At 31.6% G+C, this 111,261-nt stretch overlaps 5 protein-coding genes and 1 long non-coding RNA gene across 8 annotated transcripts; 4 read left to right on the top strand and 2 right to left on the bottom strand.

The window, feature by feature from the left end:
• The first annotated feature begins 48,765 nt into the window (after positions 1–48,765).
• Positions 48,766–55,016, top strand: LOC134683565 (tyrosinase-like protein 1). Its single transcript, XM_063542876.1, has 4 exons — positions 48,766–48,810; positions 51,518–51,910; positions 53,669–53,769; positions 54,170–55,016. Exons 1-4 carry the CDS (start codon positions 48,805–48,807, stop codon positions 54,984–54,986), a joined length of 1,317 nt encoding a protein of 438 aa, XP_063398946.1. The 5' UTR covers positions 48,766–48,804; the 3' UTR covers positions 54,987–55,016.
• A 5,324-nt stretch (positions 55,017–60,340) lies between these two features.
• On the top strand, positions 60,341–66,202 carry LOC134685096 (tyrosinase-like protein 1). The gene is made up of 4 exons (XM_063544529.1): positions 60,341–60,393; positions 62,814–63,239; positions 64,410–64,510; positions 65,210–66,202. Exons 1-4 carry the CDS (start codon positions 60,382–60,384, stop codon positions 66,057–66,059), a joined length of 1,389 nt encoding a protein of 462 aa, XP_063400599.1. The 5' UTR covers positions 60,341–60,381; the 3' UTR covers positions 66,060–66,202.
• Positions 66,203–66,866: 664 nt separating this feature from the next.
• On the bottom strand, positions 66,867–84,998 carry LOC134685095 (tyrosinase-like protein 1). 2 transcript variants are annotated; one of them, XM_063544527.1, is made up of 4 exons: positions 84,945–84,998; positions 71,255–71,703; positions 69,686–69,801; positions 66,867–68,962 (listed from the first exon to the last, which is right to left on the bottom strand). In XM_063544527.1, the coding sequence occupies exons 1-4, from the start codon at positions 84,958–84,960 to the stop codon at positions 68,098–68,100; spliced, it is 1,446 nt and encodes a 481-aa protein (XP_063400597.1). In that variant the 5' UTR covers positions 84,961–84,998; the 3' UTR covers positions 66,867–68,097. The 2 variants fall into 2 exon arrangements, with proteins under 2 accessions (XP_063400597.1, XP_063400598.1); XM_063544528.1 differs by lacking the exon at positions 84,945–84,998 and adding an exon at positions 73,186–73,261.
• A 1,294-nt stretch (positions 84,999–86,292) lies between these two features.
• On the top strand, positions 86,293–87,665 carry LOC134683564 (uncharacterized). Its single transcript, XM_063542875.1, has one exon. The coding sequence runs from the start codon at positions 86,344–86,346 to the stop codon at positions 87,508–87,510; it is 1,167 nt and encodes a 388-aa protein (XP_063398945.1). The 5' UTR covers positions 86,293–86,343; the 3' UTR covers positions 87,511–87,665.
• A 2,924-nt stretch (positions 87,666–90,589) lies between these two features.
• LOC134685094 (protein arginine N-methyltransferase 1-like) lies at positions 90,590–105,960 on the bottom strand. 2 transcript variants are annotated; one of them, XM_063544526.1, is made up of 10 exons: positions 105,820–105,960; positions 103,967–104,089; positions 103,378–103,533; positions 103,078–103,141; positions 102,180–102,328; positions 100,349–100,436; positions 95,107–95,222; positions 94,418–94,568; positions 92,822–92,946; positions 90,590–92,054 (listed from the first exon to the last, which is right to left on the bottom strand). In XM_063544526.1, exons 1-10 carry the CDS (start codon positions 105,835–105,837, stop codon positions 91,971–91,973), a joined length of 1,074 nt encoding a protein of 357 aa, XP_063400596.1. In that variant the 5' UTR covers positions 105,838–105,960; the 3' UTR covers positions 90,590–91,970. The 2 variants fall into 2 exon arrangements, with proteins under 2 accessions (XP_063400596.1, XP_063400595.1); XM_063544525.1 differs by lacking the exon at positions 100,349–100,436 and adding an exon at positions 100,479–100,566 and having other exon boundaries at positions 105,820–105,959.
• An 825-nt stretch (positions 105,961–106,785) lies between these two features.
• Positions 106,786–109,076, top strand: LOC134683563 (uncharacterized). The gene is made up of 3 exons (XR_010101053.1): positions 106,786–106,996; positions 107,998–108,064; positions 108,516–109,076. It is a non-coding gene; the product is annotated as an uncharacterized LOC134683563 (long non-coding RNA).
• The last annotated feature ends 2,185 nt before the right edge of the window (positions 109,077–111,261 follow it).

Below are 111,261 nucleotides of genomic sequence, written 5' to 3'. Positions count from 1 at the left end.
TAACTGTCTAAAGATTTTTTATCGGATTTTTCACGTTTGCACCAATTTTTACAATAGGCAGACAGAGCGTCTTTAATGACCTGACGACACTGTTTCCAATCTATTGTAGATGGAGGACGGTATTTCGGTCCTTTCTTTAGAAAAGTTATGACTTCACGGTCATCGACTATGTTGAGGTCTCCTGTGATAACATGACCATAGGGAACATATTTAAAACTAGATGTTTCGCAATCTCAAGTGGAAGGAACATTATTTTCTATATTGACGTCTGTTGTAATTGACGTATAATTGAAAATCAAATTTCTGCTCGGTTTTTTATAAGAATACGAAATAATGGGTTGTTCTATATTATCAAAATATGGAGGTATTAAGCTATAGACAGAAGAGTCATTGAATATGCTAGACAAATTAATAAAATCAATACCTCTATTTATATATTTTAATTTGAGAAAATGTCGTTTACGATTTTCAGGTTTATCAATAATAGGAAAAAGCCTGTGATGACAAAAGGCTGTAATAATACGGGTGTATTCATAAAATGGGCTAAAAAAAGAAATTTTATCACACTCAAGAAAAATAGCATATAATTTACTTATAGGTATCTGACCCAGTGATGCAATTTTTAATTTTTTTATATTTGTTTACATTTTTGATAATGTTTTTAATGGGTTTTTTAACCAAAAGGGCGTTTTACTGCGCTTACTCCTTTATCATTTTAAAATACCCCTTTAAAGTTGGTGGGGTTCGTGTAGTTTATTCTTTAGTTTTCTATGTTGTGTCATGTGTACTATTGTTTTTCTGTTTGTCTTTTTCATTTTTAGCCATGGCGTTGTCAGTTTGTTTTGGATTGACGCGTTTGACTGTCCCTTTGGTGTCTTTCTTCCCTCTTTTAAACATGTATTTCATGTTATTGCATTATACTAGTGGATTTCATCAATGTGTCATCTTAGATCTCCTGGTGGTTACTTCAAGTGTAGTCAACGCATCAGGCTATGAAAGGACATACTCTGAGAACTGATAATTAGGCAGATTTTCCATTGTGTGTTTGGAAACGGATGGAAAAATGTTCCTGGAAAGGAACTTTGTAAAGACTTAAAATTTCCCACAAAGTGCGAATAAGAGGGGTGTATATAAATGACGTATAATAGTATATCAATGACAAAATACAAACTAAAAAAACATATAGAGGTCAACAAAAGGTCTTTTTTATAAAAAACTGATCATAAATTTGTCATAATCTCATAAAGTATAAAAACTGTTCCAAATGAGTCATCTTCAAGTTTGGTTAAATAGTAGGAAATAATAAGTATTCTATTCAAATATCATCAATCTATTTTGAATAAACAAACAAAACGGAAATAATTGTGGAAATTACACGAACTCCAAACTGAATCCTGACTCATTCAAAATGACACAGATCAGATGACTGTTGCGGTATCTAAAGATTTTAACACCGTGAAAACAATACAGACATACCTTAGCAGTGAACCATCTTCAGACGATGTCAATTTCAGTCGTTCGTATACTTCTGCTTCTTCCATCAATGAAGACTGTATGTCAAGATATAGATTATCTTAGCCGTATTTGGCACAACTTTTTTGAATTATGGGTCCTCAATGCTCTTCAACTTTGTTCTTGTTTGGCTTTATAACTATTTTGATCTGAGCGTCACTGATGAGTCTTATGTAGACGAAACGCGCGTCTAGCGTATTAAATTATAATTCTGGTACCTTTGATAACGGTATAGCCAAGTGTGCCTATAACAGTGTTGACCACCAGCAATCCTGACTCAATCAATTAATATTTGTCATTATCCTCAGTTGAACATGATAATTATAAATATAATGACAAGTCATATTTTGTAATCTCATAAGATAGAAAAAGGGAATGAAAAAGAGTATAACATGCCATAACTTCCATATAAGAATATAGTATAGACACTGCCGATTATAAGTGCTGATCATTATTTATATATATAAGAATATAGACACTGCCGATTATAACTGCTGATCATAACTTATATATAGGAATATAGACACTGCCGATTATAAGTGCTGATCATAACTTATATATAAGAATATAGACACTGCCGATTATAAGTGCTAATCATAACTTATATATAAGAATATAGACACTGCCGATTATAAGTGCTGATCGTAACTTATATATAAGAATAAAGACACTGGCGATTATAAGTGCTGATCATTACTTATATATAACAATATAGACACTGCCGATTATAACTGCTAATCATTACTTATATATAAGAAATAGACACTGCCGATTATAAGTGCTGATCATAACTTATGTATAAGAATATAAACACTGCCGATTATAAGTGCTGATCATAATTTATATATATATATATATAAGAATATAGACACTGCCGATTATACTGCTGATCATAACTTATATATAAGAATATAGACACTGCGGATAATGCATCTTCTTTTTTTTAATTTATACACATTTACGACTGATAATTTTCCAAGAAATACATTGAAATGGTTTTAAATCAGATCTTTAGATTAAATAATAAAATTAATACCAGTGCCAACTTTAACTTTGAATAGATAAAATAAATAATGACAAAAGTCAGATAAATAGATTTAATATCATCATCAAAACTTTTAGTCGAACATCACTATAATTGTTTGTGAATCTGGAAATTTCAAAAGTCATCATTTCATTATTTCGTTCTAATCATTCATATGGTTCATGTTGAATTATATTTTTACATTTGAAACATATTTTGCTATTTATTGACCAGGTTTCAGAAATCGCAAATGTCGTTTTGATTTATTTCTGAATTAATTTCCGTTAATTTTGTAATCCCAAATGGTCATATTTTCATAAACTATTTCCTCAAACTCTGTTCTGTCCGATTGAAAGTGTCTTTGATATCGATTTCCTTGCGTTTTCTGGAATACCCTTTGATGAAGTCGTTTGCCGGTTATAAAACGAATTGAAACCTTATAGTAGTAGTATTATGTTGCAAGGGTATTGAACGGGCTCCATGATTGTTTAAAACACCGATTACTAATTACAATCAGCGGGAGAATTGGTACAATTTATTAGAACAGGGTAACTATAAGGTTTGTAGTATTATCTTTTTAAATATAGGATCACAAAGCTATCGTTTATCCATTAACTATTGTTAAGACAACAGCTCTTGGTACTAGGAAAACACAAAAGTAACCAATTTGATCCATAAAAAAGGTGTCTGTTGTCTATATGTAATTGACAAGATAACCAGTTAAATAGAATTTCGAATGAATCATTAGTTTTGAACCTTAGTGATACATCTTTACACCTTGCTTGTAGGAAAAGTAAATATCAGTTTGTTGAATATTTCTTTAAACATTGAGCCTACACAGTAACGTAATGATATTGTTATCATTTTCTGTTTTTCGTATTTCAGCTACATTATTAACATTTGTATAAACAATTTTTAGCATTAAATAAAAAAATCAATAACTTTTACAATACGGTTGATATCATACACAAGCATCTAGTGCTTCTTTAATACGTCTCCTTGTAAGTCCTGAACGTGGACTATTCCCGAATATGACTGTTTTACCGTGTGTGAATTCGCATTGCCGTACGACTTGTCTCGGTATATTTTGGTTAGCCATAAAACCCGGTTTAACCCACCAGCTTTGCATTGGATTTTTTAAAACTAAATTGCAAGGAAGCTATTATACCAAGAGTTCCAAATGGTGAAGTTGAAATCATCCCTTCGTAAATTTTACGGACGCCATCACAAGTTGGTTGACCGTTATGGAATAACCGTTTCACAAATGATATCGGATATGTTCCTTACGTCGTAACTACAATCCCCTTCACTTTCATGAATGTGACCTACCGAATTAGACTATTTACCGGATTTGTAATCACATAAGCAGCACGACGGGTGCCACATGTGGAGCAGGATCTGCTTACCCTTCCAGAGCACATGAGATCACCCCAAATTTTTGGTGGGGTTCGTGTTGTTTATTCTTTAGTTTTCTATGTTGTGTCATGTGTACTGTGGTTTTTCTGATTGTCTTTTTCATTTTTAGCCATGGCGTTGTCAGTTTGTTTTAGATTTAAGAATTTGACTATCCCTTTGGTATCTTTCGTCCCTCTTTTTTTGCACTGACATGTTGCATTTTAAGCCAGAGTAATTTTGTTTTCTCAACCGATACAAAAAGATGCACTCGAGAAAAAAAACAGGTATATACTGCTCTTGAAAAAAACTTGGACAGTCAAAAATGAATTTACTATCTAAAATGTACTTTCAAAACAAAACAAAAATAATCTGTATATTTTGTCTGTTTATCTTACTATATATAGATTCCATGTTAGCATTTCTGTTGTTTTTTTGCATTGGTATGTGTACAAGCATGGCTTTAATCTATATTTTGAAATAAAGCATTATCAGGCTTAGTTACTAGTAATCATTTTAAACCGAAAGATAAAGCTGATAATATTTTTATTACATACACTAATATACATTATATGATATAAACTATAAGGTTCTCGCGTCTTTTAAGTTACATTTTTGATCATATTCACCTGACAAAGGTTCTTTTTCATGCTTTATTATTATTTTCAATGACAAATTTATTAGTTTTGTTTACCTTTTTAATTTTCGTGATCAATTTCTGCTAAAGATGAAGATTGAAAAAATTAAAAATCAAAGGTTGAATATAAAATTGATTTTTCAATTTCGGTGTCGAAAAACAATGAATTGACGATCAATTCTATGAATTTATAGAAGTATTCTCCGAATAAAGCATTAAAATACAGAAAACGATTTTCTGTATTGCAAACATCTCAACATTATCCATAGAATTCAAAAGAATGTGTAGCAATAACCAGTGTCACCGTAGTATTTTTTTTGTGTTTTTTATTCATTTTTGTTTGTTAATCATCTGACAAGTACATTATTTAGTTGAATTATATCATATTTTTTATGTGTTTCAAACATGCAGCAAATGCACAATTCATAAATGGTGTGACTTGATGTGAAACACCTTAGACGATTGTTAAAAACGTTGGATGCGCGGATGTAGTTACTATCACTCACAGTACGGCGATGACGACATTCAGACGTTTTTTATAGGTAAATTTGGGATATTGGAGTTTTGTTCTTATTTAACAAAAGATCCGATATCAATTTTCTAAGATACAGGTGTACTTTTAAAAGGGAATTCTTTTCAAGAAGGAAAGATTGAATTCAAACGTTCTTGTTCCAACGTAAAAGTGTCAGTACTTTAAAAACAAATGAGTATGTATAGCTATGAATAAGAGATATATGGTTCTTTTTATATACAGGCATGTATGTGATGCATATTCCACAGTGGTGATTATGATAATATCAATTGAAACTTATCTTTTTATCAGCATATTTATAAAATTAAATTGATCGTTATGTTTTACTGCTTCGCTATCTATAGAATATATTTCGAAGGTCTGCATATACAGGACGTCAAGTAATTACATGTGTTTCATCTTCAATTTCATTTTAAAACATAAAACAAGATCTTTTATTTATTGCTTTATTCTCATATCGTCCTATTTATATTTTGAGTGACGCCAAGCCACATCTAAATGTTGCATATGCACTTCTATACGCTTATTTCTTACAAGACCAGAGTTTTAAATAATGTTATAAAGGTATTGTGCTGGATACCACAAAGTGCTTTACTTTTAACAATCAATAAATGTAAAGCTTAACTTGTAGACCTTGATACAACTTTAACCATCTCGTTATGATTAGAAATTATGTCAACAGTATACCCAGATATTGTTAAAAAGACACTATTTGTACTGTATTATTATTTAACAAACATAAAAATAAGATGTTTGTTGAACGTTCCTAAAATGAACAACACAAGTTTTATCAAATTCTACATTCATACAATTCGTAACATAACAATCACTTAATACATCTCAAAGAGCCTTATATTCTTTTCATTTTTAGCAATATATTTAATGTCATCAGCATATAAAAATGTACCAACTTTTTCACCATCAATGTCTACACCAATATCTAGTGCTTTAATAGCATAAATTAAACTATTAATAAAAAAAATATTGAACATCACAGGCGATAATACACATCCTTGTTTTATGTGAACACAATTTACATATTGTGCTCTTTTTACTTTTAGCAACAGCTTTAGTTTTACTTCATCTTTAAACAATGTGTGCAATGTAAAAAAAATATCTGAGATGTTCATGATGTTTATATTCACAGTAGTGTCAATGTCTGAATAGGCAATTATTACAATTTAAATATTTACAGCAGAATGCATTGAGTGTGTAGGTAATATAAAGGTAGAATCTTTGGTTAGCTTGCTTGCAGCTGCACCGTGAAATAATTAGTAGGTTAGATATGCTACCTTTTCCGAGTAGTCTAGACAGATAGATTGATTATCTGTAGGACTAGTCTGCGTTTAACTTAATAATGACTTAACAGTTCAGCAGCGAAAAAGCAAGCTAACTAAAGATTCTAACTTTACCTTAACTGCTGCAACATAGTGTTTGTATTTGTACTAGTTGTCCGATCGTCGAGTGTCATTTCCATCGGGATAGATTTTTGCCGCTCGTTTCCAACGCTGACTTAACAAATCCTCTTGTTGGTCATATAAAAGTTGTTCCTGACTGAGTTACCAAAACTGACGTTCAGCGTTCTGACTATTTTTGTCGAACAATTTTCGTTTTTACCACAAAAACATGACTTGAATCCTTCTTGTAGTCGCTATGACACATATGTCATGCACTCTCGGCTTTGCATACATTGTTCCAACGAAGTGTTAAGTTGTCGTTCCACCAAGAATTTGTTATACGTCTACTTTGATTACTCTCGCCTTATATATATTAATTCTATTTTTTTTTTAGTTTTAAATCAATTTCAGTATGTACAATTTTATTAACATCTTCATATTTATTGTTTTAATTTAACTGGTTTATTTCAGCTTCCTCTAACTCAGTGATACATGTGTTAAGTTTGGAAACTGTTTCATTGCCAGACATACAACCGTTTTGAAGACTAAGTGTGTCGTATTTAGCTGATCTTAATGGTCCGTTTGGGAAGGTTTTGTTTAACATCATAACTAGGTGTAACAAATTTCAGATAACAGGGAATGACCCGGTATATGTTTCGGGTCATAAGAGACTACGGCTGCACTCTCTTCACTTAGTGGTTTTGCTCGAATTACTTCAAAGTTTAAAACCATGACAATTTCCCATATGGTAATACTCAATAGTCAACGACCGGTGATCCGCTGGTTGGTCCAAGTTAATAAAACTTTTTGCAATTTAAAATACACCAATTGATATTACTCAAATATTCACAAAATATGTCGTCTTAACTATAAGGTTGAAAATCTACAACATTACGTTCTAGCAAAAAGACAATTCCTTGTATATGATATTCTATATCAGGCGCGTCAGGCGTACTAAATTATAATCCTGGTACCTTTGATAACTTCTATGTCGAAGACTCGACTTTTCCAATGACCGCATGAATAAAACGGACTACAATTTGGAATTGTATATTATACGGACATAAACATAATTCATGGATATTGACCAACTGTGCAGAGTGTTCCGGCGGTAGATAAACCAGCACACAAAAATAGCGATATATTTGGTTGTTAATTTAAGAAAATTATACCCATAAAATTCCATCTATTGAGGCGTCCACTTTCACAACATTGAACTTTTTTTCACTAAACGTCGTCCGCCAGCGGATCCAGCTCGAGCACGTACATGTATTGATTTCCGATTGTTTCCTTACCATTTTTATCCATCAATATTTATATCATTTTCTCCAACAAGAAGGGTTTCCTCAGGACCAATTAAATGTAGACCTCGATTCTTTAAACACGAAACTAGTAGACTATGTTTATCACTTTTCGGATTTTAACGAAAAAACGAATAAAGGGATTGATTCAGAAGACAAGCGAACTGTAATTCTACATTTTCTGATATTTCTACATTCTAGTCTGTTTTTTTCGCGGCATATTAAGATGAGTAATTGCAATATGTCAGTTCGATTGTATAACTATTTATGTAATGTAATTGGATATGAATCCGATGTAAAAACAAGAAGACTATGTTATGTATTCTCAGAGTTTCTATGCCCAGTGACTGGAACTATTCCTAGTGGAAGTAAAGCTGAAGGGCTCGATTTTGAGGGAAGCGATCATGATATTATGTTTGTGCAAAACCACATAAACGTATCAGAACACATCACAAATGACATTCTATTTAACTCTTTTGTTATATCTACAACTGAAACAACACCAGGGTATGTTCGTTTAATATCATATGGTATAAGTAATTCTGACGTTCGTAAATTGTGTGTAGAACAAGACAAAAACCAACTATTGTTATCCAGCGAACTTTTTAAACAGGATTGTTTATTCAATGCCCCATTACCGGGCTGTTTAGTACATGGGCCATGTATTACAGATCCAACAGGACTAATTGACGGTGCTATGTGTTTGAGATGTACGTCTTGGATACAACAGGCGCATGAATGGGTCTACAGGAAACGTACATGGCCCTCTCCAGAATTGATAAATGAAATAGTTAAATACGGTATTTTGCTGGTACCTATCGGCTGCAAAGGTTCTCAAAATGAGGATATTGAGTGGCGAGTTTCATTCTCTGTTGCAGAAAAACAGCTCATATATTCATTTTCTCATACGCAACTTTTATATTATGCACTAATGAAACTATTATTGAAAGAAGTGATTGATTTGCGCCAAGATTGCAAAGATTTGTTGTGCTCTTATTTCATGAAAACTGTATTATTCTGGGTATCTGAAGAATTTCCGGTCCATGTTTGGAAACCAGAAAATATGATTTCCTGTTTTCAGCAAGTATTGAAACGTCTGATTTTTTTCATAAACTTTGAAATTCTTCCTAATTATTTCATAAGCGAAAACAATCTTATAAAAAACAGGTTTGATCCAGTCCAGTTATTAACTATTGTGAATTTGCTAACTGAACTATATGGAAGAGGTATTTACTGTTTTCATCAGTCAAAAACATTGTCGAATTTTTTTAACACCAACTCTTTCCATTGGAATATCATCAGAGTTTCCAAGATGGATCAAGTAAACAGCCAACTAAGGATTATCTTTTGTAATAGTATTTTCAAAGGAAGTCAGTCGGTCACTTCTTTAGATAAACCACTTAGACTTGTAAACCGGTTCAAACTGAAATCGCACCGATTCTTCTACTCAATTTTAATAGCCAGGATATCGATGCATATGAGTTTGCGGAATAGAGATATAAGGGAATTTACGAAAAAAATATTTACCAAAGACATAAGCATTATTTGCCATACTTTATAATTGGGCTACAAAGTGATGCTATGTCTGGTTGGCTTAATCTTGCAACTTATTTTTATTGCTTGAAACAGTATCAATTTTCGTTATATATAACCGTGAAAACGTTAAGTAAATGTCATTCAAATGGGATATTGTCCTTCCATTGTATGGATGTTGGTTTGAATACTGCATTGAGTAACATTGAACATGAAGCACTACAACATGGTGTAATAAATGCTTCTCATGTTTGTAAACGACATTGCACGAACCAGTTATTTTTTTCTATTGTTTCATGCGTTTATCCGCTCGAAATGCAAAAGGAAATTCAAATGAGATTACATTTTTTCAAATCACCGGTCCTGTACGGCTTCTTTTTACGCTTTCTATGTTTACACCACCTCCATGAACATACCGAAGTTAAATGTGCTTTACAAGAAATATATGGTCTAAGGAATTATTTGATCAACATGAGAGACCTCTTAGATTGGAATATTTTCATGGGTCAAGCACACTGTACGCTTGGAAATTTCAGATCTGCTTTACAATTTTTCACAACAGTTGCAGAACTAGCGCAATCTCAATATTCATTTAAATTCTTAAGATACGATAAATATGCAGAAACAATGATACATGAAATACAACAGAAATTATGATGAAGAAATTGATTCTAAAACTGTATTTAAAAGAAATAAAACAGAATACTAAAGTTAGGTTGTTTTTTTTGTTATGCTCTCAGGATAGTTGAGACAAAAACTTACCTTTGTGTACCTCATAACATCATCTCTGTGCACTTCAAGTGAAATCATTTTGTAATGTGTAAGTCATGACAAAGGTACATTACTGTACTTGTAACTAGACAATATGCATATGCATCAATCACTGGTTAATGATTCCTATTCGATATTACACGTTAAGGCTTTAAAATTTAATTTTAGACTTCCATAGAGTCTAACTATCTTAACAGTTGGAGCTACATACATAGTATTAACATACATATCGGGGAAATGTATTCTGGTTTTTTTATTTTGTATTTGACATAAATAATACATTTCATCTCCATATATTACTGTTAATTAACGATTTACTAAGTGTCAATACTTCATGTTTACCAAAGTAGTCCATTTTTATCTTTTTTTAAAGTATAAGTCACATTTTATAAAATGAGAGGCAAGCGATACCAAAGGGATATTCAAACTCATAAATGGAAGATAAACATACAACGACATGGCTAAAAAAGAAGACAAACAAACAAATACAGAGTATACAAAACTCGACATAAAAAAGAAAAACTTAGCAACACGAACACCAACAAAATCCGAAAATGATTACAGGTGCCCTGGAATGGTAAGACGATCCTGCTCCACATACGACAACCGTCGTGTTGCACACATTCGTTGACATATGTGAAACAGATATTCTGTAACGATCAATAAGCATGTGATGGCGTCCGTACACTTTTAGATTGGATTATTTCAAATTCACTACTTTGAACTCTAGTTTAATACCTTCCTTGTGAGCAGCTGCCCTCTTTCAAGGAAATCATGATAGGAAACACAAGCTCTCAACTGAGACATATACTCCATTAGCAGGAGTTGCTAGAATGTTGCAACATGTCGTATTTTGTTCTCGTCCGACCCTCATTGTTAATGTCTAGCTGTCATCAAGATATGAATCATACACCAGGTGTGATATAGGTTTACGTGATTGTAATGGTCTGATCTTTTAAGCAGGTGAATCATCTATTGCCAATTGAACAAGACCTTTCTTCTTTTGGGTGTTGAACGTGGGAACCGCATCTGTGACTTATACAAATTCTGTTAAATTAGTGATGAGTTTCACTCTTTGTTTAGATGTGCATTTTCCCCCAAGGACGTATTTTAAATAACATACGCCCTTGATTTTTTTCTCGAATGAAAAAGACGTTTCCCTTATAAAGTACAAAAAGTCTAATACTATAGATATTTTAATATAAATTGTAAAACTGGATTGTTCTGTTTTTTATAAATCAAATTTGCCTTTCACTACATATTCCATTAAAATATATTCCAGTGCTGATGTAATCATGTCTTTTCATTCATTTCATTGTGTTTTATATATGTAATTATTGTTATTATTGTTACTGTTCTCCCTGATGCGATCTTGAGAAATTATTAACTTTTCGAGTTCCAATTAGCATTGTCGATTGAATTCATTTAGGATTATGAAAATATTTGCTTAATTGATAGCATCATAACATTTGCTAAAATAGGAATTTGTGAAAGAAACGGCTATAAGTGTTTCTCCGTTACTTCTTTCTCCTATGACAACTGTTTGAAAATTCTATGACGGACAGTATTAGATATGATTGCAGTTATTTTTGAAATTATGTTGTAGGGTGGGGTTATTTAACCCAATGAATTAAGAAATTGATAAAATCGAAAACAATGTTGTCCTAGTGTAATACATTTACGCAGTGTTTTGTAAACACCTCCATTCTTTATTGCTGAGGAAAAGAACGTGCTGCTACTGTATAGAATTTTCAGTGAAATAATTTAGGATATTCATTTTATTAAAACCAACGGTAAGAATTACATGCAGTACTAGTGGATGTACATAGCTTTTAAACAGTTTGTCTATCAGTCAGTCAGTTTCCTCGTCATTTTCGTTTCCCGGAGATAATTAACTTCACATCTGAAGGCAACCTTACTTTGATATATGGTCTTCATAATAAGAATATTCCTATTAAGACTTGGGTCCCATTTCAAAGGCCAATGTTAATTGGAAGATCCTGACTCGTCTTAAAGTTAAGTGACCATAGGTCAAGGTCATCGTTGCCAAACCAGATTTGTGTAAGGCAGTATAGATCGACACAGAAACTAATTATACTAGTATCGTTCAAAGAGAAAAAAACTATGCTCCCATATAATTATAAAATTACATGTTTTTAGGATTGATACCGCTGAACTGTGTTGCTCACAAACTTTTCTTTTATATCAAGATTTGACAAGGATGTCAAGTATATTTTCCATAAATAAATTCATTCAGAATAAAGGAAAAGATCTGAAAAGGAGAGATAATCCAGTCCTTTTTTAACAGCGGGAACAAAATAAAAAAAATATACTTCCTGTACAATTATCTTCTGGGAAATACTAATATTTTTGTGTAATTTCGCAATTTCATTCAGTCTTCTTTCTTAATAGGACTTATTAAACCGGTAAAAGCAAATGTTTTAAACCAAGAGAAGACTTGTTTACTTCATAAGAAATATATTTCTAAAATAATTGAGAAAACTTTCAAATCCATCAAGTTTAAGAGCCATAACTTTCGACGTCGTGCATTATCCTTTTGAAGGGTCTAATAAAATGGTTTATTTTGTCTATATGAAACTACAAAGATGACTTCATCAAGAACTGTTTCAGATATCACATTGTTTTGATTTTGATTCCAGGAAAGATCTATCTTATTTTACATTTTGAATTTAGCCAATTGCTGAATACTGCAGGAATATGTACTACTGTAATATCTGGTAAAAACTTAGCAATGAGGGAAATTGATGAATCGTTAATATAAATTAAAATAATTAATGGGGTCTTTTTTTTTTTAGAAAATAGCATGAAAATCCGTATGTTACATTATACTTCCGTATTACAGATACGTCAATTGAGATTTGTGGGAATTTTGCATATTCCATATATTTGATACACCATTACAAAGATCTTATAGACTTACGCCCACTGAATATCTGTTTAAACTAGGTATATATGCATTTCAAGACAGGTCCTGAAAAACAATCTTAATTCCGTTAGCATTTCCTTACAAAAGTAAAAGGCTCTAGTTGGTGCAATTTTTTAAATGTGAATGTTTTTAGATTTAACACTTTTTTGTGTCTATAAAAATTAGAAGATGTGGTTTGATTGTCAAGAGACACTTTTCTTACAGAGACTAGACTACGGCGCGGCACGACACTTGTATTTTAACTAATTTTTGGTTTTTGACTTATACATTGTATATCACTCCTCTCAGCTAAGCTACTTGATTCTCTTGTTTATGTTTATAAAACACTGGTTAGTTTTATTTAACAAACATTGGTGTATTCGGTAAATTTAATAATATTTTCATTCTCTGCGCAATTATCAGTTTCATATATTGATTGATTGATTGTTGGTTGTTTAACGTCCAGTGGCAAATATTTCATGCATATTCAGGACGAGAAGAAGTTAACAATAAATACAATAGGTAGGTCTTGTCATAATAGTAGCCATGTGAGCTGATGGTAGGGGGAATTTCGACTGCCGCTGGAAAAATAGAGTATATTGGATAGGGACCGAAATTGTGACTTGCAACAGGCCACCTACGAACCCCTCAAAAATGTTTTTGCAAGGATTCTAAACGTGCAAAGAGCGTGGCACTCTCTATACACGAGGCATCGGCTTTAACGTCCCCATTCTGACTGGACGTTACTGCGAACTTGGTACGTCCCGTACAGCCAAACGAACTTCTCACTTCAGCAAGCGTTTTACTGCCGGTCGGGAGAAGATCAAGTGACCATATTTCTATTCCCAAGTCACCCTTGGGGTGTTTCATATATTGTTTAGACACTAGCATGTTGCTAACGTTAAAGGTTGAACTCTAAATATTTTCTATTGTGTTTTTGTATTTCCATTGTTGTCTGCCTAACGTATTTTCTATATTTTTTATTATTATTAATTCGTAGTTTTTAGAATTGTATTGAAATGACATGAAACAATGAAAAGAATGGTAGAAGGTAAAATCACAAAAATAATGATCTCTGAAGAAAATTCAACATCGAATTTCTCTCATAAAATGACAATAGCTAAAACTCATCAAACAAATAAACAAAAACTGTTATATTTCTGACTTGGTACTAACATTTTCTTATGTATAAAATAGTGGATTAAGAATGGTTGTACAGCTAGCTAAACCTTTTAATTATATAACACTCGCATAAATTTCCATTATATTGACAACGATGTGTGAACAAAATAAACAGACACAATAGATAAAAATGTTAAAAATAGGGTATAGCAATCAACATTGTGTTACTAACTCAATCACTATCAAAACAAATAAATATTTAAACTATCATTTACCATGTCACCATTACACATTACACAATGACAGAGCCACGTCATATGTAATAAAGAAACTAAAAAATACATATAGACAAAGCATATAGACAAAAAATTAAATAGTAACAGAAACTCCTGTGAACGTTTGTTTACAGCACGAATTCAAGTTCATAACCCTCATACCTTTAAATTTTATGAAAAGAATATTTTTGCTGCTAACGAAAAAATTATCTTGCCCATGACAAATTGAAAGTTTATTGACAATAAATTATTTGGATTTAATGTTATGAAATAAATTTTGTAATGTCGTTATACTAAATTTTTCAAGAAATAACAGTATTTCAAGATTTTACTATTTGGCTCCCTGCTAAATTGGTAAGCAGTGGAGTTTGGTGATAAGAATTACAAAAGCAAGAACGATACCAAATAATATAAAAATACTAAAAATATATTACCTTAGCCGTATTTGGCACAACTTTTTGGAATTTTGGATCCTCAATGCTCTTCAACTTTTACTTGTTTGGCGTAATAAATATTTTGATATGATCGTCACTGATGAGTCTTATGTAGACATAACGTGCGTCTGGCGTACTAAATTATAATCCTGGTACCTTTGATAACTATATGCACCACTGGGTCGATGCCACTGCTGGTGGACGTTTTGTCCCCGAGGGTATCAACAGCCCAGTAGTCAGCACTTCTGTGTTGACATGAATATCAATAATGTGGTCATTTATACAAATTCTCTGGCTACAAATCTTTGAATTTTTCGAAAAGCTAAGGATTTTCTGATCCCCGGAATATATTACCTTAGCCGTATTTGGCATAACTTTTTGGAATTTTGGATCCTCAACGCTCTTCAACTTTTTACTTAATAAATATTTTGATATGAGCGTCATTGATGAGTCTTGTGTAGACGAAACGCGCGTCTGGCGTACTAAATTATAATCGTGGTACCTTTAATAACTATTTAATCCATAATAGTGCGCTCGTGAAAAAAATAAAATCTTATGTGCAGTTAAAAAAAGATTGCACAAAAGTAAAATAATTTCCTTTTCATATACCGAAGCAAAAGACACAATGTACGCGCGATTGCAAAAACAAAATAATCATAAAACTCTTAAAACGGGACCAAAAGCAGTAGCACATAACACCTCTGACAAATGGTGGTTTATCGTGAGCTCTGTATATATATAGATACGTCTAGTTCCCCGAAGACTTTATAGTAGCTGCAACATAGTTTGAAACCATAGATGCGTACATCAGGGACAGATATGAAAAAATGTCATACAAACTTGGGATGAACATTCGGTGACAACTCGGAATCGGTGATGGCAACTCGAAGAACATAATATTGGATTGCGGTTTACAATATTTCACTGGGGTAAAGCTGATGACCGTAACTGCATTCACGGTCATCCCAAGATGTCGGATGAAAAATTAGGTCAGTTTTTTTATTGTCTGTTAAGGTGTTTCTTCGTCATTTTCTTTACAAAGCATACTTTGACACGATGTAAATTTATAAAAGATTCACACGGAAGTCACAAATCTCTACCGAGGAAGGTGTATAAAACGGGAATTTGGATTTGAAAAATTCGCTAGGATGACCGTAAATCGTAATCGAGATGACCGTAACAGGATTAGCGATTCATAACAAGGCTGACCGTAATTGGTTAAAAGATGACCGTAAATTGTTAAGGATGACCGTAACTTTTAAAGGATGACCGTCAATTCTAAGAAATATTCATATTTGTATTCATAACTGTTTGTCGAGTTTGACTCAATAGGGGTTCTTTTATCGGTTATAAATATGTTTTATCAATTTCTTTTCAACTATTTGCCGTATTTAGAGTTTATGACAATGATAGTAAATTGCATATTTCTCGTAAATAATTAGATATTTAAAGAATGACTGTAATATTTTGTTTCTGTCTATGAAGAAATAACATAAAAAAAAAAAAAAAATATTGATAACAACATTAAAATTGGAATACAAATCAAATATTTTATTTTTCCAATCAGGGTCCCAAAGCGGGCATTTATACAATTACCAATAATGAAAGTATATGCAACTAACATTGAAAATTATATAACGTGACAGATATTATAATAGACAAATGACAATAAATTTGTTCATCTGTATAGGAGACACCAATTCAAGGGACGGTGCTGTAGGATATACTGTTGATTGCGATAGGCAATAACAGCAATCCTCCTCGTGTCAGAAGCAGATGAACACAAATAAACAGAGAAACTGAATCCTGTCACTTAAAAATTATTTTTTTTAAATAACAACAATAACTAATTTTGCGAAACATGGAATATAAATCTGCTATTTGCAGTGTTTAACCAAGAATATACACAACTCTTTTCATACAGTTGAGTTCTCACAAGACAGCAGCCGTAGCAATTTCTCTTGGGAATTTAAGTTAATGAAATTGGAACACGTCTCAGATGTGATATAAATAGTTTCTGTCTTCGTTATATTTTGTGCAATAAAAGAGAAAATGAATTTCATTTTCAATATTACCAGAATTACATTGCTGGCATACGGTCTAAGGTTTGGAGGAGTTTCCTGGTATCGTTCTATTTTAATCTGCAAATGGTAAGATGACACCCTCAATTTTGTTAATGATATCCTACGCTAAAATTTTGTTAAGATATTTATAAAGATACTTTTCGAAACCATAATTATCCTTAACTGTCACATAAGTGCAAAGCTCTCCTTCTGATTTCTTGATCAGTTGATCCTTCCAAAATTTGTATGCACGTCTCTTTCAATATTTTCCTAATGGTATTATTTGAAATATTTTTCCCATCATTTAGATTTGCAAAACCAGGAAGAGTTTTTTAAATGTGTTGGAGAAAGCTATACCATGACGATTTATACTGAGAATATAGAGATTTGAATGCTGGTATGCATCTTGTTATAAAGGAAATTTTTCTTATTTTTTAGTCTAAGCCAATAATTCAAAACAGACCTCACTTATTAAAAGTACAGTGGAAACCGACCAAGTTAAAATAAGGCTGCACAATTTGTGTTTTTATTTGTGCCGACCAGAATGAATTTACAAAATTTACTGTGTAGCTTTTCACAAGTTAAATTGGAATACATTTTATCCATGCTAATTAGTTGGTTTCCATATCTAAATTTTGCTATCAAGGGATTGAATGAGCTCCAAATTTCACTTCCATATAGAGGAACAAGCTTAATAGCATGCTCAAAAACATGCATACCGTACTAGTTTATTTAGAGATAATATGCCTATTAATATTTACATGGTCTAGTGATTTTTCCAAATAGTTGGGAAGGTCATTGATGAAAATCTTAAACAGGTTAGGACTTATGTTATCTCCTTGTATAACTCCAAACTGTGTAGGGAAGAATATAATACAAATTGACCGCGATGCGACGAAAAGTTGAAGAAAAAAAACCCATTGATTAAGCATAAGATTATCCAGCGGAATCAGATTAAAATCTTAACAGCTGCCTTGAAATATACAAACAGTCCATTGACAACACCGGATCCGATGGAACTGCATAATTTATTCGGCATTCAGATGGTTTGACTGAGATTAAACCTTCCGTAACAAATGAAAAGCAATATGTTCAGTATAAAATATTCCATTAGATAAGGATTTCAATACGGAAATGAAGTCTTCGTATCGCCCTATCTCTTTTAGTTTTGCCTCAATATTTGGCAATAGTTCATAAATATAAAAAAAAAGATGTGGTATAATTGCTAATTAGACAACTCTCCAAAAGACAATTCTCCACTGGAGACCAAAATGACACAAAAATCAACAACTATAGGTCACCGGACGGTCTTCATGAATGAGCAAAGTACATACCGCATAGTCAGTATAAAAGGCCCCCTAAATAACAATGTAAAAGAAATTTAAACGAGAAAACTAACGACCTAATAAAGTTCATTTTTAATTCCGTTGGACACCCTTCTTGAACATAATCGCCACTGACTTTAAAATTAAAGGAACATATTTTGTATGCTATAGTTAGTTCTTCTAAATTTATAATTTGGTTTTCACTTGTATAATTTAGATTTTTTACGGGTGCCCTCCAATAATATATATGCAACACTATCGTGCAAAGCAGGTGCAACATATATACACCTGTTTCCTTTGGTTATAAGTTACAAGCTGGTTAAAATGTTTACATAGTAAGCACATTGTTTACAAGATAGCTCATGTTCAAAGCTAGCAAGATTCCTCTTTCATTCGGATACGATTTAATACAGTTGGTGAACTATGTATTTGAAGCAAGTCTTATTTTCTTCTACCTATAGGATAATGCAGTCTTATAAATACGTTTTATACCAACACAATTAATTATTTGATACAAAAAAAGGTAATACAAATACGGATATCTGTTAGAATCGATGGTCATCCTTTATAAATTACGGTCATCCTTTACAAATTCCGGTCATCTTTTTACCAATCACGGTCATCCTTGTTTTATGTTACGGTCATCCTGAAAATATTTTACTTAAGATTTACGGTCATCTTAGCGATTTTTTCAAATCCAATTTCCTGTTTCATACACATTTCTCGGTAGTAATATGTGATTTCCGTGTGATTCTTTTATACATTTACATCGTACCAATGTATGTTTTGTGAAGAAAATGCTTTAGAAACACTTAAACAGACAGTGCAAATACTGACCTAATTTTTCTTCCGACATCTTGGGATGACCGTGAATGCAGTTACGGTCATCAGCTTTACCCCAGTAAATATTTAGAACATAACTTTTTTTGTAAAAAAAATTCTGAATCTAAAAAATAAATTCAATACTCACCAATTTAGAAAGATATATATTACATCCATCACATTTATATATTTATATGTACGGTATATTAGTCTATTAAAGTTAATCCTCGTGCGAATTAATCGTTTTACATGTGAAGGTCAATATATTTTACCAGCTAACAATTCTAAATATAGAAATAGGTGGAAACCTATTAAAGTCGGTCAATATGAAATTAAATGTATGTGTGTACATGTAATTATATTCAGTCTAGCAACTCACACAATCAAAGCTAAAACTGTCATTAGAGATGCACATATGATTGTATTTTTATCTCTAAATTCTGTATATATTTGTATGTATATTCTACTTTTTATATTTGAAATACATGTATCAAATACTTTTTTAAAAACAAAACCAAGATGTCACTTAATCCATTGCATATATGTTCTTTAAATTGTCAGGGGTTAAGAAAATATGAAAATTGAATTAGACTAAAAGAATGGATAAAACAACAAAAATGCAACATAACATTTTTACAAGAAACACATTTTTCGAACAATTCAATAGATAAAGAATTTACGGGCGATTTATATCATAGTTTTGGAAGCACACAATCAAGAGCTGTTTCGATTTATATCAACCAAAAAATTAAGCATGAAATCATAGATAAATATGTAGATCAAGACGGAAGAATGGTTTTAATCAACACAGAAATCAAAACAAATATATTTACCTTTGTAAACCTTTATGCCCCAAACACATGTAAAGATAGAAATATATTCTTTAAAAAAGCTTTAAGTGTCATTGAAAAATATAGTCTTGGTATAATTATCATAGGCGGTGATATGAATGAAACGCTTAATATAAAGGATAGAAAAAGTAATAGAAAAGATCAACAAAAAATAATAAATAAGACAAATGGGCTAAAAACTCTGATAAAAAAACTAAAAGTTATAGATATATGGAGAGCTGTAATAAAACGCAATATACCTGGAAAAGGAAATATAATGAAGTAGCTAGTAGAATTGATTATTTTCTAGTAAGTGAAGATGCGAGACCAAGAGTATGAGGCGCCGTTTTACTATTTATTACATATTTTCTGATATCAAAAAATGATTTTCTGATATCAAAAATTCGATTTTTTTGATATCAGGAATTCGATTTCTTGATATCAAGAACTAAAGCATATTTTCTGATATCAAAAATTCGAATTCCTGATATCAAAAATTCATTTCTTGATATCAGGAAATCGATTATTAGATATCAGAAATTCGAATTTTTGATATCAGAAAATATAAATTATTTTTTGATATCAAGAAATAGATTTTCTGATATCAAAAAATAATTTTGTGATATCAAAAAATCGAATTTCTGATATCAAAATCATTTTCTGATATCAGAAAATAAGAACTAAATGAAGGCTCCCTGTGCGTCAATAAAAGCATTCAAACTCAGCCATGAGCCCAAACATCAGGAAATATGTGAAAAAATAATTCCGGTATACCAATTATTATGGGGTCTTACTAAAAAGCGCCCGGGTGAAAAAAAAGCGCCCGGGGAAAAGAAAAAACACCCGGGGTGAAAAAAAAGCGTCCGGGGAAAATATATAGAAATTGCATTGGCATGAAACAACTTTGTGTCGATGAAACATTTGAATTTTTTTTTTAATTTTAGACAAGTATTTTGCAAATTCGGATAATAGACATTTGTAATAAAGCACAAAAACAAGTATGAATGTTTCAATTTAAACAATAATATATGAATACTATTTCGAAAGACAGCTAATAATGGATCACAGCTTATGCTGAAGATTTATAAAATGTTAGATATCAAAAGACATGTTTTTCAAAAACGATATCAAAATGATAAATGCCGAAACAACTTAAAATTCACAGATAAATATTAATTTTATAAAGTTAGAAGAGTTGCACATTATTTAAGAACGATAAAAGTGACACGCACATGAATATCAGCATCAGCAAATAAAACGATTATACTATGCATGTTAAAAGCAGGTGTTTGGTATAAAATAAATTCTTAGTGACAGGCATGTTGAATCCCTTCCACGATCTTCCAATGTCAATTCATGTGTGTTTAATAAAATACAAAACTTTGAAAAGTTGTCACCATGCATGCAGTTGCGAATATTAGACTCGGGCACTGATTTTGTTTTAATTTAATAACGAAACATACGTTTTGATCGAGGACAATATCTTTCATGATTTTTCTATTTCCTCTTGTTTATATTTACGGCTTACTTATTACTTGTAAACAATTTTTTAAATCTAAAATGTAAAAGTGCAACAACACTATCTTCACTCTTTAGACAAAACAAGTAATGATTTTTATTTTTTTTATATCAGGAAAACATTTATTGTTATAAAATATTATTATTTTCTTCTCACGGGCGCTTTATTTTCTTCCCCGGGTGCTATTTCTTTCTCCGGGCGATATTTGTCATTTTAATTATGGCAAAGGGTCCATTGTTACAAAAACAAAATGCTTATACATGCTTTTCAAGTTTTATAAAGACGATTTAGACTTTAAAGTCTCTAGAAAACTAAACAATATTTGAAACTAAGTACACAATTCGAGTCTGATGCACAACAAGACAATATATTGAAGATATTTGAAATTATTATGAAATATAACACAGTATTTACTTTTGCGACGAACAATCCCAATCGAAAGAACTAGTCGACCTTAGAATTAACTAAATACTGGAAAATGTTTAACAAAACTTGACTTATCGAAAACAAATAATGATGTGTTCAAGATGTAGATACGATGGCTTGATGGTATATTCAAGTTCAACTGACGTAATACACGATCTTTTCGCCTTATATATCTAATGCAATGCATGTACCTACCTAAATTGAACATACTAATATTCTCAAAACGAATTGTGCCTTTCTTGACTGTCGTGTAATACAAATTTGAAAGACCAACGTTTCAAAATAAAGGTATGTTAGAAATGAAAACGTACATCAAGCCTACATAAATTGTTCAACACTTCACAGTAAAGGCTCATATAAAATAAATGTAATTTAACGGATATATAATTGCATTGCATGTATGTTTCATTTATATGATATATATGTTATTTTGAATGGCTAACAGCAATATCTTGTCCTTCTGAAATTAACTTTCATTACACAATGAAATGTAACATTCGTGATGACCCGAACTCCCACAATAAAGTGCACATGTAAACTAAAGAAAAACTTGACAGAAATTGTGTTTTCATTATCCTAGCTAAAAATGTGATTATAATATCGAATGCTTCTTTTTTGTAATTCGTAGGGTTGTAAAAGCTTTGACCGTGCGCACATTTTTAAAAGGAAGGGCTTCTGCACTGCATACACAATGTACTTCGGTCATCGCTTTTATACCCCAATGAATTTATAAAAAGGAGCATTCAATTCTTAAATACAAGGTCATATGCGGATCTAGATGGCCCGGTCAAACATATCATGGCAAGAATTTGGTTGTTTATAATTGGGAATCACTGAAGCATTACTGTAGTGGGCCCTTTTTATGGCAGTCAGTGGGCCCCCTTTTTTAAAACGTTCTCGATCCGCCACTGAAGGAGCAGTATAATAGATGCTATAGCAGTCTTTAAAAAATGTCACGTAAATAGACGAAATATTTTAAAATACAAGAAATGTTTGTTGCTATTGGCTTTGAACTAGCTGTAAGTAGGTGAGAATGCTTTCCCATCTGTATTTTTCTTCTTCTTGGTATTGTTATACTGCCACGTCCAGTCTGGCCGTTTTTTTGTTACCTGTTTTTGTTCGTTGTATCGATCTGATGAATAAAGACCATTTCAACTGATTTTTATATATAAAAAAGAAGATGTGGTATGATTGCCGATGAGACAGCTCTCCACAAGAGATCAAATAACATAGCAATTAACAACTATAGGCCACTGTAAAGCCTTCAACCATTAGCAAAGCCCATTCTGCATAGACAGCTATAAAAGGCCCCTAAATGACAATGCAAAACAATTTAAACGAGAAAACTAACGGCCTAATTTATGTAAAAAAAATGAACGACAATCAGATATTTTACACATACACAAACGACAACCACTGTTAAATATGTCAGTGGGATCCCAAAACTCCCCTAACCTAGGATAGGGGTGTAACAGTACAACATAAGAACGAACTATAAAAATCCGTTGAAAAAGGCTTAGCTCATCAGATGAATACAAGTACAAATACTACACAGAGTGGACATGGCCGGATACTTCTATATCCAATCAACAAAAAGACAATAATATTCAGTTTGCTTTGAATTTACTGATAACAAAATCAATATTGATACCAATAAAAACATGAATTGTTTGTTCTTACAGTATTATATGACAAAACACCAGTGTCCCAGGCCGCCACAATCTTTAAGTGTCGGTCCCACGTAAGAAGCCTGTAAGGACATATAATTGTCGTTGGTTCGTGTCTGTCATATTTGTTTTTCGTATTTTTCTTGTTATAAATTATGCCGTTAGCTTTCTTAATAAATCTTTTTATATTTTTCATGCCGGGACATTTTATAGCCCACTTTACGGTATGGGATTTTTCATTTTTAATGGCCGAACGATTGCCTATAATTTCTTATATCCACTTCATTTCATTTGACTTTGGTAGATAGTTGTCTCAATGGCAATAATAACGCATCTCCTGATTTTTATATACTAAACAGAACTAATTGACTTACTAAATTCGCAACATCATCAACTGGAAAAAAAAACTTAAAAAACGATATTACCAAAGACTTGGGCTTAAATTCACAAAAACCTAGTTGAACAAATCTGTTTCAGAGGGAATTAACAATTGCTTATTAAAGAAACTGGAACGTACAATTGCTTTTCAATGAAGAAATACAATTGTTGACCCAAAACAAAAAATATGTGAGATACACAATCATACAAAATTTCTTACAACTAATGAAGCCAAACTCTGTAATATTCTTTCCTTAAACAAGACCGAAACACTATACCAAATGTTAGGGCTCATGGGTGAGCTCGGAAGCTTTTATTGATATATGTAGGGGACAATCATTGAGTCCTGTACTAAGTCAGGAAGATGGCCATTGTTATAATATTGTTCGTTTCTGTGTGTGTGTTGCATTTTAACGTTGAGTCGTTTCTGTTTTCTCTTATTTTTGAGATAAGACGTGGCACGGTACTTGTCTATCCCATATTCATGTATTTGGTTTTGATGTTATATTTGTTATTCTCGTGGTGTATTGTCTGTTGCTTGGTCCGTTTCTGTGTGCTGTTGTGTCGTTGTTCTCCTCTTATATTTAATGCGTTTCCCTCGGTTTTGGTTTGTTGCCCCGATTTTGTTTTTTGTCCATGGATTTATGAGTTTTGAACAGCGGTATACTACTGTTGCCTTTATTGATATTTTTCTTATTTTCTGATATCAAAAAATCATTTCTTGATATCAGGAATTCAAATTTTTGATATCAAAAAATGTATTTCTTGATATCAAATAATCATCAGTATTATTTGATATCAGAAAATCTATTTCTTGATATCATTAAATGGATTTCTTGATATCAAAAAATGATTTTCTGATATCAAAAAATCGAATTATTGATATCAAGAAATAAAAATTATTTTCTGATATCAAGAAATCGAATTTCTGATATCAAAAAATGGATTTATTGATATCAAATAATTGAATTCTTGATATCAATAAATATTTTTTGATATCAAAAAATATTTTCTGATATCAGAAATTCAATTTTTTGATATCAGAAATTCTATTTTTTGATATCAAGAAACATTTTTTGATATCAGAAAATAAGGAATAAATAGTAAAACGGCGCCTCCTACAAGAGTACTCAGCACTGATATACGACCTGTAACAAATTCAATATACAGATCACTTAGCGATTTCACTTTAAATTAATCATTGTCAAGGGAACAAAGGAAAGGGATACTTCAAATTAAACAACAATATTCTTAATGACGGATCATACAAAATAAAAATAAATACTATGATAGATAAATATGAAATATTAAGAATTAAAAAAAGTCTAGCAATCGTGTGGGATCTCTTTAAAATAGAAGTAAGAGAGAAAACTATAGAACATTGTAAATTAAAAGCTAAACATAAAAGAGATGAAATTACAAAACTAGAACAAGAACTTAAACTTTCGAATGAAATTCATGATAACAACCTGGATGGAAAAAATAATAATTTGCCAAATATAATAGATTCAATAAATAAAACAGAAGAAACGCTACAAACTCTATATTCAGATAAAATAAAAGGGGCACAAATAAGATCACGAGTTAAATGGATAGAAGAGGGCGAAAAAAATACAAAATATTTCTTGGGATTAGAAAAATCACTACAAACAAGGAAAAACATTACTGCTATAAGGGACAGTAAAGGAGAAATAACAGAAGATCAAGGCAAAATAATAGAAACGGGGAGAAATTATTATGTCAATTTATATAAGTCAACTAAACCTGATTTAAGAGAAATTGAAAATTATATTGAAAAAACTAAAATAAATTACAAATTAAGTACACAAGAAGGTAATGAAATTGACGGCAACCTGACAATAGAGGAATGTACACAATCGGTTTTTAAAATGAAACGTAATAAAACACCTGGTATCGATGGTCTCTCAATGAAATTTTATAGAGCTTTCTGGTCCAACTTACAAAACTTTGCTGTAGATGTTTTTAATAATTGCTGTGACGTTACGCACGGTATTGATGCCACTTTGCGTTACACGACGTTCCTAATAAAACTACGATTTTGACGTTGTTCCACAGAAAGTTTCAAACGTTGACTTGCTTCTTTATATGGTTTTATTTTTTTTAAGGCGGTGCAAATAGAAAATTCCATTGACTTTGAACAAAATTTTAAATACATGAACAATTTTTAATTTTTGCGAAGAATTATAGATGCAACAATAACACAAAATAACAATTTGATGTCTTGTTAAATGATTGAAATATATAAAAAGAAGATGTGGTATGATTGCAAATGAGACAACTCTCTACAAGAGACCAAAATGACATAGAAATTAACAACTATAGGTCACTGTACGGCCTTCAAAAGCAAAGTCCATACCGCATAGTCTGCTATAAAAGGCCCCGAAATGACAACGTAAAACAATTAAGACGAGAAAACTAACTGCCTAATGTTTGTAAAAGAAATGCCGTTGCCAACTTTCAATGATTTAAAGATGGTCGGGGTTTAAACTATTTTTTTTAAAAGAAAATATTTTTAAATAAAATTGAGAATGGAAATATGGAATGTGTCAAAGAGACAACAACCCCACCATAGAAAAAAGAACATCTTCAATGTAGCGAGAAATTCCCGCACCCGGAGGCGTTATGCATATTATTCGAAAGGAAATAAACCATAGAAATCAATAACATGATAGATGAATTTGTGCTGGCCCCTAAACAAATATATATTTTGTACTAGTTCAGTGATAATAAAAATTGTAATCAATGAAATTTTTCCATTGATTACAATTTTTAAATCAGGATTGTTTTACCAAATAATTACGAAAATTCATGTTATGTAGGAATTTACACGTTTTGTATATAAATCAGGCCGTTAGTTTTCTCGTTTGAATTGTTTTACATTTGTCATTTAAGGGTCTTTTATAGCTGACTTTACGGTACGGGTTTTTGTTCAATGTTGATTGCAATAGAGTAACCTATAGAAATTATTAATTGGAAGTTTGTCTCGTCATACGGCCGCATCTTCTTACTTTATTATGAGAACGGTGATTCTGTATTGTTGTGTTTTTGCTTTCGCAAACATATTTTACGAGCTATCCTTTCACCCGATATTTTTTTCACTAATTCAAGCTTAAAAAAAGGGTCTGCGATCAATATTTTTTTTATGATATTTGAAATTATAGAATTTGGCAAAGTATAGAAAATTCTTACACAGACCAATACCTACCTCATAGATTACCAGCAGGTCGAAATCCGATTTTGAATGATACAATTATTTTCATTTTACTATAGATGTGGATGGTCACAATCACTTGTCTCAGAAAAAAATCACATTTCTATACCTAAAACTGAGATTTATGATTTTTTTTCTGAGAAAAGTTCGTACGTGGATGATGAATAAATGACAGGGAATTCAACCTCACTGCTTTAATATCTATTATATTGTGGTGATACAAATCAGTATACTCTGGTTTGTTGTTATATATTAAATTAATATGTATATAGCAGTTAAATGTTTGTATAAGTTTTATCCAATTGTTTATCATTCTATTCTACGATTCTAATAAAAGTGCAGTACACGTGCATGGTAGACACTCTTCAATAACAATTTGATTTTTTCAATAGATTAGATTTGAGTAGACATTCATAATTTTCCACAGAACTTTCTTGTGATATTCCTCCGCATGCGTTAACACATTTCTTTTGTACGTGTGCATATATTTTAATGCATCTAAATATTTCAAACGACACAATATGTTTGTATTATGGCTCTGGGGCCTTGTCTTGATGGAGTATCCCAGTTAGATATTTCGACATCTTATATCCTTGAAACAATGCAGACTTCCATTTTAATGCATATTAAACGAGAACTTTATTTCATATAGATCAGACCATTTCATTTAAATAGGGGACATTTCATTGGACATCTTAGATCGTTTCGGATTTTCTACCTGCAATTCAAACAAAAGTACATTTCATATCATTTTAAAGGAAATTAAATGTATTTTCCATTCATATCAGTCAACAGGTGATAAAAATTAGAGATATAGTAGAATTTCGTTTGATAAAAAGCCTCTGAATTATTCTTTGTGTTATTTTGTCCATCGGGACATTTTATTGGACACGGGAAAAATGACGATGTTTTTAAAATAAGACCGCAGTTACATAATGATGACTTCAGATAGCTTCTTCGGAAAATGTATAATTTTTCTGATATTATTAAAATCCAGTTTTGTATGTTAAATATTTTTTTGTTTAAACTTTTCTGACGATCTTCCTACTCTTATATTTAAAAACGTCTATTACTTCATTTAACGTTAAATGTATACTATATAGTTGTAAAATTTTAAACCATTCTACAGACTAATGAATCCGCACTGGGCTTTCAAAGACGCACATAAAATAAAATTGTAACAGCGAGACACCCTTAAAATGACGTTATAGGCATCGAGATGAGCATTTTTTTTACATTAAAAAATAGACAAAGCACAAATTCATCTATGTTATTGATTTCTATGGTTTATTTCCTTTCGAATGATATGCATAACATGGCTATTTATTGTAAGGGATAAGAGCTTGAATTTGAATAACACGCCATCTAACCCATATTTCCAAAGTGACACCAATATCGTGCGCAACGTCAGTGTAAAAAAAGAATTGACAAAATCTCAGAAACTTGGATTAATTACCCTTATATACAAGAAAAATGACCCATTAAATTTAGATAATTATAGACCAATTACTTTACTAAATGTAGATACCAAAATTATAGCATACTCTCTTGCACAAAGACTGAAACCAATATTGCATAAAATCATTCATAGTGATCAAAACGGTTATGTAAAAAACAGATATATTGGATTTGATATTAGACAAATCCAATATATTATAGATTATTCGGAAAAATTCAATGTAGATGGAGCTATCCTATTTTTAGACTTCACAAAGGCATTTGACTCGCTAGAATGGGAATTTATGTACTGTTCTTTAAAGAAATGTGGCTTCCAGGAATCTCTTTTGAGGTGGATAAATACTTTATACACAGATATAAAGGGTTGCATATTAAATAATGGCTGGAATTCAAGACCTTTCAACATTGAGCGCGGAATCCGTCAAGGGTGTCCTGCGAGTTCTATAATTTTCGTAATTGCTGTTGAAATTTTAGCTTGTAGATTAAGACAAAATAAATCAAAGTACTGAAGTACTGAACATCGGATGACCGCAGGTTCTTGTGGATGGTCAAAAGCACATGTCACAGAAACAGATCACATCTCTATACCTGAAACTTGGGTTAATTTACAGAGATATTTTTTTCTGATACAAGTTCGTGCCTGGATGATGAATAAATGACAGGAAATTCAACCTCACCGTGATAACTATTATATTGTAGTGCAAGAAATCAGTATACCTTGGACTATTATACTTGTATAATAATAGTCGTAGAGAATACACTGGTTTGTTGTTATATATATTATTAATATTACGATTGCATGTATGTACCAATTATCAGGTTGTCTGCATGTTGATATCGCAAAATATCAGCTGCGAGACATAATATTAATCTTTTTGTCGAGTAAGCGCAGCGAACGAGACCAAAAAGCCTTCATATTATTTCGAGCAGCTGATATTTTACAATATTAATATGCCGATAACCTGATAATCGATTTATCGGGCTGCATTTGCGTCTTTTGGAAGTATTGTCTTAGTTTCATCAGCAACCAGAAGTTGACTTGATAAGTTCGGGGCAAACTTATCAACGTCGGTTCAAACATTATGACGTCGCTGATATGTCCGGGTCGAAGTTATTAAGGCCAGGTCAACGTATTTGACGTCACAAAGCCGTGATATGGAGTTTTATTAAGAGCTGAGCAGATTGATATAGACAGTTGGACGACCGATAAATGGCATGTTCATCTATTTGTATATATGATAATTCTATTCTACTATTATTATAGTGCAGTGCAAGTGCATGGTGGACACTCTTCTGTAAAAAAATCAAAGTCTAATAGGCTGTAAAAGCAATTGCTGCCATGTTAATGTTTTTGGACACTTTTATTTTTCGTCTACATATATAAGAATTAAACCTGACAGGACATGGTTGTCTAGTGAAAAGCAAGAAGGTTTTGACTTTATATCAATTAAAGACTTAAGCAGGAAATCATTTTTAATATGTTTTATATTTCACAAGGAGACAACAAGTTTACCAGGCTAAAGTTGGGGGTAATTATGGATTATCACCTGGTAGTGTTTGTAACTGGGCAATAATTACTTTTATTTATTTAATTTTAACAATTTTCATAATTAAGTTAAATTAACCATTCAGTTAAAACATTTCACCTTTCGAGACGCTAATGTTGAAAAATGGGACAGAAATAAAATAACTTACAAGACATAAACATGTAAAAAATAAATATATATTTCACCTTACTAAAAATATTTTCATAGTGTTACTTTGACATCATTTCTTAAAACTAAGTCCCACACATAATTGTTCATTTGATAACGGTCATCCTCATGCGGTACGAGAAGTTTTCATGTCGCTAAATAGTCTTCTTGTCGCTTAATTTATTCTTCTTGTCCGTTCTTGACGCTTCTTATCGCTAAAAGTTCTTCTTGAGTTATTAGTGAGACCGCTATTTTTAGATTACAGGTGGTCATTTACACTACACGTATAACCTGTGTAGTGATTTTTATTTTACGATAAAATTATGAATGAACGATAATTTTATGAATGAACAAGAGCACCTGACCTCTTTCTGAAACACCAATTAAACATATAAAATCGTATTTATTAAGATATAATTCAGTCAAATATTCACCACTAAATCCACAACTGAAATGATTCCATATTTTGTTGAAACATCGTACAACCGGAGAACAGAAATCGCAGGTATGAAAATGCACTTTTTTCACTGGTGTTGAAAACCCAAAACTAATTTGACTAGAATTTATGAATGACGGAAATTTAAGCGATAACAATACATCGGAGTGACCTCAAGGTCATCCTCTGTAAAAATTTAAAGGTTTTCAAATTAAACTAGATAATAAAACCCATACCTTGAAATTAAGCCAGCTTGCAGACGACACCACTTTATTTTTAAATTCAAAACAAGAAGTGTCATTAACTCTGAATATTATAGAAATTTTTGAATCACTTTCAGGCCTAAAGCTTAACCGAAATAAAACAAAAGGAATATGGCTCGGCAATTTAAAGTCCTGCAAAGATAAAGTTGAAAACATTAATTTTACACAAAAACCTATAAAAGTTTTGGGAATATACTTTGGACTTAATATAAATGAGTGTAAAAAATTAAACTTGCAACGATAATAAGAAAAATCTGAAAAAATAGTTAAAGATTAGAATAAAAGAAATTTATCTATGTTAGGTAAGATAACTCTTGTTAAATCATTAATCTTACCGAATATTACTTATGTTGCATCTGTAACCGAAATTGATAACGAATACCTAGCAAAATTTAAAAAAATAATATACAGTTTTATATGGAATAATAAATCAGAAAAGGTTAAAAGGGATATAATAAGTAAAAATCATCATGCTGGCGGGCTTAAAATGATAAACATAGATAAATATCTAGAAGCGATAAATATTAGTTGGGTAAAAAAAACTCATCGATAACGAAGATCTATCACCCAATTGGAAAGTCTTACCAAAATTTTATTTTGATAAATTTGGACAAGAATTCCTTATATTTAAAATGAATTTCAACAATATTAATTTGGTCTATAAACTGAAAGAACTAATTCCACAATTTTACTTACGAATAATCATATCATGGATAAATTCAAAATCTGAAAAAGAATCAGATCATCTATCATATAAACAAATTAGACAGCAGCTTATATGGGGCAATACAAATATCAAATTTAATTTGTTTATTCTTTTTTTCTTTAATCAAATTTGTTTATTCTTTAGTTTTCTATGTTGTGTCATGTGTACTATTGTTTTTCTGTTTGTCTTTTTCATTTTTAGCCATGGCGTTGTCAGTTTGTTTTAGATTTACGAGTTTGACTTTCCCTTTGATATCTTTCGTCCCTCTTTTAACTTGAACGGTAAATGTCTCATTTTCAAAAACCGGATAAACAGTAAAATTCTTTTGTTAAATGACATTATTGATAATAAAGGAAAATTTAATCAAAACATGATCTTAGATAAACTTTCCTGTCATGCTAACTGGTTTTCAGAATATTCTAAATTAATGAAAGCAATACCAAAACAGTGGTTACAAAATCTAACTACAGAAGAATCAATAAAAACAAAAGTTGCCATTGACTCCGAATATAGATTTTAAGATAAAAAAGGAAAAATGGAAGCACTTAAAAACATTTCCTCCAAAGACATTTACATCTCCCTCCTAAATAGATATTATGAAAAACCAATAGGATTTCAAAAATGGGACAACATACTTATCTTGGATAACAACACAAACAAAAGACAACAAATGCTAAATTTGTCTTTTATTATATTCAAGATAATAAATTCAAAATGTTAAGATGGAAATTTCTGCACTACATTTTACCAACCAAACAATTACTTTTCTCTTGGAAAATAACGAAAACTCCGCTATGTAATATTTGTGATGTCATCGAAGATTATAAGCACTACTTTTTAACATGCAAATTTCTGAAATCATTTTGGATTTAATAACAGTTATTCTTTTTACTGTATACGAAAGGATACTATATATCCGAACAAAAAACTAAACAAATTAATATGTTTGAAATCCTCAAAAAAGAATTTCTATAATATCATGAAATATTGATAAATAAATTGTTTGTTATGAAAAATTCCATAATCTAGTTGCATCAAAAATTAAATTAATTTCATAAATTAGAATGTGTTATACATCATGTTATCATATTTCTATTCAGTTACATACATGTCAGTATTACTATATATACATATTGTGCACTAACAAGTACTAACTTATCAATAAAATGCTATATACTAACGTTAACGAGGCCGGGATAAGGTATCGGTATTTCATGTATCTCTAACAAATGTAAAACTCAAATAAAATATTATAACAATTAAAAAAAAAAAAAGATCTCTGAAACTTGCATAATCAAGATGTTTGATTTCTTGATTGACAATATATTTGTTACGTTTGGAAGACGTGTTTTTCAACAAACAATCGGCATATTCATGGGAACCAACGGCGTTCCCCTATTCTTTCCGACTTATTCATTATTCATATGAGGCTGGCTTCATAAGGAACTTTTAAGGAGGAAGAGAAAGAAGTTAGCAGTATCTTTTAATTTACATATCTTTCGTATTAGGTCACTACCACATCGTGTAACGAATTTATCTTACCGACTATCTTCACATATGGTATTTATACTAGCGACTTATCAAAGCAATTAAGTTTTTAATACTTAGTTTTAAGAACCTACTTCCATTGCAAAAACCAAATGCCAACAATAACAACGTGATTACTTTGAATTTTTATTATGAATGTATTTCAATCGTTCATTATCAGTGTTGTCGTCAGATTTCAGTTTTGTTTGAAAGGGAGGTAACTCCTTACTAACACCATATGGGTGCTTATCCTATATTGTAACTAACCGGTTGTCTTGGACACCCTATATCAAATATATGTAGTCACCACGTGTAGTCCATTGACCAATCATATCACAATAAATCTATAGGAGGTAAAATAATAGCTGATATGTTCCTTATGTCGAAACTACAATCACATCCCGATTTTCCGAAGGTGACCCACCGAATTAGATTTATTCTGTTAGTACTAACATGAGCAACACGACGGTTGTCACATATGGAGCGAGATCTGCTTACCCTTCCAGAGCACCTGAGATCATCCCGAATTTTGGTAGAGATCTATTTGCTCAGTTCTTAGTTGTTGTGTTTTGTCTATTGGTTATTTTCTTTTTAAGCCATGACGTTGTCTGTATATTTTAATGTATCCCTTTAGTATCTTTCGCGTCTTTTATATTGTCTGTGAAGTTGCACTGAAATATATATCTATTAGGTATTGCTACTTACCGATGAACTTTTTGGAGAAAAAGGACGAACAACTGTTTGACAAAATCCTTGTTTTAAAAATGTTTAGCTCAGGCGCCGAATACGATTTTTAAAGCGTGATTAGCAGCTGCAAGTTATTCAATATCGTATGTGTTGCTACACACGTGGAGGAAATTGGTATATTGCATGCAAAGGTGAGGAAAGGTTTTGATTTCAATCGTAAAATCATCTCTTTTGTTATAGATTCTGGAAATAATTAGAAATTGTGCGATGGAAGCTATATCGTCTTCAGGAGATTATATATTAATAGGACGCAATCTGAAAAGTTTGATAGTTAAAGGAAAGAATGTCTTCAAAAAGAGGGACAAAAGATACCAGAAGGACAGTCAAACTCATAGATTGGAAATAAACTGACAACGCCATGGCTAAAAATAAAAAGACAAACAGAAAAATAAAAGCACAGAAGATGCAACATAGAAAACTAAAGACTTAGCAACATGAACCTTACAAAAAACTGGGGTTGACCTCAGTTGCTTCAAAAGGGTAAGCAGATCCTGCTCCACATGTGAAATTAAATAATTTAGCTACTTTGATCTTTCCTGCAAGGGACTGAGGGAACTCCGATTCACTTGAAAATAAGAAAAGGCCGGCTAAGAGAATGGTGTTCAATTCTATAAATATCTGGTCAATGTGAACCTCTAAGATACTGATCACTTGTTTGTTGGTGAAGAATATTTTATTTTCGTACTTATTTTTATCAAAATATGTAGACTTATATCCCAAAACAATACATTTGTAGTCTTTGACACCATTTTATGAAGGAAAGCATTTTGGATTATTTCTTAAAGACATTTTTGTATGGAGATTAGACCGTTGATTTTTTGGGTCCACTATTATAAGTGCACTTCTAATTACGAGTCAAATATTGATTCCAATAAATATAATGTAAAAAGTTATCAGTTCATCAATGAAACCATATTCTGGTAAAAATGTACTGGCTATGAAGATATTCGAAAATTGATATATAAAAGGTTTATGTAATATCAACACTCAAGCAACATATAATTTGATGTGCTGAACAATTATAAATAGATAATTCTCCTTTTTCTTCTTTTCTGAAACTTTCGAGAAGTCTGAAAGTGGTCAAGAACATATCCCATGTGCGTTTGTCAAAATATTATCACATGTTTGCGTTCAAACTTTTTACAGAACAATTATACTAGTTACCTTTGATGATATAATTGTTGGGTTACTACACCACATCATCTTAAAATTCTGAAATAAATGTTCCGGTATTGCGATGAATAAAATTATGCCAGTCGGTTCGTTACATTGCTGGTTTGACATTAGAAAAATATAGGTCGATGAATGAAGAATCATTTAAGTTCAAAACTGATATGTTACCAACTATGAGAAATAGACCTCTATTTCATCTACACTGTATTTCAGTAAACTCTACCATGAGGTTTATCAACCAAGCATTTGTTGCTTTATCCTATAAGTAAAACTTTAAAATACACTTATAATGATGTCATTAAACATCATCAAATGACTAACCACATTGGTTTTTCTTGTAATAACATTTTAAAATGACATTTTAGTGTATATCAAATGTTATTAACATACTAGCATACGGTAATCGTGTTATAACCACATCCAAAATAACTGCGAATTTATTTCTTACATTAAATGGCTCAACTTTATGTCTTTACACGGTATAAGTTCTTCAACGAAAGTTTTCAATCCAATCAATTTCAAAGTAGGTAAAAAAAATAATCTTGTATACATAAGACCTTATAATACTTATAAAAACAATGTGTATCTTGTATACATCAGGCATTGTACGCCGATTTAGATACACTCGCACACACGTAGTGTATTGTAGATAGCGATTTCGAAGCTATATGACATGATTTTAAGGATCCTCGACGGTCGAGTATTCTTAACTGTTTAAACTTGTCACAGCTCAGGTTGAGAGTTCTAACACCGCACGTGACCTGTACAATCGACTCAAATCTTGATTGAATAGTTTCCTGCTGAAGGTTTGCTCGTTCTTTCCGGCCACTCGGCTTCCTCTGTCACTCAAAACTTGGCACCCTGAAAAAGTTTATAATGCTGACAGTAGCATTATACACAAAACAGTCAATGACATGTTTCTTTTTATCGATAAAATCCATGATCGCTTTGGCGATACAGTTGGTTATCTACATGTCTCAATTCGTACGTATAACAATATTTGTTCATTTTAAAAGTGCAGACTTCATTCTACGTCACAGTTTATAGCGGATTTGTGTAAAGGAACTAACGTTAAATAAATTAATTTGACAGTAATAATCGTCTTTTTAGTTGTTATGATTTTCTTAATTATAAAATAATTGAGAATGAAAGCAGGGAATGTGTCAAAATGACACCTACCCAATTAAAACAACCCAAGGCCACCAATGGGTCTTCAACGACGCAAATATCGCACCTTGAGAGGGCTTTAGATGACCCTTAAACAAAAAGTTAAATCACAAAAATACCATATTTCGAGGAAAATGGCTTAGGATTTTTGCACAAATGCAGCAGGGTTAAACATGTTTTGTGAGATTTCAATCCTCCCATGTACCTCTTGAATTGCTTCATATTTCGTCATCTCGGGGTCCTTTATTACAAAATAATAACTCGTGTGCACAAGTTGTGTAACTCGTTTGTTATTTCTTCATAGACAAAAAAATATTACATTCATTCCTGAAAAAAAAACGATAAGTCATATAGTATATTTTGGTTAAATATCAAAATTAATAAAATGACAGATGACTGACCTCAAAATAACTCTTTAAACGGACCAGTTAAAGTATTTTTCCTTCTTGTTACTTACATCTGTCGAGCATTAGCTTGATATTACTTTTGTGTGTTGCCATATCTTCAGGAACAGGGTGTGATGGTATTATAATATGTAAACTACTGAATATTTAAAATTTATTGGTGACATTTAACATTTAAAGTCATGGTCAGAACATGAATTATGTTCCATTGACATTTAAACAAAATTGTATATGAAGCGACTTTAATCAGAAAATTCTTGTTAAAGTAACTAACTGCTAACAAGTCTATTAAACAATTCATTATTTTTTGGCATAATCTTCTGTACAAAAACGAACAATAAGCTTTATGACCAATGATTATCTAAGCATACCGATAGTATTAATAATGACCTTCTGAAAATGCAAGTACAATTGAATAATATAATTACTTGTTCATATAAAAATAAGTATATGAACAGTTACAAATATACTATAAACGTTTGGGGAACTGGAGTTTAGATCTATAAAATATTTTTTTAACTTAAGCATAAAAGGTAGGAAACACTTTTAATTTTAGTTAAATCTTAAACTTCATTTGGTATAAGGTTATTTAACATTGATATTGTTATATTTATAAATTAGATGTTTACATAATTTAGAATTTTTTGAAATACTAAGGCTTTTCTACCTCAGGCATAGATTACCTTAGCCGTATTTGGCAACACTTAAAGGAATTTGGATCTCAATGCTCTTCAACTTCATACTTTATTAGGCTTTTTGTTTTATTACTTTTTTTGGATTCGAGCGTCACTGATGAGTCTTTTGTAGACGACACGCGCGTCTGGCGTAGCTATAAAATTTAGTCCTGGTATCTATGATGAGTTTATTTATAAACAAGACGAAAAGGACAAAAGAAATGGAGAGAAAAATGTTGACCAGAATTTAAAGTACTGAAGCTACATGTAAAGTGTATGTACTTGAACTTGAAGGGAAAACAATTATTAAAATGCTAATATAAGTTGAAAATGAGGGACGAACGTAACCCGAGGGACTTTTAAACTCATGGATAGAAAATAATTGGACAATGCAATGGCTAGATAAGTAAAAGAAAAACAGACAAAAATTAAATCATTTAGACAAAGCAACACGAACCCGACCAAAAACTGATGGGGTGATCTCATCCGGAAGGTAAGGTATATCCAGCTTCATCTGTGGCACCATCCGTGTGTTCGTGTTATTACCAACCCGGTAAATAATCTAATTCGGCAGGTCAGATTCGTGAACAGGGAACTTGATTGTAGTTACGACATTGCGAACATATCATTATTGTGAAACGGATATTTCATAACGGTCAACCAACTCGTTATGGCGTCTGTAAAAATTTTAAGAAGGGACGATCTCGATCTCACCATTGGGAATTCTTTGTTTAATAAATTCCATGTGAGTAGAAAGATGAGGGTATAAAATATATCAACAATTGATGAAAAAAAATGATGTGTCTATGTTTTCTACACAGCTAAGAAAATACATGAAGGTTCCCGATAAACCCTATATTAAACCCATTCCCCATTCTTTACCCAAACTTCATACATCATATAGTTTTGGTCCAGACATTAAACGTAACATTTCATATCTATTCTATCTTTCTTATGATCCATCAAGTTAATAATAGTAAAATAGACCAATATGATGCAAGATGAAAGACCTTAGTGCACAAAACAAATCTGTGTTGACAGATCGACTAACCTAGAATACGGATATCTAAATCAAGTAAAATGAAGTTGTTGCTACATTGCCCTTAATTTTAGCTCAAACATCAATAAATGATCTCTTAATCATTTATGAATTAAGCTTTTAATTCCGAAAATTTGTAATACACTATCTGATTTGATTGAATTGTTTTAATAAAATGTCATAAGTTGCCTACGTCCGAAACTCTTTTCTGGATTTGTTCAGGAAAGCGCAATGCCGTCAAGTATTTGAAAGACAGAAATATATAATGACTTAACAGTTGAACAGCTATATGACCAAAAATGATCTAGGTGTATAGCCAAATTTATCTTAGGTCATTAAAAATTTACACAGGGGAAATAAAACCTTAGTTTCTTTTAATTTCAAAATTTATTAACAGAATATTTGAGAACAGGTTTGTCAAAAATCATGGATGTACCTCAGTACTGACTTTTGAGTTGGTGTTACACTCGAGGAAAATTATATTCATCTATCTGCTAAGTTACTTTTAAAATATGTTTTTGTTCTTAAAAAATCACATACATTATTTTATCAACCAATGAGTGATGTAACTGGAGTTAAATTTACCTGTTAATCCTGAAATTTGATTGTTTGCCTTAATGGTATATGAACCCTGGGAACTAAAAAGATGATCAGAATGGTAAATACTGTTAAAAACCGGACACTCTGATATAATATAATCATCATTCAGGCTTCAATGGATATGTAATATCTTATTACCTGTCAACGACCCACTGACGGATGGGTCGAAAATGACATCTAACCTTGAATAAGAAATGAAATATTTCATGGAATCACAAACATATCACATCAATAAATTTGATTAAATCAGTAGATCTTTGAAAAAGATCAAGCAATACTTGCAGTACTATATTATCGCGTACGTTGTTGTTTTTTTTTATTTAATTGTTTATTGTTTATGTTAGTTATCTATAACGATGCTATTTTCGTTACAAATCTTGCAAATAGCTTCAAGGTTCAAGTTTTAATGTCATGGTGCGTGGGATGTTTAACAATCGCTAAGCTGATTGTTAATATTGTTACTTATTATGACCATTCTAACCTTTCAGTCGGTTGAGTAGGATAGGCTGTGTGGCTGAACAATAGGTCATATGGCTGGGTTTTTGTTTCCCTTTCTCTAAATTCTAAGAGAATTAAAGAAGAAGTCAGCTGGAAGATAATTTGCATTGCAACATTTATTGTTGTGAGGATAATCAAAACCAAAAATTGCAACAAAATACAAATAATCTATAAGGTTTCATATCAAAAAGAGTTTTCAGTTACTAGAAACAAATTTTCGATCTTAATCTCGATAGCATTGATTGGTGATCCATACCTTGCGAACTTTCCTTCTGAAATTTCGCTAGTTGGTCAGTTTTTTTATTAACATAATTTTTACGCTTGTAAATCTTGATTGTTGGTATGTTTTGAATACTATCATTCTATATACATATAAAGATATGCTGCTCCATTGCCAACGATATAACTTTTTACCAAAGACAGAATGGCGCAGATGTAGCTTAGTCAACAAATATCGAATAATATAGTCATCTGATTGTACCACGTTCCGACCATCGATTAAAAATATCTTTGTCACGATAAAAGACTTACTTACATAAGTAATGATCGTCGATACTGTCGATGACAATGATATTACATGTTAAGTGTTAGTCATTTTAAATCATTTAAACAAAATGATATTAATATTATGTAAACGAAACGATATAAATGGACCTAGTGACCTGTCAATGACTGCAATTTGTTTATTATTTGACGGGAGTGCTTCCCTTCAATATAAGTTTCTGAGTCAGTCGTCAGCGGTTGAGTTAACTTAAAGAAGTACTTCTTCAGTTCAGTTGGTTAGTGCGCTGCCTTGAAACACCGATGTCCTGTTGAAGTCGAAAGAATAAGGTCAAAATTCTTTGACTGCGTTTTGGGGCGTTGGTTTCCTGAAATACTTTAATAACCTTGTGTCAGAATTAAATCATTTCATGGCATCGAAAACATATCACATCTATCAATTTGATTAAATCAGTAGACCTTTACGACGATCAAACAACGCGCACGGTACTATCTCCTTTGTCATATTGTTTTAGGTTAGTAATCTATAACGATCCTATTTTTGTTACTGGTGAAGGTTTTGTCTGGAAAATTAATACAAGGTGACAATTCAATTTTGAGTGAATTGTTATAATCATTCAGCTGATTGTTAAGATTTTCATTTATTTTTCGACCAATCTAACGTTTTAGTCGGTTGAGTTGGGAGGGGGCTGAATTTATTTGTAATATGATGACAGCTTTAGTTTTGACCTTGTTTTAATTTTAAGGGGGCTCCTGGGTATAAATGATTTTTTTTTCCTAATATAGGATTTCGCTATATTTTTTCATAAATGAACTTTATCATATACTTAAAAGAAAAATGAAATAAAAAAATGGGGTCACCGTTCATTAAAGCTAAAATCTGCCGCTGGAAGAAGCATACATTTTTGTTAATGTCCTTTTTTTCTGTTGAACTAATAGGAGAAAGAGAGGAAATATCGAAATAAAAAAATAACCTAATATAAGAAATCGCTTAAATTTTACAATTATTTAGTTTATGTACAGCTTATTTGAAAACAATAATAAAAAATATAGGTCACCGATGAGTTAAAAAAGATTTTTCAAATTTAAGGCCAAAAAATGGCATTTTGCACCAAAGGGAGATAATTTGGAGCTTTTTCAATTTTTAAAGTCATCTGGGGCCAAACCAAATCAATTTTTTGGGTTGTTTTTTGTACCATATCATAAAGTAACAACTAATAGTGTAATAAATAAAATTTGTAATGAAAAAATAAAGGTTAAATTTTTTGCTAAAATTTTTGTACCCACGAGCCACCTTAAATAGAATAAAAGCATAAATTATCTGACAGATAGTTTTGATTGCAAGAAAAAAAAGTAAAACCACCAAAAAAAATGAAAAATTCCTTATCAAAGTCCCTTATCAAATGGCAATATCAAAAGCCCAAACAGATCAAACGAATTGACAACAACTTTTATATTCCTGACTGGGAACAGGCATATCTGGATGGAGAGTTGTCTCATTGGCACTCACACCACATCTTCCTATATCTATATCATAAGTAGAAAATGGTAGATTAAAACCTGTTTTATAGCTAGATAACCCTCATCATTTTTGGCATATTTTGAATACTGTCCTTCCATATACAAATAAAGATATGCTGCATGAATGCCAAAGAAACCATCGTCAATCAGAGACGAAATGATGAAGACGTAAACAAACACATATACCAGTACGTCTCTCGACATGTAAAATACCAAGTGCGTTACCATATTTGAAATCGGAAGAGTGTATCTTAGTCAACATACATCAAACAATACATTAATGGGGTTGAACTGTGATAAGGCCATCGATTTGAAATCTCTTGGTCACAATAAAAGACTTACTTACATAACTTATGATCGTCGATACTGTCAATTAAAATAATATAACATTAGTGTCAGTCATAACAAATTATTAAAAACAATGATATCAATGGACCTAGTGGTCTGTCACCGACTGCAACTTGTCATTTAAAACGTAAGATAAAATCTAAGTTCTCTGTTATAGCCTATACCCTTCCGGAGCACCTGAGATCACCCCTAGTTTTTGGTGGGGTTCGTGTTGTTTATTCTTTAGTTTTCTATGTTGTGTCATGTGTACTATTGTTTTTCTGTTTGTCTTTTTCATTTTAAGCATGGCGTTGTCAGTTTGTTTTAGATTTACGAGTTTGACTGTCCCTTTGGTATCTTTCGTCCCTCTTTTATAGACACAGGTTACTTCAACAATGCGATCATTTGGTATACAGCCGTAAGGGAATCCTGATTGCTCCTTTATTGACAGTTTTTTAAACTCGTTTATTTATGGTCCGGACAAAAGTTCCCATTCTATGTTTATTCTGTAGATGTTTCATAATTATTACATAACTTCACCAATTTAACTTTAAATTCATATTGAACCATAGACTTAACCAGCCCTCAAACGATCCACGATTCTGTAATACGGAGTACCTAAATTGCATTCATGCTTAAATCTTTTTCGTAAAATTCAGATAGCTTTATTTCTCCATGTATTTAAAACAATTTGACAATAGTCCATGCTTTCTATTCATTTTCACGGAATTGATGTCCGTAACATGTTTTAATTGCTCAGTTTCGTTTGGGGTATTAAATTAGAAGTCTGGCACCTTTGATAACTATTATTTTCTTGCGCTCATTTAACAGATGCAAGCACTATAATATTGATACTTATTAAGTCTTGTTGTCATATCAGTGTTAAGCAGTTTAGAATATCCATATAAGGCCTATTGCTACAAATGCATTTTTGAAAAGATAGCATATACAAAGATAAAATAGAGAATGGAAATGGGGAAAGTGTCAAAAAGACAACAACCAGACCCCAGAACAAACAACAGCAGAATGTCACCAAAAGTTCTTCAATGCAGCGAGAAAAATCGCACCCGGAGGCGTCCTTCAGCTGGCCACTAAACAAATATATATAATAGTTCAGTGATAATGAACGCCATACTGAACTCCAAATTTTAAAGAGGGTATTATATTACAAAAAACAAAAATTGGCTTTAATTACGCGTGTTCCATCGAATGAGTTTACGTACAATTTTTAATTATACTCACAAACAAAGCGGCATATATATCTATAACTTCATGCTGTCGAACGCAGTGAAATAGAGCGGAATTAGTTTCTTTTGTCTATTCTATGATGTAAAGGTGGCAATCCTATCGAACGATCAGTTTCAAAAACATAACGTGGATTTTGGTCATTCAGCACGACAACGCCAAAACGATCGGTTCTCATTTATTTGGTAAATTTTTATTAGTTGAATAATTTTACCCTTTTTGATTATTAATTTCCAGTAGATAAGATCGATAGGACTGGAGGCCTGTTTTTTGTTTTCTTTTTGGTAGTATGTTGTGTGAAGTATGTATTTGTTTATATACATATACGTATGTTTGATGTTCATGTGTAACATATTTCATAAACTCAGGAGCAGTGTTCATATGTAGTTTTGCACTTTACAATTAGTTTTTGTATTCTGTATTCTTTAACAGTATGTTCTTTGCTTTACTAATATAATGTCCAGTAGTAGCTATGAAACCTTAGCCAAACTTCTATGATACCATCTTCATGTAGTGTTTTCCAAAAGCATTCACTTCTATGACAAATTATATGCACACTATTTAATTATGCACAAGAAAATTCGCAAAATTTGATTGTTTTGTTGCTGTTATGGGTAAAAAATATACAAACTGACATTATTCTTACAATACAGATACAGTTCGCAATTGTCTGAGGGAGAGAAAATCATTTTATAACAGATTTCATTTATCGTGGTTTTTTTTATCAATTTACAAAAAGAAACGTCATAAAATGAGCAAAGGTTCGTTTTTTGACATTTTTTAAAACTATCATAGATATAAGAAGCTGTGGTATGAGTGCCAATGAGATAGCTCTCCATTCAAGTCAAAATTTCAAAAAGTAAACGATTATAAGTCTTACACACGGAGCTTTGGCTCACACCGAACAGTAAGCTATAAAGGGCCACATACATTTGTAAATGACTAGTTTTAAACCTTTCAAACGGGAAAACCAACGGTCTAATTTATATAAAATACGGGAAACACTTATGAACCAAACCAACAAACGACTACTGCACATCAGATTCCTGACTAATAACAGGAGCAAAAAAAATCCAGTGGGTTTTAAAAGGTACAAACTTTCTACCTTATCTGAAACATTAGCGTAACATTAGCTTAACATCAAAACATAGAAAGGCACAATATAAAATATATATTGAAATGGATTAACTCAATCAAAAGACATATCAACACAAATGAACATACACTGAACAAATAAATTTGATATATGATACAATGCAAATACAAAATCAAAATCAATAAAATAAGGGGTGAAAACATTTAGGTTACAGTAGTATACTGCTGTGAGATATTAACCAATTTAAAAAAAATAACTATGAACAAAAAGCCGCCAAATGCAAAAATTACTAGTATAAAATCATTCAAACAGGAAAACCAACGGTCAAATCTATATAAAATACAAGAAACGAGAAACGCTTATGATCCACATCAACCATTGACAAATACTGAACATCAGATTCCTGACTTAGGACATGTGCAAACAATTGCATAGGGTTTAAACGTTATTATGGTACCAACCTTCACCCTTATCTGTAACAATAGTATAATATCACAATATAGAAAGTCACACTTTACAATATCTATTGAAATGGCTTAACTCAATCCAAAGACGTATTAACACAAGTGGACATACACTAGTACTGAACGAATAAATTCTCTGAACTCTGACCGAATAAAAGTAACTGTTTCTACGACTTTTGAAAGAAAAAAAAATATTCTCCACTTTACATTTTTACAAAAAACTTGTCTTATAGTTTCTACACATAAAAACGATATAAGTAATAAAGCAATCAGTATGTAGAACTGCCATAGATTTTTTTCATCCCAAAATCTTCTTTCTGATATCCTGTTAAAAGTTGAATAAAAGCTTTTCATTAGTTTATCATTCTCTTTATATAATTATCGGCTAAGTTCCAGATGCTCATCCATCTTCTTGTTAGAAAATATTGTTCAGAATCAAAAATTCTATTTTGCAAATGTTGCAGAACAAGTTACATCGTATTCAGATAATATCAAGAAAGGTTAGCAAAGTAAAAGAGCCCGTCTTAATAGGTTTTTTTTATTAACTATAACTGGTTTAGAGTATGTGACTTTATTTAATTATTTCATATATATTTAACAAATAAAAAAGCACAAGTGTGTAAGTTACCAGTCACCCTCTTCTTAAACACATATATTTAACTTTTTTACCTGAAACTTCGTCAATTCTTGATTTAGAATTCGTTTAATGACACCATAATAAGACAAACTAACACTTCAATACATTTGTATCTTTTTATACAGCTTGAGTTTCCTCACTTTTTGTCAGACTGAATATATCTCACTTAATGAATATGACAGCTTTTTCTGAGCAACCTTGTCAGATGTTTGGTTAATTATAAATACAAATATAATGCTGGACTTACGTACCTTTACAGAACTTTTTGAAAGGACTAAACGTCGAACCGTTTAAAGTATTTTTCCTTCTTGTTATTTATGTCTGTCCAGCTTGATGCTTCTTTTGTTCTTTGTCTTATCTTAAAACTAAAATAAAGATGAGGAACAGGGTGTAATGATATTTGTTGGAAATCACGCATAGCAGAGAACGTTAACGTAACGCGGCATTATTATATATCCAACGTCGTGTACTTATGACGTTATCTTGTACTTTAGTCATCAATACAAATTCATACAGTTTAGACGTCTTTCTTATTACATATGCAGTTTTATTTCAAATATGAATACTCCTGAATAATTAAAAAAATTTGGTGACATTTAACATTTAAAATCATGGTAAGAATATGTATATTATTCCACTTACATTTAAACGAAATTGTATATAAAGCAACTTTAATCAGAACAGTCGTGTTAAAGTAACCATCTGCTCTCAAGTCTATTAAACTATTCAATTTTTTTTGTGTAATCTTGCGTATAAAAAAGGAAAACAAGCTTCATGGCCAATGCTTAACATGGCATATCAATAGTATTAAAACAGACCTTTTTGAATGCATTAATAATCAAAATTGATACTACCTTGTTCATTTAAAAAATGAGTACGTGAACAGTTTTTGAACACAAAGAAACAATAAACATGTTATTTATGGAACAGGAGTTTAGAAGTATAAAATATTGTTTTAACTTTTACTAAAGCATACAATGGAGGAAATTCATTTCTATTTATTAGAATCTTTTAACTTCATTTGGTATAAGGTTAATGCTTTTTTTATTAAATTAAAAAGAAATATAGAGATATTTTTCTAACACAATAAAAGTTCTAAAATGTATGAACTCACATTTTAAGAAGTAAAATATAATTGAAATACAAATATAAGTTCAAAATATCGAGGCGAAAGATACTAGAGGGTCTTTTAAACTCGTAAATTGAAAATAAACCGACAACGCCATGGCTAAAAATAAAAACGACAAACAGACAAAAAAACTAAAGACTGAGCAACACGAACCCCACAAAAAAATGATGTGATATTGTGTGCTCGCTCCCGGCAAGCAGATTCTGCTCCTCATGTGGCACCCGTAGTGTTGCTAATGTTATTACAAACCCGATAAAAGTATAAATCGGTATGTCACATTCGTGAAATGAGAACTGAATTGTAGTTATGACATAAGGAACATATCCGATATAATCTTTGAAATGAATATGTTATAACTACGGTTAACCAACTTTTTTAGCGTCTGTACAATTTACAAAGGGATGAGTTCGAATTCACCATTTGGACCTCTTAGATCTTTGTCTAGCTTGACAAATGATGTATTAAAACGGTGGTTAAAACATTAAGGTCAACCTTTTGACCGCGTTTTGGGGCGTTGGTTTCCTAAAATACTTTGATAACCTTGTATTAGAAATAAATAATTTCATGGAATAATTCACAAGCATCAATCAATTTGATTAAATCAGTAGACCTTTTACGACCATCAAACAATGCGTACAATACTATACTATCGTCTTTTTTCATATTGTTGTAGGTTAGTGATCTATAGCGATGCTATTTTTGTTACTAGCTAAGGTTACTAGTATGTCTTGAAAATAAATACAAGGTGACAGTCCAAGTTTGAGGGATTTGTAATTGTTAGTAATTTTATTCAATTCAACCATGCTAACGTTTCAGTCGGCTGAGTGAGGATGGTGGCTTAATAGATCTGTCACTTATTTTTATGACGACTGCTTTTGATTTTTCTCCTTATCTTAATTTTAAATAAATTATCTGGTAGATAGTTTTGATTGCAAAGAAAAAAGTAAAATCACAAAAATACTGAACTTCGAGGAAAATTTAAAACGGAAAGTCCCTAAGCGAATGTTAAAAGTTAAAACACAACTTACGAATGGACTACAACTGTCATATTCCTGACTTGATGCGGTACTTGGCACAGGCATTTCCTTACTAGAAAATGGTGGATTGAACTTGTTTTATAGCCAGCTAAACCCCTCACTTGTATGAAAGTCGCACAACGATGTGTGAATAGAACAAACAGACAAAATATGTAGAAATGTCAAAAATAGAGGGACAGCAGAACCCCTTGTTCATCAACTTTCTGCTCAGACACTCTAATAAATAAATGCACTGCAATAGTAATAGTGGTACAGACTATCAAAACACAAAAATCAGAACAAAGTATAGATAAAATTATATAGTGGTATCAGCATTTTTTGTGCTGACATGAATTGTCATTGATATGGTTATATTTATAAATTTACTGTTTACAATTTGAATTTTTTAAAATACTAAGGCTTTTCTACATCAGGCATATATTACCTTAGCTGTATTTGGCAAAACTATTAGGAATGTTGGTCCTCAATGCTCTTCAACTTCGTACTTTATTTGGCCTTTTAAACTTTTTTGGATTCTAGTGTCACTGATGAGTCTTTTGTAGACGAAACGCGCGTCTGGCGTATACTAAATTTAGTCCTGGTATCTATGATGAGTTTATTTATAAGGTACCATATCAAAGAAGCCTATCAGTTATTGTAAACAAGGCAATGATCTGAATTGCTATAGTGTTGATTTGTGATTTCTTGTTTACATTCCTTCTGAAAGGGATCTTCTTGGGTAATGTTTTTATTATATTATCTACGCTCGTAAATTTTATGTGTTTGTGTTGGTATGATTTAAATACTATCCTTCCATTGACATATAAAGATATGAATATAAAAAATAAGATGGAATGATTGTCAATGCGACAACTCTCCACAAGAGACCGTATACATCTTCATTCTTTAGTTATTTTGCAATACACACTTTTAATACTCGACGCTTTGAGTTATAAAATTTCCAAATCTGCATACACATTAAAAGCCGTTCATTCATCCCTTTCTCAGAAATTCGGTTGTAAAAAAACACCTCCGAAAAATCTTGACGAAGGCTGTCTGAACAAAGATTTTTATTGTTATTGATGCATTGAATGCAAGTAGGACCTTAATTACATAATTTTTATCGTTTTTTTTTTTATTAGCTTTTCATCTTAATAAATATCCCACTGTTTTTATCATCAGTCAAAGGTATACATTTAATTTGTCATTTCTTTTAATCAGTTGCTTTGAAGTAAAACGAATTAGAAAAATCATCAACAACCTTAGGTTTTATTTATAGAATTTAATTCAATAATTTATTAGAATTCAAGCCTTATATAATTTGAACCCCAACTTTAATTTCAGCAGATACGTTAGCCGTAACCATGAAGGTATGATGTTTTTACTTTAATTTTTTTTAAATTTTGGCATTGGGCATTATGATTCAATATTTTTCTTCTTCTTTTTTTCCCTCCTTTATGTACATAAAAAACGGGATACTAGATTAAAGTAAATGTAAAAGCTTCCCGATAATGCAACAAAAGCACAACTACTAGAGGGCAACATATAATTCTTTGAAGTAAGACAAGTCAGTCTGTTTATTTATCTATTAGATATTTCTAGTATGGAAGTTGAATGTTGATTTAACATTTAATACTTTTTAATAGATAAAATAAAAATAATTTTAACGTATACAAACATATTCTTCTCTTATCTGGTAGATTACAAGCGAATTCCCTCAATACTTTATAGTTATTGGGTAAAGGTTATGTATTCTATTAATTTTTTTAACAAATCCTCTATGCAAAACAGTTATTGGCCATTAATCGGTGCAAATAAACTAAGTAATTGATTGAAAGATTGTACGAATTGTTTAATTTAGAAATGCCTATACAATAACTGAAGTATTATTTCTTTGGACTTGGAAATGCCTTTACAATATCTGAAGTATTATTTATTTGGACTTGGTTTAGCTGTATCAAAAATCATGCAGTCACACAATTCTTTGTCCATCTTTAACGAGGGGGGCAAGGGGTTTAACTGTTATGCTGTTATAGGGCAATTTAATTCTTTTTTATCTGTTATTTTGAAAATACATTTGTTGTTAACTGTTATTGTCTTATTCTTTGTTAGTTGTTATTAGTCTTTTATTTTTTTTGTTATCTGTTATTGTGATAATGTATTTATCTGTTAACTTTTATTGAAAATTGGAATGCTAGCATTTTTTTACAGTCAATTTTCGGTATAAATTGAAGATCATTGGACATTGGGGTCTACCACTACTGATATGTTTGTCCCGTATTCAGAGAATTGATTCCATTAACATATACTTAGTACCCCTCACAGAAGTGAGGTCCAGGACAATTCAAGTATATCTTATGATTATCCTTTGTAATAAATTCCATTTTTTTTATGAATGTGTATTTAGAATTATCTTATTTTTGTATGAGAATAATGTTCCCTGTTTTCCCTACGAACATAGTAAATTCAAACAATTCTTAGTATGACAAAAAGGAAAACATATGGCCAGAAATATCTGACAAGGATCTCAATTATGGACTTGGTCCTAACAACCTCTTAACCTTTCATATAATATGGTACATAGACTCAGCTCTGTAATTCTTTTCAAAGCAGAACCAAATGCATTGTACAATGAAAGTTCCAACCATGTGTTTGGGTCCGAAGCTGCACATAACTCATTACAAACAAAGATTTTTCTCGTTTAAAGCCATTGTTTCCTACTAAACTATTTATTCTACTTACTAGTACACTTGGTACAATTAATAACATGATAACAAAATGTTTAAATAAGGCCTTTGAAAATAGTGGAATAAATTGCTTTTGGAGTGTCAAAATTCGTTCAAAGTACTTGATAAATTGCATGCTTATAATTAGTGCTTTTGCTTTGTCTACCCTGTATACCACTTTGCCTCATAGTCTTATTAAGAAAAATTCACACACCTCATTAAATGGTCATTTAAAAAAGTCAGAATATTCAAACTCTTTTAGGTAATTTTTTTATTAGCAACAAAGGAAGCTTCAGTCAATATATATAAACCATACACCAACGTTTCCTGAGAACTACTGAAAGCATTTTGAGTTATTTTTGAAAACTATAAAATACCACCTATTTCTAATGAATAAAATCCCTTAACTCAATAACATAAAATCTAAAATTAATAAAACTCGAAAGGGAGTTTACAACAATAGATATAATCATTTCAGCAAAGTTTCATGAGAACTGCTAAAAACATTTTTGTGTTCATGTCTTAAACTGGAAAATCCCCCTTTTTGATTCATAAAACCTGTTAACTCGGAAACGTCAAAAAATTGAAAGTGACCTCATATTAATATAAATAACCAATTCACCAAAATAACTAACTTTGTGAAAGCATTTTTGAGATATTATCAGAAAACTGAAGAAAAAAAACATTACCCAGAAACTTAAAATCTAAAATTTATAAAAAAAGAAAAAAAAAAGGGGGAGCTCACGTCAATTTCTCAAAGTCTTATGCAAATTGGTTAAAGAGTTTTTGAGTTAATTTCCGACATGTTGACAACAGTATAACATAATGCGTTCCGTAAACGAGCGCATAAAAATATTATAATATATTGAGTAGTAATTTAAACACATTCTAGATACATAAATTAATACTAAAAACATAATCATAGAAAAAAGAATGTATTACAAAGGATTATTTCCGTAATTAGAAAAACTGATTTGTCAAAGACCGAATTATTTTAATATTTCATTTACTGTTATCTGTTTTTGTCCATTTTAATTCTTTGTTATCTGTTATGAGCCAAATCAATTTGCTGTGATTGGGACCCCCTTGTCCCCCTCTTTAACCTTAGCTGTATTTGGCAAAACTTTTAGGAATTTTGGTCCTTAATGCTCTTTATTTAGCCTTTTTAACTTTTTTGGATTCGAGTGTCAATATTGAGTATATTGAAGACGACGTATGACGTAAAAACAAAATTTAATCCTGATATCTGTGATGAGTTTATTAAATAATGTCTTGATATTTTTCACTTGACATCAGTTTCCAACATTGTTTTAAAATCTCTTAATTTCATCATCTTTTTGTTAAATTGTAGGCAATGGTATATCTCCAAGTTGCAGTTTCTCTTGCTTTGGCTCTGCAGTCACATGCCTGGATGAATGGAGGCGATTTTTCAAAGCAATTTGAAGAATGCACTGGTGTCTACAATAAGCCTTCAGACGTAAATGCTCTCTCCGTCAGAGGTTATGAAAGACAGTGCACCGACCTTCTAATCCCACCATCACACCAACGTATTGGAAACTTCACTGATGATCAGATGGGTTATATCAAAAGCCTGATCAGGAAGTCTTTTATGGAAATGTTAAACAATATGGGAAATAGAGTTAAACGTACTACCAAATCTGTATGGAGAGTAAGAGAAGAAATAAGATCTCGTAATGGGGCACCTTTCCAAAGGTACGCTGAAGCAGTGCGTCGTCTCAAAAAGGTAAGAAGGAAATATTTAACAAACTAAGTTACATGTCAGTTATTTCGTGTACAGAAATATTTTCCAATAGTATTAATTTTTTTTCATATTACGAACTTATTACATAGTTTTAGATAATAGTGACTTACTCTGATGGTAATACATTTTACATAACATAACATCATGTCTAATACATTCCAATTTACACCAATACTTAACCATTTTACTGTACTTCTGTATAAACAATAAACGAGACGCTGTCTAGTTAAAAAGCACCATGAAATTTGTAGTACCCTTTTCAAAATAGTCTTTTAGAAATATTTATAAAGACTTTCAGTTAGGTATTTTGATGTTTATATTTTTTCAATGGCTACGCAATCAAATGTTGTCTTTTAAAAGATCATAGGGTGTACTTAATTAATATCTTTCGCTTTAGAGTTGACCATTCTGGTATTAAGTATTTAAATATTTGTTATAGACGTTGTTTTTATTTGATCGCATGGACTTAGCCGGACCATAGATGCATGATCAAGTTATGTCCGGCGTATCATGATTAAGGTAGAAAGTGTGTCTTCCTACATTTTGGATTTTGAAATACCAGAAAACAAGGTCTAGATTTTTGATAAAATGTGCAAATTTTGAGATAAGTAGGTAATTCATGTATAAGATTTTTCTTTCTAATATAGAAAATGTCATGTTATATCATATTTATAATTGTATTTTACAAACAAACAAAATACTTTTGTTTGATTCAGGTTTTTCCAACTTTGCAAAAAAAGAGGACACAACTCCAATGCAAGAGCAGAAAATTCAGATAGTGTTTCTTTTACAATAGGATGTGTTAGGAATTTACCCATTTTATTATGTAGCAAGAAAACGAGTCCAGTGACCCCATTTTTTCTTTTTCTTATCTGAAAGAATGATATTGGAGCTGTCTTCTCATATTATATCTCAAAATTCTATGGTGTAGTTTTCATATTATGACCAAAAATTGGGTTTTCCATGCATAATCTATACAAAATCTGGCAATTTTGCACAACCTGTAGCGTGAAAATAAGTCCGGTGACTCATTCTTTTTATCAATGTTCTTAAACAAGCAGGATATAAACTACATTTTGGCAAATTATTTAGAAATTCTATGGATTATAATTCAGACACCCCATCTACCTTAAGTTCTATTTAAGTAAAGTAAACATTATTGTACAATACTTCGGATTTAGAACTCGATGAACAGACGATAGAAAAAAACTGATATGGAGAAATAATTATTAGTATCAACTATCCCTGAACATCATTTAAACAATTAAAAAAATCATTTAAAACATTTGGGGGTTTAATAAGCACTCTTATGAGTATGTAATGGTACTGTGTATAAATGTATAGTCACTTTATCGGTCAATGTGTAAAACCAATAGTGTTGTTTTTGTTGTTGTCTTCATTTCACAAAATAGATAGATCATATGACGATACAGTATGACTAGTTAAATTGTTTTTAACTTGTCATTTAAAAATTAATAGTCATTCTTTAAAAGTCCTGAAAGTGACTAGTTCTTATATATATAAATGTCTGGTGTATAGAAACGAGATTTTAGCTTCTTAATTATAACATATTTAACTACTAGTAACTGTATGTTGTATTCATTGTTGTTATGCACTGTAATATGGGCCTTTGCCAATTATTGTAATTGTGTTTGTGCCAATAACATTTATTTGTATTTAAAATAAAGAATTTTTTTAATCTGTTTATCCTACATTTGATGAGTATACATTGTTTTGTAGTCCGGTGAATATGATGTGATAGCACAGATACACATAACAGTTGTTCCTACAGCACATTTTGGACCAAATTTCCTTCGCTGGCACAGACTTTATCTGTTTATGTAAGTTTTTATAATTCACTATTTCTATACTTTACGGACGTGATTCACATTTGTAATTTTTTAGGCTTTATAAATATTTTGATATGAGCGTCACTGATGAGTCTTATGTAGACGAAACGCGCGTCTGGCGTACTAAATTATAATCCTGGTACCTTTGATAACTATTATGCAAATAATTTTAACGTAACTGTGCTACATTTCAATTTTCAATTTTTAAATACAGATGGCTTGTAAATGTATTAATACAAAATTTTGACATTGAAGGAAACATAATCTGTCCCTTTTCTTTGGTATTATTAGTGCTGTGTATGTACTGATTTTGTGTCATGGATGGATACCTTTGACCGTTTTTATAAAAAAATATTTTTTATAATATTTTGTATACCACAATGTATTTCAGCTTGGAGACAGCTTTAGGATGTCCAATACCATACTGGGATTCATCTGAAGATTACGTCATGAAGAAACCGCAAGACTCTGTTGTCTGGACACCAAAATACTTCGGCAACGGATATGGACCTGTAGTCACAGGCCCTTTTGCTAACTTCCAAACACCAATTGGTCCCCTATTCCGAAAGATCAATGCAGATGGCTCACTTATGGATCGTGGTGCTGTTATCAAATATGTTCTTTCTAAACGTCGCGTGGTGGATATTTCTTCCCCAACAGCAAAACCAATCTCCAACATGGAAGGTTACCATAATAATTGGCATGCCTGGATAAACGGGCTAATGGCTAACCTTGCCTATAGTGCCTACGATCCAATTTTTTTTTGTCTTCATTCAATGATTGATAATGTCTACGAGATATTCCGAAGGCAGCAAGTAAAAGCTGGTATCGACCCGGCTACAGATTTTGTCAAGACTGGTCAGAAGGGTCAATCTCCAGGCGATTTGTCCCAAATTAATGGCTTTATTAATCGCTATGGACAGTCCCACAAATTAGCCCTCCAAGTCCAATATCAACCATTGTCCCAATGTCCAGTTTGCCACGATAGTAAACATAAATATTGTGACAGTTACAGAGGTGTTTGTGTCTCACGTGCAGCAGCACCACATACTAATGCCATGGAAGGCATACTAATTGCTGATCTTATGGCTAAGAAGTCCGGCTTGGCAGAGGGAGCGTTTGGTGATGCTTTCCCTATCTTCTCGGTTGATCCTCGAACCAGAGGCGATCCAGTGCAACCGGTCCAGGAGAAAAAATATAAATATTAAAAGTGCCTTAATAAAGTTATAGTTACGCTTTGTATTGTGTTTATTTTTATTCGATAGTACGTATACAATGCAAGATATATTATTCGGAAAAAGTTAAATCACAAAAGTACTAAACTCCGTGGAAAGTTCGAAACGGAAAGTCCCTAAAGCTCAAACACATCAAACGAATGGATACTTGTAACAACTATCATATTCCTGACTTGATACAGGCATTTTCTTAGGTAGAAAATGGTGAATTGAAGAAAGGAGATATAAAATGCATATGTTAAAAGAAATTCGTTTTATAGAAACTCAAAGGATATTGTTTATTTTTTATCAATAAGATAACTAAACTGCTCCAACAAAAAGAAGATGTGGTATGATTGCCAATAAGACAACTCTCCACAAGAAGCCAAAAGAGACTACAACTCAACCAAGGAGCAGAAACAGCCGAAGGCCATAAATGGGTCTACAACGCAGCGAGAAACTCCCGCACCCGGAGGCGTGCCCCAGTTGACCCCAAACAAAAATGTATACTAGTTCAATGATAATGGATGGCACACGAAACTCCGAAATATACACAACAAACTAAAATTATAAAATCATACAAGATTAAAAATGACCAGAGGCTCCATTTACATGTGACGTCACTTTTGTAGCGTTGATACTGTCGTGTGACGGACACTGGTTCTATTGTGCAGTAATTGTGTGCTGTCATATGTTGTTTAACCTGTTCATTGCTATTCTGGATAGCATGACAAAAAATGTATTATTTATTTGTGTATTTATCTGTCCTGAATGCTGTTTCATTTATTTGTACTGTATTCCTGTCATGTAAAGTTGTCATTTTAGTGCTATATCAAACATTTTCTTAAAATGTCCTGTGAAAGATCAGGTAAATGGCAGTTGTTATCTTATAGTTCGTTTCGTTTCTGTGTGTGTTGCATTGTCGTTTATTTTTGGTTGCACATCAGTGTTTTGTTCAGAGGCGGATTTAGGGGGTGCATGGGGGCCCGGGCCCTTCTTTTGGGGAAAAAATCGGTTGCTTATATAGGGATTCACTGAAGCGTGACTGGAGCGGGCTCCCTCTTAAGCAGTCATTATGAAAATTCCTAGATCCGCCAGTGTTGTTGTTTCATTGTTTTTCTCTTAAAAATGATTTTTCTTTCAATTGATTTATGACTTAATCAACAGCAGTATACTACTGTTGCCTTTAAATAACATGATAGTATCAGATAACTTTATTAAGCAAGTTTGGTGCCCAAAATTTGAGGTACGCAATTGCAATCAAATGAACACAGTAAATAATAAAACTGATTAGAATGATTCAAGTATATTTAAACTTGAAACACAATTATAAACATGTAATGAACGAATAATTAACATATTTTAAAAGCAAAATTACATTAATTTAACAATGTATTGCCCTAAGCCTATGGGAGATAACTCCAAATAATTCCATTGGATGTATGTTTCAATATAGTACGTGATTCTGATTGTTTACTCTGCAATCTCGCGTTATTCCATAAGCAATTTCATTACACAATAAAATGTATCATTCATGATGACACGAGGTCCCACAATGAAGTCCACAGGTAAATTAAATAAAAAACTTTATAAAAACCGTGTTTTCATGATCCTAGCTAAAAAAAAATGTAATTATAAGTATTGAATGTTTCTTTTTGCTTGCATTTCCTATCATGATTTTCTTGATAGAGGGTTGCTGCTCACAATAAGCTATTAAACCAAGAGTTCAAAATGGTAAAGTTGAAATCATCCCTTCTTAAATTTTACGGACGCCATCACGAGTTGGTTAACCGTTATGGAATAGTTTTTGGTGGGGTTCGTGTTACTTATTCTTTAGTTTTCTATGTTTTGTGTCGTGTGTACTATTGTTTGTCTATTTGTCTTTTTCATTTTTTAGCTATGGCGTTGTCAGTTTTCGATTTATGAGTTTGACTGTCCCTCTGGTATCATTCGTCCCTCTTTTGTAATAACATTAACGGTACCAATTTTTCTGCAGCAGATGCGCATTTCGACAATACATGTCTCTTCAGTGATGCTCGTGGCCAAAATATTTGAAAATCCAAAGGCTTATATAAAAGATGAAGAGCTATAATCCAAAAGGTCCAAAAAGTAAAGCCAAATTCGTAAAAGGAACCAGAGCTTTGCATGAGGGAGATACATTCCTTAATTTATAATGTTTAACCCCGCCGCATTTTTGCGCCTGTCCCAAGTCAGGAGCCTCTGGCCTTTGTTAGTCTTGTATTATTTTTATATTAGTTTCTTGTGTACAATTTGGAAATTAGTATGGCGTTCATTATCACTGAACTAGTATATATTTGTTTAGGGGCCAGCTGAAGGACGCCTCCGGGTGCGGGAATTTCTCGCTACATTGAAGACCTGTTGGTGACCTTCTGCTGTTGTTTTTTAGTTGGTCGGGTTGTTGTCTCTTTGACACATTCCCCATTTCCATTCTCAATTTTATATTTTACTTAATTTATAATAATTTCTAACATTTTGTAACAGCAAATTCTAATAACACAAAATAAATCCGTATTTTCATTTGTAACTTCATGGGGTTGTAAAAGCGTTGACCGTGCGCTTATTTTTAGAATGAAGAGCTTCCGCGCTTCATACGAAATGTGCTTTGGTCAATGCTTTTACACCCCAATTAAGTTACAAAAAGAAGCATTCAATTCTTAAATGAAAATATACAGCGTTTACAAATAGCAACAGCTAACATTCCAGTTATCTAGGCGTGGATAAAGTTAATATTTATTGATTTGATACGGACGTCGAAATTAAATTATATAGATGTCTAAAATGTCACTTTCATTACACAAACGAATTTAATCAAATTAATTGTGAAAACAATCTATAATTTAATGGAATTTTTGCTAGACAAATTGAAAATAGATAAGATTCGTCAAACATACAAGCCATATGATTGGGAGGCGTCCATTTTGCTGATAGATATGATCAGAATTTGGAGGTTAACTCTGATGACTCGTGTTGGATTAGTGTCACCCTCACGCACGTCAAAGAGATCTAGCAACAATTCCCTGAGTATGCAAGTGGCCTATTGATAAATGTTAACCTTTTCAAAAGTACGTCCTTTCTATATATATAGTCGTTCTGAAGAAAGAGAGACGATAGATACCAAAGTGATATTCAAACTCATAAATCAATGAAAAACTAACTACAACATGACAAAACAAAGATTTCAAAAATAAAAATAAAAAGACAATGGTATAAAAAACAAATCATCGTAGTTCACTCAATTGAATTTATTCGATTTATTGTATATGCCGTTTTTCGTCTTCATATGGACATATTATGTGCCACTGGACGTGACGGAATAAAGTTACTGGATAATGCCGTTGGTGGAGAAAATGGTACATATTGTGCATACAGATGCACTTTTCTAAACATTCGACAGTAGGGTCACCAAAAAGAACTATTTAAAAATATGTTGCAATGTGATCTCAAGGGGTACAATCAAAATCACGTGATGGATATACACACACCGGAAGTAACAGTCGAGCAGACCGCTTGAAAGGTAAGTAGTCGTATTTACTTGTTTATATCAATATAATGTAATAAATAAGTTAGTGCACCGAATATCGGATACTATCTAGTTTTGAAATACACAATTATCCTTGCTGGAAAGCGTGCAATTAATGCTAACACTTCGACACAACTGTCTGTCGAAAATTTGGAACTGTGTCAAAGTGTTTGCAATAACTGCACGCTTTCTAGCAAAAACAATTGTGTATTTTAAAACTACATACTATCCGACAATCGGTGTGCCAACTTATTAATCAAAATTTAATTGATATAAACAAGAAAATGCAACTACTAACCTTTCAAGCGGCGAGTTCGACTGAAACTACCGGTGTGTGTAAATTCATCACGTGATTTTGATTGTACCCCTTGGATCTTAAAAATTCTAAACGTTATTTAAATATTCTAGAATGTTAAGTTTGTGAACTCCAAGTTTATGTAGCCATTTCACAAACGTCTCTATAGGAGTGATATACCTAAGAAGTTACTCTCTAACATTTTTTAATCAGACAGTCGGAATACAAACCTGACGACTGAAACCCCATGAAAGATCTATTAATTGAACACAACATTCACTGGAATGGTAGTATTATTATGGACCCAATCGAGAATCTCGGGAAAGTCTTTTCAATTGGTAATAGAACTAATATATTTGCATGAAAGTTAGTGTTCGCAATGAAAAATTATAAACATCTCTTTTATAATTAGTTCTAGTATTCAATCGATAATTATTGTTAATTCCAATTTCATTTTGTTAGAGTTTAATAAAAAAGTAAGATCAGCATGGTCATAGAAATGTATTCTTCATCCATCAATGAAAGGATTTTATTTTCTTAGTCAAAAAACAAAACTTTTTTGTTCTTCTTCAAAATTAAACTTATTATAATCATTAATACTAAAACAGTAAAATACAGAATGATTGCCAATGAGACAAATATGCACAAAAGTTCAAATGGGGGGCTCTCAAATGGAGTGGATGGAATCAATTATGAAAAATCGTACGGCCTTCAATAATGAGAAAACCCCATATGCTATACTAGTAGTCGGCTTCAAAAGGCCTTGGAATATAAAAATTAATTTTAGTGATAAAAACAATGGCTTAATTAATAATAAAACAATTCATGTGAATCAAATATGACAGAAATGAACCATCAACGACTACTTAGCTACATGCTCCTGACTTGGAACAGCCACATACCGAATTATGGGACGGTGGTGTTGCAGTAAAACATGAGTACGGTTAATTTTTTATATGTACTATAATACTGATTTCTAATAAACCTTTTTCTACAGACAATTTAAATTCGAAAATACTCAGTGGCCTCACGCACATGATCTTGGAGAATGTATCTCCTTTTATTTTTGTCTTGCCTATAGAAAATCAAGACGCTTGTGGAACACATCGTGGACGATTGAGGGAAATAGTTCCGTAATTTTTAGCCAAGAAAGAAGCAGGGTTCATAAATATTCATAATTTATCAAGTTGTTTCATCGTGAAAAAAACTGAGAACTAAGTGTTTCTTGTTGCATACAGTAATTTTATAAGCAATATGCATTTTGTCTAATTTTAAACTGCGTTATTTGATTGATTTCGAAAAAAAGGTACAATGACGCATTTATCTGCAGTGCATCAGTAAATAAGATTTAAATTTGGACATATCTTTTAGATCAAACGCATGTTGGTTATAGTTAATGAGACATTTACCTTCAATTACTTAGAAAAGTCAAACATAAAGACTTTTAAAACAGAAAAAAAACAATTGTGTGATTTATAACACTTCTGGAAATAATGTATGTACCAGTAAGTACAAAAGTCCACCAGGTCAGGACGGAATAATTTACAGTCAGAATGAATGTTCAGGTAAATGTTTTATTTCAGATTTATAGCCATGCAATGTATTACCAACAAATTGTTATGAGGTTTCTTTTACATGAAAAAACGCAAAGCATTTGCGTTGTCAATTCTCATTGACAAGTTGATGCTGTGAGTCAACGGGTGCTGTTGTGACAGTGTGTGTTGTTGTAACTACTCGTGCTGTTGTGATTGCTCGTGCTGTTGTGACTACACGTGCTGTTGTGACTGCTCATGCTGTTGTAACTGTGCGTGCTGTTATGATTGCGCGTGCTTTTGTGACTGTGCGTGCTGTTGGTATTACTCGTGTTGTTGTGACTACACGTGCTGTTGTGCCTGCTCATGCTGTTGTAACTGTGCGTGCTGTTATGACTGCGCGTGCTTTTGTGACTGTGTGTTCTGTTGGTATTTCTCTTGTTGTTGTGACTGCTCGTGCTGATGACACTGGTCATTCTGTGGTGTATATTATTTACACAAATACAAAGTAGAAATAATGAAAATACTTGTGATTTTTTTTTGTACTATCAAAATGCATTAGACAATCATTTCAATATTTGTTTTTTTACTGAAATTGTGTACCTCTGACCTGTCAAATCAGTTCCTAATGGACACACTTTCATGATTCTGTTGATTTTAAAAATAAATGAACTATTAAACCTGATTTAGACCAGTATTGCAGCAGAAAAATATTCGAAATATTAGATTGACAATAAATTAAAATTTGAATTGTGTTATTTGATTTGAAACTGTTTTATTTTCATTCAATTCTTGTTTTTGTTTGTCCAGATTACATTTGCCGAAAGCTTAGATTAAAATGAGAAAAAGATGGCTTAGGGGCCTTGCTTTATTTATTAATCGTATGGGCTTTGGCTAGCTTTTAGTAACTGCGAGTACTTTTAGATCGTTATTTTGTTTCTTTTCTAATTTTTAAGCTGTTTTTGTGCTTCTTGCCAATCTAATGAGTCGTTTCCAACTGAGTTTTACAATATGCACATATGTTCTATAGGTTTAAGGGGGAGGGGTTGATAATATGTTATTCCCAAAGCAATTATAGATGTGCTGGTCCCTAATCAGGAGCCTGTAATACAGCAGTTGTCGTTGGTTGCTTTATGTTGTATTTGTTTTTATTTTTTGTTTTTTTGTGTTGTTATAAATCATGCCGTAGTATATTTATTTTTTATTTTCTTGGTTTTTTTGGTGGTTTTTTATGTTATACTTTTTGTTATATCGGGTTCATTTATTGCTGAATATACAATACGGACTTTGCTCTTTGTTGAAGACCATACGATGACCTAAAGATGCTAAAAATCCATATAGTTTTTGACTTTGTTGGCCGATGTTCCATCGGCGATTATTTCATATATACTTAATTCATATATATCTTTTGTCCTAAAGTACCGACAGTATTTCGAAAAGGATATACAGTAAAATATCCAAAACAATTTTGAAATTTAGATAAACTGGTATTAATTCATTAAATTCAAATTTTAAGAATAAGAGGAGGTTAATTGAATAAATAAGAATATAATATTATTAAAATGCAATAATTTTTTTTAAATTTTAACAGATATTATTAAATTAACAAGTGAGATCGAAACATCTGAGATCTACAGAGATGATGGAATAAAAATAGATTATACAATACATACTGAGATTACTGACTTTAACTCAAAATTTGAAGCATAAAACATTCGCTTTTTAAAAGTTCTTTAAACTATTACGACACAGATCAGCATATATAGTTAATTTAACATCTTTAATGAGATCAAAAAATCTGGAGAAGAGGGTGATGAAAATCCTGACCTTACAACAAGAATCGTGTGCTTTGTAAGAGTAAGACACTTGGTCTAGTGGTCACTGATGTAACTATATGGCTATAATTTTGATCATATTTAAAAGAAAGTAAATATATTTCAAATAATACAAAGAACTCGGGCTTCAGGATTTATTAGACAAATTTTATGTCAACGGGAAGGACATTATACTATTATTACTGTACTCTTATCTGTTATGTAAACTACTTTAAAAGTTTAAGTTTTTAGTATTAAAATAAAAGTTGTATGATTGACAATGAGAAAACTATTCATCAGGGTTAAAATGACATGAATGTACGGCCTTCAACAATGAGAAAATCCATACCGTATAGTCGGTTATTAAAGTCTCGACATGGAAAATATGAAGCAATTCCATTGAGAAAACTAACAGCTTAATTTATAACAAAATAGTTTGCAAAAAACAGACATGAACAAATGACAACCACTGAGCTACATGTTCCTGACTTGGAGTATGAACATACAGAATGTGGCGGGGTCGTTTATCTTGTTGGCTTTCATGAAATTGCTATGAAAAAAAACATCAACTAAAAATGATGAAGGTTTCATTTATTTCCTAATCTCTATCATAAATTACATATTCCTTGTTTTCTATAGATGTCAGGTTGGCTGTTTCTGGTAACTCTCTCGTTGTTTACATGGAACACAGTTGCCTGGTTACAGGAAAGGTTAGACAGATCGAATGATTTCGAGGAATGTTACGGAGTGCATGCTTCGAATATAAGTGGAAAACTACCTTTGGCAGAAAATTCATTCGAGAAAAGATGCACAGATTTATTAATACCTTTCGACACATCTCGTAAACGTATTGGCAATTTTACCGCAAAAGAGATCAATTATATTCAGAGTATATTTAGGAAAATAAACAGCGAAACTTATAAAATTCACCGAAACCGGGTACGAAGACAAGTTCCTCTTTTACCAAATAGTCCAAATAATATTTGGAGATATAGACAGGAAGTAAGAACCAATAATGGATATCATTTCAATTTATATGCAATCAGAGTCAGGGAATTGAAAGCGGTAAGTATATATTTGATATGTGAAGCGAATTGGAGAATTGAATTTCTTAAACGCAAAGAGAGATGTAGAGTTGAAAAGGCTTAATCTTTATTCCCGTACACATACAAAAAATATATGCTGTTTATCGGGATTATGTTCATTGTCGAATGCGTACAGTGCCCTCAAGTAATTTTGTTGTTAACATCATTGTTTGAGTTTGAGTTTGGGTTTGGTTTTTTTTTTTGCCATTGGTGAATATGTATCTGATAAACATATATGATAATACAACACATACTTATTTTTATAAGTACTAAAACTATGATATTTATTTTTTATAAATGCAAGACTTGTCGCTTAAGAGTTACGGGTCATCTCACCTCACCTCACACATCCTCTTCCTGAAGGTCGGCATTTAAGGCCCTAACTTAAGGATAATCTATTGCTAAATATTCGAAAATTTCCCAAAAACAAATTACCCACTGTTTTATAAAAAAAAACTTCTGTAAATTTTTGGGTTATATTTTCCTCTATTTAAAATTATTTACTTAAAGTATAAAAAAAAAAAAGTAGAACGAAACTGTGGCAATATTGTATCGTTTACAATACCAAGGGGACATGCAATACTCATAAGTTGACAATATTGAGCATGTTTCTTGGTTCAAGTTTCTTTTTTCTTATTTCTTTGGGAGAGGGAGTAAATGGTTTTTCAAAAAAGTTATTCAAATCCAATTTTTTTTCATTCTATAAATAGTTTTAAAGAGCCCAGTGTAAATTTACTTTTCTTTCACTGTATCACTTGAGGTAATGTGTAAGAGAAGATTGGCACGTAAAATGAAATCAAGTTTAAATATTACAATTGTTTCGATATTGAATATTAATCAGTTATTACTGTAGATCAATGATGTCTCATATTTTACAAACATGTTGTATTTCTTTTTTTTCTTTTTTTTTTTTAAATTAAATAGATTCTGCAATGGTACATTTTAATTTTTTGCATTGATTTGAATTATTTACAATGAGTGCTACTAATGCAAATTGGTTTGAACAGCATATATATTTGGTGTCTAACTTGTGTGTTATACATTCGACTTAAAAATACTGGTATGTATCAGTAACACATGTGCTTCTTGACTTCAAATGTCTAAATATAAATTTATATTCAGTTTTTAACAGTATTCTATTCCCTTTTAGACCGGCCAATATGATATAATAGCCAATATCAACCGAGTGTCAGTATCCAAGGCTTACGTCGGCATCAATTTCCTTCCATGGCATCGTCTTATACTGCTTGTGTAAGTAAACTAAAATAATCTTTTGATAAATTACACGGAACCGACGTTAGATTTTTTATTCCAAATGAAACCATAAATGAACTTTATTCATTTGAATTAATTCACAAATTGTTATTTATTATTTTTCCTTGATCAAATCCAAAAAAAAGATTACATGAGATTGCTTTTTTTTTTGCTTTTTCATTATTTTGTAGGAGATTATTTATGGTAGCATTTTGTTATCCTAAGAGCGTATTTCCAATGCAAAATGTAAACGAGGAACGACATTATTTATAGTTATATTAAGCTATGCTCGAACAGCTAAATTGCGTGCCTCGAAAAACAACACACGTAGCTGATTAACTTGAATTTGTTTTCTATTTTGTTATATTAGAACCTTTTTTTTTTGTATATATACTTGTGGGTTTTGATCATTTTTGAAGACCTAAATGTGGCCTATAGTACAGCTGCTACAATTTACTCCATTTGGACAGGTGGACAGGTGTCACATAGATAACCATACTACTTTTATATATTTTAAATGCATATCATATGAATCTTCTTGGTTTTTTTTTCATCTTTCGGACTCCATCTCCACAAAACCTTATTTTTTTAATAGACCTCTTCTTCAAATAAAGCAAACCAATAATGATAATCGAAAATAGAAATATTTTATGTTGTGATGGTCATTTTTGTTTATCTATAAATGTATTTCTTCAGATTGGAAACTGCTCTTGGTGTTCCTATTCCATACTATGATTCATCCTTAGACCATGAGATGGAAGATCCGACCAATTCTTGTGTGTGGGAACCAAGATATTTTGGAGAAGGTATTGGTCCCGTACTTCAAGGGAGGTTTGCCAACTTTATAACTCCCGCAGGACCACTGTTCAGAAAGATTAACGCCGGTGGTGTTTTGATATCGAGGCCGATGATAATCAGTCATGTGTGGTCACAGAGATACCTAACTGAAATATCAACGCCGACAGCAAGATACAAATCTAACTTAGAAGGTCAAAGCAACAACGTTCATTACTGGATTAACGGTATTATATCAAACTTAGCTTTAAGTGCTTACGATCCAATCTTCTTTAGCCATTATGCCTTTATCGATTATATATGGGATATTTTTAGAACGGTTCAAAGTTCAAAAGGAATAAACTCGGAAACAGATACTGGGACAAAGTATCCACCAGGTCAGAACCCAAGCGATTCATCGGATTTAAATGGTCTCCTAAACTCCGAAGGGTACAGTTTTAAGACGTCCAATTTGGTATCCTATCGTCGATGGGCACAGTGTCCTTCCTGTGACATTTCCGACGATGTCTATTGTGATAAAGTTAGATGGGTTTGTGTTTCTCGACAAAAACCTATTCCGTCAGCAATTCCACAACAAATTGCAATCCACCAAACCGACAGACTAGCAAGTATATCCGCATTAAAGGATGGTAAATTCGGACCACCATTTACACCATTTGCCAACGATTCCCGAACAAGGGGAGATGCCGTGCAAGCCTCGCAAATGGAGAAGGATATAATTAAGAAAAATCAGAAATTTAGAGTGTCTTAATGATGACAATTTGACTTTAATTTTTTTTGGTTCTACTATGCGTTTAATTTTATAAGGGGAATTAATGGATTTATGTTTGTCTTCTGAAATATGAAGTCTATCATTTTTACGAACAACACCAAATTAAAGTCACTTTCAATGTATTTATCTTTGATTGGTTCAATCGATGTTAAAACTATGTTTTCATACCTTGACTTTCTTTATTCGGCGGTAAAACATTGCAAAAGAGGGATGTTCGTTTAGCTATGGGGAATTCATAGATACGCAGCTACATCCTGTCAAAATGAATAATTTAAAATTCGAAGCCTCGAGTATAGGATCACTTACTCTTTCTTCAGGTAAATCATAAAACCCCTTTAAGTAACTCTTGGTGGGAACTGTTTTGATTGGTTGCAAGCCAATATCCTTGTCCATGTCCAAAATACCATCATTTTCCAGTGGTGGTCTTGAATCATCCCAGATTACCCACTATGTTATACATACCTATTGAATTAACTGGTAAATTGATATCGTCTAAAATATTAATAAAATATTGACACTGATACGTTCATCAGTCAATCCATCACATAAGCTTATCGTCAATGTCATATTGTGGAAGTTTTTATTACCGACATCAAAATGACCAAAAATAATGATAGGACTTAAAAAAAAAAATAAGTATTATATTCATATACATGTATGTTGTAAATGTTTAATATTGCATTCATGTATATATAGAAAATTTAATGCTGCAAAACAAAGATTAATAATTAACATGAAATTTCATCAAATATATACATCAAATAAAAAGAAAGTTGACTGCATAGTTACATTATTTTATATAAAAGTAAAACAAAAACACTGAACCTCAAGGTTAATCCAAAAATAGATGTTCCTACACACTGAAAAGAATCATGCTTTATCAACAAACAGAACAAGTGAAAAAAATCAACTGTCATATTCCTTACATGGTACGGGCACTTTACACAAACAATAATGGGTCAAATCTGGATTTATAGCTAGCTAAACCTCTCACTTGTATTACAGTTGTTGTTTGGGTTCGTTATATTGTCAACCTAAAACAAACATTATAATTAATGTGACAATAATTTTGCTCCAGAAGCAAAAATTGTGTAAACATATATCACGCCATATAACACTCTATAACTGACTCAAAAGTTGAACAGACATACAAACAAGTGGAACAAACACACCAACAGAAAAGGTTTCGTACTTAAAAGTCAACTGACAGACGCAGATAAAAAATGTAGTTGTAAGTACATATTGTATGTAGAATATACATATTCATTTCCACGATGAAGTTCAAATTAAGTAAAATATAAATACACGAGTACAAAAAATGTAAACAACACTGGAAAAACTCTGGCGACAGAAACGTTCTGCCGTGGAAAATATGATTTAAAATCATTTAGTTAATTTTTTTAGAAATATATATGTATAGTCGCAATTTATATTCAGTATCATCTGATGCACTGATGTGAGACGACTTTCTGCATTCCTAATGGTTTTAAGTGAAAAATTTGACACAATTTTTAAAAGTTCTAGAGCAAATTAACAAAGGTGGATCTCGAGTATACGCCAATAAAAATACAGCAGTCAGCCCTAATATAAAAGCATCAGTTTTGAATTTTATATTTAATCAAGCTTGTGGTTTGTTTTTTAATTGTATTACGTTCAGGATTGTTTTAGTGAACTCAGAGTAGATCGATATCATTCATTCTTAATACTTCTGATGGAGTATTTTTGTAATTCGAAATGTGATGCTTATTTTTACTCTTTTCTTTTTAATATTGGGAGGTTTTTTTATTTGAATACTTTTTAGGCGTAAGGTTTTTCTTATCTTTAAGCACACACTTGGGTGTCAGGATTGCAAAAAAGATTTGATTAATTCTGACACTCTTCAGTTTGTTATACTATAACATAATTCATGTATATTTCTTAAAATACAAAAGTTTAATGCAATATGCATTTATCATTTATCTATTTAAAACCACTGTTTAATGAAAACTCCAACTAATTTGAATCATCGTTTTCTTTTTTATGGTTCCACTATGTGATGTATATCACGTTTATATTTCATTTTCTTAACCCAGACTATTATTTTTTTCTTCTTTGGCTGAGTGACAGAGTCATGACGAACTCGTTTGTCCCATCTAAAACGTTCAAATACTGGACCAAATTTGCCTTCAGCAAGACCATTTTCCCTGGCAATTTTTCCAGCTAACATTCGATTCCCTTGATAGGTTCCTTGAGGTTGCTCTCGTGATACACAATACCCAGTGGTCTCATCGCAATACAAATCGGTACTAAATCCACAATATGGACATTTTGGCGTTGGGTCGTATTGAACAAGACGTGCAATACTATTTAAATATCCATCTCTGTTAGTGTATCCTTCTATCCCAAAGGCTTCTTCATCTACACCGTGCCCTGTCCTGTTTGATGGAACGAAATCAAAAGCTGGATTAATGCCACGTGACACCTGAAGCATTCGAAAAACTTCCCAAATATAATCAACAAAACAGTGATGCAACCAGAATATCGGATCGTGAGGGGCCAGAACGAGACTGTCCATGGTACCATCGACCCATATATGTACGCCATTATGTTGTTCTTCTAAACCGTCATCGGGTGCAGATGTTGGAACTGATATTTCTCTCAACCTTGTTTTTGACCAAATTCTTGGTATAAGCCTTTTATCATACAACATTCCGTCGGAACCAATATTTCGGATGAGGGAGCCACCTGGAGTTTGAAATCCTGCAAACGGTCCAGTTTCAAGTACACCAAATCCATTTCCAAAATATTTTGATGTCCATAAAATAGATTTAGTCGGGTCCGCCATTTCTTGGTCAAGTGAAGAGTCCCAATAAGGAATCGGTACACCCAATGCAGTTTCGTATCTAAACAAAAACAGAACTGAGGTTTATATTGTGTGGTAAATGAAAAGTGGTATCGACATATAAACTGGACACAGCTGCGGTACTCTTATGTCGGTATTTTGGGTCCTTTTCTTTATGCTAGATTTTTTTCGTGTCGATCTGAACCCGCAACTTTCTTAATGTGAATGAAGTCATGGCTCCTGTATTTAGTGGTTATTGTTGGTTACTGTCTGTCATATTTGTTTTTCGTTAATTGTTTTGCCATAAATCATGCCGTTTTTCCTCATCTCCTAATTGTATGACAAAAAATGATGTTGAGTAATGTAAATTTTGACCTGTCGTTACATCATCTTTTAAACTGCTAGTTGTTTCGTGTGTTTACTTATAGTACTAGTATAAAAGCTTTTGTCAAGGCTAAAATAGTTTTACGAACAATAACTAATTCGGAGGTAAGATATTATTGTACATCGTTTCCTCTGGTGCAACGCTTTTTTGAAAGGATGTAGTATTCAAAAAGACTTCAGTTGTCATTGTTTATGGTCTTTTACAATTGAGAGGTCTGGCACTATAAAACCACGTTCAATCCATCATTTTTTACATTCAAAAATGCCTGTTCCAAGTCAGGAATATGACAGTTGTTGTCCATTCATTTAATGTGTTTTTGATTTTGCCATTTGAATAGGGATTTTGCGTTTTGAATTTTCCTTGGTGTTCAGTAATTTTGAGATTTTACTTTTTACTTACATTAACAGATAAAGTCTATGCCATGGCAAGAAGTTTGGTCCACTGTGAGCCTGTATCATTGCAAGTCCATGTATATCTGCTATTGTATCGTAACGGCTTCTTCCCCCACCGCCACTCTGAAATACCATAAGTTTTATTACAATGGATCATCTGGTAGTAGAGAATGCTTATCAAAGGACAAATTTTAAAAAAAAATAGAACAAAGATATAATGTCAAGTAAGATAAGCGAATTGCGAGTCTTCAACATTTAGTGTCAACTTGAAACTTAAGTATGGCCAATAAAAATGATTTATAAAGTAAAGCAAAAAAAGACAATACTAGTATATGAAAAAGGCAAAATATTCAACTATATTTAGATTTTTAAAAACAAATAATGCAAAAAATAAAATAGTAAAAAAACGACATCCGAGGATATTCAGAACGGAAAGTCTTTTATAAAATAGCAATATCAAAGCTCAAATACACCAGACAAATGAAAACAGCTGTCAGGTTCCATACTAGGTAAAAGTATTTCTTTTGAAGTTGAAAAATGGTTGATAAAAACTGGTTAAATAGCTAAATGACCTCTCACTTGTACGACTTGTTATACATTTAAACATGTATTTTAACAATAATTCATGATTTGTTTTGCATAACACAATAATGTGGTTGGCATACTGTGGATTCCTTTATTTTTGTTGATTTAGAAAAATATGTTTTTTTGTGGATTTTTGATTTCGTGGTTTTGCCAATCTGTGCATACAAATCCTAGAACATTTGCAATTCGTTTAACATTTGAACTTGTCGTTTACCTGTACCCATGAAACCCGAAAAAGTTATAATAATGAATCAACAATAGTAGATTGGCAATTTTTCCTAAAAACATCATACTAATACCTTTTTTTCCCTTATATTATCTACATATTCTTCATCTTAAAATAGTATCATATTTATTTTCATACAACAAATTAAATATAACACATTAAGCTTATATTGGATAACTTTATAAAATTAAAGCCTATGAATTATATTTAGTAGTCCTCTATGTGCGGTACAACCCGTAGAAATAATTTGGGGATTATACATTAGTTTATGATCCTGAAGATACTTTTTTCCCAATTGAAATACGAGTAATGAAATATGATTTTTATTAGCAAATTAAATCATTTTGAACTAAATTCAAATAACAATACTGTCTACAGTTCTGATGATAGTAGCTAACTATGGTGTTGTTTCATATTTTTAGTTCACAGATATATAATGTATATCCATTCTAAATTCTTTATTACACATATTCTATCAAAGCTATACTATCAACAACAAATTCTACCCATGAAAGTAAACATTGCGATAGGATAAAATACAACCACTGACTTAGGACAAAAAGTACCAAGGTATAAACAGCATTTGTCCTAATCACAGCCCTCTCTCTTTCTAGATCAAAAAAGTTTGTAAAAGAGCATAAAAAATATTCAACGGTATAAAATAATATCGTCTATAATATTCATTGAAAGATACCAACATAATTTTCTGTTGAGACCATATTAAGTATGCTGTTTAGTTTATTTGTATTATTATTATGTATTTACCATGTCAAACTTAAGTCTTCTGACTCCAGCGACGTATCTCTCCCAATGACGATGTGGGGCACTGCGGACTTCTCTTCTGTATCGAGCACGATACTTGCCATGTCTTTTGAACCTGTTTGAATGTTGCTTATTTTCAGTATTAGTCCATGTTTCTGCTGTTAACTGCCGAAATAGAGAAGAGATATAAAGTTTCTCTTCGGCAGTAAAGTTACTTGGGTTATGATGAGTTGGTTTCATTTTGAGCAGTTGTTCTTCACAATCATTTTGCAAATCTTTTAATGCAATACCGCTATCTTTTCCACTCAATCCATAAAAGTCGGAACAGTCTTGTATACTGGTTGGTGTTTGTTTCCCAAAGATTGAGACAACAAACAGTTGTAATGTGATAAACACAAATAGTTTATTCAATACAATTAAGTCTGCAAATAGTTTTTCTGGTTTCATTATGCCTAAAATAAAATAAAAATATTTGGGTTAGTACCTTCGCGTGTATGTTCGAAATAATTATATAAGTCTGATTATATCATTTTGTATTTAAAACATTATTTTGGTGGTCTTCTAATTATGTTAAGGCAATGAATCATTGCATGAAACTAATTCCTGCAACATGACTACATCAAATAATTTTACAGTGAATTGTAGATTTTTTTAGTCGTCACAAATCACGTTTTGTGCACGCAAGAATTAAAACATATGTTCCACGTGCTTACGTGCTAGGATGTAACATTTTAATTACAACTAAAACTAAGAAAACGATTACTTAATTAGTGTGAGTGATTATTTAGAGTCTTAAAATGACGGTGGTTCAGGATTTGTTTTTTACTGAAATAATTTTCATTATTATTTATTTAAAACTCACCAATATTGTTCTCTATGATAGTAAGTTACTGCCTTTTTAGATGAATGGAAGTTTCGTTTTTAGTTCTTTATTTTATTTAAACGAATGTAGTACCCAATGCGATAATTTACATGTTTGGTCAAAGGTTAGTCTTTAATATCAGAATTTTTCTTATGTCAAAATTTGTAAATAAAAAATCTATATAACATGAAAGCGTAGTAACAAGATGTGTTTTGTTTGAATTCGTGTTAAAGAGTGTAAATCTAACAATTTACATACAAAGGGAAATGTAATCAGTGCTTGACATCTCAGAGGATTAGGTCAAATTGTGCTTATAACCATAAACGATTAATTGTTTAATTCATTTTATTGCTATTTTCCTTTTGGAGAAATATTCACCAATATTACGAATACATATTCTTGTTACATCGTGACTAAAAACGTCGATACGTCATTATAAATATTGTATCGGTACCTCTCCAGAGCATCTACGGCAACAGGAAGGGAGTATCCTGAGGGAGTATCATTCACAAACAATCACGTGTTTGCTGAAATGTCAAAAAGCTTTGATGTCAACATGAAAATTTAATTTTATGAATTAAAATTAAGATATTTATAGCAATAAATAAAGTCTCTGTATGCCAGATTTGTCACAAAGATTTTTAAATCTAGATAGTAAGACAAATTCATATTAATAAGCTCCTGCATGTGTTTCTTAAATTGTAAAAATATAAACAACACGTTATAGATTTCATGCATCTGAAGAGCTTTTCTGAATAAACCTTCATCAGGAATGCTCAAAGCCGAATATTTGAAAGCCAGGGGTGTATAAGAACTGAAACAATTTAAGAGTTAAATAACCAAAAAAGAAAAGAAAAATAATTGTGGGCAACGCGCCAAGCAAAACATCTTAACATATTACAAATTGTCAATTCTGCACTTGCTAATAATACTTGTTGATTACGAAATGAACACGTGTGTTGCACAAGTCTTGTCCGGATTTGGCTGTGCCTTCATGTGTCAAACCACCAATTAAAAGTCCCTATTTGTTCAACCAAATTTTACAATTTTCACAGCTTTCTATATATTTTACCTTAAGTTTAACTTCATACAAACCAGGAATATCCTGAATCCTACATGTATCAGTTTTCTACATGCCAATTTTCAACAGGTGTTTAAAATCATATAAAAAAGAAAAGGTGTTCCGATTAGAGGTACCACTAAAAATAACCCCTGGTTTTCTGGAAATCTTAAATTTGTATACTATGGAGTGCATTAATCCTCAATTTTGAATGCAAACTCATAAACAAGTAAATTTTAGATCAAAATGGTCTTAATATATTTCTCTTTCACCAAAAGTTTCATTTCTGCCAATTTGTCGGTTAGTTAGAGTAAAAAATGACATCAAATGCACTATTTTTTGTCCGAGAAGAGAAGGCCTACTTTCACATACGTTCTAAATTTGAGGGAGTAATTGGTGGTATGACACCTTCAGTTCTTTTGATTTCACTGAAAGCGTTAATTGTCGAAAGCGAATCCAGTGCAGAAATTTGACATTTTTATCGTTATTAGCACGTTTTTAAGGAATAATACAATACCTTCATTCAGTGTGATATGTAGTTACTTTAATATCACCTGAAAAATATGTCCCTCTTGATACAAAATAATATAAGTACATGTATTAGAATTAGGAAAAGGGTTTATTAGTTATAATCTATAAAATATTTAACAAAAAGATACTTTTATAAGAGAACAAAAGAATTCGCAGTACAAAACGCAGGAATTTTGTAACTTTTGAAATTGTTGTCGCGCACTTTCAATTTTCAAAAGTTGAGTTGAAACTGAAGAGCATGCATGGACAACCAATATTTCCATAATGCTGTTCAAACTATTCATCACATGGATTTTAAAAAGATTTTTTTATTGATACCTCTGATGTGATCCATTTAGACTTACAGTCAATGAAAAATGTTCACCGCAGTAATATAGAAATACAATTTTATGCTTGTTATTAAATGTACCTAACGTGTAATTCATAATTGGTATATTGTCAAATTGGTGGCAAAAAAGTTTGTCCGAAAATTACGTCAATGTAATTCATTAATTTTAAATGCATGTAATAATTCAAATAAGCGTACATTTTAATCAACCTTCCCGGTTTGAAGGTTTAATTTAAATGCAGTACTTACATAGAAAAAACTATTTGAAACTCAAGGAATATTAATTACTTTATAAATGTGTGCTGCTAAGAGCTATGTTTAAGGTCGACATCATGTTTTTCTACATCCTTTTTGTCGTTTAAGGTATAATAAGAAATTAATGGATGAATAAACGTAGCAGTAGTTCCACATATCAGTATTTAATTTTTGGGTCAAAATTATTATGTTCCTTTACTTTTTTGTGATACAACAGAAACAGTTACGTCTGCTTCAAATTTTGAATTACATCTAGAAACTGAACATTTGTGTCGGTTAAGAACGAAACCTAACGATAACAAAGTTGATTCCGTTCATTCTCCGGCGCAGAGATCATATGTGTTCCGTTCAATATACACTCATATTAAGTGCAGTATTATGGAGCATGTATGAAACAGATATGAACACTGCGTCGGAAATTAGATTCCGTGGTGAACTTTCCATTACTGTGTAGCTTTTTTCCAGCAGCGCATGTATATGAATTTCAATTGGTTTTATTAATTTTAATACTGTATAATTCGTATCAAACCTTAGCACATGATTTGTTATGGGTTTTTGTGAACGGTCAGTTCTGTAATGATTGTTTTCTGTCAATAAAAGCATCTTGTCTGATCCCTGTATGCTTCATCCAAACATATATTATCTGAGAGGTTTAGCTAGCTAAAAAAACAGGTTTAATCCACCATTTTCTACTTTTAAAAAATGCCTGTACTAAGTTAGAAATATAACAGTTGTAGTCCATTCGTTTGATTTTCACGGAGTTCAGTATTTTTTTGATTTTACTCTTTTCTGACTGCTTTAAATGAGATCACTTGTGAAACAAATCTAAGCGTCATATTCTCTTTTCATTTGTTTATGTTTACTCTGGTAAGCAATAGCCCACATTTAAAACATATATGTTGCTACTACTTCCCTTCCCTTTGTGTTACTCTTTTCAGAAATTAAAAGAAATAGTTCAATGTAGTCACATGAAGGACTTGCGTAATCATTATTAAGTTGCTTAATCAGACGATTTGTTTCGTTATGTGCCTTTTACAATACATTATACAGTTCAAAAAGAAAACTTTAATTTTGAAAATTTCCTGATCATTCTCCTTTACTTTAGTAAAAAGTAAAATCACAAAAATACTGAACTCGGAGGAAAACTCAAAACGGAAAGTCCTTAATTATAGGCCAAAATCAAAAACTCAAACACATCAAATGAATTGGTTACAACTGTCATATTCCTGACTTGGTACAGGCATTTTCTTATGTAAAAAATGGTGGATTGAACATGGTTTTATTTCTAGCTAAACCTCTCACTTGTACGACAGTCGCATTAAATTCCATTATATTAACAACGATGCGTGGACAAAACAAACAGACATTATAGGTAAAAAATATCCAAAATACAGCAGTCAACATTGTGTCATAATTTAAATCAATAAAAAAAAATGTGACAAAGAAGCACAAAATGGCATATAGACCAACCTAGTAAACAACCTCTCAAAGTGTTCAATGGTAAATATTTCAAACCTTTTTTAATTGAATTTGTCTTTTTTGATCAGGGTTCTAAAGGTAGGGTCTTTGACAGAAGATAATTGTACGTCTGTTTTGGTTATGTATTCTTTCGTTTTCCTTGATTCAAATTGAGATCGCAAAGATTTAAAAAGTATATTTGCTGTCACTTAAATACTATTAATCAAGTTTAAGAATTGAAACAGTTTTGTTTACCGAATGTTGAACATAGAAATGTTAACCCTCAATCCTTTTCTATTATATACAATCAATTGTTTATGACTATTAATTTTTGTAATCCCAAAAAGAAGTACGAGTTTTATTCTGTTTTGCATATAAGAAAATATTATAGAATTGAAGATTTGTCTAATGAAATTCCTTGTATTTGAAAGATGCAACAAAAATTCAAAAGTTCAATAGTTGTCAGAAATGATGTTAGTCAATAGGTTGAATCTTCATCATAATTTTTCAGGAGTTAAGCGTAATTGCTGAAATTTAAGGTAAAAGGTTTATGTCTTGTCGTTAGCCTATTGTCTGGAATTTAAGCCAATACCTAACTTTGGTTATTGCCGCCAACATATTTCAAATTTTCTTCTACTTTCTTAAACCTGAAGGAGAATTGGACTTTAAATAAATCTATTTGAAAAGCTTGATGACCAAATACCGCTGGTTATATGTTTATGTTCTTATATATCGTTGGCTTTCAAATATTCGACTTTGGGCGATCCTGGTGAAATATAGATTAGCAAAACCCTTCGGACGCCTAAAATTTTAAATATTTTATTAGATTTTGTAAAGGGAACTCCTGAAATCTCACGCAAATAATGACATCCGGTATACATATGTTATGGCGTGTATATATACATTTCATAACTTTTATAAACCATCTACTCGTTTTCAAAATGTAAAACACTAAAACTCTGTTTAATAAACCATCTTCTCATATTCAAATTTTAAAACACTTAAATTCAGTTTTATAAACCATCTACTCATATTCAAATTGTAAAACACTAAACCTCAATGTATGTGTGAACATGTAACACATGTTGCGTCCGTACATGGGAGACATATTTTGAATATTAAAAACATCTTAAGCTACTTCCATTTTTACACAGCAAATTCAAATGTACATCGATTTTCAAAATCATTCACAATCACATGGACAAACGCATATTCGATGAAAATAGTTTATTTGTTAGTTTAAGCATATTTATTTATAGTGGATTGGGAAACAAGTTTTGCAACTTATATTAATCCCTTCCCATTTTGCGGTTTATTTGTTATCGCACAGTTTATATTTTTAACATTTGTATTTACTGTATTACTTGATTTTGTATCAAAAGAAAGACAACTTTCATTCCTTAATAATTATGTATATCCTAGTTCACTTCTTAATCATAATGTATTTTCGCGCGTGTGTGATTGCTTTCTCTAATAAGTTAATAGTAACTGATACTTAAAAAGTAAATTCACAAAAATACTGAACTCCCACAACATTCAAAAAGGAAAGTCCCTAATCAAATGGCAAAATAAAAAGCTCAAACACATAAAAAGAAGAGAGGCGAAAGATACTAGATGGGCAGTCAAACTCATGAATGGAAAATAAACTGGCAACGTCATGACTAAAAATAAAAAAGACAAATAGACAAGTACACCTGACACAACATAAAAAAAACTAAAGACTAGGCAACACGAACCCCACTGTAATTCGCAGACTCTGCATAGATAAAACACAACTTAATAATTCTTCAAAACTTTGAAGGATTCAAGAAACGAAAGTTCTATTAGTTTAATTTTCCCAATACTTAGCCAAATTATTATAAAACAAAAAACCTAGTACATTCTGTGATTAACTGGATAACACAAAATATTGAATAAAAGCCAAATGATATATAATTTTATTTTTACTTTTAGTTTACATTTGTAAGAGATACATAAAGTATCGGTATCATATCCCGGCCTCGTTAATGTTAGTATATAGCATATCAGTGGTTAGGTTAGATCTTATCCCAGCCTCGTTATTGTTAGTATATAGCATATCAGTGGTTAGGTTAGATCTTATCCCGGCCTCGTCAATGTTAGTATATAGCATATCAGTGGTTAGGTTAGATCTTATCCCGGCCTCGTCAATGTTAGTATATAGCATATCAGTGGTTAGGTTAGATCTTATCCCGGCTTCGTTAATGTTAGTATATAGCATATCAGTGGTTAGGTTAGATCCTATCCCGGCCTCGTCAATGTTAGTATATAGCATATCAGTGGTTAGGTTAGATCTTATCCCGACCTCGTTAATGTTAGTATATAGCATATCAGTGGTTAGGTTAGATCTTATCCCGGTCTCGTTAATGTTAGTATATAGCATATCAGTGATTAGGTTAGATCTTATCCCGGCCTCGTCAATGTTAGTATAAAGCATATCAGTGGTTAGGTTAGATCTTATCCCGGCCTCGTCAATGTTAGTATATAGCATATCAGTGGTTAGGTTAGTACTTCTTGGTGCACACAGTATATATAATATTTTACGTCTTAGTGCACACAGTTTATATAATATTTTACTTCTTAGTGCACACAGTATACTATATAATATTTTAGCTATAAATGACATATATGCAACTGAATAATAGCAGGATAACATAATATATTATAAATTATAGTTCAAGAAGATAATTCAATTTTTGCTGCAACCAGAATATAGTAGTTTTCACATTCGCCTTCTTTATTTATCATTATTTCACTATGTTAAAGAAATTCACATTATTTTGGTTTTGTATTTTGCTCGGATATATGATCGTTTGTATCGTTAAAAACAGTTATTGTCAATACATCATTAATATTGTAATAACTTGTATCATTAATTTTATATCCATACAAAAATGATCCAAGTTATCTTATATGATATCATATTTTAAGTATATCAAGTAATAGTTTTATTTGATCCCCAAATGATTTTAGAAATTTGCATGTCAAAAAATAATTTTCTTGGATAACATAACATTACATATATTGTATAGCGGAGTATAGTAATTTTCCAAGAGAGAAGTAATTGTTTGGTTTGTAAAAGTAATGCAGAAATTTATGAATTTATAATCTTGTTTAGAGATGTAGTTCAGCATTTATTGTCTTTTGCTGGTGTTGTTTTCAAAATAAACATTGTGCCATATTTTTTGAAACCCTATTGGTTTTCCATAATATCCATTTCGCCGGGAAAAGTAAATGTCTTTGGAGTTAGCTCATTTAACCACTGTTATGGTTTTGCTTGCATCAATTTAGAATATTCCGAAAACCAATTAGCATGGCAGAATAGTTTATCTAAAATCACATTTTGATTAAATTTTCTTTCACTACCAATTATGTTACAAATACAATTTTACTGTTTATCCAGTTTTTGAAATGAGACATTTACCGTTTAATTTGATATTTGTATTTCCCTATATAAGTTGCCGTCTAATCTTATATGAAAGTTGATCTGATTCTTTTTCAGATTTAGAATTTATCCATGATAGGATTATTCTTAAGTATAATTGTGGAATTATTTCTTTTAAATTATTCATCAAATTATTATTGTTGAAGTTCATTTTAAATATAAGATATTATTTTCCAAATTTATCAAAATACAATTTTGGTAAACTTTCCAATTGGGTGATGGGTTTTCGTTATCAATGAGTTTTTTTTACCCAAATAATATTTATCGCTTCTAGATATTTATCTATGTCTATCATTTTAAGTCCGCCAGCATGGTGATTCTTATTTATTAAAATTACTTTTCTTGTTTATTGTCCCATATAAAACTATATATTATGTTTATATTTCTTTGCTTTATGAACATGTTCGTTTTCAACCTACAACCTGCCTATTTGAGAGCAAGACTTCGAAATTTTGATTTTGATTTTTTTTAACTTGAACAAATGATTACAACAAAAAAAAAATTTGTTTATTCAAACGTATCTTTAAACATTTCAAATTTGTAAATTAGGTTAATTAATTACTTGTATTTTTCTGTCATACACTTGCGTAAATAAATTACTATAGAAGTCCTGGATTTCTTATGTTTTGATAACCTCACACTTGTTCCATAAATATCTTCGCTATTGGGAAAACGGTACTATAACATTTTACCAGCATTATGTTGGCCTTTTGTGTACCCAAGACAGGGCAAGGAAGTCAACTTAGGAGCGCTGAGATTGGATGTACGGGTACAATATATTTTTTTTATTTATCTATGAATAACTGCAGTGTATATATCTACAATATAAATTTTAAACCCTTTTGAAATATTTTCTACAGTATTATTCTAAAAGGCTTCCAAAATTTCATAAATTTTGTGTAAAATGACGGTCAACATGGATAACATAAACAAGCTCCGTTGGAAATTGGTCATGACACTATTTGGCTTCAATTTTTTAAAATAGAGTAATAAAGAACTAACACAACACATAACTGTTTTATCCAGGTTTTTATTTTCAAAAGTGGTAAATTTAGAAAATACAAGTATTGTCGCCTATGGTAGAATAAGTAGTACCGTTTTCCCTATTGTCCAACAACATATCAAAACTTTTTTAATCGTTAATACTAAAAGGAGGAACACTCTGTAACACCGAGGCAAAAACACATTTGCGAGTATGTTTTACTTAAAAAACATTTTTTTTAAAATTATGTTTAAAAACACTCACCATTACTTTTTCCCCATCTTAAGTAAATGTTAGCTGCTTAGGATGACTGAATTATTCTGTAGATATTCTTTATTTTATTTTGAAAAATGCCTTACCTCATCGTAAAAAGTGTACACGTTCGGTCAAAGGTTGTCCTTTTTAATTACAATTTACTTTAATAAAAACTTGTAAATATAATTCCACATCACATTAAAGCGTAATAACAAGATGTAGTTTGTTTGAATGCGTGTTCAGGAGTGTTAAACTTTCAATATTACATAAGATGGGAAATGAAATCATACATTAACATTTCAGAGATTTCGTTCGAACCCTGTTTTAAACTATAAAATGTTTACTGTTTATGATATTTTACAACTATTTTCCCATAACTTTTGTTTTCGACAATATTACGAAATACATTCCTCTGTGACGTTGCAACTAAAGAACACATTTTAAATTACGTCAGTATCATAATTATGAGCAAAATATGACAAAAAATACTTTTCAACTGCATCTAATACGTCTCCTAAAACACAAACTCTCTCATCTTGAAATCTTAAAAAGAAGTTGTGTTCACTTTTGACATTATTTTCAATCTGAACACGGAATTTAATTTAATAGAGTTTTGGATATTCGATTGCATTAACAGGGATTCTATATGAAAACCCTTGTAGTAACGATTGTAGAAATAGGATGGCTAGCACGTTCATTGAGTAATTAAGTATATCATCTTTATGATAAGAAAGTATACTATCAAATAAAGGGCACTGTAGTATAATGCTCTTTAAAAGTCATACCCGTAGCCAGGGGGGTTTGAAAACAAATAAGCAATGTTAAAGTCAATATTCTGTTCGAATTGTGACGGTTAAAGTCGAGTTTGTGAGTCCAACGAACACCCCCCCCCCCCCCCCCTTGGAAATTCCTGGCTACGGGCCTGAAGGTCATCAATCAATTAAGAGAAATCAAATTAAGGTTACAAACAAAAAACTGAGGGAAACACATCACCTATAAAAGGAACTAGAGGCTCTAAAGAGCCTGTGTCGCTCACCTTGGTCTATGTGAATATTAAACAAAGGACGCAGATGGATTCATGACAACTTTGTGTTTTGGTGATGCTAATGTGTTTGTACATCTTACTTTACTGTACATTCTTGCTGCTAACAATTATCTCTATCTATAATGAACTTGGCCCAGTAGTTTTAGTGGAAAATGTTAGTAAAAATTTACAAATTTTATGAAAATTGTTATAAGTTGACTATAAAGGACAATAACTCCTTAGGGGGTCCATTGACCATTTTGGTCATGTTGACTAATTTTAAGGTATCACTTTGTTGTACATTATTGCTGTTTACAGTTTATCTCTATCGATAATAGTATTCAAAATAAAAACCAAAATCGGCAAAATTTCCTCAAAATTACCAATTCAGGGGCAGCAACCTAACAACAGAATGTCTGATCCATCTGAAAATTTCTTGGCAGATCGATTTTCACCTGATTAACAATTTCCCTTAACCAGATTTGCTCTAAATGCTTTGGTTTTTTTTAGTTATGAGCCTTTGTTCTATTTTTAGCCATGGCGGCCATCTTGGAATGTTGGCCGGGTCACTGGACACATTTTTTAAACTAAATACCCCAATGATGATTGTGGCCGAGTTTGGTTTAATTTGGCCTAGTAGTTTCAGAGGAGAAGTTTTGTAAAAGATTACAAAGATTTACGAAAAATGGTTAAAAATGGACTATAAAGGGCAATTACTCCTAAAGGGGTCAACTGACCATTTTGGTCATGTTGACTTATTTGTAAATCTTACTTTACTGAACATTATTGCTGTTTACAGTTTATCTCTATCTATTATAATATTCAAGATAATAACAAAAAACAGCCAAATTTACTTAAAATTACCAAATCAGGGGCGGCAACCAAACAATGGGTTGTCCGAAACATCTGAAAATTTTAGGGCAGATAGATCTTGACCTGATAAACAATTTTACCCCTGTCAGATTTGCACTAAATGCTTGGGTTTTTGAGTTAAAAGCCAAAAACTGCATTTTACCCCTATGTTCTATTTTTAGCCATGGCGGCCGTCTTGGATGGTTGGCCGGGTCATCGGACACATTTTTTAAACTAGATACCCCAATGATGGTTGTGGCCAAGTTTGGTTTTATTTGGCCCAGTAGTTTCAGAGGAGAAGATTTTTGTAAAAGCTAACGACGGACGACGACGACGACGACGACGACGACGGACGACGACGGACGACGGACGCCAATTGATGAGAAAAGCTCAGTTGGCACTTTGGGCCAGGTGAGCTAAAAACACCGAACAACAGAAACACTGAACTGCAACAAAGCAAACGCCAAAATACATAGAAACAGACTATTTCGTTACAACTGCTTTATTCCCGACTTGGTACAGAGCATTTTAAAAACAAAATGGTTGGGAGAACCTTGTTTAATGGTTAGCCAAACCTCCCGCTTATATGACAATGTTAAAATCATACCGCTAAAATAACAACACTACGTGACAGGAATAATATATACAAACGCAGAACAGTCAGCACAGATAAATACAACACAAACTGCTCATGAATGGACCAACACCACAACCTTTATTTAATATGTGTAACTGATTATATAAGTTTTATTGTCTGTAATCAGTTCTCATGACTAATACATTTAAACAAAGACCTTTCATTTGGTACTTTCAAATATGAATTTAACTTCTACAAACGTATTTTTCCTTTATGGAACCTATGTGTGTAAATAACAAGTGGTGTCCCCGAAGAATTTACAGGTTATCAGGTAAATATTAAAACTTTTAAAAGTTCGAATTCTTTTGATAAAATTGATTTAAAATATACTTTGAACTTAATTGTATCAGTCTATGTAAGAGGGTATGTGTTAAGAGAAGTAATAAACAACTGCAATTATAAGGATCATACGCGTAAAATACGACTTTCTCCCATAAATATACACATGTACCCATTATCTGTACATGAAGATCTTTTTTTAATATATAATAGGACAGATAGTCAACTGAATAGATAGGTATACAACTTTTATACATGAATCCTTATTTTTATCTGTATCTTTTCATTTTTGGGTGGTTTTATATGAAAAATCATCGTTTTCCCTGTATAACCTCTGTATAAAAAAGATAACTTTGTAGTCCGAATCAGAAAACTAATAGGACTTCAAGGTGACACCCTTGTTTCACCTTTCAATTTAAAATTCTTTTCTGTTTAATAACTTATGCTAAGAATATGCGCAATCAATCTCCATTTACGGGTTCGATTGCATATTACTAGTACATACAGACCTCAATGAGTTGTAGTTGTTGTCTTAAGGATTGTCTTATCCCAGGCATAGATTACCTTAGCCGTATTAGTCACAACTTTTTGGAATTTTGAATCCTCAATGATCTTCAACTTTGAACTTGTTTGGCCTTATAAATATTTTGATATGAGCGTCACTGATGAGTATTTTTAGACGAAACGCGCGTCTGGCGTACTAAATGTCTACAAGGACAATAATACAATAAACCAAATTATTTTCGCGAGCGATTTATTTTCCTTTCAAAATGCATCAAGTTAGTTAGAAAAAACGCGAAATTAAAAGCCGCAAACGGACTAGAAAGGATAAAACCCGAAATAATGTATCCGAGAAAATATATTGGTTCACAGTAAAACAGTCATGTACTGAGCTTATAATTACAATATTGAAACTAAGTAGCTGCTAATAGCCGATTTTTATTTCCGTATTTTGCTTTTAATAGTGTTTGAAACCAAATAAATATCACTGTTTTATTGCATCGTCAAAACGTGTCAATTCAAATGTACTTTCGTTAGTTTGTATAAATAACATACAAAATGAAAATAGATTTGAACTTAAAAAACAAGCTGATAGGCGCCATCAAACTTGTACTTGCTAGGTGCAACAGAGCCAAAGGTTGGCTTCTTTATAGAGAATGATATAAAATGCAGTTAGGTGTTTGCAGTAGTCAGCACTTCTTGGAATTTTGGGTCATCCATGTTCTTCAACTTTGTACTTGATAAGTCTTATGAAGACGAAACGTGCGTCTGACATATTAAGTCTGGTACCTTTGATATATATTATGGAATGCTGGGGGGTCTGTGTTTTAGGCCGAATGTTGTGTTCGTCTGTCGTACAAAATTAAAAAGACTGGTATATGTGACAAGGGACCGCATTTTTATACTGTTATATCCTTCTCATCGTACTCCAGGTTTAAATCTTGAACAGAAAATGGACTTCCCTTCAAGAAAAGAAAACAGCTATGGACTTAATCTGAACTAGCTACCCGAGCTTTCAGCAAAGGCGTAAATCGATGTTAGCTTTAAGTAGTATTAGCGACCCTGACATGATTCTTAAAATTGCGCCACTTAATAACAAGGAAAGCTTCTTTAAAAGCAAAAGCTGAAGGAATACCACTATTTTGAAGGCTGCCTTACATCCAATACTTGTAAGCTTAAATGATGTCACGGTCAGATGAAACTTACCAGATATACATGTCATCCCTCACAACCATTACATACACCACATATGGTTGGTTTTACTGCTTGTAGTATCTGAGAAACGGATCTTATCGCATTATTTCAACCTGATCACTGATCCATGAAATGAGGTAGAGGTCAGGTGAACACTGACTGACGGACATGTATATTTTACAAGTCCCATATACCAAATATGCTGATCATATAACTCATAATAAGTGAGAATTAAAATGACAAAAAAACAACTATCACTTTTTTCAATCAGTCTCTGAACCATACTAATCAGGTCAAGGACAACACACATATGACAGGCGGAAGTTTTTAAACAAAAGGTATCTGCATACAAGGTATGACGCATGTGGGTCTCCTACATTCTGAAATATATATCTTTATACGAATAGATAGTGAGACCTTTGTCTTGAATACTGTGAAGACAAGACAAAATTATGGGTAAAAACTTTAAAACTCATGAAATCCCGAAATAATCGACAGCTTATTTTTACCAAGGTGGCATATTGTCTTATTTTGCTTATTTTGCTTATAATTTTTTCTATTAGGATTTTCTAAACGAATTTGCAAAAAAAAAAACTCTCAAACTTAATAAATATTGACATTTCAGGTGTAATGACTTCAGAATTTACACAACGATTGATAAAAGAAAGAAACCTGACTTGCTGGTTAGTAAAAAATAGACAAAGTGATAGTAAAAGCAAACATGACCGGCACAAACAAATAAAGATAAAGTAAAAGGAGGTGTTATAATTTGGTGTTTTTTTTTTCTTTTCTATAAATAGAAACAATGATTTTTCAAATTATTTTCATAAAGATAAAAGAACAGAGTTCCAATGTCCCCCAGTTGCACATATTTTATCTCTTCAAGGTACAAGGAAAATAAATAAAAAGCACCTGTTTGTTCTTTAAGACATAGCTAAATGAAGGCTTCAAAACATATGCAATGTGATTTCCATTATAATTTGTATTTCCAAGGGTCTAATTCTAAAACTATTTTATCAGCACTTATACTCGAAAGTGTCAAAGACCTTGCTGATATAAACCTCATATAAATATACGTGAGATCTCTAACAAGACTCGGCAGGCGGACGGGCTGTGTGTATATGTCCCCGCACCTACTTGACAAGAACCCAGTATGAATTTAGTATAACTAGATCACCATAATTAGAAAGGTTCTTTTCATAACTTCTGTCTTTTAAAAATATGAATATATTCACATTGTTAAAATGACTTAATGCAAAATCAAGACTTATCGTTTCTCCTGATAAAAGTATGAATGTTTAATATTATCTTACCTGGATTCCTTTGAACCTAGGATATCAATACTTGCTATGTCAACAAAATTTATATTTCCGTTTTAAATCACAGGAAATTCTATTTTGTTTTCTTAAATATGGCCGTATCCAACCCCCAGTTAGGAATACAATCTCCAATTCAGTGCCAGTTATGTGTACAGGATAAACAAATATCCTTTAAGTGTTTAGAATGTGACTTACTGATGTGCAGTGCATGTAAGAACGATATTCATCCTAAAATCAAAACTGCAACGGAGCATAGAATTATACATATAAAGGATATTGGGAAAACATCAATACCCAGCACAAATATAGGTAGTACATCATCCTCCAACAAGGAGAATAACCAAACCTCAGACTCCAGCATGGATTGTACCAATGTTCATGTAACTGTTGTTGAAGAATATCAAACTAAAATTAAAGAAGTTTCTCAACTGGCACTAGGTTTAGATGATTCATTTTGGCTTGGTGATGGAGACCATCAAAAGGGTATGAGATTATTTACTTCTCATACAGGATTGCAGAAAGTAAAATGCGAAGGAAATAAACTAAAGGTGATATCTAGTTTTAATATCGATATTTGTGGCCTGGCAATTACTAATGGTAATGACTTACTTATAGCTACTGATTGGCCAATACTGAAACAGATAAAAAATGGAAGAACGAAAATTGAAGACACTGCTTATAATCTAAATCCATATTATCCACAATCAATTTATATAACCAGAAAGAACAAGGTTATAGTAGGAGCTAGGAATAATACGAAAAACAAAGGTGTGGTGATTGTTATGGACTATTTGGGGAATCATGAGAGAGTGTATGGTAAGGACAAGACTAAAGATATTTTATTTACCCTTCCATGGAATATAACTGCAACTAACAATGATAATATTTTTGTGATTGATGTTATAAATGATAAAATGGAAGGACGAGTAGTTTTGCTAGGACAAGTTGACATTGTTAATACATATTGTGGACATCCCGAAATCAACACTAAAGCTATACCATTTACGCCAATAGATTTAACAACAACACCAACAGACAATGTCATTGTGGTAGAAATGATCAATAATACTCTACATATCATTAATAATTCAGGACAGCTAATAACCTACATTAGCACTAAATACAAAGGGATATCTCTTCCATGTTCCATAAGCCTTGCAATGGTAGGACATTTTTGTATGCTATACATTGGAACTTATACTGATGAAAATAATAAAGACAAAGCCAAACTTTATAAACTGAATTTGACAGGTTGTTAATCATCAAGATTAAGTTGTTTATATGAGTACCATATAGTTTCTTTATTGACATTGTCATATATTCAATGATCATCTGTACTTATAAAGCCGATAAATGCTTTGGTGTGTTAACTATTCGTTTGATTAGTTGGAGCTTTTGGTTTTGTCATTTTATTAGGAACTTTCCGTTTTGAATTTTCCTCCGAGGAGTTCAGTATTTTTGAGATTTTACTTTTCACCAACCAAAAATTAAGCGAAAAGTTAGGTTTTATTGTCAATTTCTGCTTAATTTATATTATTTTGTTAATTTTTTTTTATATTTTTATACTCAGACATTATACTGCAGATAACAAATCAATACATTCATTCTTTGAATTCTACAAAAATAATATCACCTGAGAAAAAAGAGTAATTTTCAGATCTTTCAGACATATAAAACTATAGAAACATTCAATACTAGTCCACTGGTATTAAAGAGATAATCGTAACTGCAATTTACTATGTTTTTATTCTTCATAAATCAATGTTTTTAACAGTCTTATCACGAATCTGATGTAGGGTGACACATGCGTTTCGTCCGACAATGATTGCCATATATCATAGCTTCCTTTAAAATTGCGTCCTCGCTCATTCCCATATTTTGTGACAATCCTAGTTCTTCTTGGAGGTAAACTCGTCATAGATACCAGGACCAATCCCAGTATATACGCCAGACGCGCGTTTCGTCTACAAAAGACTCATCACCGACGCTCGAGTCCAAAAAAGTTAAAAAGTCCAAATAAATTACTAAGTTGAAGAGCATTGAGGACCAAAATTTTCAAATGTTTTGCCAAATACAGCTATGGTAATCTATGATTGAGGTAGAAAAGCCTTACTATGTCAAAAAATTCAAAAATTTGTAAACAGTAAATTTATAAATATAACCATATCAATGACAATTCATGTCAGCACAAAAAGTGCTGACTACTGGAGTTTTTTTGTATTTTAACATAGTTCGTGTTCTACCCATTTCCAAATTTCTTGAAGCTTGTTCACCCTTCCAATTTTATGATATACTTCTATGTAGCTGTTTTCATAAGTTAGAACTATTAATAATAATATGTACAAAAAGAAATGTCATATGTTGGAAAATTTCGTGATTAATTCATCACCATAAATTCATCATACGCTATCAGATATACGTTTTTAGTGTCAATATCAATAAAACACTATCCAGTTACGATTATCTTCTCATTTTTTAATAATATTATTACGATTATCTTTTTTCCGAGTTACGATTATCATCCCGGTTTTTTCAACGGCAATTTTCAAATCGCTTAGGCAATTCCAGTGCACTGTTACGATTTAAATATGATGTAATGGTATAAAAAAAAATTGCACCTGAGTATCTATTGACAAAAACATGCTACATTTGAGAAAAAGAAGACCCGAATCCCCTGTGGATTTTATTCACCCTCTAGTCTCCGTAGAGGGTCAGTAGTTGACCATATAACGAATTCATTGCACGATGGTATTTTTATGCTGCATTATGTTGAAAAATAAAAAATGAAAAATGAAACACAACATTACTAGATGACGTCACCATTAACACATCATGAACCCCTTACAGTCTCATAGGGGGTCACCAAATGACGGCGTTAAACCAATCAAAACGTGATAATTTACCAGCGGTGCTATAAAATGTGTGGTTGTGTCTGTATTGGCATGTCGTAGTTACCAATACTGGCTTTTATACAACTGGGTGAAGGCGAGACATGATTTAAAGCTCTCCGCACTTATTGTCTTCTATGTGGTTTCATTTATTTATTGTGAACACAAGGAATGAGTTTGAATGATTGTAGTTTAACTTTCAGGAATTTTTGGTCTTCAACCTTATACCTTATTTGGCCTTTTAAATTTTTTTCGATTCGAACGTCACTGATGAGTCTTTTGTAGTCAAAACATGCATCTTGCGTAAATATAAAATTTTAATTCTGGTATCTATGAGTTTATTTACTGGTGGGAATGTCAAAACACCTAGTAATGTTTCTCGATTATGAAAGTTGCTTGCCAATTGTCAAACTCTTTCGCTGTGATGGTAAGTCTTAAACTGGGACTGGTATCTAGTTTTCTTAAGCTTGTTTGTCTCCTTTTCTGAAAACACATGAAATGTTTGCATTGATGCAAATTCTTATACAACTGAATACCAAATATCATTGACCTATCATTAGTGGTTTCTAATACTGACCTAATCACAATCTAATACATGTAGCTAAGTCAGGAGCTTGAAATTCATTGGTTGTCATTGTTTGCTGGATACAAAATTTTTTTAAATACGAAGGCTTTTCTACCTCAGGCATGGATTACCTTAGCTGTATTTGGCAAAACTTTGGTCCTCAATGCTTTCAACTGCATACTTTTTTTTTTACCTTTTTTTACTTTTTTGGAAACGAGCGTCACTGATGAGTCTTTTGTAGACGAAACGCCCATCTGGCGTATATACAAAATGTAGTCCTAGTATCTATGATGAATTTATTTACATCTGTTCATCATTTAATAAAAATGTACTAATAGGCTGTTAGTTTTCTCATTTGCATTGTTTTACATTTGTGATTTTGGGGCCTTTTGACTATGTGGGTTGGCTTTACTCATTGTTTAAGGTTGTGCTGTTAAATTTTGTGTCATTTGATATTAGTCTCATTGGCAATTATACCACATCTTTTTTTATAAGTAAAGTTTCAAAGTCAATAGGCCATGACTTAGAGGGCAAGGCCAAATAATCTCCATGATAATGTGATGTGCCAATGCTAATACAACGGTAAACCAAATATCATTGACCTACCATTAGTGGTTCAGCATAAACAAGATCTGATCACAAACTAAAACATTGTTTATACCACTGTAAACAGAATACATATGTTGCTTTTTGACTCCATCAATCTAAGACAAACATCACCCAATACATGATTGATGGAGTCAGGACACAGGATATAATATCATAACAAAAGCACAAGCCAGAAGGAAATTATACCCTCTATGTGAAAATCAAAATTCACAAACGAACTTCTCAACTTAACATTAGTTTCATGAATGCAAATCATAGAATAAAGCACACAATAAAAAGCCTTTGTAATTTTTAATTCATTTGCTTATAGAGGCATGATATATGAAATTGATAAACATGAAATGACAATGATATAATGTAGAAGCAATGAATTGAGTGCCAGGTCAAATATCAGGTAACAATCAACCCTGATTTACAAAATACATTTCAAAATGTTACAAAGGGTAAAATGTATCAAATTCACCTTTAATTATACTATGCAGGTTTTGTTTTGTAAGGAACTGACAATTTTGAAGTGAGCATTATCCATTACCCAGAATTTTCAAGATAGTCAGGATAAATGGTTGCTGGTCTAAGTTTTCAATGACAACAGGTAGTTATAAAATACACCATGTCAGTATTTCTGATTTACTCACATTTTATGTCTAAATTTAAGCAAAATGTCTTAATATATATAAATGATACATATCTACATTTGCACATCAACAAGCCAGTGTCTTTCCTTCAATCTGCTACCAATACACTCAGGATTTCTCTAGTACATGTACATGCAATTTGTTCAAAGTTATAAAACAATACTGACATATTCAAACTAAGTAAATAGACAAGTATGATTTATATAACACAGTTACCGGTACTATTTTCAATACAACAGTACAAACATACTGTGAAGTCATTGTCATTTTAATGTCATGTCATTTAAGTATATGCACTGAATTAAACTAATGTTGAACTGGGGATCCAAAACATTAACTCCTGAATGACTGTTTTTATCACAAAACTATGTCACATCTACTGTTACATCCGGACAGATCAAATTCAGGAATTACTTGCATAATTCATCATATTTATTTCATTTATGACGCAACATTTGAAGTTTGACTGAAAGGGTTACAATAAAAGCCCTTTTAGACCAGTAAATTTGTTCAGGGTCAGAAAATGGGTCAGCAATCACCCTTTTGAACAGGAAGGCAAGAAATTTCAACTGGCCTACAGAGCAAATTCAAAGTAATTCCTTGTTTTGGACTCTTGAACAGACATATATGCAACTAACTGGTTAATTTCGATCATGATATTCACAAAATAAGAGAGTTTTGTCTAACACAACCTTTGAAAGTATACATACATTTACAAGAAAATCCATTAACAAGCAAAACATATTATTTCAGTGCTGACATAAAATATAAAATTATTTTTTTTCATAATTTTTTCATCGTTTCATAAAACAAGAACTGTTGATGTAAAAAATTAAGAGTATACAATATTAAAAATATTCTAGTTTTTAGTTTCTACATTTGAGCTGGTGATCTGGCTCTTTGTATTGATGTTCAAACACACATTCCAGTAACTTTTGTTCCTGCTCAACAAGAACACAAAGGGACCACGCAGAGTTCAGCACGGCCGTGATTTTATCAGCCGTAGGTTCACTCCTTACTGTTTATCTCATTTTGTAGACCATTGACTCCTTCATTGCTGAGATTTCTCCCTTGAAGTCAACATCTATTTCAAAATCAAGATCTCTCTGAAAAATACAAAACATTCCTTAATTAAAATCTTTTGAAAACATATAAAATTTACTGTATATTAAATGTTAACATGATTTTATTTAACAATTTAATACAAATAAATATTGACCATAGCACTGTACAATACCAAAACTATACGGAAACTTATTAATAACCAATGCATATTCAACTCATCCCTCCAACAGGCTATATTCATATTACTGACATTTCGTGATTTAATAATATCTAGTTTTAAACATATGGTAATTCAAACTCTTAAAATGCTCATTGAAAACTATATTTGACCTAAAGTTGCTATGGATGTTTAAATCCTCTGTATTTGAACTTTGGTGGATAGTTGTCTCATTGGCAAACTTACCAAATATCCTTAATCTTGTATATTTAAAAAAAAAAAAATATTGTTTCAGACTGTATTGAGATGAGCCCCATGGAAAGACACTAACCTCACCCACAATCTGATCTTGTATTTACTTCTCATTGACAGCAGTCATAACGGTTATAAATTTAACAGTATGTTGCTTTTGAGAAGAATCACTGAAAACTCTATTTGCAAAACAATGAGATGGACATCATGTTTTAAATACTGATTTTTTAGATGTTGAAGGTCGTAGAGTTGCATATAATTGCTTTCATCCACTTTATCTGAACTTTGGTGAATACTTGTCTCTTTGACAATCATACCACATAACCTTAATTTATATATTTCTAAATAAATATGGAAAACCTCATTCTAATAAAAATATACAAGACAAATCTTTCTTACCACATTATTTTTATTTGGTTTCACACTTAATGTTCCATATAATTCTTCTCCTTTCTTGACAGTCAGATCTAACTGGTCAAAATAAAATACTGTCTGTTTCCAATGGGTGTATGGTGCTTCTGGTGCTAAAAAAATATATACCTTTTGTTTTAGTTTCACACAATCATGAAGAGGATAAACTACATTAATTAATCTAAATTGCAAATAAATTGTATAATTTTGCGAGAGCTATTCTACGAGTTGTATGGAGCACTAGGATTTTTATTTAAATTATTCTTTTCTGGTTTTATTTGAATTTCTTATCAGATAATTTCAAAATTTTCTGAAATTTGGACTACGCAATTGAGAGGTCAATTTTAAAATAATATAAGATTTTTCACTCATCCATCAAACAGTTTATATTCATCTTTAGCTCATGCATATTAATCAACAATATGATGTTTTTATGACTTGAGTTGCAGTTCCTGATTTAATAACTTCCCGTTTTAAAATACAATTTAAAACTTTAAACACTCATTGAAAACTGTTTGCAAAACCATGTCTCATGACTGTATTGAGATAAGCATCATGTTCTAGATACTGACCTCACCCACAATCTGATTGTTATTATACTTCTCGTTGACGGCCATAGCTGCTATCATTATAACAGTACGGTGCTTTTGAGAAGAAATTTAATAGAACAAGATTGAATTTGATTATATTCATCTGTAGTTAACAGAAGGGACAAGACAAAATCACAAGTCACAGGATTTAAAGAAAAGTTTAAAACCAGAAAAATAATTTACTTAATGTTCAACTATTTTTATCTAATATATTACATTTTAACTTATTTCCACAAAAGGAAGCACTCAATTACAAACAAATAGCATATCTATAAGGTAAAATAGAAGAAGGTCTTGTTTTTGTCACTTGATTCTGGCTAAATCGAAAACCAAAAGATAGGTTTGATCATATGCATTAACAAATCATGTATTTACTTCTGTAGTTATATATATCCTATAAGACACAATATAAAACTGTTTTCTATTAGAATCATTCTAAATTCTTAAATGGGACTTACAGCTTTACTTTATTATCACAAGACGACTTTGTAAATGTTATTTCCTGATACTAGAATAAAGTAAATATGGCATGTATGGGGAGTGAAAGTTAAAAATAAACTGCATTGTTAACTTATGAGTTTAAACTTGTGCCTTATTGTGGAAAATTTGATAAAATATAAAAGCTTTTCCAAATGAAATTATGTGCTCAACTTTTTATTTAAAATATTGTTTCAGACTGTATTGAGATGAGCCCCATGGAAAGAAACTAACCTCACCCACAATCTGATTGTTATTTTACTTCTCGTTGACGACCATAGCTGCTAACATAACAGTACGGTGCTTTTGAGAAGAATGTGTAAAATTTAGCTGAATTTTTATCACTTTTCTCTCCTGTACAACTTGCATTTGTAATTGCTTTGAAACAGACTTTCTGTGAATTTAGAAGCCAGATTTGTGAATTTCTACACATACCTCATTAAAGTATCAAAGATACACAAAATCATTTTTAAAATTTAATACAAAAATATCAAAAAACTTCCTTTTAAAATTATACCTGTTGAGAAGCCAGTTCGTTTGTGACATTTTGTAAATTCAATGTTGAAATATGTGACAAGAGCATGAATATAATCACTTCTACGGCACTGAAGGTGAAAAGGAGCTGTGAAAGACAGGTCATCTAACTGTACTGTATATATGTCAACCTCCTGAAAAAATAATTATAATTGATTTTATAATTGATTTCCTAATAGACATCTAATCAACCTTGTTTTTTGCATTTTCATTTGTTGGCATAGTCAGTTATAATATACAAATGTACTTTAAATTCAAAAATATCTGGGCACATTTAGAATTGTGATTGCTGAATAATAGACCAAAAATGCGAGATTTATTATAAAAACATCATAATAGCATACCAATACTTCTATTTATTTTTTATTTATCAAGTGTAGCCAATCATCTTGGAATCTTTTCAAGTAATTCAATAACACAACAAAATTTCTTTTAAGGTAAAATTGGTTTAATAGTGAAAATGCATGCTTGAATATATATTTACAAAGCCATAAAATATTGTTTCAGACTGTATTGAGATGAGCCCCATGGAAAGACACTAACCTCACCCACAATCTGATCTTGTATTTACTTCTCGTTAATGGCGACCATAGCTGTTATAAATTTAACAGTATGGTGCTTTTAAGAAGAATCTGCCAAGGAAAAAATCTTATTTAAGACTTTTTTACTTACTTTGACAAGACAGGCATTGGTAACAACCATATTAGGGTCAACTACATCTACCAAAGGTTCTGCAATGGCGGTCTTTCTGATACAACTCATATCAAAGCCATATACGTTGTCCCACCCTGAAAAATAAAGATAATACTAATGAGGAGAGCCATTATACATACAGTAGGTCAAAATCAAACTATGTATTGTGCATTACTTTAAGAATGTACTTGATTGAAGTAAAAGTTTTTTTACCCCACTTTTTTAGTAACTGTATGTGTGTTCTTGCTTCTATCAACACAACAGTGCCCACATGTTTCATTAGCTTTATTGCTCATTGTCAAGTTGATGTTGAAGGTCTTTAAGGTCAAGGTTTTACTGCAGGCAACTAACTACCACTGGTGGATGGTGGTCTCATATGCACTTATACTACATCTCCTTGTTTTATATTGCATAAACTCATCATAACAATTCAATGGTTCTATAAACCAAATTACAGCCAACTTATTGTTTGAATAATTTACTAAGGAACCATGAAAATGAGATCAAGGACTGAAGGTTCAATGGACACTTAAATCACTCAATAAATATTAACTTTATTTGCAAAACCATGTCTCATGACTGTATTGAGATGAGCATCATGTGCTAGATACTGATCTCACCCACAATCTGATTGTTATTATACTTCTCGTTGACGGCCATAGCTGCTATAATTATAACAGTACAGTGCTTTTGAGAAGAAATTGAAAACATAGTACATCCAATTTGATGGGCCAAGAGGACTTGCTTTTGTAAGAAACACTACTAGTAAAAACAAAACTACACAGGATAAAATGTCTTGCATGCTTTAATGATTAGAATAGTGTTAGAAGGCTATAAGGTTTTGCTACAGGTATCATATAACCTTAACATTATCAATGATACAAGAAAATTTGATCAATGTCCTATAATGCTACCATCATCCTGACCATGCCTGAAATATTTGCCACAGTATGTTAAGCAAACAACAATCATTATGGTCCTTCTGACACAGACGAACTCACCATACAAACAATCATTACACATACCAAATGAAGTCCACAGATTGCCTATATATAGCTAGGATATTTGAGAAACAGGGCTTTGCCACAAAAACTTTGATCAATGCACCACAGTGCTGTCCAGTTCATTGACCGATTGATTGATGGTTGGTATTTAACACCACTTTCAGCAGTATTGGCAATATCATGGTGGCTAATTTTTTTAAGTTGAGGAAGCTGGAGTGTCTGGAGAGAACAATCTACCTTTGATGGCCAAGTAGTCTAACTAGTTATCTACTGGTATTGTGACTTACTCCTGCGCATTGACCAATGAAACATGAGAATTAGATCACGGTCAAATGAACATTTAAAACTTCCGCAAAAACTGTATTTGTAATTAGATGTCTCATGACTGTATTGAGATAAGTATCATGTTATAGATACTGACCTCACCCACAATCTGATTGTTATTATACTTCTCGTTGACGACCATAGCTGCTATAATTATAACAGTACGGTGCTTTTGAGAAGAAAATGAATAAATGTTAAGTTCAGTGAATTACCAAAATGATTTGATAAAGATCTCGAGTACCTGCTATAATAAACAAAAGGGAACATATTGAAATTTCTCCCTGGCTGTACTGATTATATATGAATTTTGTGAAGGTTTTTTACATCGGTTATAACAAAAACTAAACATTACCAATGATTCATGAAATAAAGTTCTGATGATATTTAGGAACAGAGCTATTCATATTATAATGCAAAGATCAAATGAACCATGAAAAGAGGTAGTTAATATCATATGAATCCTGCCAGACAAACCAAAATCATCATACAATCATTCCGTACATAGTTGACCTACATGTATTACTTGCTAGAAGTGTTGACAAATGGACCATGAAAACAAGAACAGGTCAGATAAACCCTTCCAATTTTAAATACTCACATCATATTCATCCTATACATCAAATATTTGTACCTTTGGGGGCTTTGCTCAAAGAACCAAAAGAATTAGATGGGAGGATCAAGGTCAGATAAACAATTTAAACACTCACCAAGTCTTTATTTGTAATGAAATGTTTCATGACTGTATTGAGATAAGCATCATGTTCTAGATACTGACCTCACCCACAATCTGATTGTTATTCTACTTCTCGTTGACGGCCATAGCTGATATTATTAAAACAGTACGGTGCTTTTGAGAAGAAATAATGATTTGGAAATAAGATTGGTTAAAGTCCAGGAAGCAATTCAACCAAAAGGAGCTTCCAGAAACAAACAAACAAGAAGTCACAGTATCAGTAAATGGAAAATCTTAGAATATACTTGGCTACAGAGTAGTTATATGAAACCAGAAATGGTTAGCTGTTGCATGGTGCAAAGATAAGATAGATATTAGAGTTGTTTATTATTAACTTACTTTTTCCTATCAATGATTAGGCCAATTACATTTAAAACAAGAGGCTCTCAAGAGCCTGAATCGCTCACCTTAATTCTTTTGGTTAAATCTCTCATCAATGATTATTTTGGCTTTTCAATTTATTTAAATGTTTTTTGGATCGTCCTATTTTCTTCAAAAGCCAAACAAAATAATCATTTTCTCCTATGTTCTATTTTAGCCATAGGAGCTATGTTTCTTGACATACAAGGAAATAAAATATAAAATTTATACTAGATACTCTGAAACTCATTTAGCCTAAGTTTGGCTGAAATTGATACAGCAGTTTCAAAGGAGAAGATTTTTTAAAGTAAGTCAACATGATGAACAAATTGTGAAAAAAGTCTTTAAAGGGCAATAACTCCTTAAGGGGTCAATTGACAATTTTGGTCAAATTGACTTAATTGAAGATCTTACTTTGCTGAACATTATTGCTGTTTACAGTTTATTTCTATCTATAATTATATTCAAGATAATAAACAAAAACAGCAAAATTTCCTTAAAATTATCAATTCAGGGGCAGCAACCCAACAACAGGTTGTCTGATTCATCTGAAAATTTCAGGGCAGATAGATCTTGACCTGATAAACAATATTACCCAACGTCAGATTTGCTCTAAATGCTTTGGTTTTTGAGTTATAAGCCAAAAACTGCATTTGACCCCTATGTTCTATTTTTAGCAATGGCGACCATGTTTGTTGATAGATCAAAACTTCGGATACAATTTATAAATTAGATACCCTAAGGAACATTCAGTTAAAGTTTGAAAGTATTTGGCCCAGTAGTTTCAGAGAAGAAGATTCTTGAAATAGTTTACTACGACAGACTACGACGGACGCCAAGTGATGGCATAAGCTCACTTGTCCCTTCGGGACAGGTGAGCTAACAATGCAAGAATCTTTTTTTTTGTAATACATTCAAATAATGCCATCGTATTGTGAACTGGGGTATTTGATAAAGTACAAATGACATTGTTTTGGTTGAAAATTTAAAACAGTTCTAAAGTGTTGGTGTTTCTAGTACTGTTATTTAATCTAAAAATTCAGTTTTCAACAATGTCATAAGGTAAATGGCATGTATGAAATTGGGGTCATTTACATAGATCAGTTAAGGAATATACCCAACATATAACAACAGACCTACATGCTGTCCATAAAACTCCTATGTTTGACATTCTTATCAAATTTCAAAATTATCATTTCAAATGTTTTCAGGATGGCCATTACATGAAATTGGCTCAGTTCTACTCAGGTCATGTGAACTTACTTAAAATTATTCATTTCTGCTTAAAAAACAATTGATTCTAAACAGAATTAAAGCTCTTTTGAATTTGTGACCCAGTCATGAAAAGAAATTAGTATATTATTTTTTTAAATTATTGGTTTTTTTAAGAGTAGTATCAGTTTAATCAAGATATTCTCCATGACAAAGTTTTACATATTTCATTCTTGTCTCTAAGACTGTATTTATCAACAATATGGTGTTTTTATGACTTCAGTTGCAGGTCCTGATTTAATAACTTCCTGTTTTAAAATACAATTTAAAATCTTAAAACACTCTTTGAAAACTGTTTGCAAAACCATGTCTCATGACTGTATTGAGATAAGCATCATGTTCTAGATACTGACCTCACCCACAATCTGATTGTTATTATACTTCTCGTTGACGGCCATAGCTGATATCATTATAACAGTACGGTGCTTTTGAGAAGAAAATGAATACATAGCAATTACAAATACATTCATTTTAACAGACAGTAACTCCTCAAAACATTAAAGTGGCAAATGAACCATGACTCTAGACATACTGGTCTCAACTACTGGTGAATCGTTTATATACATATACCCATTAAAATCATTGAATAAACCACAAATATATATGTAATAAATTGCTCACAGAATCTAAGAACTAAAGATTGGCCAATCACAAAAACTAAACATAGAACCAAGAAATCAAGGTAAAGTTCAGATGAAACTCAAAACACTCATAAACTTAAAAAGAACTTTGCCATAGCTGCTCATAACAGTACGGTGCTTTTGAGAAGAAAATTATTACATAATACATTTAGTTATGTTGATCATAACCTTTTGGAGTTCAGACATGTGCAATAACAAAGTTTTTGAGGTACCTGCTGATCCTGCCAGACATACACCGGCTCACCTTTCTATCATTCAATACACCATATAAAGTGGACCTGTTGCTTATAGTATTTGAAAAACAGACCTAATAACAAGAACTTAACATAGAACAATGAACCATGATGGTCGAAGTTAGATAAATCCTGCTCTGAAAAACTAACAGTAACACAACAGAATTATTTACATGAAACCAACCTTTGCTGTGAACTGTTTAACTGAACCCTGACAGACAGACATGTTAACCTTAAAATCATTCAATCCAAAACCCAGGATTTTGTACAAAAGTTGTCTCAATTAGAAATTGACTTGATATATATATAAAACAGTGTTTTTTTAATAAAGCATATTGTCTGTATTGTATACAAAAACCAGGATTGTTTAGTATATTTCATGCCACTCATCAACTTGAGGTAGGAGAGTACAAATGTCATATATATTGATGACCCTTCTCAGATTTACCCAGGACTTACTTCAATGTTTTTAGTATATTTTGTATTTCTATTTTTTTTTACAACTGCAGTCTCCTTGGTCATACTAATTTCTCAAGCTACAGAAACATTTATTAGTAATATAAATTCAACATTGTCAAAGCTTCACATCAAGCAGGTTGTATGTATCCATAGCAACCTATCAAGCAAGTTCTATGTACCCATAGCAACACTTACAATTGATTTTCTCATCTTTGTATTGCCTATCTTCAATGGCACATACATACAATGTAGCTCTGTCTGGGAAAATCATACCACCTGGATTCTACGGAAACAGAAAGAAAGAGGAGTGTTATAGACGACTTACAGTTAATTTTAGTATCCTTATATTGTCTGTCTTCTATTGCAGTTACGTACATTGTGGCTCTGTCCGGGAAGATCAATCCACCAGGTGCCTAACAAAATAATTTAAGGTCACTCACAAGGTCATGAAGGTAATGGATGCAGTTTTTACTGAAAGCACTTACATTATAGTTTGTAAGGTTTCTAGGAAAGCACTCCAAAAATGTTAGTACATTTGTGTTGTATAGGTGTTAACATCATGATCAAAACATTAACATCAGGTATATTGTGCATTTTAAATTAATGTGATTGTAGATTAAGGACAAAACATGAGATTATTGAATGCAATTTCTGGAAAAGGAGTTTAAAATGAGTGCTATATAACAATTCAAAATATTGGTGATGCTTTTTGATATTGTGTCACTTTTTCTGAACTTAATGTGCAGTATATGTACTAATAAAGAATGTTTAATTGCTTCTATGAGTGGTTTGCTTTTTATGGGTGACTGGACTCGCAAGTTTTAAAAGTGAACAGGCATACTTTATTCTTGTCTCTAGACTGTATTGAGATCAGCATCATGTTCTAGATACTGACCTCACCCACAATCTGATTATTATTATACTTCTCGTTGACGGCCATAGCTGATATGATTTAAACAGTACGGTGCTTTTGAGAAGATTTTTTCTCCCCAAATTCAAAACGGTAAACGTAAAGTAAACAATTTTACCAAAAGCAGCTTCCAGAAAAACAAGTAACATAATCAGTAAAGAAACAAACTTATAAAGCCACTAAGTAATTGATTTTTTCTATGAAACCATTATTTGTTGCATCATGGAAAGATAATGTAGATATCAGATTCATTCTTGGTAAATTTAAATTTCCTATCCACATGATCAATGATAAGAAGGCCAAATACATTTCAAACAATATAGGATTCTTATGATAAAATAAGCGTAAGTAATTGTTTCAAGTATTGCCATAATCATAAGAACTAAATAAATCAAAGAGTATATATATGAAACTGTTTATGATAAATAAATTTAAAACATTTCTTAAGTGTATGTGCATTAAGTGCATTTTCTTAATCTAAAACTCTGGTTTTCTTCATTCCACCATTGTAATAATGTAAAATGCATGTATGATATGAAGGTATTTATATAGAACATGCTGTTCGTTTTCACTTGGCTATGTTTGACATGTGAACCATTTAAATATATCATTTCAACTGTTTCAGCATGGGAACTGTTTTCATAAAATTTGCTCAGTTCTACTTTGAACTTACTTAAATTTATTCATTATTTTTTTTCAGTAAATTCTCAACATGAGCAATGCACTTTGGGCTTGTGACCATATCATGAATTTTTTTTTTTTTGAAATATTTCAAATTATTGGTTTTTTTTGTAAGTAGGGTTTAATATATTCTCTAACTAAAAGTTTTACATATTTCATTCTTGTCTCTAGACTGTATTGAGATAAGCATCATGTTCTAGATACTGACCTCACCCACAATCTGATTGTTATTTTACTTCTCGTTGACGGCCATAGCTGATATTGTTACAACAGTACGGTGCTTTTGAGAAGAAATAATTATTCAGATATCAGATTGGTGAACTTTTAAAGTATTTTAGGTTTCTTTAGGGAACATCAATAGTTATTGTACTGAGTAAAGAGTAGTCACAATGACATATCTCTGCAAAAAAGACAGTGATTAAAATGAATTCTTACCAGCCATTTGTCCCTGGCAAAGATAACTGTGTTTAACATAGATTCATAGAAGAGACAATAGCCCATCCATTCACTGATGATGATGTCTACTTTTTCAATACCATCAGGTAATTGTACCTCTTCCACCTTTCCTTTGATCAGAGTTACCACTGAAATGTATAACAATCGTCAAATACAGAAATGCATATATTCCATGACGTAAGTTAAATAGTGATGTTCTAGAAATGGATAAAGAGAAATTACCCATATGATACGATATAATACAAGTGGTCATACATTTCATGTTTAACCCATAACATTCTTTAAGTGGCTGTGCAAGTCAGGAGCCTGGTAGTGTTCTCCCTAGGGCTTTTTAGCATCATGGTAATGTGATGATATCTGTATTGGTTTTCTTGTAAATTATGTTCATGTTTATGGTTATGTTTATGTAAAAACTGTAGTTCAGTGGTTGTCATTGGATTTATCATTATTATGTTTTGTTATAAATTAAGACTTTGGTTTTCACAATTTAATTGTTTCAAATTTTTCCTGTTGGGGCCTTTAATAGCAGACTCGATTTTCTCATTTTGAAGGCAGTTGCCCATTATTTGAACTTTGGTGGATAGTTGTCTCATTGTCAATCATACCACATTCCCTTATTATATCAGCAGTTTTTTTTTTAAATTCCTAGTAAACTTTATAATAGTACAAAGATTAAACTATATTCTGGCAGATAGGTTAAGTGTTCTCTGTACATAGACCATTTTCTATACTAAAATGATTACTTAAATCTTCACAGAATGGTTAAGCAACTTGTATGTGACAAAGTTTTCTTATGCAGCATGTTACAATTTTTTTCTTCATCGAGTTGCTTACATTAAAATTCTTTTAATTGTAGCGCTCCTTTAAAAAATCTTACCATCAGAAAACTTGTTTGCATCAACAATTTTCTGTGCATACTCTATAATACCAGAGCATTCAATCTGAAATGAGATAAATATACTGAATATAAAACTACACCTTCATGATCATTGTTCTACAAAAATCAGACACTGAGGTGATTAAAATTGGTTTCAATCTGTATAATGAACTTTAATTAAACATTGCATTTATCAAGCAAAGACTACTTTTATATAAATTATAAAGCTATAACTATTTATACATCTAACTTTTGTCTTATCAATCAGATTCCTTTCTATGTAACATTATAAGTACTTACACCAATGACCTTTGAAGCCCCTGCTTTAGCTGCAAACATACAGAGTATTCCTGTTCCACAGCCGACATCAAGGACTACTTTTCCACGAAACAAATGTTTGTTATGGATCATTGAGTTTCTGTACGTCAAAGTTCTAACTTCATCTTTCAACATTTCCTGTAGGTAAAAAATATATATCCTATTACTGTTTCTTTACAAAATTCATGGAATAATATTTTATCCAAACTCCACCACAAATGAAGAAAGTGCTCTTTACTTTTTATGGGTTTTTTTTTCAGTGTAAGATTGTATACACAAATACATCCCCAATTGTAGTCCTTAAATTTGGATTAACTGACAGCACAAACTTTTTTTTAATTTGTGTGATACTGTGTAATTGCATTAATTTTTCTTCAAATGTTTTGCAAAGAAGGAGTGTGTATGTTATCGGTTCTTTATTAGTGAAATGAAATGTTCTGAAAGTGAGCTATAGATACATAAAGTTAGGATTGATACTAATTTTTTCAACCTTATTACATTGGTTCAATGCATTCCATGTGTACTGTTAGAAACAAATAAACAATTGTAAGACAATTTTAATTATAAATACCTCATGGATGCCAAAATGTGCATAGGAATCAAAATAATAATCTTTTGATGTCATCTCCTCTGGTGCAACATTTCCATTTGGCGTTTTGGTGGCACTGGCCGTGTCTGAACTTGTCTGTGTGGTCTGCAAGTAAAATAAAATTTCAAACTGTTTAATAGTACAAAAATTGATTTAACTGAATTAAGGGTAAAAGCTTATAGTTAAAGAACTAGTCAATGTGAAAAGAATATATTCATAATACCAAGACAATTTCACGTTTTTGGTATTCATTTTGTGTTTTAAAAAAATTTGTGGATTTAGCTCAAAATTTTCTTTCCTGGACTAAGTTGAGGCCACACTTAACCAGGTGCTCCGCAGCCCACAGCTTTATACGACCGCAGAAGTCGAACCCTGAACAGTTGGGGCAAGTATTGACACTTCATTCAAGCTTGATACAACTCTGAATTTGGATTGCGATCAAACTTTTGACATGAGTTTCTGACACAAAACAAATGTCAAGATCTTACACATCTAAACTTTTCAAAAATATTGAATTTGAGAAATTTTGAAGAAGAAAAATTGAAAACTACCCCCCCCCTTTTTTTGGCAATTAGTCCAAAACATGACATTTCTTTATACAAAATATATAGGCAGTGCAAGGGAGGTAAATCTGAACATACCCAACATTGAATGTTAAATGTTTTACAATTACCTCCCTTACACTGCTTTACAATTGTCTTAATTAAATGTCCATTGACCAGAAATACCTAGTTTTCCCCTTTTTGCCACAGGGTATTTGGGGAATGGACCCCCCTTTTTTTTGGACCTCACTAAAATAAAATTTTGGCGTTTTTTTTATTCATTTACAATTTTCTACAATGTATAAACATATATCAAGTCTCAACAATCCATTGCTAGTCGATTACAATATTTTTTTTACTATCCATACGAGCCCCAAGTGAAAAAAGATGAAGGTAATTACCTTCGATGAATGACCTACTTTCACTTTGGAGGATCAGGTCAGGAAATCGATAAAAAAATCATATAAAAACTCACTTACTTTTCATATAAATTACATCCCTAGATTCCTGAGACATTTTTCTCCACGTTTAAATAGGGCACATGGTGATCTGCGGAGGTTTTGTGTCTTGTTTTCTGAGTTTGTTCTACAATTGTCGTCCGTTTGAACCTCGATTCACGGAAGTGAAAATACAGTGACATCTGTGTGGTCTTTTGTTATGTTGAAATTTTGGGAAAAAACTTGGTTGCTTATATAGGGAATCACTGAAGCGTGACCGGAGCAGGCCCCCTCTTAGGTCAGTTAGTGGGCCCCTACTTATGAAAATTTCTGGATCCGCCACTGAATATCACTGCAACTGGATAAAAAAGTTGTGTAATTTTTGAACTTATCCGGAATGGAAAAAACAGCAATTAGGTGAATTGGCATGAAGACTTAAAACATCACACTTCAATTTCCCTTGCCCCCCAAAAAAGATTGGTCAACATTATCCACAGCACGGATGAATGGAAATAATGGAATGGCAGTAAATCAATTTTCTTCAAGAAAACAAATAATAATGGGATAAACAGATTAAAAACTTAATACAATGCTTTCCCTATATCAATGACGCATATTTAGTATATGTTTCCTTGTGTATAGGAGTATAGGCTAGCCATAAAATGATGTGCGACATTGCGAGGGAATTTGCAAAAAGTTCGCAAATCAATGAAAATAAATTTCCTAGCTACCTATCGTTTTAAATATTTTTACATAGCATTAACATCAACATTTTCTAATTAACTGATGTTGTTATTTTTTCCTAGTTTCAACACTAATGTGATTAATACAGAAAAAAAATCACAATGAACATTACCTCCATGTGTTCCGCCATTTGCTATTGTGCGTGTGAGCACATGGTTGTGTAAAACGTCACGAAAATCTGCGTAGGTTGTTCACATGAATAAAGGTATGATTTTTTCAAATGAAAGTTGGAATGTTCAGGTTGCCTTAGTGCTTTTCTTATCATTTTTGTATGATAGAGCAACGCTGCAACGCGGTTCAACATATAAATAGCGGCCATGTGTACAAGTCAAATCGGCACCTTTTTAAGGTGGTATGGGAGTCTAAAATAAAAATGATAGAATTTGTTCATACTTTTCCAAAATGTAGTATATATGTTGAAAAATATAATAAAAATGATAGGTCACCGCGCATTTTCTCAAGCTACAGGACGTGACAAAATGGCACATTTTGTATGGAATATACAGGAAATAACACCATTTTGTGATTAGAAACTAAACAAAATGATAGAATTGTAATATACTAAAGGAAAAGATAGCTTTCAGACAATGCTTTGAGAATATCAAAAGAAGATATGGGGTCACCGTACGTTTTTTCTGGCTAAAATACAAAATAGAAAAATTCCATTTAGAATCCTTCAGAAAATGCACTGTTTTAGAGTTACCTCCCCTTAAAATTCCATTTTTTTTTTTAAACAACCAAAAATAATCAACATTTGCAAAAATATTAATATCTATAAGTTATATTCCTATAAATTGGTTTATTTAAATGAAAATTCACATTAAATATCTGCATTCCTGCATCAAATTGTGCTACCTTGATAGAAAATCAGGACCTTTGCGCGGGTAGGTTAATGCGGTTTCAAATAATTTTTTACAATTTTTGGTGATTGCATCGAAATCTCATCTATTACGTCATTTTCGAAACTTTACGAATTTTGATTGGCTAAATCGGACGTTGGGAGAATTTGCTATAGAGTGGTGATTTTTTGGCTTCACCGAGGTCAAAGATTTATCAACTTGTTGTTTTTTGACAACGGCATTGCGACATTAACAATATCTTCATACATGACCATTGTTCCCTTGAACACTTACAGTTTTAAGTAAGAAAATCGCCAAAAACTAAGATTCATCAACGTCAATGTTTAGCTTGTCACGTCACAGTCATTATTATCAGCTGTTGAGCACCTTGTCACAGAAGTCGGCACATGGAAATCACAATGGAAAGGTGGATTTTGCATACATTTTGAGGTAAATACGTTGTAAATTGTAACTCTTTATCACCGGTACCCATTTCTTCTTATTGAATTTGTTGAAGTGAATCAAAACATTTATAATTCGTCATTTATTAGGATAACCGACGACCAAAACCGTTGACCTATGAATCAATCAAAGAATCAATAAAGTTAGCTAAATGGAAACAATGCTCGGAGAAAGATTGTTTTAATATTAGTTATATTAGACTTGATTTTTTCCAAGCTAACTGTTAAATAATAATTACAACCCCCCCCCCCCCTAATTCCCTCTTGGTTTAGTGTATGCAATAAATTAAAACTATTCATTTTTACTTTGGTAGTAAGGGGTGCACCCCCTATATTATCATACCCAGTCTACCTATCCTTAAGCTTAGTCATTTTTGTTTATACTTTTATACACCACCCACGCAAATGAACAATGTTGGTGTTTTTACATTTTAAACAGAGAATGACATTGTTTCAATTCAGAATTAATTTTTTTCATTGTGATTTAAGCATAAATTTTATTAAAATAAAACATGGATTTGTTTCACAAATAGTATTTATATATCCATTGTCATTTCTAAGTTGATAAAAAATACCAGAATTTATAAATGCATGTTCAAACAAATAAAATGTACTATTATTAAAGTTATATTTCAGTTATCAAGCTACTGAGATTTTACAAAATGAGAGAATTCGCTCATCTCAGTTAATATATTATCCAATTTAATTTTTAGTAATAGACATGAACATTTTAAATTGATCACCACTTTCATTCAATTGACATAAAGACTATTGATTACTTGTAGGATTTGCTAATCCAAATAAGTGACTTTAAAAGGTGTCAATCTACATTGATGTAAATATTCCAATATCATACAGATTAAATACCTAACAGTTTTTTTTTTAAGTATCTCCTTTATTGCCTATTTCCTACATGTTTAACAAAAAACTTTTGTTGTGTTTATTGCTTTTAAAGTTTTGATTATGCAATTTTATATTTGTCTTTTGCAGAATTTGTATTCACTGTTTTTTTTACTGCTTCCAAGTGAGTTGACATGTAGGAAGTCTGCATTATGATGTAAGCATTCAAATATTATATTATTGTTACTGACACTTTAATATTTTTTAGTCACATGCAGTGATATGAAAGCTATTTAAAGATTAATTGCTTATGAGTTTAGATTACTCGGTCTATTATATTTATGTGTTAAGAAAGTAAACAAGCATGGCAATTATTTTATTACAAACATGTAAGTTTACTATTAGTTTTACCAACCACTGCTGATACTAAGGGCTATAGCTATTAAGCTTACTAAAATTTGATTATATTGAAGTTCTCTTTTTGTATCAGAATAAGAATATAAATAAGATAGTTGTTATGTTCAAAATATTAATAACAGGGCACATTAAGAGCATATTATTATATAAATCAAGTACAATGATTGAAGTAATAGATATTATGCATATATATAGCAATGGGGCTTATAAATTAATTATATTGTGTATAATAATATCATTTTTTTTGGCAGGATTTTAAGATGAATGAGAAACAATGGCTACTTCCAATACAATAGCACAATTGATAAAATGAATAAGACACAAGGACTGCACTTTTCATTCTAAGGAAGATCAACAAATGATACCCAAACAAGGATATTATTTTCATATCAGATTCCTGTACATGAGATATAAAGAGAAAATTCATTTTCCTGAAAAGACAACTCTTTACTTATACATATGTGTGACAAAATTAATGGAATCAAGACTGTTTTAACTGTGCTGAAAGGAATACAAATAAGAAGTTAATTGACTGTATTAAAAAAAAGTGAGAAAAAAATTTACTGTATGAAAAAGCAGGTTCAGCAAAAGGAAATATGTTGAAATGAATGAATAACTAACTGCAATGATTCTGGAACATGTGTTAGTTCATGATCAAACAAAGGAAAAAATTATAAGAAAGTGGAATACATGATATTGTGTCCTAATTATGATCACTGAGGAGAGGATGTTTCACATAACTTTTACTTCATAAATGTGTCACTGTGTACAAATTGTGATTTCATTCAGTGGATAAATTATACTTAGCTGTGCTCCATGGAATATTAAAATCAAAATCAATAGTGTTTATTAATAATAATGTGAAACAAAATCAAAAGTGTGATGAAATGTTTTCACATACAAATTAGCATATAGATTCATCAATAGGAACACTCATTCCCTAATTTCAATGATTGTGAAACATGTTTTATCATAACAAAAACAAAAAAAATCTATGTTATTCGGTTATGATGGTAAGTTGTGACACATTGAAAAACATACCACATGAAGTAAAATAAGTCATGTTAGCTGCATTTAATACACAATTTAAAATCAATCAATCAGTGAATGTATATTTTAAATTACTTGGGTTAAATGAAAAACTTTGAGGTTTTCTGTCAGACACTGATCATATATTCCCTTACAAAAACATTCACACCCCCTTTTCAGAAAGTACCAAATAATGCTTATTGAGGAGCAATTATCAATATTAATTCAATTATCTAATTACATGAAGCTTTAAAAGATGATAAATATTATAATAACTTTTCTTATTCAGTTCAACATGATTTAAACTGATGTCTGCTAGTTTTATGCTGCTTTATCCTTAAAAATAAACACCTCATTGATGGTTAGCATTGCAATTATAAAAGATAATATATTATATTGATATTAATAAAATATAGATAATCAAAACAGTTGTCCAAGTTCTTGATTTTTCTAATTTATACAGATTAAGGCCACAGATTCATTAATTGGGGTCTGAACTGGGGGGGTGAGGGGGGTTGTCAATTAGTTCCTATGAGAATTTTTCTCTATTATTTTTATTCAAATAGCATCTTTTCTTTACCCTGCAAAATTATTATTATATATTCTTTAAATAAACTTTTCACCCTATAGTATATATACCTATATTTCTGTTTCCTGTACTTTAAACAGAGATTACAGCTAATTTCCTAAAGCATGTAGAGCAAGACTTAGGTTACCTTGCTTGCTTTGTTTGTATATTGTACAATAATAATTTAGATTACAATAAACATCCAATTGAATTTCACTATAATATTTACAGGTTTAAGTTTGCCTATATTTATTGTTTGAAGATGACAATCTTAAGTGCTTTAAGCTTTAAGCTTGGGTAAATATTTATACAAACAAGACAAGCAAGTCAACCAAAGTTTTACTCTACAAGCTTTAGGAAATTAGCTGTAAAAGAAAATATTCTGCAAATTTATAAGTTAAAGAGATAATGGTACATATATACATACATAGAATAAATACATATTTTGGAGTTTTAAGTATGCTTGAATGAGACACAGAATATTCATTGAATGTGTACATGGTGTATAAAGGGTATGTTTGAACAAAATGTTGCAGGATTTGAAATATAATTAAATTTCCATTAGCTCTTGCACTATCATATTTGGTATAAATTGATTTAATAGTCCCTTACTTACTGACCATGGCACCATAAGTTTTTTTGTTATGAAATCATCATCTATTTTTCTTAAAGTATGTTTTCTATCAGCATGTGGTAATTAAATTTATTGAGAGAGAGAAAAAGCAGGACATTGAATATATATTTCAAGCTGTCATTATATATGGTGTTATTGCCACTGTGACCAACGACTGAATGATGTACAGTGTATGGGTCTGTATGATTTATGAAGAATGAGCAAGATTCATGATTTTATTGTACACTCTAAAAGTTTACACTGTTACAAGTGGCAAAACCCAAACATGAGAGGCACCTCACCTGACAAAATGAATTCAAAGAGCTATCTGATTGATTGAATGGTGTTTAACGACACTTCCTACACTGTTGTGCGAATACACGGAGGTCATGTTTTATTGGTAGATAAAGCTACAGTGTCCGTAGAAAAATTCAATACATATTTTTTTTGGCCAAAAAATACCAAACAGAAAGAAAAGGGGCTTCATACCCCAAGCCGATGTGTAATTACAATCATTCTGATCTATTCTCCGAGTAAAATATATATATTTAAATAGTTTGTTTCTTTTATTAAATATTTGGTTATGGAGAAGATGCAACAAAAAGTACATTTAAATAAAGATCAGCAATAATTTCCCGATGACTGAAATTTTTATTTCTGTTTACAGAATTACTTCCCTTTGAAAGTCACTTGTGCGTTTGTAAACAATGTCGGACACAAAAAATTGTGAAACACGTTAACTTTGACTCAAAAGTGCTGGCGTGTAGAAATGATGAATTTTTAATCC

This window comes from Mytilus trossulus, chromosome 9, assembly GCF_036588685.1.
Source record: "Mytilus trossulus isolate FHL-02 chromosome 9, PNRI_Mtr1.1.1.hap1, whole genome shotgun sequence".
Taxonomy (NCBI): Eukaryota; Metazoa; Mollusca; class Bivalvia; order Mytilida; family Mytilidae; genus Mytilus; species Mytilus trossulus.
The sequence above is the reverse complement of the archived record's forward strand: the minus strand, read 5'-3'. Positions and strand labels throughout refer to the sequence as shown.

Coding starts and splice junctions, on each gene's coding strand:
- LOC134683565 (XM_063542876.1), top strand. Junction 51,911..53,668: donor CAGTGCGTCGTCTCAAAAAG/GTAAGAAGGAAA, acceptor ATTGTTTTGTAG/TCCGGTGAATATGATGTGAT. Junction 53,770..54,169: donor CACAGACTTTATCTGTTTAT/GTAAGTTTTTAT, acceptor AATGTATTTCAG/CTTGGAGACAGCTTTAGGAT.
- LOC134685096 (XM_063544529.1), top strand. Junction 63,240..64,409: donor GAGTCAGGGAATTGAAAGCG/GTAAGTATATAT, acceptor ATTCCCTTTTAG/ACCGGCCAATATGATATAAT. Junction 64,511..65,209: donor CATCGTCTTATACTGCTTGT/GTAAGTAAACTA, acceptor GTATTTCTTCAG/ATTGGAAACTGCTCTTGGTG.
- LOC134685095 (XM_063544527.1), bottom strand. Junction 69,802..71,254: donor GAAGACTTAAGTTTGACATG/GTAAATACATAA, acceptor ATGGTATTTCAG/AGTGGCGGTGGGGGAAGAAG. Junction 68,963..69,685: donor CATAGACTTTATCTGTTAAT/GTAAGTAAAAAG, acceptor GTTTTTGTTTAG/ATACGAAACTGCATTGGGTG.
- LOC134683564 (XM_063542875.1), top strand. CDS start 86,344: ATGGCCGTATCCAACCCCCAGTTAGGAATACAATCTCCAATTCAGTGC.
- LOC134685094 (XM_063544526.1), bottom strand. Junction 102,329..103,077: donor TGCAAACAAGTTTTCTGATG/GTAAGATTTTTT, acceptor TATACATTTCAG/TGGTAACTCTGATCAAAGGA. Junction 95,223..100,348: donor CAAAGATGAGAAAATCAATT/GTAAGTGTTGCT, acceptor TTTATTTTTCAG/GGTGGGACAACGTATATGGC.